This window comes from Myotis myotis, unplaced genomic scaffold (genome assembly GCF_014108235.1).
Source record: "Myotis myotis isolate mMyoMyo1 unplaced genomic scaffold, mMyoMyo1.p scaffold_m19_p_6, whole genome shotgun sequence".
Classification (NCBI taxonomy): domain Eukaryota; kingdom Metazoa; phylum Chordata; class Mammalia; order Chiroptera; family Vespertilionidae; genus Myotis; species Myotis myotis.
In genome coordinates, this window is record NW_023416368.1 from 64,654,731 (window position 1) to 64,798,909 (window position 144,179).

General features: G+C 38.5%; 4 protein-coding genes and 1 non-coding gene across 5 annotated transcripts; 2 read left to right on the forward strand and 3 right to left on the reverse strand.

Moving 5' to 3' along the window:
* Window positions 1-3,166: 3,166 nt before the first annotated feature.
* Window positions 3,167-16,304, forward strand: PPID (peptidylprolyl isomerase D). Its single transcript, XM_036312449.1, has 10 exons — window positions 3,167-3,354; window positions 4,625-4,765; window positions 7,139-7,245; window positions 8,983-9,171; window positions 10,001-10,123; window positions 10,283-10,389; window positions 12,045-12,186; window positions 14,959-15,045; window positions 15,142-15,184; window positions 15,926-16,304. The coding sequence occupies exons 1-10, from the start codon at window positions 3,270-3,272 to the stop codon at window positions 16,012-16,014; spliced, it is 1,113 nt and encodes a 370-aa protein (XP_036168342.1). The 5' UTR covers window positions 3,167-3,269; the 3' UTR covers window positions 16,015-16,304.
* Window positions 15,255-52,929, reverse strand: ETFDH (electron transfer flavoprotein dehydrogenase). The gene is made up of 13 exons (XM_036312448.1): window positions 52,712-52,929; window positions 42,663-42,803; window positions 41,817-42,046; window positions 40,123-40,204; window positions 39,581-39,699; window positions 36,819-36,896; window positions 28,316-28,462; window positions 26,821-26,961; window positions 25,266-25,409; window positions 22,282-22,450; window positions 18,379-18,561; window positions 17,900-18,121; window positions 15,255-16,997 (listed from the first exon to the last, which is right to left on the reverse strand). The coding sequence occupies exons 1-13, from the start codon at window positions 52,755-52,757 to the stop codon at window positions 16,834-16,836; spliced, it is 1,866 nt and encodes a 621-aa protein (XP_036168341.1). The 5' UTR covers window positions 52,758-52,929; the 3' UTR covers window positions 15,255-16,833.
* Window positions 52,930-53,148: 219 nt separating this feature from the next.
* On the forward strand, window positions 53,149-56,857 carry CUNH4orf46 (chromosome unknown C4orf46 homolog). Its single transcript, XM_036312451.1, has 2 exons — window positions 53,149-53,544; window positions 55,217-56,857. The coding sequence occupies exons 1-2, from the start codon at window positions 53,365-53,367 to the stop codon at window positions 55,370-55,372; spliced, it is 336 nt and encodes a 111-aa protein (XP_036168344.1). The 5' UTR covers window positions 53,149-53,364; the 3' UTR covers window positions 55,373-56,857.
* Window positions 56,858-60,092: 3,235 nt separating this feature from the next.
* RXFP1 (relaxin family peptide receptor 1) lies at window positions 60,093-118,189 on the reverse strand. The gene is made up of 18 exons (XM_036314017.1): window positions 118,129-118,189; window positions 117,871-118,008; window positions 103,173-103,271; window positions 98,487-98,592; window positions 93,934-94,005; window positions 91,055-91,126; window positions 84,499-84,570; window positions 84,334-84,405; window positions 82,916-82,990; window positions 76,943-77,014; window positions 74,764-74,835; window positions 73,989-74,060; window positions 69,301-69,372; window positions 68,370-68,441; window positions 66,368-66,597; window positions 63,414-63,824; window positions 62,495-62,713; window positions 60,093-60,529 (listed from the first exon to the last, which is right to left on the reverse strand). The coding sequence occupies exons 1-18, from the start codon at window positions 118,187-118,189 to the stop codon at window positions 60,231-60,233; spliced, it is 2,286 nt and encodes a 761-aa protein (XP_036169910.1). The 3' UTR covers window positions 60,093-60,230.
* Window positions 118,190-122,601: 4,412 nt separating this feature from the next.
* Window positions 122,602-122,728, reverse strand: LOC118659515. Its single transcript, XR_004968618.1, has one exon. It is a non-coding gene; the product is annotated as a U6atac minor spliceosomal RNA (small nuclear RNA).
* Between the last annotated feature and the right edge of the window lie 21,451 nt (window positions 122,729-144,179).

Consider the following 144,179-nt stretch of genomic DNA (forward strand, 5'->3'; position numbering starts at 1 on the left):
ATTATCACTTTATTATATTTGAGTATTTTAGTAAACATAAAGGTAAATTTGTCTGGGTCCTAGTGAGGACCTCAATGATCTACAACCTATGCCCATATAAAGATGTAAACGCAGATGTGTATAAAACACAAGTTTATTTTCCCATAACTCACCTTTAAGTTCAGTTTTGAATTGCCTATTTCAAAGGGTTGGTGATATCATAGTCTTTGCCAATTTCTACTATCCCACCTTTTCCTCCTGGGGTTGAATCTAGGTTTGAGAATATCTAGTACCCTGGCAAGTTTTTAGGTTGGGAATCTCTGGTTCTTAATGTCATCTATCTACATAGGCATCCAATGAAAACCCAACATTCTAACTTCAGTCATTAATTCTCTCAGGTCTCTCCTGAGGTCAGAGTTCCCTACTGCAAGCTCCCTTTCAGGGCGGAGGCTGTCTTTCCTCTTCCAGGGCACACTTGGGGATATTGTTTTGCTCCCATTCCAAGTTAGGGCATGGGAAATCTTTGGGAGTCTGTGTAGTTCCCAGCTACCTACTCATCACGAATCCATAACCTGTCTCTGAGGCCTGCTGCCTTCCTGGACTTTTGCATTCAGAAATTCCGGCACACCTCCCTTCTGCCCTCAGATCTCAGAAACCCATCTATGTAGGTTTACTGGCTTCTCAGGAATGTAACCAGGGAACATGGTTCAGACTCCTTATCTCTGGGACAGTGGACATCTGCCCCACCATTGCTTCCCCTCCTACTATCTACAACCCCCGATTCTCCAGCATAGGAGATGGGTTTGTTTTAGTATTTTCTGCCATTAGAAAGCTATGTTCTTACAAAAAATGTTTTGTCCTAATCTCTGGCTATGCTGGGAGGCTTTTTTGTTCCTGTAAAACCAAGCCTTTTGTAACACCAAAGCCAGGAAGAGATTCCACCCCCACCCCCCCACCCACCTTTTTTTTTTTTTTTTTTTTTTGCTGTCACATTTTTTTTTCTTAAAGCAATAAACACAGAATGCCTAGCTGCTTGTTGGGGTAGAACGATGGGCAAAGAGACTGAGAGAATACTGGGTTGGGGAGGAAATCTGTTAATATTATCCCACCACACTTATGAAGAACAGACAGACTTAATAACAATAGGGCTCTTAGAGCAAATATTCTTCTTTCTACCCAGATGAAATTGTGTCCTTAGCCCTAATAAATAGTGCATGGCCTTGGTTTGGTTTTGTTTCTTGCTACACATGGGCAAGCAGACTTCAGAAGTCAGAAGACTTATTGTAAGTAAGCAGACTGACAAGGGGGAAAACTGTCTGCCAGGAGGGTTTATCTTTTCACTAGAGGGCAGTTCTGAAGTGGTTTTGAAAGGTATGATTCTGTTATTCAAGTTGATTCTAGGAATATGACAGTTTATGCAAAGCTGTTACTTCACTGAAAAATCTAGACACAGTGAGAGTAACATTTTGTCTTTTACACCCAGAAACTTGTATAACAGGAAGAATCACATTATATATTCTGAGAATGCAGAGGCATTTTCAAAGCACCTTTCCAGTTTTTATTTTCATTTTAAAGTATGTTAATATTAGTAATTACTATAGTAAAGTATTAGGTATTTGCAATTAATTATTGCTGACATGTCACATATGAAAATATCTAAGTAATTCATTTAATCCTTATAAAAACCTTAAGATACAAATAATGTCATAATTTAGATACAGAAACTGAGGCACAGAGACTAAATCCAAAGTCACAAGTTAGTATCTATGAGACTGAGTTAGAAACCCAGAAGTCTGATGGTGGAGTAGAAATGTGTATGCTATCTAGTTGATCATAATGATATTCATCATGATAATGGTTAGGAGATTATTCTTTGAATAATCTAAAGGCTGATTTTAAGCTAGTAAATTAAAATAAAAATTTTAATGTGAACTTACCATTTGGTATTTGTGAGACAAAGTGTAAGTTACCAGTCTGCAGCCTGGAAATGAGACTGGGTTAGAGAACAATTGATTTTGACTCTTATTTATCCAGAAACAGAGGTTCTGTGCTCAGCTGTCCTTGATCTTCAGGGAACCACAAGGTAAAAACACCATGGAATTGAAGGTCATCAACTCATAAGAGATTAACATTTTATATTAATTTTAATGTGCTGGACTTTGAAAGGATCAGCATGAAGAGCTGATAATCCTCTCAAATGATACATAAAAGGCACAAGGAAATAAAAATTTAAAAAAATCCCCACCCGAAGATATGTTGTTTTTTTGTTTTTGTTTTTGTTTTGGAGAGAGGCAGAGAGACAGAAACACTGATGTGAGAGGGAAGAAACATCCATGGGTTGCCTCCGGCACCCACCCTGACTGGGCACCAGCCCAAACCTTAGGTATGTGCCTTGCGGGGGTATAGAACCTGCAACCTTCTTGGTGTACAGGGGAGGGCGCTCCAACCAACTGAGCAACCCGGCCAGGGCAGAAATGAAATGTTACCTCTCTTATAAACACTCTCCAGGCCACCGGCATTGTGTAACTCATCCACTCATTCAAAAATATTGACTGAGCACATGGTATGTGCCAGACACTGTTAGAAGTGCTGGGGATAGAGCAATGAAAAAATAACGAATTTTTTGTCCTCGTGGAGTTTACTGGGAGGAGGAAGGTGAAATAGTAAATGAACGAACAGTTAGAACATTACAAAGTGCTGCGGATCATACTACCGCTCTCTTCCGTACTCCCAGCTTCAGCCGCCTGGAGCCTTTAGCCTAACCTCTGTCAGTTATACTATTAATGTGCAGGTCAAATTATAAAAATAATGCGCAACTGACGGGTTAGCTACCAGCAGGCTGTGTCCAGGAAGTGATTTACTCCTTTCATCCTTAGGACGACCCTCCGCGGTCAGCACTTCCATTCCCATGTTCCAGACAAGCAAACTGCGTTTCAGAGGGGCACTCGCCAACTTGTGGCAGACCGAGGTTCCTCTACACCATGATGGTAGCACAGGCGATGAAACACGAGCGAAAAGGATAAAAAGACTGAAGCTGCAACCGCACTGAGTAAGAAACAAGGGAGAACCAGAAGGCACAGTACACAGGACCAGACGTGCGCCGGCCCAGCGCGTGGGAGCGCGGAGGGGAGGCGGCGCCGGAAGTCGAGCTGCCCCTTCCGGACCTGACGCCGGAAGTGGCTCGTCGGCGCCGCCTTCAGGTCGCCGTTGACACAGCCGCTTTTGGGTTTCGGTGACTCCGCAGCCACGAGGTGCCCGGATTCCGCTTCCAAACGCATCTGCAAGTCAAAATGTCGCACCCGTCCCCCCAAACGAAGCCCTCCAACCCAAGTAACCCCCGAGTCTTCTTTGACGTGGACGTCGGAGGCGAGCGAGGTGAGCGGAGTCTGAGATGCGTAGACTGGCCCCGAGGGGGCTGGGCTTCCCGGGATTCAGGGGTCGCCGCGGGTCGGGTGCGCTTCGGGCCGGGGGCTTCTCCGTAGGGCAGCGGGAATGGCCACGCTGACTGACCCGCCTGAATAAATTAGCCTTGAATTTGGGCTTGGGTCGAGCCAGCACCCTTGTAGAAGGCCACCGATCGTGCGGAAGTTTCTGGAAATTTCTGGTTCGGGGATCGTAGCCATTAGGTTTGTCTCTCCTATTTGCACCTCCCGCCACCTTGCAGCATTATGTTGGCATAAAATAAGATGGTTTTATGTTTGCAATGAGACATCCAGGAAACCCATGGGTGTGCGTCAGTGGGGCTCCCGTCCCGCCGTGCGTTTGGCGACGCGAGCTTGATCAGCAACTGTCATGTGGTTTACAAATTAAAGTGACCTTTGCGTGTGCCTTCTTCTGTATGACTGATTCTTAACTCCGCGGTCCAGTCAGATTGGGGACCATTGTCTCTGTTTTGGCCTTGGGGGAAATAAGTTCCTTGTAGGGACGTGGTTGCCTAGGCTACGCTAGCAGCCCAGACGCTCCCTAAACTCTGGATTCGCCTATTGCTTGGTAACCGAATGGCGCTGGTTCTGGAACACGTTAGAATTGCTGACCAGGCAGGGTGCTTGAATGTTGTACAAACGTACATAACAGGATCCAGGGGTCCCCGTGGATCATATGGATACACACACACGCACACACACACACACACTTATATGTACATTCAGTTGGGTTTGAAACTAGTGCCAGGTTTATTTTCACCTGGCTCAGGCGTTAGCTGGAATGGCAACTTTTCCAGCTTTTGCTTCAGAAGCTGTAGCAGGCAGGTTCCACAAAGCACAAAGGCTTCAGCCATGCTCAAAACTCAGCCAATCTGACGACACAAAGAATTTTTAATTTTTTTTTTTTCCTGTAGTTAGTTGGTGATTGAAAATGCAGAGTACATGTTGAAGAAATTACTCAGAACGTAAAACATTTGTTCTTCATGGTGTCTTTTATATGGTGCTGATCTTCTGGCTGTTGTATTTATGAACCATTGTAAGGTGCAGAAAAATAATTGTTTCAAATTTGTACGCTTAAGTTGACTTAATTTGAATACTAGAAAAATAAAAAAAAAAGAGAACTTGAAATCTTAGTCATCATAATTTTACTAACTGACCTTTTATCATTTGCTTATTTGGTTGGTTGTTTTGCTTACTGACACCGTTTCTTATTTTTTTTTCAGTTGGCCGAATTGTCTTAGAATTGTTTGCAGATATTGTACCCAAAACTGCAGAAAATTTTCGTGCACTGTGTACAGGAGAAAAAGGCATTGGACTCACCACCGGGAAACCTCTCCATTTCAAAGGTTGCCCTTTCCATCGAAGTATGTAAATTTTCTGAAACTGATTCTTACACATAATCAAATCCTGTCCTATAGGAGTTGGGGAACACACTGTGGGGCAAAGTTTAAAAATTACGATTAGTTTCCAAGAGGATGCTCTGACACCTGAGGTAATAGCTCAATTTCATAAAGGTTGGGCTGTAGAAGGTAGAATTAATTATAGGAGTGTACTAAGGTTTATTTCTAGAGAAATGAAATACACTAGTTTCACCAGTCCTCTAACTTCAATGTGATTAGATTGAGAAAAAAGAGAGTGGCCATGATAAGTAGGTAGACCTTGGATAGCTTGACTACCAGGTGATAAAAAAGTTAAATCTTCTTGGACAGGACTGCTTGGGAAGGCTGCCGCCGATTTAAAACTTTAGTGTCTTGGGCACATGGTGTGATGTGATGAAAAGATGACATTTCACACAGCTTATCACACTTTCTAATTATACTTTTGTTTAGTGATTATTTGGTGGTTCCCCCAATAGACTGAAGGTTCTAAAGAGTTAACATAGCAGGCCCTGGGACTGCTGTCCTTAGAAAGGTCTGCTTGCAAGGTTGGCCATTGTGTAGAATTGTGTAGAGTCTGGGAACTTGGAACTTGAACCATTCCCAAAATCATCAAGGTGGATTACTAAGCCTAGACTCTTTATACAACTAATTCAATTTCCTTTTGGGATTCTGGAATTTTGGTTCATACTAGGCAGAGAATACCTATATGATCATCCTCAATGAAAACCTAGGGTGCTGAGTCTCTACTGGGCTTTCCTGGGCTGGAACAAATCATACACGTTATTGCACTTTCTTTGCTGGGGGAAGAAAATGCTCTGTGACCAGCTTGTGGGAGGGTGAGAGCACAAAGAAGCACATGGATTCCTCTAGACCAGCCGTGGGCCAACTACGGCCCGCGGGCCGGATCCTGCCCATTTGAAATGAATAAAACTATTGAAAAAAAAGACCGTACCCTTTTATGTAATGATGTTTACTTTGAATTTATATTAGTTCACACAAACACTCCATCCATGCTTTTGTTCCGGCCCTCCGGTCCAGTTTAAGAACCCATTGTGGCCCTCGAGTCAAAAAGTTTGCCCACCCCTGGTCTAGACTCTGCCTGTATCTTTTCCCTTTATTATCTAGTTGTGTTTCCTTACTGTGTTGCTGTAATACAACCAAATGCGGAATCCCATGAATCTTAGGGAATTTCTGAACATTGGGGTAGTCTTGGGAATCCTTGACACCAAGAGATGATTTTTGCTGAAGTATTTCTACCACAGTATAACAAATCTTAGAATAATTGGCCTTTATTCAGGAGACATTATTGGGTGACTAATATGTGCCCAGCCATACACATAGTAACAAGGATGAAAGACAGAGTAGCTCCCCTGGCTGGTGTGGCTCAGTTGGAGTGTTGTCCTGTATACCAAAAGGTTGCGGGTCCGATCTCTAGTTGGGGCCTATATGGAAGGCAACTGATCAGTGTTTCTCTCACATGGATGTTAATCTATCTATCTCTACCTCTCCTCCCCTCTCTCCCTCTCCCTCTTTCTAAAAAAATCAATAAACATATCCTTGGGTGAGGATTAAAAAACACAGAGTTGCTGTACTTAAGGAGTTAATTATTTGCCAGAAAAGACAGATAATTTTGATATACTAGAGGGGGGAGAGGGTCCCCTCAGCCCGGCCTGCAACCTCTCGTAGTCCGGGAGCCCTCTGGAGATATCTGACTTAGACCTGATTTGCATATTAGCCTTTTATTATATAGGACTAGAGGCCCGTTGCACAAAGAGATTCATGCAATGGGCCTTCCCTTCCCCTGGCTGCTGGCACCGGTTTTCCTTGGGCACCCGGGACCCAGGCCTTCGCTCCGGCTGGAGCCTTCAGTCTTCACTCTGCCGCTTTGCCCCTATGTATGCAAATTGACCACCATCTTTGTTGGGTTAATTTGCATACTCTCCTGATTGGCTGGTGAGCATAGCCGAGGGATGGTTAATTTACATGTTTGTCTATTATTAGGTGTTATACAATGGAGGTAAAGTCTACTAGGATAGAAAAATTAGGAGATCCAACTTCTGGATGCCAGTGACAGTTTTATTGCAGAGGTGCCATCTGAACTAATTTTCTTAGTGTTCGTGGGGGATCAGGCAGTAAAAGTACTTTGGACTCAAATTGTGAAAAGTCTTTTAAGAGTAAAATGGTGGAGAAAGACAGGAGAGTGACATGACTAGAGTCATTTTAGGAAGTTGTCTTTTTTATATATTCATTAGTTAACATTGCTGAAGTCATAGCTTTGTTTCTTTGTTTTTAAATTTTTTGGGTGATGGTTAACATGAACATGGCTTTGTTTCTAATAGCTATTTTCCTTTTTTGTAGTTATTAAGAAATTTATGATTCAGGGTGGAGACTTCTCAAATCAGAATGGGACAGGTGGAGAAAGTATTTATGGTGAAAAGTTTGAAGATGAAAATTTCCATTATAAGGTAAAGTAGACAAAATGCATGTTATGATAATAAAGGGTACTATGCATGGGCACTTGTTGGTTTAAGACACCGATAAATGTCTCAAGTGTGTTTAGATTCTCCTCTCTTTTTAAAAGGTGTCATATTTGGCAATATGCGCCTTTGATATGGAATATTTTCATCCAGTAATGATTTGGCAAAAATACTATAGTTGTTTCAGTGTGATCCAGGTTTACATACTTCAGTAAAGCTAATGAGATTTAAAGTGTCGCCACCATATGGCAAAATTGTTTCCAGGAAAATGTTCTCATTATCAGAAGGATGGTAACTTGTGCATCTTTATGCTTGAATTTGAAGAGCAACAAAACCATCGCTAATATCCAGGATATCAGGGGATTTGCAAACTAGAGGATATGGTTAATGTCCGCTCCTAAAGGACATTAGTGGTGCCTGTGCCTTCTTATCTTCATTGTCCCAAGATGTAATCGGGTTATATTGCATCATTCAAGTTATAAGAATGGACATGTAAGTACAAAAGTAAAGTGATCTTTTTGGAAATGAGGAAAATGAACAAGGTAATGAGTATAACTTGAAAAGAAAATCTCATCCATCTTTTAAGCAGTATTCATTGACTGCAGCTGTTTGAATTTAATACTGTCACTGGCACCAAAGGGTTTATAAAAATGAAAGGCCTTGATGACAAGGAGTTTATAATCTTAATGGGAAGACAAGATTAAAACACATGGGACAACTGGAGAATAACAATATGCCCGCCATATCATTTGGTCTGGCCCTGCCAAGGCATTAGGGGTGAGTTAATTAAATGTTTGACCAAAGAACAGGCTAATTTTTTAGTTGATAATTTTGTATGGTCCTCGAATAGTGTTATAAATATCCAAATGGTCTTTGGCAGAAAAAAAGTTCCCCACCCCCAATCTAAAGAAAGGAGGCCTATTGAAAGGACACAGTTCTTGCCTTCTACAAACTTGGTAACCTTGAAGGCTGAATTAGATTTAGATTGGAGGGTTAAAAGGCATTTTAGGTGGGAAGACTAACATTAGATTTATAATACTTGGCCCAACAAGAAATAAATTTAGAAAACCTGAGGAAAAAGTGCAAAGATGAAAACTGGGTTTCACAGAACCTTTGAACAGGTTGGTGCCAAGCAAAAAATTTGACTTCAATATATATGGATGCAGTAGTTTCTTTTGGGCATTCCCTTAAGAAGTGATTCACCTCAGATGAAAGCCGTAAGTTTTGGATTCTTCTGAGATTTGAAAGTACCTAATTGAATAGCCTGCCTAAATTGAATAATCTATCATGGTTCCCTGTTTATTGATGTGTAAAGGAAGAATCATAATGTAGGCCCATAAAAGTCAGAAGACTGTTTAGTGTTTCTCAGAAAAAAAGACCATCCATCATAAAAAAAGACAGTATAATTATTAGATTTCCTTAATGTAGCATTTTCATCTTAAAGATGAAATATAAGCATTTTCTTAATATGGCCAATTTAGAAATACACCCCCCACTGTTGTTTGTCACTTTATTTGATTTCATCAGCATTTGTTAAAGTTTAAAAAGTGATTAAGTAACCCTACATTTTGTGAATTAAAGGTTGCTATTAAAATAAAGTACTATTATATTTTTTGATCTAAATGATATTACAGTCTACCATAGTTTTGTGTATGGTCAGTAAAAGAACAATTCAGACTAGTACCTCTAACCTTGGTTTTCATTAAATTAATTTTGCTTCTACAGCATGACCAGGAGGGTTTATTGAGCATGGCAAACGCAGGCTGCAATACAAATGGTTCTCAGTTCTTCATCACAACAGTTCCAACTCCTCATTTGGATGGGAAACATGTGGTATTTGGCCAAGTAATTAAAGGAATGGGTGTGGCAAGAATCCTGGAAAATGTAGAAGTGGAAGGTGAAAAACCTGCCAAAGTAAGTAAAAAGTTTACCCTAGCTGCTATCTTAAAGAAATGTAAGTAAAAGAATCTGAGGATTATTAGCTGGAAAAAGTTAGGATGACTTTTGGTATAGAAGCCTGAATCTGCCACTTAAACTCAAGAAAAAGATTAGTGCAGCTTAAAAAGATTTTTATTATTTCAATTTCAATCTTGGTGATTTAAGTCTTCCTATACTTGCAAAACTTTGAGTCAGCCTGTATACGAGTTCATCACTGGAAAGAGGACAGGAAATGAAGAATCCTATTCAGACTCTGCCATTTAATTGGTGGTTTGGCCTTAATCTTACTCAATTTCTCTTAGTCTGATTCCTCATTCTACATAAATTACTTAAGGGTTTAGAATAGATTATATAACTCTAAAGATCCTTGTGTTCTAAGTCTATGGATCAACGGCCATACTACTACCCAACCCAATTGGTAGGGTTGTAAGAACTGGGAACTCTGATACCTGTAGGAGGTAGGCTGTCACTCAGCAGTAGTAAATTGAAAGCTGTGCCCCAGCTAAAGAAAATTATATAGAGAATGATAAAGTTTTCAGTTCATTTTGTGTACACTGAGATGCTGAATAGTAATAAAAGACTTTTGTAAAATAGTGACATTGTTCTATTACTTGGAATGTTTTTAAAGGGCATTTTATAATTAGAGCAGATAGGTGAGCCTCCTAAAGTCAGTCTGTCATTTTAGAAGTGACTTGGACCATGTTGCATATAACTTGAAGCTATATAGCTTTTAAACCCAGACTTTTTTTTTTTATATAATATCAATATGTTAGTGCCCTTCTATAATTTAGGATTATTTTTACAGTTGTGCGTTATTGCAGAATGTGGAGAATTGAAGGAAGGGGATGACTGGGGAATATGCCCAAAAGATGGTTCTGGTGACAGTCATCCAGATTTCCCCGAGGATGCAGATATAGATTTAAAAGACGTGAGTACTTTCAATTAGTCAAGCTTTAATTACTTCAATTACTAAAACTATTTAGTACTAAAATTTTGAGATATTTGTGTCAATCTGTCTTAGTGATAGAACCCAGCATTAAACCACATTACTTACTAAAATCCAAAATATTTGTATTCTTTTATACAGGTAGATAAAATATTATTAATAACAGAAGACTTAAAAAACATTGGAAATACTTTTTTCAAATCCCAGAACTGGGAGATGGCCATTAAAAAATATACAAAGGTTTTAAGGTAATAAAATATTTTTAATAAATTGCTTTTAAGAACTTGTAAATTGAATTGTAAACTGAAATTCAAGAGTTTATTGTATTTTTGGCAGATTAGCTGCATTTTTTTGTTGCCCCCAACTTCTTAATTTTGAAAAATTTCCAAATACAGAAAAGTTGGAATAGTACATGAATGAATGCCCATATATCTTAACCTACAATTCACTAGTTAATTTTTACTGTTTGTTTTTGAAGAATCATTTTTGAGAGGAAGTTGCTGATACCATGATACTTCACCCCTGAATATCTATTATTAAATCCTAAGAAACAAAGACATTCTTCTACATAACCTTACTATACCATTAAAACACCCCAAAATAGCATTCATACAATATTACCTAATATGTAATCCACATTCAAATTTCCCAATTTTTTTTTTTTTTTTTTACTCCAGAGTCAATTGTATCATTTGGTTTTATGTCTCTAGTTTATTCATCTTTAATAGTCCCTATTCTACAAGTTTTTTGTCACTTATACTTTGTGGAGTCTTAAATAGGCTGTCTTCTATAATACCATCTGTTTGATTGTTTCCTCAAGGTTAGGTTGAGGATATTTTGGCAAGAGGACTTAAGTAGGTGATGTATATTTTCTATGACATCACACATATTGAAGGCACATGTCAGTTTTGAGTTTTGGCACTTGATTAAAGTGATGTCAGCCAGATGTCTTATAAAAATGCCTTTTCCCCTTTGTAAATAGTAAGTACTCTGAGGTGATACTGTGAGATTGTGTGCATATTCAGTTTCTAACATTTTATCCAGTGGTTTTACATCATTGAAGACCCTTGCCTAATCAGTTATTGCCTTGATGATTGCAGAACTGTGATTTTTCTAATTTTATCACTCATTCTACAGTTATTGTAAGCTAGCATTCTTCTGTTTCAAAGAACCTTTCCTCTCCCCACTTTCAAGTATCACTATAGACTGTGGGTTTTTTTCAGGTCTTATACTATTACTATAATTTTTTTTGAAGCCCAAAGGGTTCCAGATTTTTCTAGTGGAAGCCCCCTTTTCTACATCCCTTTGACATATTCCTCTTAGTCTGTGATCACTTGGCTTACTTTCCGACACAAGATGTTCCAGGCTCCTTTTTATACTTAACCCATTTCCTGATTGGGTATCAGCAATTTCTCCAAGGAGTGCTGATTCTTTTCACTCGGGTATAAACTTTAGAGAACAAATTATGGGAACCAGGTATGCTTATTGTTTCTGAGTCCTTGTCAGTAGACAGAGCTAGGAACTGTATTCAATGACGATTCAAAACCAACACTACAGAGTTCTTCACCTTTCCCATTCCATTCCCTGTCACACAATGAGAACCTTGCTTCTCAAAGTACGTAATTGAGACCTGGTTTTTAAAAATAAAAAGTGTTAATAGTGCACAATTATCTTTAGATGTGGGGATTATTCTTAAATTGGCCTGTTTGAACAATTTGGGAAAAAGTTGTAACAAATAATAAGTTATCTGAAGAAGAAAAGATAATGAATATTAAGAATATTAATATTAGTGTTTAATAAACTTTTTATATCAGAAATGACCTAACATTTTTTGGCATAGTTGAAGAAGCAGAATATGTCTTACGCTAGTTTTATATTTTACTTTTATTAATGTGTTCTCCAGATATGTGGAAGGTTCAAAAGCTGTTATTGAGAAAGCAGATAGAGTGAAGCTGCAACCTGTAGCTTTAAGTTGCATGCTGAATATTGGTGCTTGTAAACTAAAGATGTCAAATTGGCAGGGAGCAGTTGACAGTTGTTTGGAGGTAAGTCTGTTTGCTGTTGAACTTTTTGACAGTGTTGAATTATGATTTATGAACTTGAACAAAACAATTTTATATACATTATATCATTGCATAGGACCTAATGAGACTTGATAACAACATGTCATTTCATCTCTAAATATTTTGGAAATCAGTTTTCCTCTCAATCCATTTACTGAGCTTATTGTATTACTCAATATCTATTAAGATACTTTTCCTTTTTTCCTCAAAGCACATCTATCAGCTCACTTATTCATTTAACATATTGAACACCTGTTATGTGCTAGGCATTTGAAGACAAAGCCAGGAATGACTAAGAATATGGGTTTTGGAGTCAGTCATAGTTTTTTTATTAGACTTCTAACTTTGTGATCTTGGGTAAGTTCCTAATTTAAAAGTCTTTATATGTAAAGTGGAAATAATATCTGCCTCATGGGTTTATTATAAGGATTATATACCACTAGGGTCCCTAGGCCTAGCCAGCAATTAGGGCTGATTGGGGCCTTCCAGCTGCCAGCCGGGGCCTTCCTTTGTTCCATGCTGCCCCTTGGTGGTCAGTGCACATCATAGCGATCGATTGAACTCCTGGTTGAACTCCCAAGGGGACAGTTTGTATATTAGGTTTTTATATATAGACTAGTCGCCCGGTGCAAAAAATTCGTGCACTTGGGAGCAGGGGTAGGGGTAGGATCTCCAACCTGGCCTGTGCCCTGTCACAGTGCGGGAGCCCCGCTATACATCGCCCACCTGGGGCTCCGCGATGGATTGCCCCAAAGAGGTAGGCCTGTGGACCTCCGCGTGTGCACCTCAGGAGCCTTGGTGCTCGTGTGTGGAGGCCCCCGACATGGCCCCACCCCTGTCCCTGATGCTGCAAGTTCCTGTCCACCCACATCTGCTACGCGTGCAGCCTGATGATCCGTAGTTACTGTGATGGCGTCCCAACAAATTTGTATATTACCCTACTATTAAAGAGACTAGAGGCCTGTTGCACAAAGAGAATCGTGCAATAGGCCTTCCTTTCCTTGGCTGCCAGCACTGGTTTTCCTCTGGCACCCGGGACCCAGGCCTTCGCTCCGGCCGCAGCGGAGAGGCGAAACCTCTTCAGCCTTCAGTCTTTGCTGCTCCGGCCAGAGCCTTCAGTTTTCACTTTGTGCCTGAGTATGCATATTAACCGCCATCTTTGTTGGGTTAATTTGCATACTCTGATTGGCTGGTGAGAGTAGTGGAGGGACGGTCAATTTACATGTTTTCTATTATTAGGTAAGATAGATATGTAAAGCATTTACCAGTGCTGGGCTCATGTTAAGCACCTTTATGGAGACATCCAGGAATACTAACAGCAACAGCTAGAAAGGTAAAAGCATACCTTACTTAAAATACACAATTATGACTTTCTCCCTATTGTAGAGCTGAAAAATTTTCCATACTAAACCATGTATTTTAGAAAGACCACCTCCAATAATTTTAATGTATATTGCACATTCTGTACATAGATCAGTAACATCCACAGCAAGGAGAAATGAGATCCTAATTTCGTAGGGTAGGTGGAATAGGGATAAGAACATACTTAGAATGGAGTACAACAGAGGAAAAACATTATCAGAGGAAAAGATTAGTCTTCACCAATCTTCTGGATCTCTTTTTGACCTTTGTGAGTCAGATAATGTACCCTTTTCAGTAAATCTAAGTACTGACCTTTAAAAGATGTTAAGTAAAAAAATATTTTTAAAACATTTATTTCAGAGTAGAGACCTATTAAAAGTTATTCATCCTCCTAAAAAATTACATGCAAACAGACTTTTATTCAAAACTAAAGGCCCAGTGCATGAAAATTTGTGCACTGGATGGAGGGGGCAGAGGGTGGTGGGGGCGGGAGGTTTCCCAAAGCCCGGCCTGCCCCCTCTCACAGTCCAGGAACCCTCAGGGATGTCCTACTGATGGCTTAGGCCCACTCTGCATGGAAAGTGGGCCTAAGCCACAGTCTGGCCTCCCTCTGAGGGAGGTGACTGGGCCAATCAGGGAAGGTGCCACCCCCATCATCCTACTGCTGCTGCCACTGCCAGCTGCCGTGGCTGCTGGCCCTCAGCCCTCACTTCTTAGTGCTGGCCTGCCCCCCAGCCCTCGGCCCTTGCAGCCACAGCGGCTTTGTCTGGAAGATGTCCAATCTATCCGGTCTAACTAGCATATTACCCTTTTATTAGGATAGATGGCTTTCTTTGATCAGTTAGGGCCAAATCAGGAAATAGAAACCATACAGAACTTTAACAGAAAATATAAGAGGGGACTGGAATAATAAGGGATTGGCTAGTAAAGAGATTCTAAAGTGATGGGACCAGCGGATCTGTTTCCCCTAGGTGGGTATGGAGCCCTTCGGAAGAGGCACCTCTCTAGACCTCTGGCTGAGATCCAGACCTTTTTGGAGAGGGGATGGCCATGGCTTTTGTGTGGCAGAGGCAGTCATTGAGCACCACACTTGTGCGACTCACTGGAGTGCCTGGGGAGTTTGTCTGTGGAGAGTTGCTACTGACAAACTGCAGGAACCTAATAAGAGGAGCACACTGGAACCTGGAAGAGAAATTGGCTTTCTCTTCCATGTCCATGTAGAGCCCTCTACTGGCAAAACTTAACATTGTGCCACCTAGCAGAGGAGAGATTTATAGGGTTCATCTTCACAGAGCAGTGAAGGGTTGATTTGGAACTGACAGGAAATAAATTTAAATCTAGTACATACATTTAATACTTAATATAAAGTATTAATTTGATTCTTTTTTCTAGGCTCTTGAAATAGATCCATCAAATACCAAAGCACTGTACCGTAGAGCCCAAGGATGGCAAGGATTGAAAGAATACGACCAAGCATTGGTAAAATTTTGTCCTAAATTTCAGTTTTTAAAAATAGACAACCACCTTTGTAAGTCATATACCTAATATTTCCTAAAAACTTTTTTCCAATTGAAGGCTGATCTTAAGAAAGCTCAGGAAATAGCACCAGAAGATAAAGGTAAGTTGGCAGTTTTTGTAGTGAAAGTTCACTTTGTCCTTTAAGAATTTCTCTTAATGAAACACTGTACCCTTTGCCACTTAGATATTTATTCCACAGATATTACAGAATGCCTGTCATTGGGCCAGGCACTGATCATACTTCATTGAGCAAGTTAGGGTCCCTGCTCTCAGAGAGCTTACATTCTAGACCCTCTCCAGAATACTGTCTTCACATATCTGAATACTATTTGTTCTACTGTATCATTTGAGATCTAGTTCCTATTCGTTTAATTCTAGTCAAAAGTACCAAATGACTATTATGGTGAATTTAATGTTTATGACCATTCCTTAAACTGAATGTGGCCATAACCCAAATATTCTAGCCAATAGACTAATAGAAAAGCTTTGTGATACCATGACAAAAATAAGGTTGTCTTTCAACTACACCAACTACTAATAGTGATACTACATCTAGATATTAAAATATACCTTTGGCTTCTTTAATACTAAAGTAAAACAGGAGGCACTTCTCTAATGGAGAAGGCAAATCTGTATAATTCAATTGAATTCTCTCAATAGACAGTTTTCTAAAATTATGCTTAGTGATTATGTATTGCTTTCTCAGTATACATTATTCTGTTAATAGGGCAAGAAGAATTTATCAAGGGGAAGTTAACTATCATACTAAAACATCTGTTTATTGTTCAACCTAATTTTTGGATGTTTGAAAACTCACTCCTATTACATATTTATTTTGCAGCTATCCAGGCAGAATTGCTGAAAGTCAAACAAAAGATAAAGGCACAGAAAGATAAAGAGAAGGCAGCGTATGCAAAAATGTTTGCTTAATAAGGAATTCAGTTATCCTTAAATATTACACATTGATGTATAAAGGCAATAAGAAAATTTAAGGGATTTTTGTCTATTAAATATTATCCCTAATGTGTTTCCTTTGATACTTCAGTTCCCCATTGTTTACAGTTTAGAAATACTTATACTGGTTCACTCTTAATAAAAGTGTTACAAAGTACAGTGAAGTTGACCCCACCCCTCCGGCTATCTGTATTACAAAGAATAATGGTGTTCAACCTATTTTTAAACTAAAGATACATCTTGTTGAATAAACAGATGAAAGCTTACGTTTGTGTTAGTTCCCTCAATTCTTTGATACAGCTTTCTGTAAACTGGTTGGTTTGTGCTGGTGACTCTAAGGGCCAGATAGTAAATTTTTAGGACCACTGTATTCTGTCACAACTACTCATTTCTGCAAAAGGGATGGCATGGCTGTGTTCCAAGAAAACTGTAAGAAAAGTGGTGGGCTGGATGCCAACCTCAGGTCTAAACTATACATTTATTTTCATACTTGAAGTCTTGAATTTGGCAAGTCAAATGTACATGAAAGGCCAATAGTTTATTCTGCTCTTAGTAATGAATCTTTGAAGAATTGAAGAGATAAGTAAATGCTACATCACTAATAAAGTTTTATTTAAGATAAATATTGATAGTTTTTTATGGGACAAATTTAGGTATAGTATAAAATTATTTCCCTGATATTTTATGAACATTCTGATCAGTAATATGCTATAAGATATGTTGATACTTGCTAATTTCTCAACATTATAAAGAAAGTGTTTATAAGACTTGCCTGCAAATGAAATTAGTTATAGTTTACATTCCATTGTAAGCAGGTCCTCCACCACCTTCGGGTACCACCCAGTTAATATTCTGACTTGGATCTTTAATATCACATGTTTTACAATGCACACAGTTCTGAGCATTTATCTGTAACCGAAATCCATCACCTTGTTCCAAAGGTACAAATTCATAAACTCCTGTAAAGAGAAATAATATTGTTAAGTACCTAATTTTTTCAACTTTCAAAATTCAAAAATAGAAATTGAAGTCCTGGAAATAGTAGCTACAGAAACCTTGAAAGTTTTATTTTTCAGAATGTTTACCCATAGAGCATATTACAAAGATCTTGGCTGATTTTGAGTTACAATTCTGTATATATAATGTGCTATATGGTACTATAGCTGAAAAAAAAAACAGAGCCAGTCTTAACCCTGTTTATAACCTGGTATTATGACCGAAGTGATTAAAATAAAGTCAAATACAGTCAAAGTCCCTGCCCTCAGACATTCTAGTCCCTCTCCACAGTGTACTAATTTTTACACAGCTGAACACTATTTTAGTGTATCATTTGAGACTCAGTTACCATTTTGTAATTGTAGTTAAAAACTCAGCACTAAAAGATACAGTATTCATGATGAATTTCAAATTTGGGACCATTTTCTTGAGTTGAATGTGGCTATAGCTCGGTATTTTAGCATCTCTCTCTCTCTCTCTCTCTCTCTCTCTCTCTCTCTCTCTCTCTTTCTCTCATATATATATATATATATATATATATATATATATATATACCGTGTATGTGTATGCACGCAACCATAACATTTTTTTTAAAGTTGTGTGAATGTGGAAAGAGGTATTCTTTGGTGTTCTGTGGGCCTTATCCTGGTCCGAGGGTAGACACAGAAAGACCTCTTGAGAAATGTCCTCTGAATTAGGCTTCAAAAAGAAATCCTATTATTTTAACATTGCTAGAGTAAGAACCATAAAATAATGTTTTCTTTAAAAAGCTGGATATAGGAGTCATTTATAATTTCCAAGCAATGGAGACATATTTCGTACATGTTTAAAGCAAATAGGAATGAATGGAAATCATAGTACTGACCTGCAGGGCAGAAGCGCTGCTCGGGCCCATCATATATTGACAGATTTCTATTTACAGGTATACTGTCATCCTTTAAGGTTAAATGTGCTGGCTGGTCATGTTCATGATTAGTACCACTCAGAGCCACAGATGACAAAAGGTCAAAACTAATCTGTCCATCAGGTTTCGGATACTCAATAGGTGTGCAATCCTTGGCTGGCTTGAGCCGATCAGAGTCAGAACCTTCAAAAGTTTTGAGGAAGATTTTAAATAAATATACAACACTAATTTTGAAGTACTTAAAAAAAAAACTTTTATAAAACTTGAAAATATACCAAAGAAATAAGACTTTACTCTCATAAAAATGATACTCTGTTCACTTAAAGAGACTGAAGCAAATTTAAAACAAAGTAATAAAAAAGATAACTTTCTCAGCTACTTAATGGATTCCATTCATGAGTTTTTAATGATTATAACACATTCAAATATGTTGTTATTACCTTTATGTTTTAGAGTCCATGGTTCCATTCCTCTAAGTATCCAGTAAAAGATTCCAGTGTAAATCATCCCTCCATATAAACCCAGGAATCCATGGCAGGAGGGTCTTATATTTCTAACAGAATATAGCTCTTTCCACACCCATGATTTCTTCAAATTGTCCTCATACTCAGTTACATGGAGTCCTTTTATTAAAAATACGAAATGTTAAGTGTGAAACTGCCTCAAGGAGTATAAAATACTTGATCAAGGTATTTTGTTTCTGAAATATTTGATGAATGGATCTTAAATTTAAAAAACAGGTGGTCACAAGAACACACAATGTTTCATTTATAAATGTTGGCAGCATCTAAATTTGATTTCTTATATTGGTAGCATGGAAAGTTAAGTTTTAAAATTAGGGAACCTGAAAAGGAAGCTTGAGTTTATGCTTCCTATAAAAGTAAAAAAAAAATTATCATTGATCAATGAAACACTTCTGTTATGGGTTGAATTTTGACCCCCCCCCCCCCCCCCACAACCCACCCCCGACGAGACATTTTAAAGTCTAAACCTCCCAGTATTTAAGAATGGATCAGAATGGGGTTGTTGCAAATGTAATAGTGAAGATGAGGTCATACTGGAGTAAAGGGAGCCCTTAATCCAGACTGGGGTCCTTATGGGGCACAGACAAGCAGAAGATAGGTAAAGATGGAGGCAGAGATTGGAGTTAATTCTATCACAAACCAAGAGAATGCCTGAGGCTTTCAGAAGCTTGGGAGGCAAGAAAGGATTCACCCAGAGACTACACAAAGAGTATGGTCCTGTCAACACCTTAATTTCAAACTGCTAGCCTGTAAAACTCAAATGTTGTTTTAAGCCACCCAGTTGGTGGTAGTTGTGGAAGCCCTAGGAAATTATAACAATACCTAAAACTTGGTGCATGCATTTAATACTTAATGGGACAAAGTGGTTCTTATAAACGTTTGTGAATTACATAATGACTGTTCTTTTTTAAATGTTTTTATTGATTTCAGAGAGAAGGAAGGAGAGATAGAAAGTTCAATGATGAGAATCATTGATCAACTGCCTCCTGCAAGCCCTCTACTGGGGATCTAGCCCATGACCTGGCATGTGCCTGACCCAGAATCAAACTGTGATCTGGTTCACATCAGCCGGGCAGTGACTGTGTTCCTTCCAGTCATTATTTCCTGTTCTGGCTCCACTTCTCTCCTTCGGGCTTTAATCCCTAACTTAGTTTTCGGTGATGTACTTGCTCCAGTACTTTCTATGTGCGGTATTATGTTTACATGACAAGTTGGTCCAAAAAGGAAAGACACTTGGCAAGAAAATCAGAAAAATGTTCCACTACTCAACCATCACACTCCACCTTGCTGTTTCTGTTCTACTTTATCTCCTCCTTCTCCCCCACCCTAGGCTTCCCTTCTTACAAAGATCCGAAGGCATAATCAGATTTTCCTTCCAAGAGGCAGGAGACAAAGACTAAGTTGATAAATTATATAGTGTATGAAAGATGGGAAAAAATTATAGAAAAAAACCTCGTGTGGATTGGGGCGTGTTGAGAGTGCTGTGTGTTGCAAATCAATTGGATTCACTATGAGAGGTATTTGACAAAGGGGAAGGAAGGAGAGAGTTGGCCATGAGCAAGGACAAGAGAAGGAAGCATGCTTGACACGTTCCTGTCAGTGAGGAAGCCCTGTGACTGGAACGAGAGTAAACAGGTGAAGTCAGAGAGGTGAGGGAACTTTGGCTTTTACTCTGAGAAAAGTGGAGAGTCATTAGGTTTTTTTAGACTAAGGGTTTACTGAGGCCTCAGTGCTAGCTGTTCCTCTCCACTACAGTAGGAGTGTCATAAATGCTGGTGCTTGCCAACCCTGCCAAGGATGGTGCTGGATTCTGTAGTTTGCACAGCTCTTCTGTTTTCAGACAAGACACTTTGGTATTTGCGAGATATCTTACTGTGTATATTATACTAGAGGCCCGGTGCACAAAAATTTGTGCACTCGGGGGGGGGGGGGGTCCCTCAGCCCGGCCTGTGCCCTCTCGCAGTCTGGGACCCCTCGGGAGATAACGACCTGCTGGCTTAGGCCTGCTCCCGGGTGGCAGAGGGCAGGCCCAATCCCTAGGTGCAGCCCCTGGTCGGGCTCAGAGCAGGGCCGATTGGGGAGTTGGGGTGCCGCCCCCTGTCATGCACAGAGCAGGGCGGATCTGGAGGTTGTGATGCCACCCCTAGTCACACTCAGGGTAGGGCCGATTAGGGGGTTGGGGCACTGCCCCGTCACACTCAAGGCAGGGTAGATAGGGAAGTTGCGGCGCCACCCCGTCACGCACAGAGCAGGGTGGATCAGGGGGTTGGGGCTCCGTACCCTGTCACACACAGAGCAGGGTTGATCAGGGGGTTGGGGAACTCCCCCGTCATGCACAGAACAGGGCCCATCGGGGGGGTTGGGGCACCGCCCCTCGTCACACACAGAGCAGGGTTGATCAGGGGGTTGGGGAACTCCCCCGTCATGCACAGAACAGGGCCCATCGGGGGGGTTAGGGCACCGCCCCTCGTCACACACAGAGCAGGGCAGATCAGGGGGTTGGGGTGCTGCCCCCTGTCATGCACAGAGCAGGGCCCATCAGGGGGGTTGGGGCTCCGTACCCTGTCACACATAGGGCTGGGCCAATCAGGGGGTTGAGGAGCTCCCCACTGTCACTCACAGAGCAGGGCCCATCAGGGGGATTGGGGCACCGCCCCTCATCACACACAGAGCAGGGCGGATCAGGGGGTTGGGGCGCTGCCCTCTATCACCCACAGAGCAGGGCCAATCAGGGGGTTGGGGCGCCGCCACTGTCACACTCAGGGCAGGGCCGATGGGGAGGTTATGGCTCTACCTCATCACACACAGAGCAGGTCCCGTGGGGGGGGGGGGGTGTTTGGGCGCCGCCCTCTATCACCCACAGAGCAGGGCCAATCAGGGGGTTGGGGCGCTGCACCCTGTCACACACAGAGCAGGGCCGATCAAGGGGTTAGGGTGCTGCACCCTGTCACACACAGAGCCACAGGGCGATCAGGGGGTTTGGGCGCTGCCCCCTGTCACGCTGATCCCAGTGCCGGGAGGCCTCGCTGATCCCGGTGCCAGTGCCGGTGCCGGGAGGCATATTACCCTTTTACTATATAGAATAGAGGCCTGGTGCACAGGTGGGGGCTGGCTGGTTTGCCCTGAAGGGTGTCCTGGATCAGGGTGGGGGTCCCGCTTGGGTGCCTGGCCAGCCTGGGTGAGGGGATGATGGCTGTTTGCATCTGGTCACACACCCTTTAGGGTGGGAGTCCCCACTGGGGTGCCTGGCCAGTCTGGCTGAGGGGCTGAGGGCCGTTTTCAGGCTGACAGGTGACTGAAGCTCCCAACCGCTCCTTTTTTTCTTTTTTTCTTTTTTATTCTGGGCCAGCTTTAGCTCTGAGGCCTTGGCTGCTGAAAACAGGTTTCTGGCCTTTGTTTACCGTCTGTATTTGATACAATGTTGTGGTCCGGCTGGCTGAAGCCTGGCTGAGTAAAGCAGGTTTCTGGGGTTTTGTTTATCTTCTATATTTGCAACATAGTTGCTTAGAGTTGCAGCTGAGAGGCCAGCAAGTCAGGCGGGGAACGTTGAAGTCCTCCGTCACTGAAGCAAGCAAGCCTCTCTGTTCGCATCAGCTGCCTGGCTGCCGGCCACCATCTTGGCTGGCAGTTAATTTGCATATCACCCTGATTAGCCAATGGGAAGGGTAGCAGTCGTACGCCAATTACCATGTTTCTCTTTTATTAGTGTAGATTAGTGTAGATGTGTGTAATGTAATGCAGTACTCACCAACTTGAAATCAATGTTTCAGTGAAAAACCTGACAAATTTCTATACTTTAAATAAATAGGAAGTTCTTACCTATCGTCTTTGATTGGAGATTTTCATTAGTTAGTTGATTAAAAATAGATTCTGCTGCCAAAACTCCACTTTTCATTGCTGTGTGAGTACCTTTGATCTTGGGAACATTCATGAAACCAGGACTACAACCAATTAGTAAACCACCAGGAAAGGTGAGTTTTGGTATAGACTGAGGAAAGAAACATTTAAAGTATATTGTTAGCTCAAATTTAACATGGAAAATTGACCACTCCACATTATAGCCTCTTAAATAAGATTAAAGATGTAGAGAAACATTTCTTTTAAAAAAAGAAAAGAAAATGAATATACTGAAGGAAAAAAAAACAGAGCAAGGGCAGTTTTTTCCCCTTCCCAATGAAGGAGGATTAGAATTATTACTATTTTTCTATTACAAATTTTTCCTTCTCCCTCCCCATGACTAACCTATATGAAGCAGATTTAAGAACAGAGGGTTAACATTTAAATAAAATGTTTTCATGTACACTTGCGTCATAGTGAAAAATATTCCCTAAACCGGAATGACTATTATCTAAATTGTGATCTGCTTTTACATCATGGTAACATGATATACAAAGGATGGTACCTTACCTCTGTATACACTTTTTATTTTACTTTGATATCTAGGGATGGAAACGTAGGTTCTAATCATGGCACCACAATTAGCTATTACCTTAAATAACATTTTAATTAACTTGAGAATAACTTAAATCCCCCCGCCCCAAAGATAGTTGTTTGGGCCTCAATATACATTATTGATAAAGAATAATGTAATAAAGGCTGGTGATATTTTTGGGTTAGCCAATAAAAGCCTATATATACCCCATAATGTGGCACCTAAATTACAGGTTGTTTGCATGGGAAAATGTACTATAATCTATAGTTTGAAAAGGAAAGGAGAGAGGAAAGGCAGAGTTGTTCATTCCTCCTGCATTTTTTCTTCTCTATGGGTTTCCTGAAGGAAGCCATGGTCTTTGTTGAGAAAGTGGTGGGTGGTAAAGTTTGGCTGATGGTGCTGAAAGTGACTCAGAGGACAGGTGATTAACGGGAAACAACTGCCATCAGCTGCAGGAAGACATGATGACCAATCTGTGGCCACACAGGTCCCTTCAATTAGAGAATTCTAATTTTAAGGCAGCGGTTCTCAATCTGTGGGTCGCGACCCCTTTGGCTGTCGGACCCTTTCACAGGAGTCGCCTAAGACCATCCTGCATATCAGATATTTACATTATGATTCATAACAGTAGCAACATTACAGTTATGAAGTAGCAACGAAAATAATTTTATGGCTGGGTCACAACATGAGGAACTGTATTTAAAGGGCCAGAAGGTTGAGAACCACTGCTGTAAGGGCAAGGTGGTGAGAAGCAAAATGCGGTAGAAGAATGCTGGTAAAAAGGAGATCAAGGTTCCCATCCTTTTACAGTACATGTGGGAATGAATTTATGACTGTAGTTCTCTTGGACCAAATGCAAGAGCATCACATCAGGATCACAGAGCAGACAGTATGGGTAAAGGACTTTCCGGAATGCCATTAGCTGAAACCAGATAATGGCTAAAAACTTGGATAATGACAGCACTTCTCAAGGCTGTGATCTTGTTAACACTAAATTTGATTCAAGAACTAGAAGACAGGATGTGGATTGTTAGTGCAAGTTCTTCCAAATTGGTGCTTAAATCCTAAAAAAAAAAATCGTATGGCACAATGAAAATGTGTGTTTTTAAGTTCTGGAAGGATCCCCTGTGTGGACAGTGTTACAGCACTGAGCATTTTGTTAAGGAACTGGGTTGAGCAGTGGTAGAGCCTGGTCAGGGCACATGCCCAGGTTGCACTGTGAGCTCCATCCCCAGTAGGGGGCGTGCTGGAACAAGGAGAAGTTCACTCAGAAATGCTGTATTCTGGAACATTCATTAAACTAGGACTACAAATAATTAGAAACCTATCAGAAAAAGGTGAGTTCTGGGTATAGACTGAAGGACAATGAAAATAGTCATGTAATATTTGTTAGATCAATAAAAATAAAACAATGTTCCAAATTACTGCTTTTATGGTCTTTAAAACTAACTGAAAATAAGTTTCTCAATCTTTGACTATTTAAATCGGAAAATTTAAGTAAAAAGTTTAGGTTTTTTTCCTAAAAACCATCTGAGATGTTGACGCATACAAGGCAGATGTTTTAAAATGAGAATGTGTATGTGCTATTGAATATAACAAAACCTAGTATTTGCCTTGGAATTTCCTGGCAGCTAAAGAATAAAAGGCCCAACAAGTATGGCTCAGTGGTTGAACCCAGGGCACATGCCCAGGTTCCTTTGTGAGCTCCATACACAGTGGGGGGCATGTGGGAGGCAGCCAATCAATGATTCTCATTATTGATGTTTCTATCTCTCCCTCTCCTTTCCTTTCTGAAGGAAAAAAAAAAAAAATATATATATATATATATATATATATATATTAAAAAACAATACTATAAAAAAGGATAAAGAAAAATATCTTGGGTCACATAGTTTTACCTTTCTGGTTAAAAAACAACAACAAAAAAAGCCAGTGAAGTCAATATATTCTTTTTTTTCTTTAAATATATTTTATTGATTTTTTACAGAGAGGAAAGGAGAGGGATAGAGAGTTAGAAACATCGATGAGAGAGAAACATCCATCAGCTGCCTCCTGTACACCTCCTACTGGGGATGTGCCCGCAACCAAGGTACATGCCCTTGACCGGAATCGAACCCGGGACCTTTTGGTCCGCAGGCCGACGCTCTATCCATTGAGCCAAACCAGTTAGGGCAAGTCAATATATTCTTTAAATTCACGGTGTAATTTATTTAACTACAGTGTGACACAGTCTTATAAATACTAGGTGACTTGCTGAATTACCTAAATTTTTTCCTATGAAGTGATTTTCTATTCTTTAAATTTATAACATTATATTTCAATGTTGGATTTATAATACACAAATAAAGAATAAAAAAGTTGGGAAACTTACCTGAAAGCCACCTTCATTGAGAGCTCTGGCTCCATATGCAATCCTTTTTCCACCTTCCAATGTTGGCTGAATGCTAGGATGGTGTTTCCACCTCTGGAACTCTCTAAATGGACTCAGGTATGGATTTTGATAGTCCAGACCAACCTTAAAATTTTTATAATTAAATTTGATATATTTATGCAATTAGACATTTTTATTTCAAATTATGTTAAGCTAAAATGTGAGTAATTTTTATCAGAAAACATGTACATTAAATTTCTTATACTCAAAGTACTTAAGAGAATTATATACTGTAACCTAAATTTAAATAAATAACTAAATAAAATGTTTGGAAAAGAAAGGGTAAACAAAGAATACCTTGTGTTTATAATCAGAAAAACTTTAAATATTTGGAACATATTAATATCTCACTGTGCTCTATATATCAAAGTCCATATTAGAAAAATATTTGTAGGTAAGTGTCCTTCACATTGTGTTTCTATAAAAGAACTGTAATAATTATTCAGTTACCAATACCAACTCTACAAATACATAAGCTATATACAGTACTACTGAGGCAAAAATGAACAGGATGTAATCACACTTAGAAAAAAGAGGAAAGAAATATTAAAGGTTACATTTTAAAGGCATTACTGTAGTGCTGAAATTAATAACCAAGGCTTTTATGCTTTGAAAAGATTGTCACTAGAATAACTACACAAAGATGGTGCTGCTGCAACTTGTCTGGATTTCAAAAAGCACATAAGTTTAAAAATGGTTCATATGCAGGTTTAATCATGACATTACACAATAAACTGCTACCAATTCCAAGGTGCAGAAATTCGCAATTTTTCTGTTCCTTGTGATGTTCAAGATGTAATTTACTAAAGGTAGAAAAGGCCAAAAATGAGAAAATGCTCATGTTTTAAAAAAGTTTTAAGTTCAAACCCAGTGCTGACTAAATTTTCAGGGGCAGCATGTCATAATGGGCTTTGAGGTGTGTAACTGCCTCTATCATTTAATAGGCCTATTTGGGAAAGTAGTTTAACTTGTTTGGACTTCCCATCAGTAAAAAAGGCTATACCTACTTCAAAGGATTTATGAAACTTAAGAATTCTCAGTGAAATATCTAGCAGTGCCTGACACATAGTAGCTACTATTAATAAAGCTAGGTGTGTTAAGTAGACTAATGTCTCTAATAACCATAAGCACTTTACATGCTGATTACATTAGAACAGTGGTTCTCAACCTTCCTGATGCCGTGACCCTTTAATACAGTTCCTCATGTTGTGGTGACGCCCAATTTCATTGTTATAAATTGAACATAATTAAAGCATAGTGATTAATCACAAAAAACAATATGTAATTATATATGTGTTTTCCAATGGTCTTAGGCAACCCCTGTGAAAGGGTCGTTCGACCCTCAAAGGAATCGCGACCCACAGGTTGAGAACTGCTGCATTAGAACATAAGCTTTAAGTAAAGCATTTTACATTCTTCAGATTCAATACCCTTCTTTTATAACCTTGATGATCCAGTGACTAACAGAACTCTCCATAACGGGCATATAACTTACCACAAAACCAAGAGCCACCAGGGGTTCCCCTTCATTTAAATGGTAGAGGAAAGAGCCTCCATAAGTGTGTCTGTCCAAGGGCCAGCCAACAGTGTGATCTACTCTCCCAGGTTTCCACTTCTTTTCATCAATAAGCCATAGCTTAAAAAAAAAAGTCCTAGAGTATTATTTAAATTTTTATGTCACTACAATGTATAAAACTTGCCAAGTTTGTCTTATTTATGAAAATTACAAGTAAAAAACTGTAACAAGAGAAACATAAAAAAAGTACTTCAAATGTCAAAGAAAATGATACCAAACTGCAGCATGATGAATCAGAGTAAAGAGAAAGGTCAGAAATGTTATGAACACTTTTAGACATTAAGATGTTCAAATCAATAAGACTTTCATATGATTCTAGGAAACACCCCAGAAGAGATGAGGGAAACTTTTGGGGTTTTTGTAATATTCTCTGTCTTAATCTGGGTGGTGATAATATGGGTGTGTTAACCTTATAAAAATTAACTGAACTGTACACCTAAGATCTGTTACTGTAGACTCTGTTACTCTTCAAAAAAGTATTTTACTCTTTCTTGCACAGCCCCCTTCTCAAATTAAGCAAATGATTCTCATCCTACTTTTAGAATGGTAAGTTTAAATTTTAAACAATTTCCATCTAAGATATCGTCTAAAAAGCAGGTTAATATGTACAATCTACCAAAACAATTAAACCCTTATTCACAACATAATGAATCTAAACCTTTCTGAGCTTTACCCTAAAAATAAATTTAAACAAAAGGATATAATGAAACTTTTAGATTCTAACTAGAGGCCCGATGCACAAAATTCATGCAAGAGTAGGTCTTCTTTCCTCCGGCTGCTGACACCAGCTTCCCTCTGGCACCTGGGACCCGGGCTTCCCTCGCAGCCCAGGCTTCATCTGGAAGGACGTCCAGAAGAAAGTCTGGTCTCATTAGCATATTATGCTTTTATTATTATAGATACACTTAAAGTGAAAAAATAGTCTAGTGATTGGATAAATTGAGAAAATACACAACACTTAACCTAACTAAATTTTAGGTTTCATGTCAATATACCAGGACTGAATGTAAGTTTCATAAATGAAGTTATCTTCACATTACAGTTTTGAATGAAAAATTCTTGTAGGATGTAGTCATCCTAAAACTAGCATATGACTAGCAGGTCCAACACTATTATGGGTGATGGCATTACAATTAAAAAAATCAATGTTACAAATATTTTCAAGTTCAAGACTTCTTTCAGCAATATTTGATAAAACAATTACAACATATATATGCAATTTAGATGACAATGAATTTTGATTGTAATATTTTCTAGCCCTTTGAAAAATATCCCAAATATTTTCAGTCATAACCTTTCAAGTCAATGAAAAATATAACTGTAAAATTAAATCAACATTATAATTACATTATAATACAATGAATTTAAAGTTCCATATTTCAACATAAAAAATTACAAAGACAAGCCAGGATACCTCCTTCAGTCCAATTCCATAGGTTTGGGGTTCACAATTGGCCCTCAAATCAAACTTCTTATACAGTTGTTTGGCTAGATGTCCATGGCAACCCTCTGCAAAAATTGTAACTTTGGCATGTAGTTCTAGTCCTCTCTCAAATGTTGTCTAAAAAATAAAAATGTTAAATTGCAACATTTGATAACTTTAAAAATATTCGTATCCTGGTCAATTTTGAATTGAATTATGATTCAGGTATAGTAGAGACAATGCATATATGTTTGAAGTAAAATTTAGTACTGTTAGAAGTAGAATCTAATTTAAGTTTAATATTATATTTTGTGTCTTTGTGATACTTTTCTATTTTACTTCAAAAGTACTTGATTGAACAGTTAAGTTTGTAAGAATTAAGACAGCAAATAAAGCACTTTTGCCCCCCCCCCCCAAATTATCTAAAAATATAAAGCAAAAAGTGAAAGGCCATTTCCCCACTATTCCTGACTTCCCAATCCCATCATTTGAAGCAAAAAATAATAGTTTACTTGTGAAATTTTCATGGCAGAAAATTTCCATGAATAAAAAACAGAGCCTATTTATATCCTTCTAATAGAATCACACTAAATAGAATCACACTAAATATATCCGTCAGCTAGTTGCCTTTTTCACTTTAATTTTACTTATTCTGTATTGCTGAATGTATATTGAAAACAAATGTGTTTTTTTTCCAAAGGGGAAAAAGCAATGATTAAAATCTTATCTCTCTTGCTCTCTTATATTTTTTCTTTTTCTTTTTTATTAAATCTTTATTGTTCAGATTATTACAGTTGTTCCTCTTTTTTCCCCCTCATAGCTCCCCTCCACCCGGTTCCCACCCCACCCTCTGCCCTTACCCGCCCTCCCCACACTGTCCTCATCCATAGGTGTACGATTTTTGTCCAGTCTCTTCCCGCATCCCCCACACCACTCCCCCCCCCCCAAGAATAGTCACTCCACTCCCTTTCTATGCCCCGATTCTATTATAATAACCAGTTTATTCTGTTCATCAGATTATTTATTCACTTGATTTTTAGATTTGCTTGTTGATAGATGTGTATTTGTTGTTCATAATTTGTATCTTTACCTTTTTCTTCTTCTTCCTCTTCTTAAAGGATACCTTTCAGCATTTCATATAATCCTGGTTTGGTGGTGATGAACTCCTTTAGCTTTTCCTTATCTGTGAAGCTCTTTATCTGACCTTCAATTCTGAATGATAGCTTTGCTGGATAAAGTAATCTTGGTTGTAGGTTCTTGTGATTCATCACTTTGAATATTTCTTGCCTCTCCCTTCTGGCCTGCAGAGTTTCTGTTGAGAAATCAGCTGACAGTCATATGGGTACTCCCTTGTAGGTAACTGACTTTTTTTCTCTTGCTGCTTTTAAGATTCTCTCTTTGTCTTTTGCTCTTGGCATTTTAATTATGATGTGTCTTGGTGTGGTCCTCTTTGGATTCCTTTTGTTTGGGGTTCTCTGTGCTTCCTGGACCTGTAAGTCTATTTCTTTCACCAGGTAGGGGAAGTTTTCTGTCATTATTTCTTCAAATAGGTTTTCAGTATCGTGCTCTCTCTCTTCTTCTGGCACCCCCATAATTTGGATGTTGGTACGCTTGAAGTTGTCCCAGAGGCTCCTTACACTATCTTCATATTTTTGGATTCTTTTTTCTTTTTGTTTTTCTGGTTGGGTGTTTTTTCCTTCTTCATATTTCAAATCTTTGACTTGATTCTTGCGATCCTCTAGTCTGCTGTTGGAACTCTGTAAAATATTCTTTATTTCAGTTGGTGTATGCTTAATTTCTCGTTGGTCCTTTTTCATAACCTTGAGGGTCTCACTCAATTTATTGGCGGTTTCTAGAAAATTCTTGTAAAACCTCATAAGTGTGGTTTTGAACTCTATATCCAGTAGTTTTCTTTCCTCCATTTCTATCATTTGTGACCTGTTTCTTTGTCTCCTCATTTTTATGCTTCCCTGTGTTGATGAGTGGCTTTCTGTGCTAGGTGCCCTATAGGGCCCAGTGACTCAGCCTCCCCAATTACCTTTTTGGGCTGTGTGCACAGTCTTGTTGTAGTTAAGTCTTGATTGTTGTAGGTATCACTGGGAGGAATTGACCTCCAGGCCAATTGGCTGTGAGAATCAGCTGTGTCTGCAGTGGGAGAACTTCTGTGCTGGGATACCCTTCTGGGGCAAGACTTGCTTCAGTGGGGCTTTGGTGCTCACTGAGTCTGCCCCCTAAGTGTGTCCCTTATGGATCTGAAGTGTTGTAATCTGGATAGTCCCACTCTGACCACTGGGTACACTGGCTCTTGGGTCTCTAAGGAGGTGCTAATTTAGCCTCTGCCTGAGGTTACCCAGCAGGAGCTATGGAGAGATCTGCAGATTCCTCTTCTTTGTTTGCGGTTTGGAGATGCCCAGATGAGGCCCAGCTGTGAAGCAATGAAAGCTGCTGTGGGACCTTGGGCCTTCTTTTGGAAGTTCTGGGTCTCTCTGACCCAGCTACAGTTTGTTAGGTAATTTTCAGATTGCAAAGGGCCAGGCCTTTCATATGCAAAAGCCTCTGGGCACAGCTTGGGTGGGGCAGGGTCTCAGGGGATCAACAGGGCAGAGCAAACAGCTATGGCTACTCCTCAGTCTTACGCTAAGAGGCTCCAAGTCTCAGTGTCCCGGTAATCGCTGCAAGCACCTCTGAGAGAAAGCCGCCCTCAAGTTCCAACTGATGCCAGACAGTCCAGTTTCTCCCCGTATTAGTCTGGGTCCCCAGAGACTCACCCAGAAATGGAGTTCAGAGCAGTCGGGAGCTTGAGACTCCCCCCTGATTGAAAAAGACAACCGTGTCCTCAGTTGCCAGCCCTTTCCACGTGCGCCTCTGTACCTCTGCACTTCACTTCCTCACCTCCTCTGGGTCTCAGTGTGCTTTTCACTTTCCTTCTAGTTGTAGAATTTCCGCTCAGCCAGCCTTCCTGTGGTTCTGGATGATGTCCTTTTTGTCTTTTAGTTGTATTTTTGAAGTGGTTGTGCGAGGCAGCAATTTCTGGTGTTTACCTATGCTGCCATCTTGGTTTCTTCTAAATTTTATTTTTTAACTAGTTATATTCAACATTTTTTTGTATTAGAGGTAAGTGTATAGAATAGTTGTTAGACAATCATATACTTTACAAAGTGATCCCCAGATATTTCAAGTACCCACTTGTACCATACATAGTTATAATACTAGAGGCCTGGTGGATGAATTTGTGCACAGGTGGGGTCTGGCCAGCCTGTCCCAATGGGGGCTGATCAGGGCAGGATTGGCAGGGCGGGGGAAGGGGCCGTAGGCGGTTGGCCACATAGTGTGTGTCATAGTGACAGGTCGTTCTGGTCACTTGGCGCATATATATATATATATATATATATATAGACTAGAGGCTCGGTGCACAAAACCATGCCCCAGTGGGGTCCCTGGGCCTGGCCTGTGGGATCTGGCAGAAACCGGCTTTCCGACATCCCCCAAGGGATCCTGGATTGCAAGAGAACGCAGGATTGCGAGAGAACGCAGGCCAGGCCAAGAGATCTCACCAATGCATGATTGGGGCTGGGGAGGGATGTGGGAGGTTGGCAAGCAGGGAAGGGATTGCGGGAGGGCTCCAGGGCGTGTTCAGCCCATCTCGCTCAGTCCTGATCAGCTGGACCCCAGCAGCAAGCTAACCTGCTGGTTGGAGTGTCTGCCCCTGGTGGTCAGTGCATGTCATAGCAAGCAGTTGAGCAGCCTTAGTATATCATTAGCATATTACACTTTGATTGGTTGAACAGTTAACCAGACACTTAGCATATTAACCTTTTATTATATAGGATTATTTACTATATCCCCTATGCTGTACTTTACATCCCTGTGACTATTTTTTTTTAATTAAAATTCTTTATTATTGAAAGTATTACATATGTCTCCTTTTCCCCTCATTGACCTCTCCCCAGCTGCCCCCACCCCCAAGCACATGCTCTCACCTGCTTACTGTCTGTGTCCATTGGTTATGCTTATCTGCATGCATACAAGTCCTTTGGTGGATCACTTACCCCCCTTCTCACACCCTCCCCTGCCTTTCCTCTGAGGTTTGATGGTCTGTTTGATGCTTCTATATCTCTGGACCTACTTTTGTTCATCAGTTTATGTTGTTTATTATATTCCACAAATGAGTGAGATCACGTAATATTTATCTTTCTCTGACTGGCTTATTTCGCTTAGCATAATGCTCTCCATGTCCATCCATGCTGCTGCGAATGGTAAGAGTTCTTTCATTTTTATAGCAGCATAGTAATCCATTATGTATATGTACCACAGTTTTTTAATCCACTCATCTGCTGATGGGCACTTAGGCTGTTTCCAAATCTTAGCTACTGTAAAATGTGTTGTCTTTTTTCTTGTCAATATATATAAGTGCTCTTTGCTATTCCTCCCCCCAATTTACTGTTTATCCACAGACTTCACAGTATCTTTTGATATACATAAGTGTTTACATTTTATATAGTTCAAAAAGGTTTGTCTCTTGTAAGTTTTTAATTTTTTGTCACTATCAGGGGTGGGGAACGTCTGGCCCACAGGCCGTAAAATGCTGGGAAATCTTTTGGTCTGGCCTTGCCAAGACATTAGGGATGATTTAATTAAATGTTTGACCAAATATAGCAGGCATTTTAAAATTGATAATTTTGTATGGCCCACGAATGATGTTATAAATATCCAAATGGCCCTTGGCAGAAAAAGGTACCCCAACCCTGTGCTATAGCATGGTTTATCCTACCCCTAGGTTGTAATGATAATCTAGGGTTCTTTCTCATTTTTTTCACTGTTTTTTTAAATTTATTATTTATTTTTTAAAATATATTTTTTATTGATTTCAGAGAGGAAGAGAGAGGGAAAGATAGAAACATCAATGATGACAGAAAATCATTGATTGGCTGCCTCCTGCATGCCTCACACTGGGGGAATCGAGCCCACAACCCACGCATGTGCCCTGACTGGGAATGGAACCTTGACCTCTTGGTTCAAAGATCGACACTCAACCACTGAGCCACACTATCCGGGCTTTTTCACTGTTTTAAGAAATCATTAGAATTTTTAAAAAATGAAGGTCCAATTCTACTTGCTTCCAGATGGACATACAGTTTCCCAGTAGGTACCAATTATAAAACAATTTGATTTTAATAAACTAAAATATTACTTAGTATGTTTCTGCTTCGTCTTAGAGAAAATGTGTCCCTTAGTGTTGGAGCCACAGTGCCTATAAGCAAACCTCAGCCTGACTACTTAATAGCTGTCTGACATTGGGTAAACTACTTAACCTCTGAAACTTAAAAATGTCCAAGTTAGAATTCTTATAATAAGATGCCTACTAGACTTTGGAGAAGTACTGAATAAGCAGGTGAACATATGATTCTGGGAGTCAGAAAAGGTAGTTAAAACCATGTGACTGGATACAGTCACCATGGAGAAAATGTAGAAAGAGGACCCAACACTGAGCCCCAGAGCCTCCAAATTTAGAGAACAGGAAGAAGATAAGCAAGGCGACAGGAGGAGAGGCCAGTGAAACAAGGAAAGCCAAGAGAAGGTGATGTTAAAAGCCAAGTCAAGAAAGTGTTTCAACAAGGAAGAAGTTATTTGTATCAGTGCTGCCTAGTAAGGAGGTCAAGTAAGAGAAAACAGAAATGGTGGGGAAGGGAGCCTAACTATAGTGGGTTAAACAGAGAATGGAACAGCAGAGTAAACAGAATTCTTGGTCTTCTTGCTCCAAACTTGTGGTATTAAAAGATCTATTTTAAAAACTGAGATTTTGGAGTTCAAATGGTTAAGATTCCACTGTAGTTGTCTATATGAATACAATATCTAAAATATAAATATTTTACAAATACAGAGCACAGAACACAAAAATATATATCAGAATATGAGAACACACAAAAAATGAAATATCAGATGACAGAATTTGTTGTAATATTAAATATAAACATTTCTAAAAAATAAAATATAGCCCCGCTGGCATGGCTCAGTAATTGAGCTTCGACCTATGAACCAGGAAGTCATGATTCGATTCCTGGTCAGGGCTCATGTCTAAGTTGTGGGCTTGATCCCCAGTGTGGGGTGTACAGGAGGCAGCCAATCAAAGATTTTCTCTCAGCATTGATGTTTCTATCTCTCTCTCTCTCACTTCCTTCCTCTCCGAAACCAATAAAAATATATTTAAAAATGTCCTATACAATAAAATCCTAATATGCAAATCAACTGAATGGCAGAACGATGGGCGGAACGACCAGTCGCTATGATGCGCACTGACCATCAGGGGGCAGATGCTCAATGCAGGAGCTGCCCCTGACCAGGAGGTGAAGGGTGTATGCCCCCGAGAGGAAGGCGACTGGCGGCAGTGATCAAGAGCAGGGCCAGCCGGCTAGTGGGCAGCGCTAGGCCACTAGCCAAGGCAGGTGCCAGTAGGGGCCCCCTGATTACCCTACCCACTGGACACCCCACAGAGGGCAGGGCTGGTGAGCTGCCTGCACCAGGCTGCCAGCCAAGGTGGGTGTGAGCAGGAGCCCCTGAACGCCCTGCCTGCTGGTTGCCCGATAGATGGCCCTGATTGCTGGCCAGGCCTAGGGACCCTACCCTATATATTGGAAACAGTCTCTTAGATTTAAAAATTAAAACCGGGCAAGGCTATTCTAACACTGAAAAAACAGGATGATGCAGCGATGACATACATGGACTCTGGCTTCCACATTTTGTGGTCAGCCCTGATTCTGACACTTATAACTTTGTGACAAAGACAATTACTTAACTTCTCTCCGCTTCAGTTTTTCCACCCATAAGATGGGGAAAATGGTACTACTGCCTCAGAAGGATCATGTTATGTACTACTTTCTATAATCAGGGCAAAAAAATATACATACAACAGCAAGATGCCTTTCATTGGTACATGCAGCACCCCAGATTGCGAGAAAGGTGTCCAACTGCTGGTTTAGGCCTGACATCTCCCGAAGGATCCCAGAGAGGACACAGGCTGGGCTGAGGGACCCCCACCTCCCACGCACGAATTTCGTGCACTAGGCCTCTAGTGTGTGTGTGTGTGTGTGTGTGTGTGTGTGTGTATAATTTATAATTAATTTATTATGATCACAGTATAGAAAAAAATAACTATAACAACAACAACAAAAAATAGCCCAGGCCAGGTGGCTCAGTTGGTTGGAGCGTTGTCTGTATACCAAAAAGGTTGCAAGTTTGATCTCCACTTGCGGTGCATACAGGAGGCAACCGATCAGTATTTCTCACATTAATGTTTCTTTCTCTTTCTCTCGTCCTAAAATCAATAAACATATCCTGGGGTAAGGATTAAAAGAAAGGATAAATATAAAAAAACCAATATTCTTTTATCATTATGAGAAGCAGTATGAGATAATAGTTCGTTTGCAAACTTAGCTATATACCAGAATCCTTGGGGACTTGTTAAAAAAACAGCTTTTCACCCTAGCTGGTTTGGCTCAGTGGATAGAACGTCAGCCTGCAGACCGAAGGGTCCTGGGTTTGATTCTGGCCAAGGGCATGTACCTCAGTTGCAGGCTCCTCCCTCACCCAGGCCATGGTCTCGGCTTGTGCAGGAGGCAACCACTCGATGTGTTTCTCTCACATCAATATTTCTGTCTGTCTTTCCATCTCTCTTCCACTCCCTCTAAAAATCAATGGAAAAATAACCTTGGGTGAGGAAAAAAACAAACCAACAAACAAAAACAGCTTTTGAGCCATAACTATGAGACATAGCAAGTCTCAAGACCTCATCTGATACTGATTTAGCCAAACTACTAGAAGAAGCAATGTAATAGCTAAAGCTCAAGAGCTTTAGTATTAGACAGCAATGCAAATGATTCTTGTCTATAGAAATAAAAATTGTTCAGGTGGCAATGCAGTTGATTGATAACCTACATATGTGTATGTTTTTTGAATGCTCTTTGACTTGGTTGTAATATCTTACTGATTCCCTCATTATTGATTGAGTGAAATGAAATCTTCGACACATTTGTTTTATATCTTAAATATGTTTTTATTGATTTTTTAAAAATTATCTTTTTCATAGGTTTTCTTCTTGATTTTTAGAAAGAGGGAAGGAGAGAGAGAAATATCTATCAGCTGCCTCCTGCAAGCTCCCCACTGGGGATTGAGCCTGCAACCCGGGCATGTGCCCTGACCGGGAAACATACCAATGACCTCTTGGTGCAGGGATAATATCCAACCAACTGAGCCACACCAGCGAGAGCATGTTTTGATCTTTTAAAAAATTCTTAAACATGTTTTATCTATTTATTAAAAGATGTTTAATTCAAAGACGCCTTTATATATTTTGAATGTGAGAAAAATTCCAAATTAATAATTCTATTCTAACATACACTTAACATGCAGTTTGTAACAAGACTAAATTATTAAGTTTAAATTGACTCTTTGTTTTAATTTGTCAATTTGTTAAGCACATAATTATTAAAACATTTACCTTTGGTGCACCATCCTTTTGTATGCCTACATCATTAGTGGCAATTCCTTTTATACTACCATCTTCATGAAAAAGAACCTAAAATGAAAACATATTTCATTATCACCTTAGGATTCAAAATGACCTAGAAAAGAAACAATAAACAGCCTTAGATTTTTTTAGAAAGTGAATATGTTCTCTAGATTATAGAAATACAGGCTTTAAAACATCCAGGCAAAAGGAAAAACATGTTCTTAAAATACTGTCTTTTAGAGTATGAAAGAACACAGCTCAAACAGCTGGAAATGAAAGAAATGCCACCACCTTGATCAGGAAGAAAATGGGGAAGCTACCAGAGAGCTCACTAAAACATCAGTAAGATGAAACCAAAAGCTGTTTGAAGAGTTCCGATATCAAAAACATGTACAGAGCCAGAAACCAAGGCCTGTAACAAATGAAGACCATCAGCATGGATGGAAAGCGAAGTATCAGGAAAGCTTCTGTCCCAAGTGAGTGAAGACTCCCTCCCCCTCCACCCCTGCAAAAAAACCCTAAACGAACACATAACAACAAAACAAAACAGGTAGACAACAGCCCAAAGCTGATTAAAGTTTATTTCTGGAGCAAGAAGAAAGGGGAAAAACTGGTCAAAAGTATACTTCTGAGGATGAGAAATAGGTTATTCTGCTTCTGTTTCCTCTCTGGAGGAAAATGCTCTTTGGATAGGAAAGTACAAAATGTACATTAGAAGCACATAACAAAAAGCACAGGAGTGGAAAGGTAAAATAAGGATTTGCAGCAATGGAAATTAAAAGAAAGAAAAAAACATTTTACTTGATACCTTGAAAATGAATTAACAGTAGAATATAGCTATGAACTAGAACTGAAGGCTGGCTCAGAGTCCCAAAAAACTGATATCCTATTGATAACTAGAGGCCCAGTGCATGACATTTGTGCATTCGGGGGCAGGGTGTCCCTCAGCCCAGCTTGTGCCCTCTCAGTCTGGGGACCCTGCGATGGATCACTCCAAAGAGGTAGGCCCTGCCAACCCACCACAGAGCCACCATGGGGTAGCCTGGGCCTCCCTCTGCGGGGTGATCATGGGGTGATGGCAGGGCCCCCCCGACCAATCGCATAGCACCCGCCTTGGCTGGCCTGGTGCCAGTGGGTGTCATAGCGTGGTCATCTGGACGGTCATTCTGCTGTTTGGCCGTTCGGTCGATTTGCATATTATGCTTTTATTATTATAGATCAGCAGTTCTCAACCTGTGGGTCACGACCCCTTTGGCGGTCAAATGACCCTTTCACAGGGGTCGCCTAAGACCATCCTGCATATCAGATATTTATATTACGATTCCTAACAGTAGCAACATTACAGTTATGAAGTAGCAACGAAAATAATTTTATGGCTGGGTCACAACATGAGGAACTGTATTTAAAGGGCCAGAAGGTTGAGAACCACTGTTATAGATGATCTTTAAGGAAGTAAGAAAAAGAGGAGGTACTAGAGACTTGAGTGTGTATGTACTCTAAATGTAAAAATAATGGATTCTACACACCACCTATTTGTGATTTTGACATGAATCTCAAGAACATTTTAACCAGGAGAAATGTAAAGTTCCAACCTTGGGCCCAAAATACAAAATGCATATGTATGGGCTGGAAAAACAAATTAGTAACAGCAAGTATAATACAGGGACCTAAGAGTTTTTCTTTGACTTACACACTGTAAAGGTAAAAATACGAAATTATTTTGAATTTTCCCTGGCTCAAAAATAAGAGATTCTTTCAGCAAATCTGTTAGAAAACTTAACTGTAAACTCATTCTCTGAGATATATGTGAATCATTTTATTTTATTTATTTTTTAAAAATATATTTTTATTAATTTCAGAGAGAAAAGGAGAGGAGAGAGAAAGATAGATAGAAACATCAACAATGAAAGAGAATCACTGATTGACTGCCTCTTACACGTCCCTTCTAGGGATCAAGCCCGCAACCCAGGCATGTGTCCTTGACCAGAATCGAACCCAGACCTTTCAGTCAGCAGGCTGATACTCTATCCACTGAGCCAAACCAGCTAGGGTGAAGATTTTGTTTTTAATAATTTCCCCAATAGTACTTAGTGAATATCAACAGTATGATATGGTTGCCAAAAGAGTTATTTTGAGAGAATTAACAGAATAACATTTTCTAGAATGAAGAAGGTAATGGCCCTACTCCACACTAGGCTTGAAGTAGTGTATGCATTCTGGGTACCACCTTATAAGAAAATAAAAGGGAAATGTATTCAGAGGAGGGCAATGAGAATACTGAAGGAACTCAAATTATTAACACAACTGAAAGAACTGAGAATGTTTAAGCTGGGAAAGAAAAACCACAAGAGTAAAGTTAAGGAAGAAGAAAGAGCAGGGCATAATTATAAATGAAAGGTTTCTTTCCAATTGGAAGAGGGCATAGATTTGTTCTATATAATATAAAATATAAATTTCTATTCAATATGAGAAAGAGTGCATTACCAACAATCCATGACCAAATGAAAATTTAGAGGTCTTTTCATCCCTGATGGGATTCAATCATAAGTTGGACCATCATTTGATGTGGGTATAATATAAGGAATTCAAGTACTCTTTGGATTAGATCTTTTTAAGATTCCTTCTAATTTTGCAATTCTAAAATCATATGGCTTTTCCTTTTATTTCTTTATCTCTGTACCTTTCTTTGTTTATTCTAAAGAAAACATCACTTCCTATAAACATTAAACACAAAACAAAACTATACAAACCTCAGCAGCAGCATAACCAGGGTATACTTCAACACCAAGGGCTTCTGCTTGTTCGCCCATCCAGCTTACTAAATGTCCCAAGCGCACAATGTAATTGCCATGATTATTCATTGGAAGACCTACAAATAAATGCTTACTTTATAAATCTGACTTTCTATTGATAAAACTAAAAAACATAAATACTTAATTTAAAAATTCAAATCAATGTATAATTTCTGCATAAACATACAGTCTTTTATGGTCACAATTTTGATTTCTATAATTTTGATCTAGAACTCTATTAAATTAAAAACAATATTACAGCATTCAATTAAAAATTCCTGGTTGCCTTTCAAGACTAACTCAATTCTTCTAGACTGGAAGACAAAATAACTGGGTTCCAATCCTGCTTCCCCATAAGCTAGCTGTATAACTCTGGGTAAAGCCTACAAATCTCGGGCCTCAGCTTTCTTATCTGTAAAAGGACGGAACTTCACCAGATGAAATGTAGTTCCTTCCCATTGTGTAATTCTATAATTCTGTGATTATTTATCATACCTTACCTGGAAGAATTGGCACAGGAATTCTATATTTCTGTGTTAAAATTGCAAACCTGTCTTCTGTTACAGGAGTGTTAAGGGGAGCCTAGAAATAAAATGTTAAGAAAGGAAAGTTTTAGTTCATATCTGTAAGGGTAAATACAGATAAAAAACAAAAAGTAAGGAGACAGCATGGATGGACCTTGAGAATATTATGCTAAGTGAAATAAGCCAGTCAGAGGAAAGACAAATACCACATGATCTCAATTATATGTAGAATCTAATGAACATAATAAACTAATGAACAAAATAGGTCCAGAGGCATGAATGCATGGAACAGACTGACAGATCTTAGAGGGGAGGTGGCTCGGGAGATGCAAATAACCAAAGAACTTATATACATATATGCAGAGCACATGGACACAGATAATAGTGTGGTGAAGGCATGGGGTGAAGCAGGGGCTGGGTGGGAGGCGTTCAACTGTCAACAATAAAATATATATAAATAAAAATTTAAAAAGGGAACTACCCTCCTCAATTTTCTTTCATCATTTTCTTTAGAAAATTTGGACTGTCTTTGTCTCTTTGAGATGTATGGGGATCTTTTTAAAACTTAAATAAGCCAGTTTTGCATCCCAGGAATGTCTTTCTTGGGGGCCTTGGAGACATCTGTGAAATGTGAACATCAAGGAGGATGGCTTCCTGTCTCCCTGTCTGTGGGAGTTTAGCCTAGGAGCTTGCTCCAAGTTGTAATTTCCTGCTTGATGAAAACATAAGACAAATTTTATTTTTCCTTTGGAAAAAGATAATTAACATGTATACAATAGATTGTTTCTGCCTAGATATATAGGGCTTTGATGTGAAAAACTTTTTCTATTAGAATTGATATTCGTCAATAATCATTCATTGATATCTACATCTGATATAATATTGAAAAGAGAAAGTTAATTAGGCATAATTAAAGTATTTCTACTTTAAAGGAGCTTGATATTTTAGAAAGAACAGCAGAAGTTAAATTTTGGGAATTTAGCTTACTCCACATGGAAAAAAATACAGAAATATTTATACAATGTTTTACCTTTACAAAGCATATTCACAGATACTAAATATTCTAACCTTAAAGGTAGGATATATATAATATAACCCATCTCACATAAGAAAAAACTGAAATATATAGAGTATAAAATTTTAACCAAGTCATACAATTATAAGAGCAGTAAAACCAACACTTGGTTCTCTGCATATCATACCAGTGCCTTTTCGGGTTAGATGTGGGTGACCATGATTCATTGCTTTAGAAAATTAGATCAGATTATCCTCCTTGGCTTTAGCTATTGCAATGTCCAGGAAATGTAGGTAACACTTTATTAAGAACAATGATATAAACACTTATGGAGAAAGTTAGGAAATGCCCTCAAAATCAAAATGCTGTATTTTTTTTTTCAGTACAAATATTAAAAGATTTCAAGATAATGCCTTCTCATAAACCCAGTACAAAAATACAACATGTAAAAGGCATTATACAAAAGTAAGTTAATATCTTAAAATTATAACTATATATGACATAATTTTATCTATTTTTGCTCCTTTTAAATAAAAAAATCAGTAGTTATCCTTTACAAGACAGAATTACATAAAAAGGGTTTCCATTATGCCAGTAATTTGGAAATAAAGATTCAATAAAGATTAGACTTTTCATTAAAACCAATTTTTCATACTCCCTTCTCCTTCCAGTCTGGGAACAGTTCTTCGAAAGCACGTGGATCAAGGCAAGCCCCTGAGAGAGTATGAGCTCCTATTTGAGCAGCTTTTTCCACTAGACACACACGGATGTCCTTTTCTTGCTGAGCAGCCAACTGCTTTAGCCGAACAGCAGCAGACAGCCCTGCAGGGCCCGCACCAACTATTACTACATCTGCTTCTTCTGCAAACCTCTCCATGCTCACTCCTGTGAGGAAAAAAGTTTAAGAAGTACATAAAAAGTCTGGGATGAATATAACCTGCCAAAATCACATAGTGGCTTATAAATACCCACTATGTTCTAGAACAGTGGTTCTCAACCTTCTGGCCCTTTAAATACAGTTTCTCGTATTGTGACCCAACCATAAAATTATTTTCGTTGCTACTTCATAACTGTAATGTTGCTACTGTTATGAATCGTAATGTAAATATCTGATATGCAGGATGGTTTTAGGCGACCCCTGTGAAAGGGTCGTTGGACCGCCAAAGGTTGAGAACTGCTGCTCTAAAACATTATTATTTTCAAAAATTGCCCCTCTCCTTTGCATGAGAAGTGTACTAAAGATCTTACTGTATTAATTGTGTGTTCTCTTACTTCTGGTTCCAGTGCATGTTTTATTTTTGCTTCCATAAATGAACTTTTGGCTTTGAGAATTATTATTATAAATTTAGCAAATATTTGTTTTTCTAAATAATATGTAATTGATTTTATAAATTTCATGTATTATTAGATATTTTTACAGTGCCATGAAAAATATTTCCCTCTACAAAATGATACAAAGTATCTAAAAAGTCTCAACAATTTTACACAAATTATTACCTACCTTCCCATCGTTTGTCCTTATCCCGGGGATAAATAGTATAGTGGGTAGTAATTCGAGGTACAACGGAACTTGAAGCCCATCTTGTAGCACACAGAGGTAGATAATTTTTCTTAATTTTTAAGGCATTAAAGCACTGATATGCTGCACAAAAATTATAAACATTATTATTTTTTCAATTAGCTTTTCTCAGTAGACTGAAAAAAATATATATATATATATTTTTAATTAAATCTTTATTGTTCAGATTATTACATTTGTTCCTCTTTTTCCCCCCCATAACTCCACTCCTCCCAGTTCCCGCCCCACCCTCCGCCCTCACTCCCCACCCACTGTCCTCTTCCATAGGTGCACGATTTTTGTCCAGTCTCTTCCCGCATCTCCCACACCCCTTTTCCCCCCAGGAATAGTCAGTCCATTCCCTTTCTATGCCCCTGATTCTATTATAATCAACAGTTCATTCTGTTCATCAGATTATTTATTCACTTGATTCTTAGATTCACTTGTTGATAGATGTGTATTTGTTGTTCATAATTTGTATCTTTACCTTTTTCTTCTTCTTCCTCTTCTTAAAGGATACCTTTCAGCATTTCATATAATCCTGGTTTGGTGGTGATGAACTCCTTTAGCTTTTCCTTATCTGTGAAGCTCTTTATCTGACCTTCAATTCTGAATGGTAGCTTTGCTGGATAAAGTAATCTTGGTTGTAGGTTCTTGGTATTCATCACTTTGAATATTTCTTGCCTCTCCCTTCTGGCCTGCAGAGTTTCTGTTGAGAAATCAGCTGACAGTCGTATGGGTACTCCCTTGTAGGTAACTGACTGTCTTTCTCTTGCTGCTTTTAAGATTCTCTCTTTGTCTTTTGCTCTTGGCATTTTAATTATGATGTGTCTTGGTGTGGTCCTCTTTGGATTCCTTTTGTTTGGGGTTCTCTGCGCTTCCTGGACCTGTAAGTCTATTTCTTTCACCAGGTGGGGGAAGTTTTCTGTCATTATTTCTTCAAATAGGTTTTCAATATCTTGCTCTCTCTCATCTTCTGGCACCCCTATAATTCTGATGTTGGTACGCTTGAAGCTGTCCCAGAGGCTCCTTACACTATCTTCGTATTTTCGGATTCTTTTTTCATTTTGCTTTTCCGGTTGGGTGTTTTTTGCTTCTTCGCATTTCAAATCTTTGACTTGATTCTTGCGTTCCTCTGGTCTGCTGTTGGGAGTCTGTATAGTATTCTTTATTTCAGTTGGTGTATGCTTAATTTCTAGTTGGTTCTTTATCACAACATCGAGGGTCTCATTAGATTTCTCGAGGATCTCATTAAGTTTATCGGCGGCTTCTAGACAGTTCTTGAGAGACCTTAAAAGTGTAGTTCTGAACTCTATATCTTCCATTGACAATTTTGTCCTGTTTCTTTGTCTCCGCATTTTGTTATGCTTTCTTGGTGCACCTCCTAGTGGTCTTTGTGCGCAGTCTTGTAGTTAAGCCTTGATTGTTGTAGCTAATACTAGGGGGGATTTGACCTCCAGGCCAAGTGGCTGTCGAAAAAATATATTTAAAAAATCTAGGATTGAGGATCAGAGCTGGTTTCTGGTTAATTTTCTATTAATCAGCCCTAACACTTTAAACAAATTACTTGATTTGTTTCCTCATCCAAAAAAGTAAAGGGTCACAGGTCTAAGGTACCTTCATGACCTAAAACTGCAAGATTACACATAATGCCTTATATTTGGAGACTTGTTTATATTCTGACCCTATAAAAACTGCAGACATTCAGTGAATAGTTTGATCTGTGCTATAGAGCTATTAGTTGTGACATAAACTAAAATAGACTGTACCCTTTCATAGATGAACAATTCAGTTAGCTTTTTTTCTCATAAAGCAATGTTTTCAAATTATAATATTTAAAGTAGCTAATAAACCAATTTATTCAATCTAGCTCATGTCAAGTTTAACCTATAAATAGGATGACCATATAATTTATAATCCAAACTAGCTACTTTTGAGAGTAATAAAGGCTAGTATTAATAATTATGTTGGAACAATATTGGCAAAAATGGGTTTTATAATCAGCCTCTTTTTAAATTAGATTGGCTCTCATATATGGCAATATTTTCGGAGCTTAAAAATGTATACATAATCTGAGTTAGCAAATAGAATTTAATGGAAATAAACAGAAGTATGAAAACATTTATCTGCAAGAAAGTTATTAAGCCTCTGTTGTCCTTAAACCTTCAACTCCATCTCCTTCTTCCCTTACCTGGAGCAGATAATCTAGCATATCAAACCTCATAGGAAGAGAGAAGCAATTAGGTGGGAACTTTCTCAATTCCTGGGCAACAACCTCTAATGTAATCTGTATTTGTGGTACACTTCCACCAAATCTATAACCTCAGTCTAGTCATGAGAAATCACCAGACAAACTTAGATTGAAGGACATTCCACAAAATGCCAGGCCAGTCTATTCCGAAAGTGTCAAGGTCATGAAAGACTAGAAAAGGCAGAGAAACTGTCACACTAAAGTAGACTGAGGAACTAGACAACTAAGAGCATCTGGTAACCTGGATTGGATCCTATAACAAAAAACGAAAGCTGAATAAAGTATGTAGTTTAACAGTATTGTATCAATGTTAATTTCTTAGTTTTGATAATTATATTATAGTCATGTAAGAAGTTAATCTAGGCAAAGGTTTTATGGGAACTCTGTGCTATCTTTTCAACTCTTCTGTAAATCTAAAATTTTTTTTTTAATTTAAAAATAAAGATTATGATGATACAAAGTAACTAGGAAAAGATCAAAGACCTAAATATAAGAACTAAAACTATAAATTTAAAAAAAATACCCCCACACCTAGGTGTATATTTTTGTCACCTTGGAACAGTGGTTACTTAGCAATGACAAAAGCAACAAAAGAAAAAATAGATAAGCTGTACTTCATCAAAATGAAAACCTTTTGTGTTTCAAAGGATATTATCAAGAAAGTAAAAAAATAACCCATGAAATGGGAGAAAATACTATTTGCAAATTATATTTCTGATAAGGGACTTGTATCTAGCATATATAAAGAATTAATTTCTAATATTAACAAAACAACAACAACAATTAAAACCAGACAAAGAATCTAATTAGATATTTCTCCAAAGGAGATATACAATGGCTGTTAATTACATGAAAAGATGCTCAACATCACTAACCATCCTGGAAATACAAATATCTACACTAATAAAAGAGAAAAATGGTAATTGGCGTACGGCGCTACCCTTTTCATTGGCTAATCAGGGCTATATGCAAATTAACTGCCAACTAAGATGGCAGTTAACTGCCAACAAAGATGGCAGCTAATTTGCATATGTAGGCACAATGCAGGGAGGCGAAAGGGAAAGCAGGAAGAAGCCCCCTGCCACTGACAGTGATCGGAAACCCAGGGGGGGAGCTAAGAGCCTTTGCCCTGCCCCCCAGCCATGATCGGAGAATCAGGCGCCTTTTCTGCCCTGGCCAATGATAGCAGGAAGTAGGGGTGGAGCCAGCGATGGGAGCTGGGCACAGTCAAAGCTGGCAGTCCCGGGAGCTAGGGGTCCCTTGCCTGGGCCTAAAGCGGAGCCCGCGATCGCGGTGCCCCCCGCTGCCGCTGTGGGTCCCTGCTGCCCGGGCCGGACGCCTAGGCCAGAGGCGTTAGGCCTGGGCAGGGCGGAGCCTGCAACCGCGGGGAGCTGGGGGTCCCTTGCCCAGGCCTAATGCTTCGGCCAGAGGCGTTAGGCCTGGGCAGGGGCAGAGCGGGAGATCGCGGGGAGCTGGGGGTCCCCTGCCCAGGCCTAATGCCTCGGCCAGAGGCGTTAGGCCTGGGCAGGGGCGGAGCCTGCAACCGCGGGGAGCTGGGGGTCCCCTGCCCAGGCCTGACACCTCTGCCGGAGGCCTCAGGCCTGGTCAAGGGGCCGATCCGGTGATTGGTGATCGGAGGGTGATGAGGGTCAACTCCTCTGGCTGAGGCATCAGGCCTGGGTGGGGGGCAGAGCCGGGGATTGGGGGGATATGATGGTCCCCTTGCCCAGGCCTGAAGCCTGGGTCAGAGGCGTCAGGCTTGGGCGGGGGGTGGAGCAAGCGATCAGAGGGAGATGGGGGTCCCCTGCCCAGGCATGATTCCTGGGCCAGAGGCCTCAGGCCTTGGCGGGGGTCAGAGCCAGTGATCGGGGGGAGATGGGGATCCCCTGTCCAAGCCTGACACCTCTGTCAGAGGCGTCAGGCCTGGGCAAGGGGCCGATCCTGCGATTGGAGGGTGATGGGGGTCAACGCCTGAGGGCTCCCAGTATGTAAGAGGGGGCAGGCTGGGCTGAGGGACACTCCCCCCCCCCACCCAGTGCACGAATTTCGTGCACCGGGTCCCTAGTAAACTATAACAAGTTACCACTTTATCTAAGGCAAATAATAAAAAAAGTGATAATGAGCATGTGGAGAAATTGGAAGCTTCATATACTGTTACGGGAATGTTAAATGGTACAGCCACTTAGGAAAAAAGTCTGACTGTCTCTCAAAATGTTAAACATAGAGTTTCCATATGACTCACTCCTAAGTATATACTTAAGATAAAAACATAGGTCTACACAAAAAACTTGTACACAGATGTTCATAGGTGCATTATTCATAACAGCCAAAAAGTGAAAATAACTCAAATGTTCATTAGTGAATTGAGAAATAAAAATATATCCATAAATGGAATATCATTCAGCAATGAAAAGAAATTAAGTAGTGATATGTGTTACAACATGGATGAACCTTGAAAACATTATGCTAAATGAAAGTCAGCCACAAAAAACCCACATGTATTATGAATATTCCATGTATATGAAATATTCAGAATAGACCAATTTATAGAGATAGAAAGTAGATTAGTGGTCTGGCGCTGGAGGGGTTGGGGAGTGACTGTTAATGGGTATGGTGTTTCTATTTGGGGTGATGAAAATGTTCTAATACACGGTGGTATGGCACAACTTGGTGAATATACTAAAAACTTTAGATCAGCGGTTCTCAACCTGTGGGTTGCGACCCCTTTGGGGGTCAAATGGCCCTTTCACAGGGGTCGCCTAAGACCATCGGAAAACACATATATAATTACATATTGTTTTTGTGATTAATCACTGTGCTTTAATTATGTTCAATTTGTAACAATGAAAATACATCCTGCATATCAGATATTTACATTACGATTCATAACAGTAGCAAAATTACAGTTATGAAGTAGCAACGAAAATAATTTTATGGTTGGGGGTCACCACAACATGAGCAACTGTATTAAAGGGTCGCGGCATTAGGAAGGTTGAGAACCACTGCTTTAGATAGTGTGAACTGTGTGGTATGTAACATATCTCAATAACACTGTAATTAAAAAAAGAACATTTACAGTCACATACAAAAGATTATGGGGAAAACACTGTTTTGTTTTGTTTTTTAGAATCTTGGATTTAGGAAGGTTTTTCTAGGTATGTATAAATCTCAAAAATCATTATGTCATTTGACTAAAAATTTAAAAAAAATTTTTTGACAAAAAAAGATATAAACATAATGTCTTGCTTAATTGTCTGAATGCTACCAGTAGACAGCATAGTCCTTAAGTATTTGTCTTTTCCTTGTTGTATGCTAAACCCCAGTCTTACCCTAATTTACAGGTATAATATTTTACACTCTCCTTCATTATAGTACTCATTTACAATTCAGCCATGGTTTTATAAAACAGGTTAGTGCTTTTTTTAGTGTCATTCTCTGTGTAAAGGCAAATTAGAGTTATAAATCAGAAGCATTAAAAAAACCAACATGAGGGAATGAAAAGATAATTCATAGAGTGAAAGAAAATATCTGCAAAACATGTAGCTGATAAAGAGCTGGTATCCAAAATATAAAAGAATTCATAAAAAACCAAACACCGCAATTAAAAAATGGACCAAAGATCTGATCTGACAATCCACCAAAGAAATACAGATGTACAGATGGAAAATAGGCATATGAAAAGATACTGAACAGCCCTGACTGATGTGGCTCAGTAGGTTGGATGTTCTTCCGTGAACCAGAAGGTTGCTGATTTGATTCCTGAGTCAGGGCCAAAGCCTGGGTTGGGGGCTGATCCCCGGTAAGGGGCGTGCAAGGAGGCAGCTGATCTGATGTTATTCTCACATTGATGTTTCTCTCTCTCTCTCTCTCTCTCTCTAAAAATCAATTAAAAATCTTTTAAAAAAGATATGAACATCTTATATGATAGGGAGCTACCAACAATAATATATTACACATTTAAAATATTTTCAAGAGGTTACATCTCATGTTAAGTGTTCATATCATAATAAAAGATAGAAAATATCCATGACTTAAAAGAAAACCTCACATGAATTTTTACAGCAGCTTTATTCATAATTGTCAAAACTTGGAAGATATCCTTTAATGGGTGAACAGATAAACAGAATGATGTGCATCCGTACAATTAAATATTATTTATCACTAAAATGCAATAAGCTATTAGCCATGAAAAGATGTGGATGAAACAAATGCATATTGAAAGAAACCAACATGACATTCTGGAAAAGACAAAACTATAGATATATTAAAAAGATCAGTGGTTGCCAGGGTTCAGAAAGATAGAGGAAGAGATGAATAAGTCAAACTCAGGGAATTTGGGGGGAAGGCAGTGAAACTATTCTGTATGATAATGTCATTAACGGCAGATACATGACATACACATATCAAAACCCATAGAGTATACAACACAAAGAGTGAACACTAATGTAAACTATTATTAATAATATATCAATATTCGTTCACCACTTGTAACAAATGTACCACACCAATGCCAAGATAGTGAAGGAGTTATAGCAATGAAATTTTCAGCAAGTTACTTTACTCTTCCCTACCACATAAGCTCTAAAGTTTATGATCAATCTTTGACTTGGAAATACTATGGTATAAGATCTAGTATATGTCTCATACAAGCAAGTAGCTAATATATTTGTTAGCTGGACAGGAAACTTCCTAGTTAAAATTTCAACTCCCACCCAGGAATGCGCAAATCTCTGGTTTAATTTCCTAACACTAATTCCTGAGTTATAGAGCAATAATAATAATGAGGACTTTTCTAATTTTTAACTTGTCTCTTATAAATGAAACATCTATCTGCAACTGAACAATTTCCTAAGTATGGACTATAACAAACAAAGAGTAAAGATCAACCAAGACTTTTGCATGGATTTGGAATACAAGGTTGGACAAAAGTAGGCTTACAGTTGTTCGTATGGAAAATAATAATAATAAAAGAAAAAACTGTGTTTTACATACTCATAATTGTAAACCTACCTTTGTCCCACCCTGTATATAATAAAATTTACATTTTCATGGACTGTTTCATACTAAACAGTTGAGAATTTTCCATTTTAATACCACATCTCATCCTTCATGACCTTATGAGATATTTGGGACAGCTACAATCCACATTTACATTAGATAAAAAGAAATTAAGATGATCCCAGCCAAGCTGAGTCTCAATCCTTCCATCATCTGTCTAGTTCTGAGACTCCAGTGGGTTTGGAATGATATCTGAAGTGAGAGAACCTGAGCTGTGTGAAACAAGTTGTTTTATTTATTTTTCTAATTAAGGGAGAGATGACAACCTGGCATAGGATAATTATTTCTAGTCTTTAAATCCAATTGCAGAATTCATACATTTTATGTTTTACTCCTTGCAATAAAATGATTTTTTAAAATCCTCACCTGAGGCTATGTTTATTGATTTGAGAGAAAGAGAGAGAGAGAGAGAGAGAGAAAGAGAGATCAATTGGTTGACTCACTTACTTGCCCCAAAGGGGTGATTGAACCTGCAACTTTTTGGTGCACTGGACAACACTCCAACTAACTTAGCCACCCAGACAGGGCTCTCCAATAAAATGATTTTTTTGACAGAAGTAAAAACCTGGCATCAGACAATAATTAAAGATTATGATTAATCTTAATCATAATACTACCTTGTTTATTCCAACTAAATTAGGTAGTAGGGCAGATGAATGCAGAAGGAAAAGAGATTTGGAGTGACACTTCTAAAGTCTTTTAAACACTAAAAGTCTCACCAAGCCAGTGTGGCCCAGTGGTTGAGCACTGACCTATGAACCAAGAGGTTACTGGGTTGGATTCCTGGTCAGGGCAGTGCAGTTAGGTGAGTGCAGAAGGCAACCAATCAATGATTCTCTCTCATCATTGATGTTTCTATCTGTCTTGCCCTCTCCCTTCCTCTCTGAAATCAATAAAAATATATTAAAAAAAACTCCACTAAATGTCTGTTTTTGATAATCACTCTTAAGTTGGTAAGTAAACTAAATTTCTCTATTGCAAATGCATACTAAAAATGTTTTATTGGGAATAATTTTTTAAACCTTAAATAATCCTTCACATATCCTAAATCTAAAAAAGTACTTAAGACAAATAAAGATACTATAGAACTCAGTCCCAGAGTTCAAATATAGTAATAGCATCATTCAAAAGAGCATTTAAGAATCTTTATTATTTACATTTTTATTAAAAGACATAGCAATATTTTAAGTTTTAGTTTAGTGTCGCATTACCGTAGCTTAAAGTTGAAAAGTTTTCATCTGCTCCTGAAAACTGATGATTTGGTATTAGACAAAACTGTAATTCTGTTGCTCATACAGCTAGTGATTTTCTTGAGAATATTTGGAACTGGGGAGTCTGATATCCTCTGGAGGGTTAAAAAAAATCATGACCTTTACTCCTTTTCTGAAAACAAATCTGATATTTCACTTTAAAGTGTACACTTAGGCACCTTGGCTTAATTTTGGTGGAGAAGTGAGCTCAAAAGTCCATTGAACTCATAACATCACCCTATCAAAGTCACACTGACAGTGCATTTGTGCTTGTCTCTAAATGTGCTTGTCTCTAAAACATTTAAATGTTAGCCCAGTAGTACTAACACTAGGCTGTGGAAATGGCAATGACTTAAGCATCCAAGGAAAATGGAAATGGTAAATTTGGTGGAATTATGTTAGCACTTGGCCCAAGAATGACTTCTAACTTCAACTAAATTAGGCAGTAGGGCAGATAGCAGCATCTGACTACTTTGATATTAAAAACAAGAACAAAAAACCCCACAACATATCTACACATTAAGTGTAGTAATACCTGCATGCGTAAAATGAACTTGAAACAAAATTTTACTTATTTAATATATAATGGCCAACTTTGACAGAATCCCACGTTAATGAAATTTACATAATAAGAACATCCTTGAAGTTGCAATAGGTATACTTGTTTATTCCACATCCGAAAATTAACTTAAATCAGATTAGAAAAATATTAAGCCAGATGTGAGAGAATTCAAGATCCTGTAAGTGAACTTTTTTTTGGAATTTTTTGTTTTGTTAAGTAAAACAAAACAAAACACCATCGCAGTGCATCATTCTACCTTTTTTTTTTTTTTTTAAGTGACAGGAGAGGCAATGTGGTATTTTCACGAGTCATCGTGGGGGTGCTAGGGACGCCCACAACACGATGAGCCCCTCGAGTTAATTTTACATAATGCAGAAAAACTCCTGGCGCTCGAAATAATTTGGTGACTTAGGCGGCACATATGAATGTTAACCATCACGATTAACATTCATATGTGAGGTTGGCGGCAAAGACGCAACTCAGGTCGAGACCCAGGAGAAAACCTGTGCAAATATTCTTCTACCCATTTCCAGTGGTGCCACAGATAACACCTGAGCCTCGGGGTAAGGGTCCGAGCCAGAATCCGGGACGATTCGGTCCGGGCGTCCACCGGGGGCCCGTGTGCAGACGTTTCCCCGACCCACGACCTTTCCCCTAGTTGTCCCTTCTCCGGCTGCGGACGGCCAAGCACGGAGGATCCCGGGGTCCACCGCCAGGTGCAGGCGGCGTGACCTTTGTCGTAGGTTGGCTTCAGAAAGCGACCGGAGGAGAAGCGGGAGGAGACAGGTGTCGACAGCCCCCACCTGTGACCCTTTCTCCCTAAACTACTCGACCTTTCCCCGCTAATTCCCCTCCCGAAATGCCCTCTCACCCGGGCAGGACAGCTTGGCTAGTGGCACCAACATGTTCACTGTCATCGGGACTCTTCGTCGGACACCAGCGGAAGGACTGCCAGTGGCTCGCCGCGGGCGCTGGACCTCTAGGCCTCGGGGGGCGCCATTACCTGCCGGGAGGCACCAACCGCTCGGCTGAAACCTGCCTCTCTGCTCAGCCCACCTCTCAGGCTTCACGGCGTTCCCGCCCCTTTCTCTTTCTGCGCCGGCGCCACGCGTGACGCAATGGCCAGCCGAGGCTTCCGGGTCGTGTCCCGCGGCCTCTGGTGGTGGATTGAGTCTGTCCCCGACCATCTCCGAAGCCCCATGGTGCACCGCGCACGCAGCCAAAGGCAGTGAGAGGCGAAGCAACGCGCACGGCATCCTGGGAGTTGTAGTCTTCTGCTGAAGAGCCTGGTAAGCCTGTAAGGAGCTTTGCGCCGGAGCAGCGAGCTGCCCACGGTGAATCCACTGATATCTGATAGGCTGTCCTGAAAAAATGCCGTTTTCGGTATTGGGCGGACGCCCACAGGAGACGGGGCGGGATTTCGGGGGAGAGGAGGCGGGGCCTCTGGCCTTAGGGCGCGAGCAGTTGAAAGACGGTTGGTGTCGGTTCCGATAAGTTTCGATTCGGCCGTCCCAGCACTTCTCCATGGCAGACCCCGAGGAGGCGCGGGTTTCTTCGCAGCCCCCGCCACCTTCCTTCTCTCCCTCGTCTTCTGATTCCTCTTCCACATCTTCCCCCGGAATCCCAGTGAGTTTGGACTGGCCAGTTCCGAGCAGGAGCCCAACGGTGGACCGGCTGGAGGAAGTGGAGCTGCAGATCGGAGACGTGAGTGGCGGGGACAGGTGCCCCGACCGCGTCCCCAGCCCGCGCCTGTTGGCACACAGATCGCAGCGGGGTCCGGGAGCGAGGGGCTGGGAGTCCTAACGTGCAGAAGGACGGAATCCGCCTTCAGATTTAGCGTGGGGGAATTAGGGCGATGCCCCCCCCCCCCGCCCCCCCATCCCCATCCCTCCGTCTTTCTGCCTCGCTTCTGGTTCCCATCATCCCTGAAACCCGAAACCACGCGCTCCGCTGCCAGGACTGTGCTGGCTCCGTCTGCCCCGCCCCCCTCCTTTCCCATCCCCCCTCCTTTTCCATTACCCCCCCGCCCCCAACCCTACTCATCCTCCCCCCGTGCTGTGTGTGGGTCAGGCTGTGACTTCTCGCTCCGCGGGACCTGAGAGCCCGCTGTTCTGGTTGGCCACCTGCCCAGAGCCAGCTGACAAGGCTGTTGTCTTTCTCAGGCTGGCTTTGCGCTGGACCCAGTTTGGAGGGGTTAGTCCCCGCCCCGTAGCCCAGATTGTTTCATTTAACGGCTCTGGGAATCACAGGGAGGGATCTTTGGTTGGTTTCTGTTGAATCTCGAATTTCCAGAAACTAATGCCCCTGTGCGAGCGAGCGAGCACACACACACCCACACACACACACCCCCCCACACACCCCTGAACCCCCCCACACACACCCCTGACATCCCCCCCACACACACCCCTGACATCCCCCCACACACACCCCTGACATCCCCCCACACACACCCCTGACATCCCCCCACACACACCCCTGACATCCCCCCACACACCCCTGACATCCCCCACACACACCCCTGACATGCCCCCCACAAACACACACACACCCGACATCCCCACCCCCCACCCCCACACACACACCTGAAACCGTAACACATAAGACATCATCGGAGGGGGGCACCGTTTCCGTATTTAAGGACTCCTGTGTGAGTCAGGTAGAATGAAGTATTTAGTGAATGAGGTGTAGTCTTCCTGGGAGAAGTTTGTGGAATAGACCCGCCTGTGCACATTGGAAACTGGGGAATGAACTGGATTATATCATGGCTCAAGTATTTGTGTGTGTGTGTGTGTGTTTAATATATTTTATTGATTTTTTACAGAGAGGAAGGGAGAGGGATAGAGAGTTAGAAACATCGATGAGAGAAAAACATGGATCAGCTGCCTCCTGCACACTCCCCACTGGGTATGTGCCCGCAACCAAGGTACATGCCCTTGACCGGAATCGAACCCGGGACCCTTGAGTCCGCAGGCTGATGCTCTATCCACTGGGCCAAACCGGTTAGGGCTGTGTTGTTGTTTTTTAACAAAATGCTGACACAGGTTCTGTTTTTGCTGAGCAAGACTGGTTTCAAGTGAATATGTACAAAGGAGTGCAGATGTGTTATCTAGGAACAGTGTTATTTTATGTCTGTGTTGTTTATATGAAGAAAATATTTAAGAAGTGAGTTTTCCACCAAGAGTTGGATATTTTCTGCATGTATTTTGATTGTGTTGATTTTGTTAGCTCAGAGTGTCTGCTTTTAGTTTGCAGATTTTTTACTTTTAAAGGAAATAATTTAGGCATTGGTTTTAAGCTATTTTTAGACTATAAGATGAAATGAAAATTTAAAGAATAAATTTCTATTATTTGACGTTTTTAAAAAATATAATTTCAGGCAGCATTTTCATTGACCAAACTGCTTGAAGCCACATCTGCAGTATCAGCTCAAGTGGAAGAGCTTGCCTTGAAATGTACAGAAAATGCACGTTTCCTGAAAACATGGCGGGACCTCTTGAAGGAAGGCTACAATTCTCTGAAGCCTGACAACTGATTTAGCTGTGGAATAACTCATACGTCCTCATTTATGATATTTTCACATGTATCATATGTTTAGGAGAATCCCCAGTAGTTCTGTACCCTAAAAATGGAATTTTTCTTGGTTCTCTTCACTTTTCTGAAAGCAGAATACTGATGTTATTTTTTTAAAATATATTTTATTGACATTTTTACATAGAGGAAGAAAGAGGGATAGAGAGTTAGAAACATCGATGAGAGAGAAACATCCATCAGCTGCCTCCTGCACACCCCCTACTGGGGATGTGCCTGCAACCAAGGTACATGCCCTTGACCGGAATCGAACCTGGGACCCTTCAGTCCTCAGGCCCACGCTCTATCCACTGAGCCAAACCGCTTAGGGCCTGATGTTATTTTTGATGCCGGCTAGTATTTGCTTAATCTTCTGACTAAACTTTCATAGAACCTTCTATGAAAGTTAATTTCATCAGTAGACAAAAATACCACAGTGTTACTAGGAGCAAACGAGGTAGAACATTATTTTATTTGATTTGCAAGAAGATGGCAAGAATGGCAGAGTTTAAAGTTACCAAAGAAGGTAACTTTGGTTAGTAATGTTAGATCCAGCTCCATTAGGCTAACTTCTCTAGACCAATCCCCAGCACCTAGGACAGTGTCACATAAAAGAGTCAACCTCATTGACTTGAAGGAAAACTTTTTTTTTTTAATGGAGATTTGAACTTCTACTGATGACAGCTTTTTAAAATATATGCTAAATATTTTTTGCCCTCTAGGATGCTTTTTAAAACAGCTTTTACTTCAGAAAATGAAAGCATGTATAGAAAGAATGCATATTTTCCCCCATATTTATTTCTAAGATTAACTGCTTCCACAGATAATATTTCTTGCATTCCATGTTGTTAGGTCTTTGATTGTTCTCTTTAAAGTGCCTTATCACAATTATGGCTCTGTACTAACTATTACTTTTGGAGCTTTGTAAGTAATAATTCTTAATTCTAAATGTAATTTTAAAGAAGTTATTGTTTTTAATGCATCAAATTTAAATGATGTGATTATTTTCATATTATTTGACTTTATTGACAATGTTTTATTTTACTTGTCCTATAGCTTATGTTGCTTTCCTTTCTCTCTCTCTCTCTCTCTCTCTCTCTCTCTCTCTCTGGTGGTTTGTGTCATATGTTAATGATTAAGCCCACTAATTCTGTACTATGTAATTCTGGACATCTTTGATATAGCATTTTATTCTTTGTAGTTATGGAGATGTGTATAAAACTGTATTCTAAAACTCCACAATGGGGCTATGAAAGGGGACAAATGGATGGGCAAATAGTTTTGTTTAGCATATTAAGTCATAGTACTTGATTAATTTTTTTAAAGTTAAAGATAACACATGATATATACCTGTACCATAGAGATGCTTATTTTGATATTAGAAAATATTTTTTAAATATCATGAAAATTGAAATTAAAATGTACAAAAATAAATTTGTTAAAATTTTCATTTCCTTGGGTTCATTACTCTAAAATTTTTTATTGAAATATTTTCAAACATAACAGGAAAGGTGAATGATCTAATGGACACCAATGCATTTCCACCATACAGATTTAATAAATGGTAACATTTGGCTGTATTTTCTTCAGATCTGTGTATGTATAGAAGTTTCTCTATTTGGAGAGGTGGAAGGATGGAAGAGTGAGTGAATTAAACAGACAGGAAACCAAATGGCTTCCAGAAAAACATTTGAGATGTTAACAGGTAGTTTCAGATGTATATTTTTATAACTCACAGCAATTCAAAGATGCTTAATACTAACAGAATTTCTAAGACTCACAATCATAATTTTCATAGGAATACATTTTATCTATTATGTCTTCATGATTACTGCTTTTTCTTTTCTAGATACTCTTTTTAAGAAAAATAATTTTCCATTCCATTATTCAATAATAGTAATAATACTTTAGTCCTGGCCAAATAGCTCAGTTGGTTAGACCGTCCTTCTGATATGTCAAGGTTACAGGTTTGATCCCAGTCAGGGTACATACAAGCATAAACCAATGAATGCATAAGTAAGTGGAACAACAAATCAATAAAAATTAAAGAAATTATCAAGAGGTGTTTAAAAAAGTAAAATTTAATAAATAATCCGAACAAATAATTTAAATGTATTTGTGCTTTTGTAAGCTTTTTAAAAAATTACAATCTAAGTAGTTAATTTAATATTATAAGCAGAATTATAGCTTCCTATTTGATTTTTATTGAAAGTATACCACATTCTTCATGCAGAAATACTGGAACCATTTTAAGTGAGAACAGAAAGGACTCAAAGCAATCCATATTTTTAATAGAATTAATTTTCAGGTAATTTATTTTCAAAATAAACCTATACAATTATATACTCAACAAATATGTTTTTGAGTCCAGTATTTTCATGTTTCAAACACTTTTGTTGTAGTTAAAATTACTTGAAAACATTTTATTCCTTTTTAAAGGTTTTAAATTCTGAAAGCATAAGATTCCTATAGCTCAGAGACCAGAAGAATTAACTAGCAAAAAAGTAGTATCTTAAGATCTGGTTGGCCGTGCAAACAAAAGGTGAATCCATCTCTTGATGACAACTATTTTGTCTTTAGAGCAAAACAAGTACTTAGATTTTTCCTTCCTGAAGTTAAGTTCCTGAATGTACATTCTAGCTCTTCTTTCTTTTCCTTTTAACTGCTTTATTGAGATATAATTCATGTCTCCATAAAATTCACCAATCTAAAGTATATAATTCAGTGGCTTTTAGTATAATCGCAGTTATTTATCCATTACCATAATCAATTTTAGAACTTTTTCCTTTGCCCCAAAAAGATATTCTCCACTTCTTAAGCATCACCCTCCCAACCCTCCCACCCCCAGTAAACTCTCATCTTTGTCTCTATGACTGCTTATTCAAATATTTCATGCAAGTGGAATCAAACAGTATTTGTCCGTATTGGCTGGCTTATTTCACATTCATCATGTAGCATGTGTCAGAACTTAATTCCTTTTTATGGCTGAATAATATTCCATCACATGTATAAACTACATTTTGTTTATCTGTTCATCAGTTGATAGGCACTTGGGTTGCTTCCATATATTGACTACTGTTTGTAATGCTGCAAAGAGCACTTGCATGCAAGTATCTGAGTCCTGATTTCAACTCTTTGGTTCATACTTAGGACAAATTGCTGGAGCATATGGTAATTGTATGATAAGCTTTTGAGGAACCACTGACCTGTTTTCTATGGCAGCTGCACCATTTTACATTCCAACCAGCAATGTGGAAGGAGTTTCAATCTTCATATCCTTGCCAATATGTTATTTTTTAAAATTATAGCCCTGGTAGTAGGTGTGATGTGTTAGCTTATTGTGGTTTTGATTTGCATTTTCCTAATGTTAGTGATGCTGAGCATCTTTTCATGTGCTTATTGGCCATGAGTATACCTTCTTTGGAGAAATGTCTGTTCAGATCCTTGGCCCATTTTTTGATTGAGCTGCTGACTTTTTTGTTTAGTGTAGGAGTTCTTTATTTTGTATGTTAACCACCCCCTCTCAGATATATGATTTCTAAGTATTTTCTTTCATTGCATAGGTTGTCTTCACTTTTTTAAGAATGTCCTTTGATATACAAAAGTTTTAAATTTACATGAAATCCAATTTATTTTTTCCTTTTGTTGCTATGCTTTTATTGTCATCTGAGAATCAGTTACCAAGTCAAAGGTCTTGAAGATTTACCCAAATGTTTTCTCCTATAAGAGTTTTATGTCTTACATTTTGATTTTTGATTCATGTTGAGTTAATTTTTGTATATGGTGTAAGGAAGGGGTCCAACTTCATTCTTTTGCCGTGAATTGTCTCTGCATCATGTGTTGAAAGGACTTTTTTTTCTTTATTTGATTATTTTGGCATTTTTGTTGAAAATCAATTGTAAATGTGAGGGTTTTATTTTTGGACACTCAAATTCTATTTCACTGATCTATATGTCTAGCCTCATCCTAGTTTTTCTGATTCATTCCTTAGCAATACTTTTACTCTCCTTTTCCAATCACATGATGATTCTCAAAGCAAAAAGACATTTGGGCAGAGAAGTGCTGTTTTGAGTTAATATCAGAACATTTTTTCCCCATAGTAATAAATACATCATATTGGCTCTAAAGTGTATGAAGACTTGAAGAGAGTTAAGATGAATTCTTAAAACAGAGTATTTTGCAAACAATCAGACATTTTCTCTGATGCTATTATACTGAGTATTAAACCCTTATTTGAAAGTGTCCATGATATGCATGACAGATAAAGCTCTACCTTAACATAGGAGCTGCAGATGAACTATGTATATTTGGTTGTAAACAAAATTTAACATTGAACATTGAGAAGGTTCTATACTGTCTACTTCCAAGAATTTACTGCAGTGCCATGCATATAGTGGGTACTCAAGAAATGCAAAAAGAATGAATGGCCTGACTGGTGTGGTTCAGTGGTTGAGCGTCAACCCATCAGTTCGATTCCAAGTCAGGGCACATGCCCGGATTGTGGGTTTGATCCCCAGTGGGGCTGTACAAGAAGCAGCCAATTGATTATGTTCCTCTCTAATTGATGTTTCTATCTCTCTATCCCTCTTTCTACCTCTCTCTCTCAAAAAAAAAGTCAATAAAGACATTTTTAAAAAAGAATGAATCTTTCTGAAGTAGATTTTTCTTAAATTTCCTATGCAAAATATGTTAATATATACATATTATCAAAATAATTTATTTCCCTAATTTATCTTAGCCACTCATGTAAATTATTAATTTTGTGGCATTCATTCTATACTAATAAATCCATTTTGAAGCATCCCAATGGGGGTCAGAGTCAGTTATGAATAGGAATTGAGTCTAGTTGATTTAGAAATTAGTGACAATTCGTAGGAGTCTGTGAGAAGAGCTGGCTTCATTAATCTAGGTGGCATCTCCTGCAGCGGCCACATTTCTGTCCACATGAGTGATGGAGTACATCTTTTCCGGCTTCTTTTGCTGCCAGTAGATCTTTGTCTGTAGTTATTCCAATACTGATGGATCGTTTCTTTGAATGGTCTTGTAGTCAGAGTATAGAGAATTGGGTTCAAAGCACTGTTGATAGGCAGAATAAAAATCACTACCCAAGAGGTTATGGTGCCTGGAAGAGAAAAATGACATAGTTTAGTATTTATGGATGTTTGCAAGTTATAGAAACCCCTTTCCCTTCTTTGTACCTCGGCCTCTTTCAAGTGTTTATTTTTCCATTAGGATGTCATATAATTAAATACCAAGTCTATATGTGTTTCCAGGGTATCTTTCCAGGGTGCCAGTGTTTGAGGGGAGTGTTTGTGCTACAAAAAACCAGGGTTCATTGCTAAATAGCTTTTCTTGAATACATCAAAAACTATTCTATAAGGTAGAAATATTTCCCATCAAATGACTATATATTATTAAAATATGATTCCATTTAATATTCTGATTCAGGCTTTTTAGCACTACTCACATAAAGATTATTTTAAATTCTTTTTTTTAAAATAATATTTTTCCATTGATTTTTTAGAGAGAGTGGAAGAGAGAGGGAAAGTCAGAGAGAGACAAAAAACTATTGTTTAGTATTAAATCAGACCTTTTGAAATATTTTAATTATTATTAGATATAATATTGCTCAGAACACATACTTATATTTAATAAATTTCATTTCAACTATTTGGTTCTTAAAGATAGGTATGCATTTTTAGACTTTTCACTAGCCATTTCAGTAAAAACATCTTTGACTAACCTTATCTTAGAAAATCACTATATTATGTATGCGTCTACCAAATGCTCAAATTTTTATTAGAATTTAATTAGTGCTGTCTTTCTTCTTTGTTGCTTATAAAATGTCAGATACTATTACCACAAACCATGGGATAAAACAAAATTAAAAATGTATGTTTATAAATTTTTAACAATGTGAATACATACTGCACTATGCATACAGTTAACAGGATTTTGCACATTTCTAAAATTGTAAAATACACATAACATAAAATTTACAATTTTAATCCTTTTTAAGTGTATAAGTACATTTCACATTATTGTGCACCATAACCACCATGCATCTCCAAAATGCCTTTATCTTGCCAAGATGAAACTTCGTACCAATTAATAACTCCACATCCCCTTCTCCTCCCAAACCTTAACAGTACCATTTACAACCTTTCTGTCTCTATGAATTTGACTACTCTAGTTACCTCCTAGATGTGGAATCATATATTTGTCCTTTTGTGATTGGCTTACTTCACTTAGCATGGTGTTTTCAAGGTCCATCCATGTTGTAGCATGTATCATAATTTCCTTCTTTTTTAATCTGAATAACATTGCATTTTCTGTATGTAACACATCTTGTTCATCCATTTATTCATTGATGGACCCTGGTGATTGTGAATGCTGTTGCTATGAACATGGGTGTATGAATGTCTGAGTCACTGCTTTCAACTCTTTTGGGTATATACCCATTAGTGGAATTGCTGGGAAATATGGTAATTGTATGCTTAATTTCTTGAGAAACCATCACCCTGGTTTCTATAGCAGTGGTGCCATTTTACATTCCTATCAGCAAAGAATAAGAGTGCAACTTTCTCCACATCCTTACCAATACTTGTTTTTTTTAAATGATAGCCATCGTAATGAGTATGATACACATTATTTTTAAATATCAAGAGTGTTTTCTTCTGTCACCTCTCATACTCTGGGGTAACATTCTTTGAATTGCTATGTACTCAGGGAAGAAAAATATCTTACCTTCTGAAATAAATAATTCTTTGATCATTGTTTTCATCTATATTCCCTTCTGGTCATCTTAAGCATGGGATTACCAAAATTTCACTACATTGAGTATAATTTATTTGAGTCATTGTTCCTTTGTCCCAATAGTAATTGTGGTTTTAGGTATTTATGGAAATAACTGAACGGCTTCCTCCCAGTGAACATTTTATTTGTGAAGAGAACCTGAAGTTCATGTAACTGACTTATATTTCTTGAAATGAGTTAGTGTTAAGGATCTTAATTTTCTTTCCTAGAAGTACATTGCAGAAACAGATACATTATTTTTGTTTTTACATAAAGAAGAAAAAAGTAGTACCTGGTATTTCTACTTGAAGCAGTGAAAGAAATTTCAGTACAAAAATGGGTATCCAGCACAATGCATCAGTAAATACAATAAAGAAAAACCGTTTGGCAAGGGTCATCTCTTTTTTAACTTGATTCCGTATTTCAGTTGCTGTTATGGCACTTTGATGAACTCTGTAAAACATGCTTCCGTAGGAAAAAACTACGATGATAAATGCCACCAAGTTAATACCTATTTAGAACACGAAGGTTATTGTTAATGTATATAAATACTCTTTCAAAACAAAAGAAACAAACAAAACCTACTCTTAGCTATTATTAAGAAACAAGGACCAATACTTTTTTTTTTTGTTCTTCATAATTGCTAGGGTATATAGAAATCATGAATTTTTAAGACCTTGAAGTATTTTTGAAGTAATGAGGAATGATAAAATGTTTAATTTTGAAATGGCATATTAAAATGAGATGATAGTGATTCAATGAATATATTGGGCCTATTAAACTAATCTTTCTAGTATTATTTTTATAATAATTCAATTATATTATTATATTTTGAAAAAAATTACCAGAGAAAACACTTGTATGTGTACTCAAGCCAAAAACTTGTCTGGCTACTTTGAATTTGTTTATAGTATAAAGGCAAAGAGTTAAAATATATTTTGCTTAGTATTATTAGGGTGAATGCATAACATATAAGTGTTTAGTGTCTTGTCTTTTATTAAGGTGCATCATGATGGAATTTATATGATTAAAGGAAATTTTTAAAAATCCCTTTAGGGTATTCTGATAGAATTCACCCCCAATGTCAATGAGAAAAACTGGTTAGAAGATCTCATATAAAAATTTTGTAAACATTAGAAGGTATAACGAGGTTCATGTTGTGATTTATTGTAACATTTGTATGAAAAGGCTCATAATATAGATTTTCTTACCAAGAAAAATTGTCACGGAATAAATACGGGCTCCAATACTTTCGGTGTCTTCTGAATGAAGAGGGAAACATACTCCATTGTTGCCATAGTAATTTTTGAAAAATTCCTTATTGCTCAATGGAACGAAAGCCACTATAACCCCAATAATCCAAATGAGAATCAACATTGTAATTGTTCTGCATTTTCTAGGCCTTAAAAATTGAAAGGGATACACAATACAGATGTATTTTTCCACTGTCAGAAATGTTAAAAGTAATACTGATACTTCCGTAGAGAGAATGGCCAAAGATCCCACAAGCTGACAATGAAAACTCTCTATCCACAGCTGTGCATGCTTATTGTATTCCCCACGAAACTTTAGGTCGAAGGCTCCAATCACAAATAAGTATATTCCCATTAGGCAGTCAGCACCTATAGGGATCAGTAAATGTCACAAATTTAGAGAAATAAATAGATATAAAAGACTTATCAATAAGTATTAATATTTGAGTATATGTAATAATATATATACATAATATATCTAATATTTTAGCAAAAAAACCCACAAAAACAAACTAGCCAAGTTTCTTCCATCTTGGGGCAGCTAATTTCTATTCTAACAATTCATTTATGGGTAAGAACCTCTTCAACTCTCTTGATAACCATGTTTATAACATCCTTTACAACTAAAATGTAATCATTTCTTTGTTCTTCTTGAACATTAAATCTGTGAGAGCAGTGATCTTGTCTGTTATGTTTTTCATTCTAGCTCCATCACCCAAAAGTGTTGAATAAATGAATAAAATGCAATTATATTGAGCATTGGATTAGGGACCAAGATGGGGATGTTATTACTTGGTTCACCTCTTCCACTGAAATTCTCCCAGTTTAACAAGCTAAAGACATCATCCAAAATCTCAGAGAGAATAATCCAGAAGTTGCTGAGATGGAGGAGTGACTCTGAATTTTGAAGCCCATAATTTAGAATACGAATAATTCTGACGTGCTTTGCAGTCAGTATAATTTCAGGGGACTTACATTATTTACTCAGAGCTGGCCTAAGCAGGCCTGTTCTCTCTGATTCTCAGTTCCTTTTTTTTTTTTTTTACATTTCTCTGTCTCATTTTATGTCCTCCCATTCCCTAAATTAGCTGTCAATGTAATGCCCTACTTAGTGTATTTGCTTTTTAAGCAAACATTACATATCTGAAAGTAGATAAGGTTTTTTTCTGACTGCACAAGCAGTCTACCCAAAGTTCCTAAAATCACATCCGTGTATAAATCATAAGGCTGACCCTAGTCCTTAAATACTGAAATTATATTCTGGCCTTCACCAAGGAAATTGAGAGTCCTCAAAATTTTGTAACTAACAATACTAACAATACAAAGTAGTAAATAATTTCTTAGGTAGCTTGCAATGAAAATCACCCTCACACAATTGGACATTAGACTTTGAATGAGGATAGGATTAAGACATGGGACAGCATACAGTATGTAGATTGATGGTTGCTTGAGAGAATATAGGTAAATTATAGACCACTTTACTTACACTATGAACATCCTGATGGCTAGTTTCATGCTTATTTTTCTTTGTAGTCCTCATTTAACATATTAGCTTGTGATCACATTTCAAAAACTTTAAAATATTTCATATGAACTAAAAACATTTTCTGTAGATATTTCAAATTATGACTGCAAAAGGTTCTGGGATCTCAGAGTCCAGAAAAACAACTAAGTCAATATTTATGAATTGGACATTCAAACAAAAAAGTAAATATAGCTCTAGATATAAAATATGACCATGAAAGTTTTTATCCATAGTAAAAGATTTACAAGCTTTAATAATATATTATGCCGCCAGAGAAGAAAACTAAAACTAATAAATAAGAGCTTGTTTATGTGGAGAGTAATAAATGAGAACTTCATTAATCTGTGTAAAGTGATTGAGTTTTCTTTTTTTAAAACTCATTTTCATACTCACCAATGATACATCAAATAAGGGGTTAATTTCCAAAATATGTAAAGAACTTATACACAACTCAATACCAGGAAGACAAACAATCCAATTAAAAAATTAAGGTCATGAATAGAAACTTGTCCAAAGACAGCATACAGATGGCCAATAGACATATGAAAAAATGCTCAAGGTCACTAATTATAAGAGAGATATAAATTAAAACCATAATGAAATGTCACCTCACACCTGTTAGAATGGCTACCATCAATAAATCAACAAATGACAAGTGCTGGCGAGGATGTGGAGAAAAGGGAACCCTAGTACACTGCTGGTGGAAATGCAGACTGGTGCAGCCACTGTGGAAACAGTATGGAGTTTCCTCAAAAAATTAAAAATGGAAACGCCTTTTGACCCAATGATCCCACTTCTGGGAATATATCCCAAGAATCCCCAAACACCAATTTGAAAGAATATATGAACCTCTAAGTTCATAGCAGCTAATTTACAATAGCTAAGATCTGGAAACAGCCCAAGTGCCCATCAGAAGATGAGGGGATAAAAAAGCAGTGGTACATCCACACAATGGAATACTACACAGCTGTTAGAAAGAAGGAAATCTCTCCTTTTGCAACAACATGGATGGACCTGGAGATTATTACCCTAAGTGAAATAAGCCTGTCAGAGAAAGACAAATACCATATGATCTCACTCACATGTGGAATCTAATGAACAAAATAAACTGATGAACAAAATAGAACCAGAGGCATGAATGCATGGAACAGACTGACAGCTGTCAGAGGGGAGGGGGATAGGGGGACTGGAAAAATAAAACTTATTTTCTTTCTCACCACTAAAGAAATTTTATTTTCATTGTAGTGAATGTGAAAACAATATATAAGCGAAAAGGAGAAAAATTTAAAATCTCATAATTATGTCTGTCCCTGTTTACTAATTTTTGAATAGCAATGCTTTTCTATATTTTGAAACTAGAATTCCTCTTCAGTCAGGAAATACTCACAGCAGAGAGATACGATGGACATGGCATGCGGCTTGTTCTCAGACCTGATATAAGGTCGCATACAAATGACAAAGATGTTTCCCAAGAATGTAACTATAGACACAACCCAGACGAACACTCTCTGAATGATGCTTGCCAAGAGATTCTCTAGAGATGAGATTCCATCAGTGTTTGGTTTACAGCTGCGAACATGTGGTGCATATCCACAGTACTGGAATTTCTTAAAATAGCTGGTATGCAAAGAGGAGGTAAAATAAGATTTTAAATTTAATCTGGCCTCACTATCCATAAATATGTATTTTCTACATTTTCTCAGTAGAAAGAAAATGCAATGTCTTACTAATGAGACTCGGGGATGTAAAACATTAGGAATACTGCAGCTTTAAACCTAAGTTTAATTTTCATTAACTTGATTGTTATTGTAAAAGAACATGTGGGTGAGAGCAGCAAGTAGGCGTAATGAATATTCAAATGCTAGCCATGTCTTAGAATATAAATAACTGTTAACATATGATAGAGAGAACCCATCAATGAAAATATTCTGGGTATTTAGTGTTTAGTATATGTAAACGCACTGTTACATGGTTCCTATTGTTGCTGCCACTGATCTTGCTTTTGAACCCTCTGGGGAAGGGAGAGTTAAGTGCTCTCTTCTCTGTGCTTCCATGGCTTTTTTGTTACAGAAGTTGTGTGTCCTATAACCACTTGCTAGTATGCCTATCTCTTACACTGGATTTTGGAACATATCTGTGGAGGGAATTCTTTTATCAATAGAGAGACCTCCTTTGCTGGATAAAGACATTACCTGGATAATAAAAAATTATTATTGTGTTACCACCAACACCAACACTATTTATTGAGCATCTGCTAGGTTTCAGGAACAAATTCTCAAATTAACGCCATGAGATAGGTATTAGTATCAGCAGGAGGAGATGAATCGTCCATAGAAGCACATTATTTGCTAGGATATTTTCTGATAAATGCAGAAATTGGGATAAAATGAGATCTTTTTGCCTCTAAAGTTATGTACTCTGGCCAAAAATATAAATGATCTTTACAGTATAAAGAGTTAGTAGGGATACAAGATAAAAGCTTGACAATTACAATAAATTGTCTTGTTTAACTCTTGCTGCCTGCATACCTAGATCTGCCATGGTGTCTTTTCAATTCAAGTTTGTTTCTTGAGTTGTTTGTTGGGTTTTGGGAGCTAAATCATTTTCTTCCAATAAATTATAATTTGCTTAATTTAATCAAAGTATTTTATGTTGTGTGGAACCAAGAAAACTTTTACAAGTCTTATTTCTGAGGAATAATGGAAAACAAAAACAGACAGTCTTATGTTAGATTTAAAATGTAAAGCAAGATTATAGAGTGGTGGTGACTGACATGACACTTTCTAAGTTATTGAGAATTAATTATTCTGACAAGGAGATCATTCTAATTCCTGTTAGAAGACTGCATTCAATTAAAGAAAATGTTTCTAAAGCATCTAATCAATGGCACAATCAGACACACTGTTTGAATAAAATATTTTTCGTTTACCGTGGTATCTATACACACTTGCTTCAGTTATATCCCGACATTGAGGGCATTTTTAGCTTCCTCCATTTATAGCAATTATTTGTTTATAATTATCTTATGTTGCTTATAATTCCTACTTTATTTGGTAGCACTTATACTATGTGTACAAATTACCAGATCATTGGGCAAACATCAATATTTATGAGTGGTATAAGAGTGAGGAGAACTTACAAAGCTGAGTGGGTTCCCTCCATACTCATGTTCTCTGGCATTCAAAAATCTTTGATTCTACCAAACCATGGAAACTAAATGTCACCCCATTCAATATTAACACTTAAGAGTTAATTATTGTTTAGGCAACTTAGTCACTAGAAAATGTTAACAGATTGGATGGATTGGGGGTATGGATGTATTAGCACAATACATGAGGAAACATAAAATATTAAAATCAAGGTGAAGAACAAGAAAAACATTTGCTTACATGTGAGAGAGATTCATAAGTGGTCTGAACATCCTTTGTTGGATATTTGAAATTTCAATTCCTTCTAGACTGCTAAAAATATCAAATTCATAATCAAAATAACATGTTATACAGGGTAAAATAAAATGAGGTTTTGTGAAGGACAATTTAATAAAATGCTGTTAGTTAACATATACTCTAAACTAAACATTCATACTCAGCGTGCCCTAGGCACTTCCCCAACCCCTTTTTGATTCTGTTATTCACATATACCCATATACATCTCCCTTATTTGATTTTTTTTTTGTATGCTCAAAGATGGCACAATGCTTTGTGATAGTAACCACTCAATAAATGTTTGCAGAATAAACAAGCACTATCTTTTAGACAATATTAAAATGGCAGAGGAGTTTTATATTTTTGAAAAATTCCTAATAATTAAAAAATTTTTTTTTTCTAATAAAATGTCATTTTGCTAAGGGAACACTTAAATGAACTGAAGCTTATCTTTTAAGGCAATTCTTAGATCTTATCAGAATATGTTTTTATGGTACAAGGGATGATTTATGTAATCTAGAATATTCTCTCTTGGAATAAAGGTGGGCATATAAATCTTAGAAATCCAGTGCAAATGAAGGAATGAATATGCATAGGTGCCTTCAGAGGATTGAAACAATCAATTCAATATAAGCTCCTGGTGATTATAGAAAAATTTGAAATGATTCATCATTATCTAATTTTTAGTTTACAAATATATAAGATAAAACCAATAGTTATCTGTTTATAGTCCAGTATGCACTCATTATATATGTTTTTATAGAGCTTAACTAATATCCTGGGAATAAATCTTCTGATTTGAAAGATTCTATAAATCTTATTTCATAGAATTTATTAGCTATCAGTATACAAATAACAATTTTATCATAAAACATCCCCATAAGCACATACTTACAGAGACTTGAGTTTGACAAGAGAATCAAATTGATTTGCATGAATTTTCTTGATTGGGTTATAGGAAAGACTCCTGTGTTTTTAAAAAAAGGCAGCAATAAGTTATTTCTGGAAACTGCTTGAGGATAGATAAAGTATATCTGCTATCTTTGGGTTACTTTTAAACATCAACAAAAAAAAGTACAGTAATAGCACATGCTTCATAGCGTACATTAGCATTTAAATGAATTAATGTAGATAAAACAGTTCCTGGCTCTTCGGAAGTACTCTATAATTGTGTAAGTTATCTATCTATCTATCTATCTATCTATCTATCTATCTATCTATCTATCTATCTATCTATCTATCTATCATCTATCTATCATCTATCTATCATCATCTATCTATCTATCTATCTATCTATCTATCTATCTATCTATCTATCTATCATCTATCATCTATCTATCATCTATCTATCTATCTATCTATCTATCTATCTATCTATCTATCTATCTATCTATCATCTATCTATCTACAGATAGAGAACTAGAGAGAGAGAGAGAGAGAGAGAGAGAACTAACACATGAGCATGGAGGTGGAGTTGTCAAGAAATAGCTCCTACCAGAAACATGGTAGGGTACCCAGAGAGGAGCCACACCTACTTCACATTTGCCTAGAATCAGGTATGGTTTAAATAATAGAAAAACCTAGACATAGAAGCATGGCACAGACTGAGGAATTTCAGAGAGAAGGTGGGGGTGGGGTGGGTGGGTGGGGAGAGATTAACCTGGGGAATTTATATGCATATGTGCATAGCCCTTGGACACAGACAATAGAGTGATGAAGGCCTGGGTTGGGTGGGTGTGGGGTAGAGGGGGGTCAATGGGAAAACAAACAAACAAAGGGGACATCTGGAATACTTTTAATAATAAAGGTAAATTTCAAAAAATTTGAATTCATAGAACCACATTGAGAATTTTTTACATAAATTATATGTCAAAGAGTGGTATGTTGTAGCAATTTGTGAGGCATAATTAAAAGTAAAAGGCTCTAGCTAGGAACAAAGAGGTAAATCAGATAGTACAGCAGAATTTGAATGTAGAAAACTTCCAAGTCTTTGTAAAACAACACCTTGAAACAAGAATCATTGATTAAAGACGTTTCTCAGGGCAAGTTCTCTTTTTAAGACATTTACTCTAGATTAGACCATTAGTTAGGTGGGGGAGAGGAATAGGGGTGTCCCTGGGGGGTGGTGATTACAGAAAGAAGAAAAGAGAGGAAGAATTACATTGAAAAATGAAATGTATAAAAAAAACAAACAAAAGTGGACTCAACAGTTTATGAATTGAAACAAACTATCTTAACATAATGAAGGCCATATATGAAAGTCCACAGCCAATATCATAGTCAGTGGTGAAAGGCTGGAAGTTTTTTCTCTAAAACCAGTAGTAATAAGACAAGGATGTTCATGTGCATTACTTCTTTTCAACATTGTTCTGGAAGTCCTAGCCAGAGCAACTAGGCAATAAAAAGAAATAAAAAGCACCCAAATTAGAAAGGAAGAAGTAAAATGACCTCTGTTCACAGATGACATGATCTTATATGTAGAAAGCCCTAAAGATTTCAAACACACACACAAAACACCTGTTATAACTAATAAACACATTCAGCAAAGTTCCCAAGTACAAAACCAAATGTATTTATATACACTGACAATGAAAAATCCAAAATAAAATAGAAAAACAATTCCACTTATAATAGTATCAAAAGGATAAAATACTTAGGAGAAAATTCAAAATATAGGTGAAAGAATTATATTTTGAAAACAAAATGTTGCTGAAAGAAAATAAAGAGGACATCAATAAATTCTGTGCTTATGAATTGGAAGGCTTACACTGTTAAGATGTTACCCAAAGTAATCTACAGATTTAGTGCAATTTCTATCAAAATCCCAATATAGATTACAGAAATAAAAAAAAAAATTATCCTAAAGTTCATGTGGAATCTCAAGGGAGCCTGAATAGCCAAAATAATCTTGAAAAAGAAGGACAAAGTTGGAGGTCTCACACTTCCTGATTTCAAAATGTACTACAAAAATACAGTAATCAAACCATGTGGTACTGGCATAAAGACAGATATACAAAACTGTATGTTTACAGTTGTAATACGAATAGATAATACAATAATTTATAATAATAAAAGTGAAATATGCTAATTAACCAGACAGCCTAACGCCCTTCCAAATGTCCTTCTGGACGACCTTCCGGATCAAGCCGGGACTGCAAGGGCCAAGGCAAGCCGCCGAGGCTGTGAGAGCCGAGCCCCTTGCACGAATTTCATTCATCAGGCCTCTAGTTAATAAATAATAATATAGGAATAAACTATGTTTCATGTACTCACAGTCATAAACCTACTTTTGCCCACCCCTGTGTAGACCAATGGAATAGAGAGTCCAGAAATAAACTTTTATGTATATGGTCAAATGGTTTTCAATAAGGGTGCCAAACTGTTCATGGAGAAAGGGTAGTCTTTTCAACAAATGGTGCTGGAAAAACTAGATAGATATCCACATACCAAAAAAAAGACCAAAAAAAAAAAAAAAAAAGACTATAGACCCATAGGTTACACCAGCAATTTTCAACCTGTGCGCCACAAGAATTTTTAAAACATGCAATACCTGACTATTTAGTGAGGGACACTGACCTCTTTTCCCTTAGCTTGTCAAATAAAAAAATGACAACAGCCAACCTAACAATAGCTGTCTGGTGTGAATGAATCAATAGTACATCTATTTTTTTTTTCATATTGGCCAAAAATATATTTTGTGTGTGCCACAGAATTTTAGTAATTAGTTTATGTGTGCCACGAGATGAATAAGGTTGAAAATTGCTGGCTTACACCATTTACAAAATTAACTCAAAGTAGATCAAAGATTTAAATATAAAAGCTAAAACTATTAACTATTGGAAGAAAATCTAGGGGAAAAGGTTCATGACATTGGATTAGGCAAAGATTTCTCGCATATGACACCAAAAGCATAGGCAACAAATGAAAAGATAGAAAAATTGGACTACATCTAAATTAAAAACTTTTGTGCATCAAAGATACTATCAACAGAGTGAAAAAGCAACCTACAGAATGAGAGAGTGTATTTTCAAATTATATCTGAAAAGATTTAATATATAAAATATATAAAGAACTTCTATAATTCAAGAACAACAATAACAAAACACAATTTAAAATGGGTGAAATACTTTAATATTATAAGTTGTCCAAAAAATATACAAATGCATGAGCAAATTAAAAGATATTCAACATCATTAATCATTAGGGAAATGCAAGTCAAAAACACGAGATGCCATTTCATATCCATTAGGATAGCTATTATTAACAAAATAGGAAATAAAAAGTGTTGTTGAAGTTGTGGATAAACTGGAACTATTGTACACTACCAGTGAGAAAGGAAAATGGTGTAGCCACTATGAAAAAAACAGTACGATATTTCCTTGAAAATAAAGAATATAATTTTCCTTGAAAAATTAAGAATATGTGACCTCAGAGTTGATCCAACAACTCTGAGGCTACATATAAAAAGAACTGAAAGCAAGGTTGTTGTTTTTTTTAAAAAAAATTATATATATATATATATATATATATATATATATATATATATATATGTTTTTCTTGATTTTAGAGGGAGGAAGGGAGAGAGATAGAGAGATAGAAACATCCATTGGTGTCTCCTGCACACTGAGCCTGCAATCTGGACATGTGTCCTGACCTGGAATTGAACCAGTGACCTCCTAGTTCATGGGTCAGTGCTCGACCACTGAACCACACAGGCTGGGTGAAAACAAGGGTTTTTTAAAAAATATATATATATTTTATTGACTTTTTACAGAGAGGAAGGGAGAGGGATAGAGAGTTAGAAACATCGATGAGAGAGAAACATTGATCAGCTGCCTCCTGTACATCCCCGACTGGGGATGTGCCCGCAACCAAGGTACATGCCCTTGACCGGAATCGAACCTGGGACCCTTGAGTCCACAGGCTGACGCTCTATCCACTGAGCCAAATTGGTCAGGGTGAAAACAAGGTCTTGAACTGATATTTGTACACCCATGTTCATAGCAGCATTACTCACAATAGCTAAAAGGTGGAAACAACCCAAGTGTCCATCCATGGATGAATGGATAAACATATTATGGTATATACATACAGTGGATTGTTATTGTGAACAATTATATTAATTCATTAATTATCAAATTAAATAAATACAATTATAGAATTAATATTATTATTTAGAAAAATAATACTCAAAAATTCTGACACATGCTACAAAATGGATGGATCTGAAGACATTATGCTATGTGAAATAAGCAAGTCACAAAAGGACAAATATTGTATGATTCCACCTATATGAGATACCCGAGGGAGTCAAATTTATAGACAGAACACAGAGTGGTGGGTGTTGGTGTGTGTGGGGATAATGGGAAATTATTGTTAAACAGGTATAGAGTTTCAGTTTGGGAAGATAAAAAAGTCCTAGAGATAGATGGTGGTGATGTTTTTACAATAAAGTAAATGTAGTTAATGCCACTGAACTGTACACCTAAAAATAGTTAAAATGGTAATTTTATGTGTACATATTTGATCACAGTTTAAAACATAAAAAATTAAAGAAATGAAGTGACAAAATATCAGTCTTACAATTTTGAGAGCTCCTTTAGATCCTTAAATACATGCGGTGAAAGATGTTCAATCTTATTATTTCTTAAGTCCCTAGGGAAATAATTGAAAAAGTCCTATTATTTTCTTAAGATTTTATTTATTGTTCTACACTTGATTCACAGCACTTTTAACAATGCTATTGATGAGTAATATTAATTACTAGAAGTCTAAAAGTTTTTAAAAAAGGGAGTGACAATCTGTTCCATGCCTTCATGCTTTGGGTCTTATTTTGGAATTGTTAGTGATTTTAAAAAAGGGACATATAAATAGCTGATTTAATTGATCTCTCTCTTCTGTTATTATAGGTTGGGATGTTACCCATGGCAGTGTTTAATTTCTTTATGAATCAGAGATTACCCTTTGGTTTCAGAAATAGCAAAGTGAAGTCCCTTTATCTTAATGGTCTCTGAATCCTAACTCTTTAGGAAACTTCAAGACAAATTTGCTGTCCCTCTAGCAGTGGAACAGAGTGGTGTCAGATGTATTTTATTTATTAAATTTACCCTAAATTTATTCTTTTCTCTGCATCTATGTTTCCTTTACTTCATTTTCCTCAAATATCTATTTTATATTTTTCATTAACACACATTTTTATATGCTCTCAGAATTCCTTTGTGGCCCAAGGTGTATATAAATTATGCTAGGAAAAGAGATAATAAAGATTTCTTAATGTATAAAAGCATATATACATAGCAAATATGAACTACAACAGTAGAAAGAAAATTTTTATCATTATGTGTTTAATCAAACTTACAATTCATCTAATTGCTGGAGAGGTGCAAAAGCATTTTCTTTTAGGTCATTAATTTTGTTTTCCCCCATTATCCTGAAAGTGAAAAAACAACACACACATTATAGCTTCTTGACAAATGAGTTATTAGAGGAGATGAACAGCCTGCAAAAACAAAGGTAATTATATATAGTGCACTTTTCACATCAAGATCATCTGAAGGAGTATGATGTTACTCAACCTAATTTTAATCTCAAATTTCCAAATCTTTTAATAATGACAAAAATAAAACATTACAATTTTAAAGTGAAATGGGGAAGAGCTTTGCAAGGGAAATAGTGAAAATCTCAACTCTTGAGAACAGTCTGAATATCAGACCATGAGAGCATTAGGGAGCTGTTTTAGAGTCACTTCTTCAGCCCACGTAGCATGTCTGTCTAACAAAATATCCCCTAAACAATTATCATTCATATATATTTGGAAGTTGATGTAACTTAGGGTGGAGTTGCTGAAGGAAGTCTAGCCTAAGCTGGACCAAGTTAGAGCTCTAGTTTGGGATGCTGAATGATGACTGTAGCTCTGGACAATTCACTTCTGCAGGATCTCATGTGGACGAGCTGGCATAAAGGACTAACTCATAGAAAAGTCAAAGGATTCCCAATTCTTTAAACGTTGTGTGACATGCTTGGATATTGGCCTTGTCTCATCCTTAAGTATTTATTTCCTCCAACTACTCCAAAGCAGTACCACCTCCTCCTAATATCTCTGGACCAAGAGGAAACATAATTAACATCATGCACAGGTTTAAAAAGCAAACACAAGTAGAACAAAAAAGAAGTTCTAAGTTTTTTGGATATATATTTGATACATATTCTTTAGGTGCAGTTTGGTTTCTTTTAAAAAACATATTTTTACTGATTTCAGAGAGGAAGAGAGAGGAAGAGAGAGATAGAAACATCAATGATGAGAGAGAATCATTGACTGGCTGCCTCCTGTACACCCCACACTGGGGATCAAGCTCACAACCTGGGCATCTACCCTGAGTAAGAATCGAACCAGTGACCTCTTGGTTCCTGGGTCGTTGCTCAACTGCTAGCCACACCTGGCTGGGTGCAATTTGGTTTCTTTTGGCCAATTAATGTGAACATCCATATGAACTATTTTGCATGATTAATATAGAGCATCCTGCATCTGAGGACTGCTGAACTCACTGCAGAAGAGTTCAAATATTTCAGTGGCCTGAATCCATTACAATGGGAGGCATAATTGGAGAAAAGTTATTGTTGTTTTAGTGGTAGCTATTGCATTGCCAATACACAGGAGCCCTGCATATTCTAACATGATGGTTTTCAAAATTTTCTATGGTAACCTACAGTAAAAGAAATGCACTTTAATTTGGGACATAAAATACAACCACACAATCCAAGATGCTTGAAACAATACATTTAATTATGGAAATTACTCTCATATTTTTATTCAATTCAATTCAATTTTTTTTAATTATGGTCAGGACATACTACATTACTTTCACCACTCACTTGTGAGTTGCAACTCACAGTTTGAAAAACATTCTCCTGGAAAAATCAACTGTGAATTAGGCCGCTGTATTTTTATATTAAAGGAAGCCCCAGAATCCTTCACTTTCATGGAAGAGGCAGTGTGAATTTAAAATAGGCCAGAGAGGCATAAGGGTAAGTGATACTCAGGAACATTCTAAGCTTTATCCCGGTGTCCACAATTATATACTTAGGGCGTGAACATTCTGCAGTATTTCTAAAACATTTTTGATTATAATTAATCCCCCCTCACTATTTTTGCAGTAATAATTTATAAAGAGCAAATATTCTTATAGAGTAAGACTTTTGCTTATAGTGTTTCTCATACTGAGGCCCAGGGACAGATTCTATGTGGTCTCTAAGAATTTCTTTCCACTAAAATGGGTTTTATTTCAGATTGGGAAAAACAGACCTCAGATAATACAGTGACATAGTGATGATTTATGTCTATTGATACTCTGTGGTTACCCTTAATTTGAACTTCAGCAATTTTGCCAATGTGCTTCAGTTTCAAAAAACTTCAAGCTGATAGTGAATATTAGCCTTAAATTACTATGCATGTTTATGCTAGCTACTGTTCACATAAATGATTCATTTTCTTTGTAAAGAGATATAACATTGTTTGAAAAGGATAAAACATTACTTACAAAGCAGTTAAACTACTGCAGGAGGTAAAAGTCATATTTTTTAAATTATGGATATGGTTGCCTTCAACATCCCTGAAACATAAAAGATGATAAAGCTAAATTTTAATCATAGACAGAAATAAATTGGTTGAGAATTATTTGCTTTCTAATAAAATCATTTCACATGCTGTTTATTTTATATAGATTCTTACAGGTAGCCACTTACATAATAGCTGAAATAATATTTACATATATTTAATGTTTCTTTTTTCGCAGTTAATTGTAAAAATTGTTTGAATCACCATATCTATATCACGTGTTCATATGGGCACATATGTTATTCTGAGAAATGTGAAAAGAATGAGAAGTCAAATTGAAAATCTTTGTTATGGTAGACACTCACTATAAACAGAGATTTCATAGTGGACTGTATTAAGCATCTGTCTAGAGTTACCAATGGCATTGCTCTAAGTGGTGTGACCCTATTTTGCTGCAGCCTGCAGAAGCCGCAACGGCCAAAACAATACTTAGCTTCTACCTCCCTTGCCTAAATACTCCTCAGAAAAAATTTTTCACTAGCCTTTCCCACTATAAATAACCTCATTGCTTTATTATATTGCCACACAGGTTTTTACAGAGGAATCCCCACAGGCTATTCTTGGCTGTCCACTCCCAGTTTAGGGATTACATATAGAGGGTGTCCCAAAGAAACGCATTCACACTTTAACAGCTGATAATTCAATACTGAAGATGAAATGCATTTTAATAAACACTGCCTTTATAATTATTCAAAGTATGTGTATATATTTTCTTGCGACACCCTATTGACCCTACTTGAACTCTCCTGCTACATGACTTAGTCACTGTCAGGAGCCTGGTCTAAGCAGCTGAATTTGTCAGACTGTTTATGCTTTATTATTCTCTTGTAGTTATCATGAAAGTATTCTTTTATTGTTTGGTTTACGGTGAATGTTTGCAGACCCTCAGAATTAGCTGAGGGTAGGGATATGCTTTCAAAAGTAAATGCTGATTCTTAAATCTCCTCAGTACCAACACTGAGTTTACTGGTCACCCTATAACATAGACCTATAGGGATAATCATGACTCAAATATGTGAGCTAAAGTGTGACACAGCTACTAAAATCTGTAAGGGAAACATGAGTAGCAGTAATAGAAGTGCGATATTCTGCTGGCTAGGCTACATCTGGGAGAGTTAGTTTTATTTTGGGCACTGCAATAAAAAATAGATATTGACAAATCAAAGTATATCTGGCAGATCTGGATGTAAGGGATCTAGAAATCAAGTCATTTGGAAAAAAGGGCTTATTTATTTATTTATTATTATTTTTTAAAGTATATTTTTTTGTTTATTTCAGAGAGGATTGGAGAGGGAGAGATAGAAACATCAATGATGAGAGAGAATCATTGATCAGCTGCCTCCTGCACGCCCCCTACTGGGGATAGAGCCTGCAACCCAGGCATGTACTCTTGACCAGAATCGAACCCAGGACTCTTCAGCCGACGCTCTATCCACTGAGCCAAACCAGCTAGGGTGAAAAGGGTGTGTTTATAATAGAGAAGAGTAAAACAAGAGATATATTTGAAGTGAGGCTGTAGAAGATATAGGGTTTTCTTATGTTGTATCAGGTTGCAAAATTAGATTTACTGGTTGAAAGACACAAAACATTTTAAGTTTAAGCTCGCCATCTATGGTGTTCAGAGAAGCAGCTTGTCTCACTATAGATATTTTACAGAGGTAGTACCATAACTCAAGAATTTTGTAGAAGGGATTTTTGTACTACATGGAATACAATACTCTAGAACAGCGGTTCTCAACCTGTGGGTCGCGACCCCTTTGGCGGTTGAACGACCCTTTCCCAGGGGTCGCCTAAGACCATCCTGCGTATCAGATATTTACATTATGATTCATAACAGTAGCAACATTATAGTTATGAAGTAGCAACGAAAATAATTTTATGGTTGGGTCACAACATGAGGGACTGTATTGAAAGGGCCAGAAGGTTGAGAACCACTGCTCTAGAACATTCTTTTAAAGAAAAATTCCTATTATGTTCTTAAATTGGAAACTAAGCACTTATGGTCATTAGGTTTGGCCAAAGCTTTGGCCTTTCGTAATATTCATTGCTGTTCCATGAATCTACCACTAGGTGGTGATGCTCTCTTAAGCCTCAGAAAATAGCCTTAGGAGATATTAGCTACTTATGAAACTTCAAATTAGGGACTTTTGATTACATTGTTAGTTTTATTTAATTTTAAATTTGTTTTAACCTTGAGTTGTAAGTTGGCTTTGGCTTTCTTTCTACAATTAGAGGTTTTGGTCCTTGATATGCAGGGATCTGGTTTGCAGCATACATCTTAGCTGAAGCATCCAAACCTGCTTCTTGTTGTCCAGCTCCTAGCTTTTAGGGAGTTGAAAAGGGTGTGTTTTTGTTGTTGTTGTTGTTGGTTTGTTTGTTTAGACCACTTTTCCAACTTGATGAGCCTCTGAATCTAATCATTTTATTTTTCTCTTTATACAAGGCAGAACTTGTCAAAAATAAAAATTTGGTTCTTTAATCTGTAGAACAACAATAACAAAACAAAAACACCAACAATCTTGGCTATTCCTTCTCAACTTTCTCTCTTATCCCCTAGTGCAGTGGTCGGCAAACTGCGGCTCATGAGCCACATGCGGCTCTTTGGCCCCTTGAGTGTGGCCACGAAGTTTCAATCGCATTGTATGTGCGTGCCCGCACGTGGTATTTTGTGGAAGAGCCACACTCAAGGGGCCGCAGTTTGTCGACCACTGCCCTAGTGGCATTCTAATCATGCAAACCTCCTTGTCCTCTACTTCCTCTCAATCTTTTAAACATTTCTGGCTCCTATTTCACAGAAAATATTGAGGTGATCCAGGAGGGAAAAGCCTTTGACTTTCTGCCCAATATCTATAGACTTACCTGTAAGTGCACCTGGTCTCTTTCTAGTCTCAGAGGAAGAGATAGCCCTTCTCCTGCTTTAGGCCAATCCCTCCATATCTTTTCTCGAGTTTGGTTTGTGTATGTCCTAAAATATATGGTCAATTTCGGTGAATGCTCTTCGGGCATTCTTTGTTTGCAGTTTTATATCTATTAGGATTAGGTGCAGATACATATAACAGAGACCCAACTATAACAGCATAAATACATAATGAATTCTTTTTAAGAAAAAAATAATCTAGAATTAGGCAGTCCAGAGCTAGTATGGCAGTTTTACAAAGTTGTTAAAAACCCAGATCTTTCACATTCACCATTCACATGTCCTAGTCTTCATGGTCCAAGATAATGCTTGGCCATAATGTCCATTTGTTCTAGATAAGGAAGGAAAAGAAAGGTCTGCCTTTTTCTCTTCAAGGAGATTTCCCAGAAGTGCCACACTATGCTTCTTCAGCCTCATTAGTTAGAGGTTAGTCATGTGAATAGCTCTAGATGTAGGGAAGTTTTGGAAGGTGGTGTTTTAGCTGGGTACATTGCTGTCCCAAATAAACCAGTTCTGTTATTGAGAAGGGACACTGCAGTTTGATATACATCAGTTAGAGTTAACTTATTAAGTATGTTAATAGTTCTCCATATCCTTGTATGCCCAACCTGTATAGTTTATTTGTAATTCATATTATGTTCTTGAAATTGAGCCATGTTGATTGTAGTAAGGTTAGTTCCTTCATTTCATTGCTCTATGCGTATCACATTTCCATCCTTTTCCATGTCTTCCACTACCTTGCTCCGTAATATAGCCTCCCTGTTGTCTATATATCCAAATTATATATATTTGCTCCTTTAACCCATATATAATCTTGCTCAGTCTTATCTCAAATTAAAAGTTTACTTCACTCTCTTGATCTTTAGTTCACCTTCCTTCAGCTATTGCCCATCTGTCCATATGCTTATTTATTACCTATGTTGCTTCCTTTTAAAATTTCCCTACCTTTACTATAGAGTTTACAGTTTTAAAAATTGCTTTGAAAGAGCCATATTAAAAGTTTTAATCTGTCGTCTGTCATATATTTTGCAAGCATATTATCCTGGGCTATCATGTGTCTTTTTATTTTATGTGTATTTTTTCACTAAATCAGAGTTAAACTTATTTATTTATTTATTTATTTATTTTGGCCAACACATCAAACAGATTTTCTAGTTTATATTTGCTAAATAAAAGTTCATGGGCAAGGTAAATATATTACAATTATTTTAAAAGACATAAATACTTATAAAGTAAAAATTATTACTAGCATTAAAATAGGCGTAACAGTCACTATCAGGAATGTACATGGAATGAGTTGTTTGGATAGCTAAAACTTAACAATTTTAAAAGTCCACTTTTTAGTAATAAATCTTAATAATTTTTATTTTTATCTGAAGTGATATATAGCTATCTTTTTTAAAGCAAAGGGAAAGCTTAGTATCTCCCATATTTGCTTCTGGTCTCAATGCATGATTCCTTCATTGCTAATTTACTTATGACTAAGTTTGGATTACTGAGCATGGTTAACTATTAATGTATTGATCTGAACCAAAATTTAATTACAACACAGGATATTAAACTTAATTTGCCCTTTCCATAATGACTACACCAAGATGCCCTCTGGACCAAGTCATGATTTCTGAGATATTTGCCTTCCCCTAAATAGTTCCAAACTATAGTATGTTTTGAATTACTATGTCTGCTTTTTATAGTACCTCTCCCTCCTGCTTTATTATCAGGTTGATAGTTGTCACTTCTTACAAAAATAGTTTCTTACTCTAACTTTCCCCTTACTTTTCTTTTTTTAAATCCTCAACCATGGATCTCTTTTTCCATTTATCTTTAGAGAGAGTGTGGAAGAGAAGCAGGGGGAGGAGAGAGAGAGAAACACTGATGTGAGAGAGATACTTTGACTGGTTGCCTCCTGAGAGTCCCTACTGGGCCCTGGAATCAAATCTGCAACCCATGTACATGCCCTTGACTCAAACCTCTGACCTTTTGGTCTGTAGGTCGACACTCTAGCAACTGAGCAAAACCAGCCAGGGCTTCTTCCCCCTTATATTTTTTTTTTAAAAAAAGATATATTTTTTATTGATTTCAGAGAGGAAGGGGAGAGAGAGAGAGAGAGAGAGAGAGAGAGAGAGAGAGAGAGAGAGAGATCAATGATGAGAGAGAATCATTGATCCGTTGCTTCCTGCATGCCCCCTACTGAGGATCGAGCCCACAACCCAGGGGTGCCCTTGACTGGAATCAAACCCAGGACCCTTAATCTGAAGGCTGACACGCTACCATTGAGCAAAACCAGCCAGGGCTTCCCCCTTACTTTTAATTTGGCATTTTAAATCTACTTTGGGCTTAGAATTAAATAAAAAATTTGAGAATTTCCTACATAATAAGAAACAGAGGGAGTTTTCATATGGTACTGTATTTGACATTTATTGATCAAATATTTCAATCGTTATTTTGGTTATTTATTTCTTCATTTTACTGTATTTTAATAGGAAAATTTACAGGGTAATTGAGTTCTGAATAGTGGAGTGATACTTATTACAACAAGCAAAGCTATTCGGTAACACATTTCATGGAACGTATTCTATTGTGATTAGACTTCAAAATTAAATTCTAAGTATCACATTTTCACTATGCAGAATTTAGAAAATTTAGTCTTTTTGTACATATTAATAGGTGGATAGGTCAACAGGGAAAAGGGGGAGATGTTATATAGATGCTATGCCATTCCTTCTGTCTTCTTTCTGCCTCCAAGTGTTGTTCATTGTTTGCTTGTTGTTGTTGTTTTTGAGATGTTTTATTTTGGGGAGAGTTTAGAGGAGTTAGTTTGATGATGGGGATGTTTAATAACAAAATCATGTTAAAGTCATTTGAGGAAATGTGATATGACATTAACAATTTACCATTTTACAAAACCTAATACCCAAACGAACGAGGCAAAACTAGAAAAGTTAGTTGACTTCTTTAAGAAAAGACAGAGCAACTTACAGCCAAGTCAGTCTTGGCATGTGCTGACAAAGAGGTCTGTCAGGCAAATGGGTGAGGACATTATTCATCAGGTCTCTGAAAAAGAAAAGAAATTTTAAAAAATCACATTTTTTTCTAGTTATTTTATTTAACTTAAGCCAAACATGGTATTATCATTATTCTTATGAAACCATGGGAATCTATTAATTTAGTTGTTTTCTTTATTTTTGTCCTGTGTTTTATATTTCATTGCTTGTTAGTGGTAAAATTAGATAAATAATATCTGTCATATGGAGGAAGCAGTAATGTTAGTAACTAAAAAAAAAGCCAGCGCCTTTCAACAGTGGGCAATAAAAAGGAGGTGATATTATTTTTAATTAAAATATTTTTATTGACTTCAGAGAGTAAGGGAGAGGGAGAGATAGAAACATTAATGATGAGAGAAAATTATTGTTCAGCTGCCTCCTGCACGCCCCCTACTAGGGGTTGAACCTGCAACCCAGCATGTACCCTGACTGGGAATTGAATTGTGACCTCCTGGTTCATAGGTCAACGCTCAACATAGGTCTGAGCCACGCTGGCCAGAAAGGAGGTGATTTTTAAATGAATGTTATTTTTATTTAGCAAGATTAACATTAGGTAGTAATGGTATGCTTAAGAATATTTCAATAAAATACCACTGTGAGGATGTATTCAGTTTTGATGGGCTCAAATTGTAGAAGACAGAAAATCTTAAAAACTGTTAAAACTACAAAATAGCCTTATAAACTATAATTAAGTAATGGTTTTTAGTTGTAAATCCTTTTTTAGGGTTTTACAATTCCAAACTTAATGCTGTTAAACTTAAAGCAGTAATTTTTTTAAAAAAATGATGTAGATTTATCGTTTACATGGAACAAACTCACTGAAAAATATAAAATCATTTTTATATTTTGTTGTGCATTTGGAAAGTTAGTACCATTAAAGTAAATACTTTTCCATAAACTTTCAACCTATTATTCAAATAAGATATAAAATGAGAAAAAATGCCACAGTTGATAATATGGAAAATTATAAAAATAAAAAGAAATAAATCAAAATATTTAACATTTAAGCATACCCCCCCCCCAAAAAAAACATACCAAAACACTAATAACAAAAAAACAAAACAAAAACAGAATAGGAACTATAGGAAGATTACTTTTACCCCCAAATATTTTTGTTTCTCATTCTTTAAAAAAAAATCTTTATTGTTGAAAGTATTACATATGTCCACCTTTTTTCCCCATTGACCCCCTCCACTCTGCATGGCCTCCCAGACTTTTACCACCCATGTCTGTGTCCATGGGTTATGCATATATGCATAATCTCTCCCCACTCCACCTTCCTTCCCAGAAGCAGTAATCTTCATACATGTATTTTCTTTTAATTAAAACATTTGCTTTAATTTTAGTACTTACAAGAGTATAAGAGAATTTAGTCCATAAAATGTTAGTGGGGAAATTTGACTGAGGTGATTATCATCAATTATCCTGCCAGCCAGAAGGAAAATAAAATCAATTCACTTAACACAGTTTTAGAACATAAAAACCAATACCATAAAATGCCACATAAATTAAACGTACAGCCATTCTAATTTGTGGAGATCTTCAAAAACACCAGGCTTCAAGAAGGTTATTCTGTTGTTACTAAGATGCCTGAAAAAGAAGAAATGACCACAGTATAATTGGTATTCCTGATATTTTATAATAAGAAAATGAAAAACAATAATCATACATCTTAAGTTTTTTTATATACTCTTCTCATCAAGCCATTTCCCTGGCTTTGGATCTAAAAGTTCTTTATCATTTATGTTTTTATGTCTAGTTTTTAATTCTCTCACAATCAATCAATAAACCAATCAGCCATGTCTTCATTCATCTATTCATTTATTCATCAAATTGTTTTGAGCACCTACTCTATGGCTTTATGATAAGCATACCATTTATTTCTTTGAAGGGCCTTGAGTCTCAAGGGAAAGCAGCATGTGAATAGGTTATTACAGCAACGTAGGGGAGAGGAGAGAAGTGCACCATGCATGTTACTCTGACAATGCAGAGGAGAAGGCACCTGGATTTGCTGGGGTTGGGGCTGCAGAGCATGAAAGAGTGAGGAAGCAGGAAGGCTTTACAAAAGGAGGCCCGATCGAGAGGAATCTTGGACCGAGACATGTCATTCACAAAGCAAAGAATGAGTAGAAGTTATTCTAGTTAGAAGAGATTACTTATGCAAAGGCAAGAAGAGAGTGACTAGTGAAGGGATCGCCAGATAATTCAGTGTGGTCTCACCATGGAGCTGTGAAGACAGTTAAGAGATGCACCTGGGAGGCAGATAGGGGCCTCTGTTCTGGTTAAAAGGACATGGCATGTCTTGCTAAAGAGTTTGACCCCACCATACCTACCCAACCTCTCACACTTTTACAGAGTAAATCCCCTCTCTTCTATATTGACTTCCTCTTGCCATGTTATTTCTAGCTCAATTGCTTTAGTGCATCAATACCCTGCTCTAAGTCTGCTGCAGTTTGATTCCTAGCGTTATTTATAGTGTGAACTTAAGCAAGCAATTAACTTCTGAGAGCCACTACTTCTTCAACTCTGAAATGGAGATAATATTAGTGCCTGCTCCTAAGGGTTGTTGTAACATTTGAGGCAATGCATGGCATCAGCACTGGCAAGTCACAGTACTCAGTAGATATTATCCTGTATAATAAAAGGGTGATATGCAAATTGACCCTAACAGCAGAACGACTGGGAATGACTGGTCACTATGACACACACTGACCATCAGGGGGCAGACGCTCAATGCAGGAGCTGCCCCCTGGTGGTCAGTGCACTCCTACAGGGGGAACTCTGCTCAGCCACAAGCCAGGCACAGCAGTGGTGGTGGGAGCCTCTCCCGCCTCCTCAGCAACGCTAAGGATGTCCGACTGCAGCTTAGGCCTGCTCCCCACTGGCAAGTGGACATCCCCCGAGGGCCCCCGGGCTGCTAGAGGGATGTCTGACTGCCAGCTTAGGCCCAATCCCCCAGGGAGCGGGCCTAAGCCAGCAGGTGGACATCCCCCGAGGGGTCCCAGACTGCAAGAGGGCACAGGCTGGGCTGAGGAATCCCCTCAAACCCAAGTGCACAAATTTTTGTGCACCGGGCCTCTAGTTTATTATAACAGTGTTTCCGTCCATGCCTCCCACTTCAATGTCTTTCCTCTTCTTTTTCCTCTCTGCCTATGCTTCATATACAAGTATTGGTTCAAGTTTCATTTCCACTGATAACAAGGACCACACTGATTTCTCCCTTTTCCCCACTCTGGCAGATCTTAAGTCGACATCCTGTAAAATTTCTCCTGACAGGAACTCCCTCTTCCCCCACCAAGTTTGACTTTTGCTTAGGGGCAGTAAGGGATGATGCCCCATATTAGAACCACTTCCTTCCCTCCCTTTCAAACCTGGAGCCTCAGGTGGGCACAAGAAGAGGTGAAGAATAGCTTCTACAATTCCCTGAATACCTCGGGGGGCTCCCTTGAAAGCCAGTGGGAATCCACCAGGTACAGACATTTGATCCACCCATGCAGTCTGTATTCATCTGTTGAGCCCAGTCCCTCTTCACTGCTCTGGACACAGAGTGGTCCATCCTTTCACTGAATCATCATACACAGCAGTTTTGGTTTGAATGATACAAGTTTAGGAGTTAATTAAGTAACCTCTTTTATCATTCTCTCTTGTTGGCTGCATGCTGTGATTGTTTCTCCACCTAAGACTAAACTTCTGGAGAATGAGAGGCCCACCTCTCCCCAGCAGTAGCACAAGGCTGTACTGGAAACACTGATGTGCAGGCTGCTAGAAGAAAGATGGTCTGACTTATCTTTCTTGGCTCCCCATAAAGTCTAGCTGAGGAACTTGCACATTATAAGGGCTGGTGAATATTAATGGATGAATGAAGAGCAGATAAGTGAGGATTATCTACGAAAAACTAAATGTCTGTGACATCTTTAGTAGCTGAACAATATTCCAGTTTTATGAAAAACAAACAAACAAACAACAAACACCCATCACAACAGCAACCATGGAAAGAGATGGAGGACACTTTTAAATTTACTCTCCGGGTCTGTACCACCTTCCACATCCATGCAACATTAAACCAAGAAGATGTGGTTGAGTACGTTTTGAACAGTCATAGGGGGTTTGGAGAGAAAGATAGTGAGGAGGCTGCTGAGCATGAGTCGAATATTGACTATGGCTAATTTGCTAAGACACGAAAGAGCAGGGTTGGGATAGGAGAGAAGAGAACATGGCGAACATGATTACTGAGAAGGCTTTGAGTCTCCAGTGGCTTCTTTCATTTTGCTTGTAAAATGATTAGGTGGCCTTCAACCCCAAACTCTGATACCATAAGCTAGGAATCTGCTGGAGTCTCTTGGGTTAGAATAGAAAGCAAGGGGGCAGAAAGGAAAATAGAGGGAGTTGTTTATTCATGTGACTTTTTGTTGTTGTTATGTTTCCATTTAATAACTACAAATGGAATTTTGAGAAAGCCTATTTTAAAAAGCTTTACTCTTAACCATGACATACTAGTTCACACCCATTAGGATAATGGTTATAAAAACAACAACCCAAACACCAACAAAAATCCAAAAAATAACTAGTTGGTGAAGATTTGGAGGAATTGAAACCCTTGTGCTTTTCTGGTGAAAATGTCAAACTATGAAGATGCTGTGGAAAACAGTATGGATGTTCTTAAAAAAAAAAAATCAAACATAGAAATTACCTTATGACCAAGCAAAGCCACTTCTGGGTATATATCTGAAATAACTGAAAGCAAAGACTCAAATATTTGTGCACCCATGTTCACAGCAGCATCATTCACAATAGACAAAAGGTGGAAGCAGCCCAAATGTCTATTGATGGAAGAAGGGATAAACAAAATGTGGTATATACATACAATGAAATACTCCTTAGCCTTAAAAAGGGAAGGAAATTCTGACACATGTTGCAATCTGAATGAACCTTGAAGACACTGTGCTATGTGAAATAAGCTTGACACAAAAGGACAAATAAGATATGATTCCACCTATTTGAGGTACCTAGGGTAGTCAAATTCATAGAGACAGAAAGTAGAATGGTGGTTGTGAGAGTTCAGGGGTGGGGGAGTGGTGAGTTATTATTTAATGGGTACAGAGTTTTAGTTGAAGAAGATAGAAAAGTTCTAGAGATGGATTGTGGTGATGGCTACAAGCAAGGTGGATGTACTTATTGCCATGGAACTGTACACTTAAAATGGTCAAAATGGTCAATTTTATGTGAGCATATTTACCACAATTAAAAAATGTTTTACTCTTTCAACCTTTATACTAGGTGTACCGGTTAATAATAATGGATTTTGTAATCAAAGAAAACACAATTTCAAGAGAAACATCAAAAGTGCTCTATTCAAAGTAATGTCCATCGCTAGCTACACATTTCCCCATCTTTCAGGTAATTTGTGGATACCGTCCCAATACAACTTTTCTTGTTTTGAGGCAAACCATTCAGAGACCCAATTTTCCACTTCATCATATGTTTTGAAGTGCGGCTCAGAAAGTGCGTGTGCCATCGATCAGAACAAGTGGGAATCTGAAGGAGCAAGGTCTGGTGAATACAGCGGGTGGGTTAATACTTCCCAGGCAAGATCTTTTAACATGTCTTTAACTGCTTTTGAAGTGTGTGATGTTACATCATTATGAAGCAAAATTACTTTGCCATGTCTTCTTGAATATTCTGGTCATTTCAAAATCAAAGCGTGGTTCAAACTGATTATTTGTTGTCGGTAGCAATCAGTATTAACGGTTTCACCTGGTTTTAGAAGCTCATAATATACCACTCCTTCCTGATCCCACCAAATGCAGAGCATTGTCTTCTTTTTGAAGCGATTTGGCCTTGCAGTCGACATTGATGGTTGACCTGGATCAACCCATGATTTTGTGCATTTGGGATTCTCAAAATAAATCCACTTTTCATCGCCAGTCACAGTTCGATGCAAAAAAGACTTTCTTTTGTGCTGTTGAAGCAATATTTTACTGATGACTTCTTTGGTTTTCCATTTGTCTTTTGTTCAGTTGATGTGGCACCCATTTTCTTTCCTTTAAAATCTTTCCCATTGCTTGTAAATGATCGAAATTGTTTGCTGAGCAACATTTAATCTTTCTGTAAGTTGTTTTTGAGTTTGACACCCATCTTCATCCAATAATGTGTGTAATTGTTGGTTTTCAAACTTTTTCGGTTGACCTGGATGTTCTTTGTCTTTCACATCGAAATCATCACTTTTAAAGCGTTTAAACCAGCATTTACAAGTACCTTGAGATGGAGCATGTTCACCATAAGTGTCCCGAAGTATTCAGCAGCACTTTTCTTCAAAATAATGAATTAAAACTTCCCACAAATGCTCTTTTTTTTGGCACAAAATTCAACATTTTTTAAGTGTAAAAATATCTATGATGTTAACATCTTCAGAAAATTTGACATATGAAGTATTGAAGCTTATTGTCAATACAACAAAATAGCATACATATCAAATTGCATGTATATTAACATATGTGTAACTCCATCTATTGAAAAAAATTCTCATTAACTGGTGCCAGGGTCCAACCCCAGCAGGTCCAGGGGTCCCCAAAGGTGTAGACGGAGTCGGCGAAGAAGGAAAGACACAGAGACAGTGTTCAGTTGATCAGCAGCCTAGCCAGGATCTCCAGCCAGGATCTCCAGCCAAGTTCTGGTCTGGATCTCCAGAGAGGTTCTGCTGTTTATTGTTTTGTTACATCCGTATTTATACCAGTTGATTTTAATCCTGTCAATTTCTATTACAAAGGTTAGGGCGTTTCTTATCTCCATTCCAGGGAGTAAAGATTATGTAGCTTAAGCATGATTGTTTGTAGTGATTAACTACCCGCCTGGCACTTAGTTAAGGAGTTTCATCCCCTCCCTGACTTCAGGGAAAAATTCCTACCTGGGGAAACAACCTTTCTAGGAGAGGCATCCCCTCCCTGACTTCAGGGAAAAATTCCTACCTGGGGAAACAACCTTTCTAGGAGAGGCATCCCCTCCCTGACTTCAGGGAAAAATTCCTACCTGGGGAAACAACCTTTCTCAGAGAGGTGACCTTGGTTAAAACACACAGCGCTAAGGGGAGCAAACATATTAAGAACAGTATGCTATATACACCAGGTCCCTTGAAACATATGCTGTGCAGATGTTTCTATCCTGCAGCGACTGTGTCAAGCAGCAAGGATGGACCGGCTTCCGGCAAACTGGCACACCTAGTATGTTCATAAAAGCAGGATTAATAGAAAAAGAATAACTGGGGAAGTCTTTGGGTTTTTTCCTTCATGAATTTTAATAATCATCAGACTTTCTTATTTTGATTAAATTCATTCAATCATTATTCCTGTCATCATGACTAATGCATTATATAATAACTAGAGGCCCAGTGCATGACATTTGTGCACTTGGTGGGTGGGGTCCCTCAGCCCAGCCTGTGTCCTCTCACAGTCTGGGACCCCTCGGGGGATGTCCGCCTGCCGGCTTAGGCCTGGGGAGTCCTTAGTGCTGCCTTGGAGGCAGGAGAGGCTCCCACCACCACTGCTGTGCTTGCTCACCAGCAATGCACCCAGCTTCTGGCTGAGTGGTGCTCCCCCTGTGGGAGTGCACTGAACACCAGAGGGCAGTCCTGCTTTGAGTGTCTGCCCCTGGTGGTCAGTGTGGGTCATAGCGACCAGTCGTTCTGCTGTTTGGTAGATTTGCATATTAGGGTTTTATTATATAGGATAGATCTTGTTATATGCCTGGCACAGTGTGCCTAATTCTTTCTATAAATTTTCTCATTTGTTCCTCACAACAACCTTAAGGTAGGTACTGTTATAATTTATATTTATAGGAGAGGCAACTGATTCTTAGAAAGGAAAAAAAATTGCTAAACTTCACACACTTAAGTGAGTGATGAAGTCAGGACTTGAAAGCCTGTATGGCTCAGAATCCCATGCACTTAGCTGCAATGCTATGTGCCCCTTCAGCTCTTTGCACATCTCCTTGGCATTGTTGTGGGCAGGAGGGCTGGTATGGACTGGGATGGGACAGGCTGACAAACCACTGTGGAACAGGCAAATTAATCGGTACTTACAGTTTAATGAGATTGTACAGTCCTCTGAAAGAATGCTTGGATATGGATCTAATCTTATTGTCTTGCAGGAACCTGTGAAAATGATTATTAAAAGGAAAACATAATGATAATGTATCTATAGTCATTCATTAATTGTAACAAGTATGCTATAATAATAGAAGATGATAATAATTGGGGAAACTGGGTGAGGGGTATGTGGGTACCCTCTGTATTATCTTCATGGTTTTTCTGTAAACCTAAAACTGTTCTAAGATTAAAAATAAATAAATGGAAAACAATGAAACTGACTTTCAGTTTTGCAAGATGAAAAGAATTCTGTGGCTAGATGGTGGTGATGGTAACACAATGAATTGATGTACTTATGCCTCTAAAACTACACTTAAAAATGGTTAAGAGGGTACATTTATGTCATATGTATTTTATCACAATTAAATTTTTTTTAATTATAAAAGGCATATATAATGAAATAATTTAGTGAAGGTGGACATAATGTAACTTTGTTTTGCTATTTTAAATTCATGCATGATTAGGCTAGTTTTTAATTTAGAAATACTAGTTGTAAAGGTAAAAAAGGTAATAGCTAAAATTTAATATTTGAATTTTCTAGGAATGAAATTTTAATACACGGTAAGGCACTTATTAATAAACAGGCTCAGAAGTCAGACTTTTTAGCATTTCCTGCTATAATTTTTCAAACTTGTTGGTGTTTGACATAGTGCTGGCAAACATACAAGTATGTGACATCTTTAAGGCCCCCCAGAAATACTCCATGTTAATCACAAATCTGCTAAGCAAGTTGACTTTAATCTTATTAATTTGACACCCAAAGTCTTGCCCCCACACACACAAAAAAATGTTTGAAGAAACTTATGAGGAATATACATGACAAAGAGAAAAATGAAAATGAAAAGAATCAGGACTAGAAGAATATAAATTAGATAGGAATATCAGGATAAGAAGGCAGGCTTACATAGTTAATAACTAAAATCACACTGATAGTTTGACCCTGAGGCAGCTGGAGGTCAAATAGGTCCCAGAGCACAAGCAATTGCATCATATTCACCAGGGAAGCTTTGTGCTTCTATGGCCAAGGTGGTGGGGATGACCAAGGAAGGCCTCCAAGCCTGAGTTCTTGCTCTGAGAGCTGTCCTTTAGGGTAGTCTGAGTATATGTATAAATTTTATAAATTTTAGGAATGATAAATGAGAAACCAATATGAACAGTTAAATAGAAATTTTGACTAAAAGAGATCCCTTATTTCTGCAACGTGTAAGAAATCCTAACTTTGATTATAAAATGTTATTATTAAATTTATTATGCATAGCAATTCACAGATCATGTGGCCCAATCACACAGTAGGTAATGCATCTTTCTCACTAATACAAAGACTTTAACATTTACTAGTATTTATTTCTCATTATTGTAATGGGCAAGCAATGTATATTTTCTGGAGGCTGAGCCAAGCTATACATCTGATAACCAATTAGAAATTTTTTAAATTAGGCTATTTTGATTTTTTATTATTTGGAACAAATTGGCTGTTCACGAATTAATTTAATGTTCATTGTTTAAAAATCCGAAACTACTGTGTTATATAAACCTGAATTTTGCTATTTAAATTTGAAGTCCTAACTTCTTTTAAACATGTGGACATAAGGTGGTGCTACAGATCAGAAAAACTCTTCATATTACAGAAATCAGAATATAGCATAAAGAAATATCATCTTGAAATTTTTGTATCAGGCGTAATTTTGACAAGTTCTTTTTTTGTTGATTGATAAATGTCCCAGAATAAAATTCTAAAAAGTAATTTTTATTGGAATTTCTATTTTCAAATATGAAATATACTTTTTTTGCAGATTATCTGGGTTTTAAGAACATTTCATTGAAAAGGGTTAATTTTGCTTCTTCTGATTCTGCTTTATTTCTGTCTGCTATTTTAAAGAAAAATGCACACATATACAGTATATATATATATGTGTGTGTGTGTGTGTGTATACACACACATATATATAATTGATTTCAGAGAGGAAGAGAGAGGGAGAGAAAGATAGAAACATCAATGATAAAAGAGAATCATTGACCCAGCCTATGTAGCTCAGTGGTTGAGTTGATCTATGAATCTGGAGGTCACTGTTCGATTCCCTATCAGGGCACATGCCCAGGTTTTGGGCTCCATCCCCAGGTTTGGGGCTTCATCCCTAATGTGGGGCATGCAGAAGGTAGCTGATCAATGATTCTCTTTCATCATTGATGTTTCTATCTCTCTCTCCCTCTCCCTTCTTCTCTGAAATCAATAAATATATAAAAGTATATATTTTTAAAAAGAGAATCATTGATCAGCTGCCTCCTGCACGCTCCCACTGGTGATGGAGCATCCAACCCCGGGCATGTGCTCTGATTGGGAACTGAACCGTGACCTCCTGGAGCAAACCACAGAGGCTCAACCACTGAGCTAAGTCAGCTGGGCTAAGGGGGAAAACTCCTCACTATCTAATCTTGGCTGTAGATGTAGTACAAGTTCTTCACATCTTTCTCTAAGGTGTGTGTTGCGGTGATCCATTGTTAAATAGTGCAGAGAATGAAACCTCTTGATGGCCCTCATTGTGGCAGAGTAGGGCAGGAAGATTTACAACACACATTCTCTAGTTTCCTTGGGGATAGGTATATAAGATTTTTCTAGAATGGCTTCTAGAACTACTGAAAAAAAATTATCTGGTAGTCTCCAACTAATAGCTAAATAAGTCCCCAAAGAGGGATTAAGTTTATGCAGTAGCAGTGTTGGTGTTACAGATATGGGAAGAAACAGATATGCCAAAAAAATTGATTAATTTTAATACCAATAATTAAATTTTAAAAAATTAAATTTTTTTTCTTACAATGACCGAAGATCATGGTACTTCTTGAAGGCATCAGGAGGAAGTTTTCTTATTAAGTTCTTCTGAAGTGACCTGAAATAAAGGTAATTTGGATCCTTACTTGAAGTTTGCTTTTCTTTATTTTTAAGCCACAACAATATGGATAATTATAAACTTTATTTACTTTAGCAGCAGCTTTCAGGAAATACTTTGTTTCATGATGCTATGCTCATATTCATAGTATCATTTAAACATGGTCTAATGGTTGATTTTGTATTAATTAAATATATTCTCTTTTCTTAAATTAGATTACAACACTATAAATTTGACATACAAATTAAAGATAATAAAACTGAGAAAACAATTTTTAGTTATGTTCTCCTTTTCTACTTTTATTTAACAAACATTATAAAACATCTCAGTTTTTGCATGATAATAAAAATAGTGTTTCTTTTTAAAACACATTCAAGGACTTAAATAACTTTATATTCTGCAGTATTTCATTGCTCAAATTCCACTACCTTTACTTTCTTTTAAAATTAGTTGTGAAGAAAACTGACAGTTGGTACATACAATCAAACCATCTTTATTTAATAAGTGGTGCATTTCAATGTCTAATAAATCATATGGAAAGCTTTTGCCTTGCATCACAATTTGAAAAGCAGCTTGACACAGACCAGATCAGCTTTAATTGTGGTTATGTTGAGAAGGACCTAAACCTTTCATTTCTTTCTTTTTTTTTTTTTTTTAAAGAAAAGCAATGTAAGGTAGTAGTAACAAAATAAAACAAGCAAAAAACAAACAAAACAAAAAACCCCACAAAAAACAAAAACAAAAAACTCCAAAACAATTGCAGCTGGGATCCCTTACATGAATCATACATAATCTTTCCATGCCAGTCTTTTTCTTTAATTGTGAAAAATGGATTACCTCTCATAATATGATGCTATTATTATTATTACTAGCACTGGAGGCCCGGTGCACAATATACTTAAAAGAGACACAAGTGAGGTCCCCTGAGAGAACCCAAGAGGAAGAGGTTAATTGCATTTTGTTTGGCCCTGCCAAGGCATTAGCGGTGAGTTAATTAAATGTTTGACCAAATATAGCAGGCTAAATTTTTATTTATTTATTTATTTTATTTTTATTTTTTTAAATATATTTTATTGATTTTCCACAGAGAGGAAGGGAGAGAGACAGAGAGTTAGAAACATCGATGAGAGAGAAACATCGATCAGCTGCCTCCTGCACATCTCCCACTGGGGATGTGCCCGCAACCCAGGCACATGCCCTTGACCGGAATCGAACCTGGGACCTTTCAGTCCGCAGGCCGACGCTTGTGTGGCCTGCAAATGATGCTACAAATATCCAAATGACCCTTGGCAGAAAAAAGGTTCCCTTCGAGGGAGGGAGGATCATTTACCTAGTAAGATCTCTTAAATAATGTTTCTTATAACATTTGAGTTTTTATTAATGGTGCCTAGAATTTATAGGCTGTTTTTTTCTAAATGATGTCAAATATTTTCACAAATAGCATTCTCTATATTTTCACAGGGCCCCATTGAAATGCAAAGAGGTAGGTGTTATTATTCACACCTAGTAGAACAAACCCAAATACTTTTAATGTAATAGATTTTTGTATTTTAAAATTAAAATTCCAAGATTGACTCTTCACAAAGTGAAGTATGTGAATGAAAGAGAGCAACTGCTGGCTTTATTATTATTGTTAGAGCTACCTCTAGTTTTTATAAAGGAAGTTCTTATTGGATGATATCATTTTAATGATTAAATTCCAGGACCTTAATGTCAACTTTCATAGAGTTAATATTTAGCAAGTTAGAACAATGCAGAAATAAACATCCTATATAGTAAAAGGCTAATATGCAAATTGACTGAACGGCAGAACAACCAGTCTCTATGACGCACACTGACCACCAGAGGGCAGACACTTAATGCAGGAGTTGCCCCCTGGTGGTCAGTGCGCTCCCACAGGGGGAGCGCTGCTCATCCAGAGCTGGGCTCATGGCTGGCGAGCACAGTGGTGGTGGTGGGAGCCTCTCCCGCCTCTGTAGCAGCACTAAGGATGTCCGACTGCTGGCTTAGGCCTGCTCCGGTGGGAGGGTGGGCAGGTGGGGAGTGGGCCTAAGCCATCAGTCAGACATCCCCCAAGGGCTCCTGGACTGTGAGAGGGTGCAGGCCGGGCTGAGGGAACCTGAACTCCCCCTCCCCCCACCCCTGAGTGCACGAATGTTGTGCACCGGGCCTCTAGTATTTATATATTTGTCTCTTTTGTTCATTAGCATTCATGTGAAATATCTTTTAAAATCCCAACTTCAATAAGTATTACTTGGGTTATTGGTTTCTTTACTACTTTACTTATATATGATTTAGTCCATTTCTGACATTTCTCTATGATAGTTCCAACTCAAAATATGGACTGAGCTCAGTAATAAACTTTGATATTTACTCTCCTAATGTATTTGCTCTAAAGCCTTTTCTCTGTGGAATGGAACAAATACTGGGACGAGATGTGGTGCTAAGTCAGTGTTCTGCAGAGAAAAATAGAAATGGACACCCTCAATCAAGCTGCTCAACCCAAAGTGCACGGAAATGCTATTTTTAAAAAACACAAGATAAAATAAAGGGGTACAGGCATAAACTTCTGTGCTTCGTTCTCACATCTCCAAATTCCTGTTGGAAATTTCCACTGCATGACCTGTTAACCTCAAATTGAAAGACACATCTAAAACTGGAGTCCTCCCCTACTTATTGTTACCAGTCTCCCCATCCTTGGATCACTCTTTACTCAGAATAGAAACCTTGCAGTCAGTCATCTTGGGGTCTTCCTTCATCCTCATCTTTCTGTAGCCAATCATTTATGATCCCTGTTTTTTCCTTATACCAAGGGTTGACAACTGGTGGCTCATATGTCTGCACACATCTCTACGTATATATGTATGTCTGTACATATGTATGTGTGATGTATGCATGTGAGAGGGTGCAGGCTGGGCTGAGGGAACCCGAACTCCCCCTCCCCCCACCCCTGAGTGCACGAATGTTGTGCACCGGGCCTCTAGTATTTATATATTTGTATTGAGTCAGAAGAGCTTTTTTTTTTTTTTTTTTTTTTTTTTTTTTTTTAAATTAAATCAGTATACCTTTAGGTGGGACATGTACTTTCTAGTTAGTCATTGCCTTATCCTCCTCTATTTCTCCAGTGCCCTTCTTCTGTTTCTCGTTTACAAAGATTAGCTGAAGTGCTTAAGAATAAAATGAAATTTTATTTGTGGAAAAATAAGATTGGTAGCATCAAGGTATCCTTTGGTTTGCATTTTCTAGTAATTTGATATAAGCATTGGGGTGATACTTTTTTCTTTGAATATAGAATGAAATCATCATACATTATAAAAATGCAGCAGTTCCAGTCAAAATTTAAATCATGGAAACTCTCCATAGGATCTCAGATTTTGGGGGAAGAGATTATTATTATTTTTCTAGTAAGACTAATTACTATAAAAAAGAGCATTGGTGAATTGGGGATAGGAAAGAATGCTTTCCTTAGTTTAGGTGGGACTGTTGCCTCCTTTGGGAGAGTCTCTGGAGCTTACCCTGCTGGATGCTCTCAGCTTATTGTCAGTTTGGGTGAAGTCCCCAGATGACATCACTTGCGTAAACTCCGAGATTCTATTAATTTGACGGTACCACTATCCTCATAGCTATTCCCCACCTCTTATAGATACCAAGCATATGATTTGCTGGGTTATGTGGTTTGGCTTAAAACAAGGCAGACCTTGCCAACATTTATAAATTTAAGAATAACTTCTATTTTGCCCTCGTATACACAGAGCCATAAGTCACTAAAACATCTGGATGAAAACAAAAAAACCTCAGCAAAAATATTGGACTAAAATATCTATTTTTTACTGATTTCTTTTGAAAGTCTCAGACAAATGTGTGTATTTGTGGCGCTGAAGTTTGCTGAATTCAAATTTGTACCGGATCAACAAACCACTTATTATCAAGATTTCTGTTTTACATATATAAGTTTGAGCTACTTTAGAAACAAACTGAATATCAACATCTCCAAATCAAATGTGATTCAGAAGAGTTCAATTTTAAATGTGAAGCTTTGGGAATATTTAATCCCATTTATTTAACTTTTAAAAATTTATATATCAGAGTGTATTAAAATTTATGTTCAATAAACTTTAAAAGAGCTCTTTCAATATGTGTCAAGTAAACACTTGATAAAATAAGAAAGCTCTATAGAAGAGTTTAATTGGCAGCTTTTTTTCTTTAGCAGCACATGCAATTGATGGCATCCTTTGTTTAGATGAAATATGGTGACACTATATTGTTATGAGGGACTAACTAGGTTAATACATGGAATAATTTACAATGAGGGTAGCATCTAATAAATGCAAAATAAATATCAGCAACCAGAATTGAGCATGGAGCAAAGACATGGTCTTTGAGTAAAAATGCACTATATCAAGAATGACAAGGCCTTAATTATGACACAGTATTCCAAGGGCTATACTCCGGCTCAGGGAAAGCCATTCTTTTCTACTTACATGGAGGTCACATTTGAAGAAACTGATGGAACAGCTCGTAATTTGGACTCATTACAGTCAAGCTGTAAATCTCGGCAAAGACATTTCACGGGCACAGAACCGACTGCTGAATAAAGAGGAGGAAGTAAGACATGAGGACAGTGAGGGACCAGGAACAGGAGGGTAATGGAAAGTAAGAAAAAGCTATGAAAATTATTGAGTACAAAGTCTATCATGTCTTACCTAAGCAATTTGATCAGTGCTTTAAATTAAGGTTCCAAAGTTTGCTTTTAACTTGACATTACATGGTGCTAGAACATTAAGATATAAAAATATACAGATTTAAATAGCAGACTGCAATTCTCCTTTATTTTTTTTTTTTAAATTTTGCAAATGAACAAAATCATCTGCTCTTAGTTAGCTCAGGAGAAAAGCTAGTCTGAGGGTGTTATGATAGTATGCGATGGCCTTTAATGTCCACATTAAAGCTGCTACTTAAGAATAAAGTGTTTACTGACAATATAACCAAATCTTTAATGGAGGACTAAATCATTTTTAACTATCATGCAGGCGGAGAACTAAATGCTGAGATATAGCGTTGGTAGATTTTTTTTTTCCTGAAAAATTCAGGAGTTTTTCAAAGGATTTTAAAGTGATCTTTTGGCTTTTTTAGGGATGTAAGAATGTCTAAAATGTCATTTATGGGATTGAATATATTTTTATACAAAGCTATTCTAGTCTTACTAATGGTGTTGGAAAGAGGGAGAATGGGATATATGCCTTTGGTTATCATGTGGGGCTAGAGTGATAGTCTTAAAGATGTGACCCAATATTTCTAAAGTCTACATGAGACTTGCCGTAATGCGCTTATATAGCTAAAGAGTAAAATGGGATTATTACTAGGTATAATAAATACAGTCTGATCCCTGCCTCTATGACAGTGATGGCGAACCTTTTGAGCTTGACATTTTGAAAAACCCTAACTTAACTCTGGTGCTGTGGCACATATAGAAATTTTTTGATATTTGCAACCATAGTAAAACAAAGATTTATACTTTTGATATTTATTTTATATATTTAAATGCCATTTAACAAAGAAAAATCAACCAAAAAAATGAGTTCGTGTGTCACCTCTGACACACGTGTCATAGGTTCGCCATCACTGCTCTATGAGGAGTAGATGATTACTGAGAGCAATGAGGAATGCTCCCCTTCTACATTTACTTTGAAACCCTGAACTGCATAGCAGAGGTTAAGGTTACAGGCTTCAATGTCGACAGAGAACAGGCAGAGTAGAACAGACTGTGTCCAGATGTCCTAGTGGATCAGCGTCTCCTAACTGTTGCCATATTAAGAGAGGAACATGTGTAGCTAAGTCAACCAGCTTCCTCCAAGATTCAGAAGTACAGTGTTTTCTATACAATTGCCTATTTTAAAAATGATCACAGCGAACAACATTTTAAAAGATCAGGACAAACAAACTTTCTATGAGAATTTCCTGCTTGCAGGCTTCAGTTGTGACTTTCACAGTAGAGCTTTCAGAGACTAGAACTGTGTCTTCATGGCAGAGCAGAGATTCCCGTGACAAAGCGGGTGGGTGACTGCTCACCAGCACAATTAGCTGCAGCCTTGGAAATAGGAAGGGTTCTCCTTTGCTCAGATACTGGCTGGTGACAGCTGTACTTCCTCTCTTCCCAGATAACTCTGCAGACACCTTTACAAGATCACGAGAGATCAAGATCATAGCTTAGGATTTGTGTTTTTTGTAAACAGAGACTCTGCCAAGAACTTTTAAACAGCTTTATAGTGGTAAGTGACCGCTTTGGTTATGAGTCTCCGAAAACTGATTCTGCCTCTTCACGTAAAAGCCCTTCCAGCATGAGCGTGTTTATGTTGTGGGGAAGGAATGGTGAGGGTTTGGCAGGAAGATGAGGGTCCTGGGAGTGAGAGTAAGAAGGGCAGTGAGATTAGCTTAACTCCAGTGGTTATCAAATGGTTATGCTTTTAGATTATGCTAAAATGCTAATTGAAAATATGATAAAAATGGTTTGAACATGAAATTTCCACTATGTTAAAATAGAAAAGGATGAACAATGTACCAGCTAGTTAGAGAAATTATGGCTGAGTAAAGAATTCTTCCCAAATCTCTGTACTTTCTAAATCCCTCAAATGTAAGCTTTATTAATACGTTAGTTAACAGTAGACATATGCTTTTTGTGACACTCTTCTTGAGAGGTACACTTTATAAATGTGAGCTCCTCACACTCTGTCATTCAGCCAAAAATGATTATAAGCCCTCCTCAGTTTAATTTCCAATAAATCCTTATAACAATCTCATTCAGATAAAGTGGCACAATAGGAACCTTAATTCAAGTATCACGCCCAAATTTTACACTACACTTCTTTCCATCCCATTTTACATTGCTTGCTTTTAAGTTTCAAAAGATATTTAATTATTACCACCTCTCCTTGAATTGTCTTTAAAAATAATGAAAAACATATATTTGTTCTTTTAAGTACTGATAAAAAAATCACCTCTGTATTTTTGATACATCACTTATTGTATAGCTCCATTTCTGTTGTGTAATATACTTGTGACAATTTCTCTCAGAGTTCAGGTTCAGGCAAAAATTAATTTCTCTTGCTCACTTGATCGGTTTTCCTCCCATTTGTTTGTTTTTACTTTAGAAACCAGACTATGAAAGCCATGTAGCCTATTTTCCCCCTCTTTGACCTAATGACTGCAAAATTCAGAACTAAGCTTTGGATGCAGCTACTGAACTTTTCTCAGCGAAGATTTCCTTATTTTCCTTTTCCATTCCTTTTCCTATTCACCTTTGAACTTTTGTCTTTTACGTTATGTTAATGGTTTAAGTCTGTTAGTAGCCATAGTTTTATTGTGAACTGCCTAAAGCCTTTTGGGAATAGGTGAGATACAAAAAGATTTAATTAAACATTTTTTTATTTATTCAATTTCTTTATTGATTAAGGTATTACATATGTGTCCTTATCCCCCTACTGCCCCCCCTACCCCCACACTCATGCCCTCACCCCCGTGTTGTCTGTGTCCATTGGTTAGGCTTATATGCATGCATACAAGTCCTTTGGTTGATCTCTCCCCCTTACCCCCACCCTCCCCTACCTTCCCTCTGAGGTTTGATGGTCTGATTGATGCTTCTCTGTCTCTGTATCTTATGAAAAGTATACATAAAACAAAAATAAAAGAAAAACTATGTTTTGAGAAATGTGGCTTAATTCATTGTTATTTTTTCATTATATTAGCAGTTAAATTATACCTGTTAACTTTTTTCTTTCCCCAAAGCTTTTAGCTTTCCTTTCTTTCTTTTTTTTTTTTAAACTTGAGTTTTTTTTTAAAATATATTTTATTGATTTTTTACAGAGAGGAAGGGAGAGAGATAGAGAGTTAGAAACATTGATGAGAGAGAAACATCGATCAGCTGCCTCCTGCACATCCCCCACTGGAGAAGTGCCCGCAACCCAGATACATGCCCTTGACCGGAATCGAACCCGGGACCCTTCAGTCCGCAGGCCGACGCTCTATCCACTAAGCCAAACCGGTTTCGGCAGCTTTTAGCTTTTCAATGATCTAGTAATTTGGTCTTCATATTCTGGGAAACAACGTGAGGCCGAGACAGATTGCTGAGTAGCCTGTGAGACTTGCGGGAAGAATCCTTAAATGGGATTGCTAGTAGTTTTTATTAATCTCATTTGAGTAGTAAAGACAGAAATGTTAAAAATTAAGACAAAAGCTATAATTTACAATTTGTGGTAGAACATAAAGGAAACAAAAATAGTAAAGTACCCCTCCCCACAACCCCTGCTTTTTAATTGAGGTTTTTTGCTTTGTTTTGTTTGTTTGTTTAAATGTTTTTATTGATTTCAGAGAGGAAGGGAGAGGGAGAGAGAAATAGAAACATCAATGATGTGAGAGAATCGGCTGCTTCCTGCACACCCTTTACTGGGGATTGAGCCCACAACCTGGGCATATGCCCTTAACTGGAATTGAACCTGGGGCCCTTCAGTCCACAGGCTTAGGCTCTATCCATTGAGCCAAACCAGCTAGGGCTCAACTGAGGTTTTGAAAAGCTAGAATGAAAATTATAATTCCAAGGTGCAAATTTACATTGGCACAATTTATTAGAATAGACTAAATTTATTTAAAAGAATTTATTTATATAGATCTTCCTGATCTAAAATATTAAAGGCTTAATCCTCAAGGTTATACCTTCCTATACCCCCTCTAGTGTTTTTGTAAGTTTTTGATATATCATTAAACATGGGAGGTTATAATTAATAAGGCCTTTTTCTGTAGCCCTAAAGCATAGTTTAGACCTCAGAAGATTTTTCACTTACAAGATTTAAAATCCAAATAGCTTTATGCTCTTCTATTTTCAGTTTCCTTTATATCAGAGTTTATAGTGACTGTAAAAAGGGGACATAAAATGGCAACCTTGACTGACAGTCATTTTATTTACAACATACCTAGTATGATTTATTACTTTTACAGTTAAGATCCCTGAGTCATTTTTATATAAACTTTTCAAATTAAGACTGCATTTCTAATAGAGTTTGCAATAGGAAAACTATAATTAGCCTTTTTTTTTTTTAAATGTTGGATCCAACTTTGAAAGACATGGTGTCTCATGAACTCATGGAAAAGGAGACTCAACTCCTCTGGTTACTTACAACATTTCGGTGTTTCTGACTCAAAGAGATATGGGAAGGCCGTTCTGCTATAATTGATAAAATTTTTCTCCATTTGCAAGAACCATCCATTGTTGTCCCCTAAAATAAAAATCAGAGAGCAGAAAAGTTCAAGAACACAGAAATATTCTGGTGTGTTGGGGGAAATAGGTTCTCACTTTAAAATTAATGAGTGATTCTCAAACTGAGTGAGATAAACATTTTCTGGGAACTTGTTCCAAATGTGAATTTCTGGGCCCCACTTCTATAGATCCTGACGTTATATGTCAGAGATGGGTCTCCTAGTCTCCATATTTAATAGATACTGGAGGTGATTCTTTGGACCATACTTTAAGATACAGTACTTTAGATGTACTGAAACATGACACACTGTTCTTGGCATGTTAATTATGATTCCCTCTATCTTCTTCGATATGAAAACTGATGTTGGAGATGTTTTAACATGGATAGATGGTCATGATAGTTGAAAAAGGAAGGAAACAACAGGAGTTATTGAGAGGCAAATGCATATGGATGGTGAGTCACCAAAGGGATAGATTATGAGAGATGTGGCCATTGTATCAGCTGCAATAGTGGATAGTATAGATGAACTCACTCAACCTCCATTCAACATCCCCTTGCCTGGCATGTTGCTGTAGAGCAGAGGCTGAAAAGCTTACAGCATTTCACAGCTCCTTTATAGCCAGGGTTTGGGGTGCACTCACTCATATTTTGGTTGGTAGAAGACACTTGGGGAGCTCAAGTGGAATCTTATGAATGAGAACAAAGTAGTGCATTTTATTCTGAACTCATGGGTCTCAGTGTAGGTTAGTTTTGTGGTCTCATTGTAGGAATGTTGGTGATACTTTTCAGCATTTTTCTGCTACTCCCTATGGGTTCTGGGGATAGATGCAAGAGCCTTCTGAAGCGTTCTGCTCCACTGGGATCCAGAACCATCTATTTGTGTCACTGGCTGTCAGGTTTTGAAATTTATGGCATGAAAATGTGTCTTTTTCCTGATTTGGCTGAGTTTGTTGAGTTTTGGCAAGTTTTTACTTTTACAAACTTGGTTCATATCTTTAGATATAAAAGAGAAGAAATTCTGCCCTAGCGGATAGAGCGTCGGCCTGCGGACCAAAGGGTCCCAGGTTTGACTCCAGTCAAGGGCATGTACCTTGGTTGCGGGCACATCCCCAGTGGGGGGCGTGCAAGAGGCAGCTGAATCGATGTTTCTCTCTTATCGATGTTTCTAACTCTCTATCCCTCTCCCTCTCCCTTCATCTCTGTAAAAAAATCAATAAAAAAATATTTTTTAAAAAAGAGAAAAAAATTCTGTGAGAGATTTTAATTCTCTCATTTTAACAGAGAAATTGAATATTAGCACTTAACATTGAGAGAAATAATATTTAGCAAGTGCCTACTACACTGTACTGGGAACTTTATTTTATCTTCATAATTACTATATTTGGTCATTGTTGTCATCACCATTTACAGATAAAAAACTGATTTTGAGAAGTTTAAGGGATTCACTAAGAAACATAATTATTTAAAATAAAGAATTAAAACAGTTATTTTATTTTATTTTCTAGGCCAAATAAATTATTTTAACAGAAGTCCAACTTTTGTGTGACATCAGGTTTATTGATTTTAGAGAGAGAGGAAAGGGGGGGGAGGGGAGAGAGAGAGATGCTTTTCAATGTATTCATTGGTTGATTCTTATATGTGCCCTGTCTGGGGATTGAACCTGCAAACTTTGGTGTATATGGATCACACTCTAACCAACCAAGTTCCACGTTCAGGGCTAAATATTTGATTGTTACTATTTGTTTTCAGTTATCTATTTCATTTCCATTATTGAGGCTCCTACATCAAAATTATGTGAATTACACAAAAATTCATTTATATAACAAACACGTCATTATTAACTGGAATTTAAACTCATCATTATCATTATTGATGGAATGGGTGAAAATGTTGCAAATCACTGAGGTACTACGAAAAAATCAACTTAAAAATAAATTAATTTTCATAGTAGTGTTATAAACTTTTATACGTGGACAAATCAGAAATAAAATATGTGAGTGAGGTAAATTGCTTGGCTCTTGCTACGTTGAGGCATTGATTATTTTTATAAATAATTTTGTGTGTGTCTACAGAGTAAGGGTGAAAAGTGGGCTTGTGGGTTTCTGAAGGCCTTGACCCTGCAGGCCGCCAGTGCTGTGGCGCTTTGGAGGAGGAGGAGGTGCACATACATGTTCATGTTCATGTTCATGTTCATGTTCATGTTCATGTTCATGTTCATGTTCATGTTCATGTTCACGTTCCTGACCTCAGAAGACAGCAATGGAAAGTAGGTGAGGCGATGGCACTCCAGAACACAGGGCTATTTCTGTGGGTGGTGCTTGACTGCTGCTATGAAATTCATGAGATGAGGAGGTTGGCTGACTGCCAGAACATGTTGATATTTCTGTGTGTGTTTTTTGTTTTTTAGTTTTTTAAAGCAGGCCCTATATTTAAATGAACTATTTCAAATTTGCTGCATTTTTACCATTCACAGTGTGCAGTGATTAAAATCATGGGCTTCATGCTCTCTCCTAATCCTTTGCCTCCACCATCAACTCTCTTGCCCTTCTTCTATTTTAAGGGATTCACTCTAAGTGGCCTTAGTTGAAACATTTCAGTCCAACAAATCCAAATGATGTAGTTATTATGCTGCTTTTCTTCTCTGTCTCTGTCTCTTTCTTAATCCTCTTCCGTCCTTCTCCTTTTGTACCCTATTTTACCTTTACACCTCTCCCCGCCCCCCACTCCCCAACACAGTTAAAAAAAAAAGGAAAGGAGAACATAAGTGATGTCAGAAAGGAAGCGGGGGATTTAGAATGCAGAAGGAGACAGGACAAACCTGCTTATATTTCCCTAAGTCACAGTATTATGTGTGGAGATCTCTTTTTAAATAACAACATCTTCAAACAAACAAGCTTTTTAGTAATTCTTTTTTGGCTTCCTCTCTGCCTTCCCGAAGCATTTTCTTCCTCCCACAAGAAGGCAGGTCTATAGAACTTAGGGAATGTAGCCAAAACCGCAAAGTTGGAAAGTTCACATTTTTAAGAAAACAGTTTTTGGCATATGTGTTTCTATATTTTAAATCCTGTATCTTTATATTTTAAGAATGTATGGGGCAATGAACTGAATGGCTTTTCACACTTTAGCAAAAATCCCACTGAAATTTGATCCTTTGATTTTTTTTTTTTTTTTTTTTTTTTTTTTTTTAGACATTGTGGGTTAATATAAAGAGCACTGTACTAAGAGAATATTGCTAGGGGCTTTGCTTTCCAGTACGTATTGGTAGTACTATATTAATAGCATTGTTAAACATATATACATTGACTAAGAAATATATTTTTTAGCTAAAAATGAATTTAATATTGCTGGGAATAAAAATTAATGGCATAGATGAATAAAAATCTGGTCTTAATAGATATTTGCTAATTGAATGAATGGGTAAATGAATGGAAGGATGGACGATGCAGCTCTGTCCTCACAGATACTTAGAGAAAATCCAGTTTCTCTTTTTTTTTTTTTAAATATATTTTTTATTGATTAAGATATTACATATGTGTCCTTGTCCCCACGTTACCCTCTACCCCCCACCCCCCGCTCATGCCCTCACCCCCCCGTTGTCCGTGTCCATTGGTTAGGCCTATATGCTTGCATATAAGTCCTTTGATTGATCTTTCCCCCTTACCCCTACCCTCCCCTACCTTCCCTCCAAGGCCCGACAGTCCAATCAATGCCTCTCCGTCTCTGGATCAGTCCTTGTTCATCAGTTTATGTTGTTCATTATATTCCACAAATGAGTGAGATCCTGTGGTATTTATCCGCTCTCCAGTTCCATCCATGCTGTGGCAAATGGTAAGAGTTCCTTTTTCTTCTTCCTCTTCTTAAAGAATACCTTTCAGCATTTCATATAATGCTGGTTTGGTGGTGATGAACTCCTTTAGCTTTTTCTTATCCATGAAGCTCTTTATCTGACCTTCTATTCTGAATGATAGCTTTGCTGGGTAAAGTAATCTTGGTTGTAGGTTCTTGCTATTCATCACTTTGAATATTTCTTGCCAGTCTCTTCTGGCCTGCATGGTTTCTGTTGAGAAATCAGCTGACAGTCGTATGGGTATGCCCTTGTAGGTAACTGACTGTCTTTCTCTTGCTGCTTTTAAGATTCTCTCTTTATCTTTTGCTCTTGGCATTTTAATTATGATGTGTCTTGGTGTGGTCCTCTTTGGATTCCTTTTGTTTGGGGTTCTCTGCGCTTCCTGGACTTGTAAGTCCATTTCTTTCACCAGGTAGGGGAAGTTTTCTGTCATTATTTCTTCAAAAAGGTTTTCAATATCTTGCCCTCTCTCTCCTTCTGGTACCCCTACAATTCTGATGTTGGTACGCTTGAAGTTGTCCCAGAGGTTCCTTACACTATCTTCATATTTTTGGAATCTCTTTTCTTTTTTCTTTTTCGGTTGGGTATTTTTTGTTTCTTTGTATTTCAAATCTTTGACTTGATTCTTGGGATCCTCTTGTCTGCTGTTGGATCTCTGTAAATTATTCTTTATTTCAGTCAGTGAATGCTTAATTTCTAGTTGGTCCTTTTTCATGTCCTCCATGGTCTCACTATACTTATTGAGGGATTCATTAAATTTATCTGCGGTTTCCATAAAATTCTTGAAAAACCTTATAAATGTGGCCTTGAACTCTATATCCAGTCATTTGCTTTCCTCCATTTCTGCCATTTGTGACCTGTTTCTTTGCCTCCGCATTTTGGCTGCTTCCCTGTGTTGATAGAGTGACCCTGCGCTCCAGGTGTCCTGTAGGGCCCAGTGGCTCAGCCTCCCCAGTTACCTGAGGTGGACACTCTTGGTGCACTCTTGGTGCCTTGGTTGTTGTAGGATCACTGGGAGGAATTGACCTCCAGGCCAACTGGCTGTGAGAATCAGCTGTGTCTGAAGTGGGAGAACTTCTGTGCTGAAGACACCCTTCTTGGGCAAGACTTGCTTCATTGGGGCTTTGGTGCTCACTGAGTCTGCTCCCTGAGTGTGTCCCTTATGGATCTGAGGAGTTGCAGTCTGGATGGTCCCCCTCTGACCACTGGGTACAGTGGCTCCTGGATCTAAGGAGGTGCTAATTCAGCCTCTGCCTGAGGCCACACAGCAGGAGCCACGAAGAGGCTCAGCTGTGAAGCAATGCAAGCCGCTGCGGGGCCTTGGGCCTTCTCTTGGAAGTTCCGGGTCTGCCTGGCTCGGCTGCAGTTAGGTACATTCACATGCAAAAGCCTCTGCCGCAGCCTGGGTGGGGCGGGGTCTCAGGGAGTCAAAGGGCGAAGAAAGCAGCTATGGCTGATTCTCCTAAGGAGTCGCGCGTCTCAGTGACCCGATAATTGCTGCAAGCACCTCTGAGGGAAAGCTGCACTCAAGTTCGCCCGCTGCCTGACAGTCCAGCTTCTCCCCGTATGAGTCCTGGGTCCCCAGAGACTTCCCGGAACCGGAGTTCAGAGCAGTCGGGAGCTTGTGATTCAACAAAAACAGCCGCGTCCTCAGGTGCCACCCCCTTTCCGCACGCGCGCCAGCCGCCGTACCTCTGCACTTCACCTCCGCAGCTCCTCTGGCTCTCAGTGTGCTTTTCTTTCCTTCTAGTTGTAGAATTTACACTCAGCCAGGCTTCCTGTTGTTCTGGATGATGTCTGCTCTGTCCTTTGCGGTATTTTTCAATTGTTGTGGGAGGCGGCAATTTCCCGGTGTTTATCTATGCCGCCATCTTAGTTTCTCCAAATCCAGTTTCTCTTATGCTACAATAAAATTCTGGAATCTGGGGTACTTACTAAAAACACAGGTTTTCAGGCTCCTCTACCGTGGATTCTGATTTATTTGGTAAGCAGGGGGGCCTAGACTTCTATTTTCCATAAGTACCTTAGGTGAGTCTTAGGACAAGTTTTGGGAGAACTACGTTATGAGATTCACCTCAGTCAGTCATCTCACGCTGCAGTGGGGGACAGCTAGCTTTGGCAATGGAAAGCCATCAACCAGAAGCAGCATATTTCTTTTCCTAGCAGACTTGCTGATTGTTAACAATCAGGTGGTCCAAACCCAAATAAGATTAATGCAAGTGACCTCTAATTTAAGGGCAATTAGCTTATGGCTCTTTTGTTACACTTACTGTAATTGTTTCACACTATGCTTATTTATATAGAGTGTCCCCCCCAAAATGTATATACACACTTTGAATAATTATAAAGGCAGTATTTTCTAAAATACATTACATTTTCAAAATCGAGCTGATGGCTGTTACAGTGTGTATACATTTTTTGGGGGGATGGAAATGGGACAGTCCAGCATCTTCTCTCTCTCTTTTCCAGAGTATGCCTGCACCTCTCCTCCCTCTTTTGTCCCTCAAAGTGATACCGTTATACTTAACCTAGTTATTAATAACAGGAAAGGAGCAAAGGGAAGGCCACATATCGTAGGCGAGTCATGTGGGCAGCTTCACCAGGAAGCGAAAGCTTTACACTCCCCAAGCAGCCACCAGTCTATTCCCTGCAGATCTCTGGGGAAAGGGACTGGACTGCCCGGTAAAGCTGGGGTGGTGTCAGGAAGGTACTTGTCTGTCAGTCACACCTGGGAACAGGTCATTGGCCAGAAGAGGTGTGGCCACTGCAAGGGCTTGAAATTTGAGATATTTAATCCCCTGAAAAGAGGTTTGATCTCGGGCTCTTGTGCTCTTGGTGTGTTGTGCTCTCTTGCGTTGGTCCACATGGCCCCCCACACAGGGGACTCATGGACTGTAACTCACCTAATGCCAAACTGGACCCGGCTGCAACATGGAACAGAAACTCTGGTCACTGGCTTTGCTTTTAGCTGTCCTATATCCCCAGCTACACTTCTTCCAGGACTGGGTTAAGGGACAGGGGACTTTGGAAACCCAGGGATGTAATTCCACGCAAATAAAATCACTCATCCTCTTGTGATTTTTATCAGGGGAGTCTCAGAAAATTCTTTTTCTTGAGATATCGTAAGGATCCCCACCCCCCCAGCACTCAGTGGGGAAAGGGATACCTCAACTTCCCTGTTAACAAAAACACATATATCTCTCCCTCTTTTTCCTAAGCTCCAAGGGCCCTTCTACTACTTCTTTAACTTTCTAAATAAACGTTCCCTTATTTTTTTTTTTAAAAAAGGGGGAAAGTCCAAGTTTCCTGCATGCACTAATTTGTCACGGTGCTATATTAGGCTTTTTCAAGTAGTTTCCCAGGATTCTCCTTGACAAGAGAGTTCTGTGGTAACGTATGTGTGAGAAATACTGCATTTTCTCTCCCCACATGGAATTAATAATACATGCCAGTATGATGAAAGGCAGCAAAGAAATATCTTTAATTTTGTTTAACCCTTTTAATAAGATACCAAACAGTTTTGAAAGTGTTTGCTTTCGCGTTTGCACAGGAGAGAGTAAGTCTAGCTCAGTAATTCTCAAAGTGTAGACCCAGGACCAGCAGTTTCACCATTTCTTTTGAACTTCAATGCAAAGCAAACCCTTGAGCCCCACTCTAGAGGCATCGAATCAGAAACTCTGTAAACGAGGCTCAGCAACCTGCATTTTAACAAGCCCTGCGGCTGATCAATGCCCGCTAAAGTTTTCAAACCACTGGCCGAGGCTAATGAAGCAACTGTCCAGGTGTCCTGAATTGGTGATAAAATTGTTTGCATTGGGAAGTGAATCATTCCATAACGTTAACAGGTGTGGTATTCACCTGTGGTGTTTGCTAAAATGCAGATTTACGGGGCTCAGGGCTCCACACCTTTCACCAGCCCCCAGGGGACTCTTCTGCAGCTTGTCCTCAGTTAGCTTCCCAAATGCTCCCACAGATGTGCAGAGGCCACTCCCCGGTTCCCTGGATGTTTGGATTTTGAAAAATCAAAAGGTGAGGGACTTGTGCCTCTGTCAGTGAGGAGGCCAGAACAAAGGAGGGTGGGATGATACTGTGCTACAATGGTCTCTTTTATTTAAATGAAGGCATAAACCCTATTTGTTACAAAGTGTACACATGCTTTATGGATGAATGAATAAATAGGTGGTTAATATACAAAGTTCAGATTTATGCCAAGCCAAGCATTCCTGATTCTAAGACATTTACTCAATTCTCAGCACCCATTCTTGGGATGCAGTGGAGTATCTTTTTCTCAGAAAGTGTCCTGGGCCATTAGAATAAACCTCTGAATGTTGCCTGACCAGGCAGAGCAATTCAACAAACTAGTTGTATGGAATGTCCCTAGACTGGAATTACAACAGCAATTTGCTGGGCAGAATGGCTTTACCTCTTCTGGGGATCTTAGTGATACCATTGTAATTAACTAGTTATTAATAGCAAGAAGGAGCAAAGGGAAGGCCCAATATGATAGGTATGTCATTTGGGCAGCTTCATAATGGACTAATGAACTGCTATTAGCCTGATGCTGAACTGGATCCGGATCCAACATGGAAAGAAAACTCTGGACACTAGCTCTGCTTCTAGCTCTACTGAAACCACAATGACACTTATATAAATGAACTAAGGGAAATGGGACTTTGGAAACCCAGGGAAGTAATTCCACGGAAATAAAAATCACTCATCCTCCCATGTGAGTCTCAGAAAATTCTTTCTCTCGAGGTATTATAAGGATCCCACCCCCAGCACCCAGTGGGGGAGCAGACACCTCAATTTCTCCAATAACACTAGTACCTTTGGAAACAACCCTTTGAAGAAATTAAGGGGTGTGACATTATCCTGAGCCTATTTTAAAGAAAATTGAGGCCATTTATGCAACTGAATTTTGTGTCCTATCTAGTGGAAAGTGTCCTGAGATGAAAAATCCTTGTGGAGTTAACCCAAATATCATTTGAGCATTGTTGGATAAACAGATAAATAAATCTGAGGTCAAAACATATTTATAGAAAAGTCAAGGGTTCAGCTACTTAAGTATTTCCAATGCTATCTTGAGAATGATAAATAGAAAAGCAATCATTTTTGCACACACTATGCATGGTTGTATATTAACACACATAGTTAATGATCCATGCCACTTTCCTCCTGTATTTTAACCTTAAAAAAGATAAGCCAGCAACTTTAATGCAATATTCTAAAGCAGGGGTCCTCAAACTTTTTAAACAGGGGGCCAGTTCACTGTCCCTCAGACCATTGGAGGGCCATACTATAGTTTAAAAAAAACTATGAACAAATTCCTTTGCACACTGCACATATCTTATTTTGAAGTAAAAAAACAAAACGGGAACAAATACAATATTTGTATTTGCATGTGGCCCGCGGGCCGTAATTTGAGGACCCCTGTTCTAAAATGAGAACAGCTAAGTTCTACATCAAACTGCCATCATTCTGATAGCAGTATAAAAAGCTGTACTTAGGAACTAAAGGAATATTTAGTGTTTCAGAATTTTAAATGCAGTCCCAATTAACAATGAAAAGAATAACTGAATATACTTGAAACATTCTTATAATTCCATATATATATATATATATATATATATATATATATATACACACACACTAATAAAAGAGAAACATGCAAATTGACCGTCCCTCTGCTATGCCCAGCAGCCAATCAGAGCAAGTATGCAAATTAACCCAACAAAAAATGGCAGTTAATTTGCATACAGAGGCACAGAGTGAAGACTGAAGACAGCGTAGAAGGAAGCCAAGCACTGCAGAAGGGAGCGAAGTGGCGGAGAAGGGAGGGAGCTGAGACAGCGGACATGGGAGTGGAGCCAAGGCAGCAGACACGGGAGCCGAGGCAGCGGAGATGGGAGGGAGTGAGGCAGCTTCTTGTTTTGCTCCGGCCGCAAGAAGCCCTATTCTTGCAGGAATAGGCCTGAGGAAGCCCCATTCTTGCAGGAATCTTCCTGTAACGGGCCTTTAGTATATATATAATCACTATTGAACTGATCAATAAATGCTGCGTATCTAATTCTCATAGCTTAGTAAGTGCCAAGCCAGGGACAGGAACATATTTTGGGGCATTAACAAAGTTTTTCTCCCCTTGAATTCCTTGCACTCTCTGCCCTTTTTCCTGTAAGTGGAAAGCTAAAGTTTTCCACTTTCGTTGCCTTGGGAAATGGATGATGCAGAAGCTTGCAGATAAGAAAGGAGTCAAATTCTTCATATGTGCTTTTCAAAGGCCTAGGTTTGGGCATTGCTAATAGATTTGGAAAAAAGAAAAAAGAAAAGTGGGCTTTGCTATTTCTAGGCTAGACAAGAAGTGAGGGAGAGTGGAAGGGTCTTCTTTTCCTTTCTTCTCCCTAGGCTGAATCTGGGGGAAATCAGAAACTCTAACCTCATTACATCTGCAAGACTCTATTTCCAAATACAGTCACATTCTAAGGGTCTGGGGAGACATGAATATTTAGCAGATACTAATCGACTACACCCAAAATGTATTAGAAGAGGTTTCCACTTCCCCTATGGATTACAGACATACTAACATGGAAACAGAGTGACTTTGCCACTTCTATTCCAGTCAAGGGCACATGCCTGGGTTGCAAGCTTAATTCCCAGTATGGGGTGTGCAGGAGGCAACCCATCAATGATTCTCTCATCATTGATGTTTCTATCTTTCACTCTCTCTTCCTCTCTGAAATCAATAAAAATATCCTAATATATAAAATCCCAGGGTTCGTAATGTCCAAAACGACCAAAAGGCTCGACTAACCGGAAGTCAGTCCTGCTGTCAGTGCTGGGTTGCTGTCGCACTGCGGGCGTGGCAACCCAGCACTGACTGCTGATGGGGCTGCAGATCAGGTGTGGAGAGAAGTCTGGAGAGAGAAGCAGGGTCTAATCCATAGCCTCCGTGGCAGCTGTTGATCAGCCCTTGCCTCTTCCTTTCTCTCTGGGCCTGGCCAGCAGCTGCACCTCTCGTTTTCTCCGGGCCTCTGTGGGGACTGCTGATCAGCCCCAACTCTCTGATCTGGCCCAGAGATAGGCCCAGAGATGCTGACTGGCATAGAAACCAACCAATTAGAACCTAATCTGGGTGAAGTGTGAAGGCAGAACCTAAGGTGGGGGCTGAAGAGGGGTTTTAAGGGCAATAGCTATTTGGTGTAAGGTGTAAGAAAGCGGTTCAATTTTTTAATGACTGGTTTGGCAGTATAGTGCATATGGCTAGCTATCAATCCAGATATAGGGATTATGTATTTTTGTCTGCCAAGAGCATCTCCTCTTGCTGAAAAAGGCTTTTCCCCCCATTTAAGCAATCCTATCCTATATAATCTATCTATACTAATAAAAGAATAATATGCTAATTAGACTGGGTTGACTGGCCATTTTCCGGATGTCCAATTCCTTCTGGACAAAGCCATGGTGGTGGGGACAGAGGCAGTTAGGGGAGATCGGGCTGGCAGGGGAGGGCCACTGGGGGCAAGATCAGACAGGCGGGGGGGGGGGTAGTTGGGGGGAGATCAGGTCACCAGGGGAGGGCAATTGGGGGGAAAGATCAGGTCGGCAGGGGAGGGCAGTTGGGGGTGAGATCAGGCCAGCAGGGGAGGGCAGTTGGGGGTGAGATCAGGCCAACAGGGGAGGGCAGATGGGGGCAATCAGGCAGGCAGAGGCAGTTGGGGGCAAGATCAGACTGGCAGGGGAGGGCAGTTAGGGGCGATCAGGCAGGCAGGCAGGTGAGCAGTTAGGAGCCAGTGGTTCCAGATTGCGAGAGGGATGTCTGACTGCCTGAGGGATCGGGCCTAAACCGGCAGTTGGACATCTGCCAAGGAGTCCCCGATTGGAGAGGGTGCAGGCTGGGCTGATGGAAACCACCCCCTCCATGCACAAATTTTGTGCATCAGGCCACTAGTTTAACTATAAAATCAAGAGTGTAGAAAACTCATTCCTTCAGATAGTAGCTACTGTTTCAATAAGATAGTAAATACACAAACCATGGTTATTCCTAGAAGTACTTAACTTGTTTAACAGACAGGAAAAAAGTCCTGCAGCTGGAGACTCTGAGTCACCAAGAGTCAACATTAAAGTTTGTGGGAAACGCAATGAGAACAGCAACTGTGGTAGAATTTGCAAACGTGGCTTCAAATGTTGCCCTCCCTCAACCCAAGCCCCTTGCAGTGTGACTTTGCAGCTTCTCTCAGCGGGAAGAAGGATCCCTCTCACTTCCTGAAAGGAGTCTGGCCTGCAGACTTGCCTCAGTAAGGATTGTGGTGGAAATGCCATGCGACATTTCTGAGCGGAGGTTTCAGGAGGCCTTGCAGACGTTCACTTCACTCCTGGGTGTCATGTGTCTACCCTGAGAACAAGCCCTCTTAACCTGCGGGCGGATCAGAGCTGAGTCACCGGCTGTCTCAGCCAAGGTCCCAGGCATGACGACAAAGCTGATGTGCAGGAAACTGCATGGCTGCTCTCAGACAAACCCAGCTGAGTGCTGACCCACACAATCGCTAGCTAAATAAATGGTTACTGCTTAGGACACTAAGTTTGTAATCGAGTTATAGCTGACTCACACACCAGCTAACATTTAGTGAGCGCTAATTATATGCTAGATACCCTGCTAAACATCTTTAGACATATTATCTTACTGAATCCTCTTAACATCCCCTGGATACAAATACTCTTATTATTCCTACTTTGCATAAAGAAAACAGTCATTTTTACCCTCCTTATAGGCAGGATTCATGCCCAGGCCTCCCAAGCCTGATCTCTACACTCCAATGCTTCCATCAGAATGTGCTGGTTGGTGAATCTTGAGAAACTTGCATAACTTTAAGGACTGTTACTTTTGTTATTTGGTCTCTCACTAAGGCAGGAGTTCCCACTCCTTTCTCACGGAGAAATTACTTTTGGAGGCGAATTGGCTGCTCCTACCAGGTTCCCTTCCCTGCTTCCTGCTGCCATTTCTATTGGCTGGGAGCTTGCAGTCACTCTCCCCATCTGAACTGCAAGCAGGAGGAAGGGGACGTTGGCAGGGAGCAGACATTTTTATCTTAGTTTTAAAAAATTTTGTGTAGCATTCAGTTATTTTAACAAGATGATCTATCTATCTATCTATCTATCTATCCATCCATCCATCTACCTACCTACCTACCTACCTACCTATCCATCTATCTATAGAAAAGAACACATATATAGGCATTTAAATCAAAGGTTACTATAGCTTAAGCTCAGCAGTGTAGTTGCTTACTCTTGAGTTACTGCCACCATCTAGAGACAGCATTCCAAGAAGTTTAATTTCTTCAAGGGGGCACATTAAAAAGTCTACGATACTAGAGGGACTGATAACAGCAAGGCCTCTTCAGTGTAACAGTTCGTTATGCAGCACTTAACAATTGTTGTGCGATGTCTTTGTCTTCCCCAAATAGTACCTTATTTTCCCATGAGTGAGAAATCGCATTATTTTACATTATTAACCAAAGCTCATTTTCTCACTGTCAGATCTAGCCAATTCAAGTTCTTTTACACATTTGTGTTTTGAAGCTTCAGACATTTGAAGAAAGTCCTGACAGCCTTGTTTGCCCAGGTATACTAATTGGCCAGAAGCTTTATAGCAGCGGTTCTCAACCTGTGGGTCGCAACCCCTTTGGCGGTCGAACGACCCTTTCACAGGGGTCGCCTAAGACCATCCTGCATATCAGATATTTACATTACGATTCATAACAGTAGCAACATTACAGTTATGAAGTAGCAATGAAAATATTTTTATGGTTGGGTCACAACATGAGGAACTGTATTTAAAGGGCCAGAAGGTTGAGAACCACTGCTTTATAGGGTCATAAATATGGTTGTTAAATAGTAGGTAAGCTGGACTTAGTGTGTTTTTTTCTTTCTTAGGAGGTCTCATTTTTCCTTCATAACTGCAGTAAGCAAAAGATAAGAGCAGAAACACTATACGAGTGCCTGCTATATGCCTGTACACTTACAATCTTTTACATTTAATCTTCTCAAATTCTTTCAGTTTAGATACAATTTTTGAACCCTTTTATCACATGAGGAAACTGAGGCTAAGAGAGGGTAAGAAACATTCTCAAGTATGCATATTGGTTATTGTATTCAGGTTCAAACTAGGCAGTCTGGCTCCCGTGCTCATATTCTCAATCTCTATTCCATTCCACCTCCAAAAGAGTAACCAGGCAGGTTCTCGCATTAAAAAATTTACTATGTGCACAAACACCACTTTCCTGAAATATGGGCTGTGATACTAATATATAGAAAATAATGGATTATTTTTAAAGTGAGGGTTGAGTGGCGCCAACCACTTTATTTTTTTAAATATATTTGTATTGACTTTAGAGAGGGAGAGAGAGAGAGAGAGAGAGAGAGAGAGAGAGAGAGAGAGAGAGAGAGAGAGAAACATCAATGATGAGAGAGAATCATTGATCGGCTGCCTCCTGCACACCCCACACTGGGGATTGAGCCTGCAACCCAGGCATGTGCCCTTGACCGGAATCGAATCTGCAGACTGATGCTCTATCCACTGAGCCAAACTAACGAGGGTAAGAATGGATATTTTAAGCTAATGAAATAAGTGTAAGATTTTCTTAAGTGACATATATTTTGCATTTCTCTGTAGTTTTCTCTCTTCCTATTTCTATTTTTGTTACAAGAGGTCTCAGGACTTCATGGTCAGTCAGTCCTTTGGCCTCAGATTCTTGCAGTGACTACAGGCGGTTCACTCACCACAGTTTTCTTCATCAGCCTGGTTCCCACAGTCATCCACGCTGTTACAATGAAGATACTGAGGCAGGCACTTGGTGATGTTCCCACAGGAGAAATAGCCGAGGGAGCACTTGACCGCTTGTCCACCCCCATGAGAAACTGTGATGAAGAAAGTGGAGACAAGGTTAGTGTGAAGGCACTGCAAAAAAGTGGTCCCCCAATAGTTTATAACCATTTGGTCTTCTCCCCCTGGTGTTTCCCTCCATGTGGCATCCTCACCTTGCTTCCTAGCATCTATTTCCCAAGAACCTCCACTCCAATAGAATGATCTTTCCCACATCCTCCAAAGGTGCCAGGAGTCTCCTCTCTTTGCATGCTCCTTCCCACCTGGAATGCCCTTGCCAGCCCTCTTTTTTTTTTTTCTCTCTCTCTATGAAATGCCTGCCAATCTTTTATAGTTTAGTTCAATGCTCCTCTTTCAAAATTGTTTTAGCCAGTCATTTGAACAAATCAGGAATTTATTGCATTCTTACTATCAGCTCAGAATCAAGGCTGGTCTGGGACTAGATGCAGTGGTTCACAAACTTCTGGCCCTTTAAATACAGTTCCTCATGTTGTGACCCAATCATAACTGTAATGTTGCTACTGTTATGAATCATAATGTAAATATCTGATTTGCAGGATGGTCTTAGGCGACCCCTGTGAAAGGGTCGTTCAACCACCAAAGTGGTCGTGACCCACAGGTTGAGAACCGCTGGACTAGAGGGAGGAAGAGATAGAGGAGATAGGAATGCATATGCCCTGTGCTCTGCCATATACTCTCCTAAGTGTGAGGCCCTGTGCCTATAGCGCTGAATGAAATAGAGTTCCTGCTCTTTCCAGATTGGCTTCTTTTCCACCTAGCAACATGCATTTAAGGTTCTACATTTCTTTCATGGCTTAGTACCTCCTTTGTATTTAGTGCTGAATAATATTCCATTATCTGTACCATAGTTTATTTATCCATTTACCTACTGAAGAACATCTTGGTTGTGCCCAAGTTTTGGTAATTATTACTTTTCATTAATCCTCACCCGAGGATATTTTTCCCATTACTTTTTAGAGAGAGTGGAAGGTAGGGGGCAGGGATGAAAGAGAGAAAGTGAGGCACATTGATGTCAGAGACACATTGCCTCATTGCCAGGGATCAAACCTGCAACCTAGGTACGTGCTCTTGATTGGGAATGGAACCCTTGACCTTTCGGTGTGCAGGCAGATGCTCTAACCACTTAGTAACATGGGCCAGGGCCAAGTTTTGGTGATTATGAATAAAACTGCTGTAAATATCCCTGTGCAGGTCTTTGTGAGGGCATAAGTTAACTATGCCATTTTAAAAGATTTATATAATTTCAAAGGTTATTGTAGACTCCAGTATAATTCTGTTGCTTATTATCCTTACCAAGTTTGTAAATCTTTGTCATATTCTAGAATAATTGTCAATCATAAAGAAATAAAAGCAGAATAGTTTGAACAGTCAATAAAGCTTATTATGTAAAAATCTATTTGTGGTCTATCATTAACTCATGAGAAGAATAAAAGTGACTATTTCCTTGATAAGGTACAGTGGGACATTTTAATAAAAGCAAATAACATTCTTATTGAAAAGCAATTTATGTCATGTTAGAGCACATAATTTGATAAAGGAAATAGAGAAATCTGTATAATAGTGAGCTGTGTTGTGAACAGTTTTCTCACATGTGAAATTATTTTAAAATTATTTATCAATATTTTTTCATCAAATTGACCAAAGCAAAGTCAAAACAAAGGATTTTTAAAAATATATTTTATTGATTTTTTACAGAGAGGAAGGGAGAGGGATAGAGAGTTAGAAACATTGATGAGAGAGAAACATCGATCAGCTGCCCCCAGCACACCTGCTACGGGGGATGTGCCTGCAACCAAGGTACATGCCCTTGATCGGAATTGACCCTGGGACTGTTCAGTCTGCAGGCTGACGCTCTATCCACTGAGCCAAACTGGTCAGGGCAAAACAAAGGATTTTTATATCACAGGACATCACTGGTAGAACATCATACACTTCAGAAACCTCAATGTATATACATGTAAATAAATTGACCTGCATTGGGACTGGATTTTTATATATTTATTAAGATATAAAGATATAAATTATCAGAAAAATTCTTTGATGAATTGTCATCCTTCAGTCACATTTATTGTTTGAAGAGGTTTTAACTAGACATCTAGGTATATTCATTGATATGGGGGTATCCCTGCTACCAGGCCATCTCAGTGGACAGAATAGAAATACATGCATAGTAATTCATACATACAAACATTTACTTCTGTTTTTCTCTCTCTATAGACCTCTAGATAAAAAACTATGATTTCAAATACAACTCCTAGCCAACACTATAAAGTTCAGTCTAGTTTTCTCTCTTTGCAATATTGGTAACTCCCTTCTCTAACAATGAGAAACCAGCTTTCTAAAATTCTTATAGTTATTACCTTGACAAATCCACTTCTGCATAGATGCCTCCTCAACTCCATTCAGCTCTGACTCCCTACACTGGGCATCTTTCCGATGTGAGCACTCTCCTTGCCCTGTTTGGGATCTGATACACTGTGCCAGGTTCTCTCTGTGGACACCCTCTTCACCTCAGTGGGGCTCCAAAATTCCTCATCCCAGCACAGATGAATACCTTTAAATAAATATCTATATCTATATCTAATCTATATCTAATCTATATCTAATCTATATCTATATCTAATCTATATCTATATCTATATCGATATCAATCTCGATATAGATAGATATAGATTAGATATAGATATAGATATAGATATAGATATAGATTATAGATATATATACAGATTTCAGAGAGAGAGAGGGAGAGAGAGAGATGGAAACATCAATGATGAGAATCATTGATCCTCTGCCTTCTACACGCCTCCTACTGAGGATCAAGCCTGCAACCTCGGCACATGCCCTTGACTGGAATCAAACCTGGGACCCTTCAGTCCACAGGCTGATGCTCTATCCACTGAGCCAAACCAGCTAGGGCTGAATGCCTTTTTCTTATTTACCAAATGGCTTTAAGACTCAACTATTCAGTAAGAGAGGTGGTGGAGTAAGGGGCTAGTAAGTGATGTTAATAGGAACATTTTGGAGAAGTTGAAGGGAAGGAGAATATGCCACCCTAAAATATGCCACTGTGGCATAAAGATTATTTTGAACTGAAAGCAATTGAGAAAAGGCAGACATTGGGAGAGCTCTCTACCTTCCCTCATCTACCTAAGAGTAGAGCATACATTCCCTTTGTGGAGGTGTTTCCCTCTTCTCTCCCATACCAGGAGAGCAACCCTTATCACTGGGGATGGAAAGCTGACGTTGGGATGCATCCGAACAAACCAACTTTACTTAAATAACATTTAAAAATATTTTTATTGATTTCAGTGAGGAAGGGAGAGTGAGAGAGAGATGGAAACCTCAATGATAAGAGGAAACCACTGATTGGCTGCCTCTGGCACACCCACACTTAGGATCGAGCCCAAAACCGGGCCTATGCCCTGACCTGGAATCGAATCTTGACCTCTTAGTTCATAGGTCAACATTCAACCATTGAGCCATGCCAGCCAGGCCTTAAATAACATTTTTATTCCATTGGTTTCCTATATGTTTACCTTCTCGCAAGAAGCCCAAATCTCTCTTTCCTTTGTCTAGTCACTTCACAACTTGTTACCCTTTGCTAAAATGTTAATAAGCCTAACTGCCTCTTTTGAGTTCTCATTTCTTTTCTGAGGAATCTCTGTCTTTGTGACATTTTAAATATTCATATCAATAAAATTTATAAACTTTCCACCTGTTAATTTGTCTTTGTTAGTTCAGTTTGTGAGCCTTAGTTACAGAATATAAGGGCATAGAGGAACATTTTTCTTCCCTCTTCCCTTACAGATTCAAAATCTAAAGAAGTGGAAAAACGTTTTTTCTCTCTACACGATGATTTGTCATGAAATGTCATTAAGAAAAATTATTAGCCATATTATTACAGCACTAATAAGTAGAAAAAATGATATTGAGCAACTCTGGCAAAGTTGCCCCCAGAGTTACATAAGAAATAGTTCATAGTGCAGCAAGTAAACATGCTGTAGGCATGTAGCCAGCTAACCACTGCCCGGACGCTGTTTTTGTCTTGCGCTAACCTACATATTTCAGTGGTTGACAATTTTAAATGGGAGAGAGAGAAAAGAGAGTTTACATTTCAAGGCAGATTATCTTTACTAGACTGACACTTACAAAATCTCTGTGGCTTGCGTGCTAATGGGAATTCATCTTTTTCTACCTCCCAGTAGCTTCCAGACTCCCTGGCTGCAGCCTTGTCTGGGCCTGGATTTCCAGAAACCTCTATAGTTCTTAGATCTTTCTCATGCAGACCTTTAGCCCTCTTCCAACATATTAGGATAGCCACACCTCAGGGCCCATAACTGCTTTACAAGGCATCAGAAATTATAAAGAACAACTAAAACTTTCCCCAATAAGTTTATCCAAAGGATCACAATGTGTGGCACCATTAGGATATGGGATGGAATACAAAAATATATTGTAATTGAAATTAATTTTTATTGTGGCAAAATGTAAATAACAAAATTTTAACACATCGTGAGTGCATACTTTAATGGCATTAAGTATATTCACATTGTTGTGCAACCATCACTACTGTCCGTTTACAGAACTTTTCCATCATCCTAAATTAAAAAAGAAAATAGCTAGATGCCACGAAATTTGTGGCAATGCCTTAACCATATACGTGTTGTGTAAGCCTGAGGGACTCTTCCATCCTTGCCAAAGGGAGTGCTAAGCTTCTCCCCTTTCATACACTAGAAAAACATCTTGGATGACATAATCCGTTGGATGCAAAGCTGCCATAGTTACTATTTCACTTTAAAAGATGTATTCATACATTAAATAAATAGGAGAATAGCTGTTTCATATGACTACCTTACTGAGCAAATTATATTTTATTGAGTCTTTACAGTTCTTCCACTTTATATAAAACTAGAGGCCCGATGCACGAATTCGTTCAAGAGTAGACCTTCCTCCCCCTGGCTGCCGCCACCATCTTCTCTCTGGCACCCGGGACCTGGACTTCTCTTGCAGCCCTGGCTTTGTCCAGAAGGTCATCTGGAAGGACGTCTGGTCTAATTAGCATATTAAGCTTTTATTATTATAGATATGTTTTATTGTGGTAAGAACACTTCACATGAGATATATCCTCTTAACAAATTTTCAAGTGTACAATACAGTATTGTTATCTACAGGCACAATGTTGCACAGCAGATCTCTATAACTTATTCATCTTGCATAACTGAAATTATTTACCTGTTGATTAGCAACCTCTCATTTCCCCCAGCTCCCAGCCCCTGGAACCCAATATTCTACTCTCTGCTTTCATGAATTTGACTGTTTTAAATAACTCCTATAAGTAGAATCATGAAGTATTGTCCTTCTGTAATTAGCTTATTTCATTTAGCATAATGTCCTCAAGGCTCATCCATGTTCTCATATAAGGCAGAATTTCTTTTGCAAAAGGGTATTGGTATTTGAATATGAGGGATCACTGTTTGCATTAGATAGGATCCTTTAAGTGTGGTTGGTATGCCAACTTTTGAATAGTTTTGTATTTGAATTGTCATACATCTGGGCCTATAAAGGCTGCAAGTTGGATACTCCAATAACAAAATTGGTAAGAACAGACCTAGACTTATTCAGAGCATTGAACCTCAATAATTTAGTAAATATATTTGATAACTAAGGTTGAAACAGAGTGTGTAGTGCTGAGAACATGTGTCATTGTTTACTGACCAGCCAGTACGTAATGCTTAACAACCCTTGGAAGAGCCCTATGTTCTCATGCAAAATTCTACATATGTATGGGAGTTGATTTGTTATATAACCAAGAGTCACGAGGTGAAAGAGGAAGAAGCTAAGCCCATGAGGTTTCTGTGTTGTTCTTTGCATGTGTTCTTATATGTCTCCAGTGTTGTGAGTGCAGATAGAGTCAGAGAAAAGATAGGAGATACTCAAACTCCATTGCAATATGTATTATGATTGTGGCCCTGTCAGGTGGAAGGAATAAGAAAAGAATGAGAATTCAATGTGACAGTGAAGAGACTAATGAAGGAAGTTGGCCACAACTTTATTTGGTCACAGAACTCTGCCTAGTCAAATTAGGACATAAAATAAAAAAGTTATAAATAAAAGGCAAAGATATGACAGAAAAAATTATGAAAGACACTGCAATGGGCAAAAAAGATAAGGTTCCTTGGGCCAGGTTATCTCCACCTTATATTGTCTTTGAGCTATTTTACAACTCTAGTTTGCAGACTTTTTATAGTTCTGATGAACGGAGTGGATCCAGAGACATTGAAGAACAGAGTGAGGAAACTTGGAGGGAAGGCGGGGGGGGGGGGGGGGTGGGGGGGGTGGGAAGTAATCAACCAAGAAACTTGTATGCATATATGCATGGCCCATGGCTACAGACAGTGGGGCAGTGAGGGCCTGGGGTGGGGGGTTTGGGCGTGGGCTGGAGGGGGTCAATGGGGGGCATATGTAATATTTTCAACAATAAAGAATTATTTTAAAAATTTATAGTAATGCAAATGACTCTTGTCCATAGTAATATAGATTGTGTGGGACAAAAACAGATTGTGAGATACACTGATTATACATTTTTGCATGTATTCAGCAAATTTACTTCAGTATTCTTACTTATATATACATATATAGGAATGCTGAAGTAAATTATATATATGTTTTTAATTCTTTGAATCGATTGTAACATCTTATTGGTTTCCTCATTAGCAAATAAGTTAAATAAAGTCTTTGAGACATTTTAATTTTATATTTGTATGAAAGTCATAATTTTATCCCCTCCTCCTACTGTTCCTCCTCCTACTCCTTCTACTTTTTTAAAAAAAATTTCATTTAATAGGTGTGGGAACCCATTGAGAACCCCAGAGTTGGTATGAAGGTTATTTTAAGCTGAAGACATTTGAGAATCAATAGATGCAGAAAGAAGCCTCCTGGGATCTTCCCTTATCTGACTAAAAGAAGAAACTTCTTGGAAATGAGGCTGTCAAAAACCCCCTTTTCAGGAAGAATCTATTCTCAGGAAAGAGACCAAGAATAAACCTAACCTTAGTGTCATGGCCGAGAGGAAGAGGGAAAGACTACTTGCTTCTGCATACAGAAACATTATCACAAACTTTCTTAGCTCACCTTTGCTTTCCTAAAAACCTATTTGTCTTAAAGAAGTTTACTTGTTTTTCCCTAGAAGCCTTTGCTTCCCATTTCCTTTTCCTTAAGTCAGGGACATAAACCTCTAAGTTTAACCAGAGTAAGCCAGCTTCTTTGATTAGCTCCTGTTGGGATACATACAAATCAACTTCTTCTCTTGTCATTCTGCCCTCTGTCACTTTAAGTCACAGGCCCCAGGTACTGAACCTAAAAGGGCAGAGGGAAAAGTTTTTCTTCCCCTACACAGGTCTAACTTGAACATAGGAGATGACTTCATTTGAATAACATTTTGCTTACTATTAAATTAATTTAGTCCTAAAGTTGATAGCAAGCTCTTATTACATAAGGAGTGAATAGATGAGATAGAAAAGTTTAAGAAAATGGGATTTAGTGCAAATATTGCTAGGTTACTTCACAGGGAAAATATGTACCTTAGAAGTAGAGGTATTTCTAATTACATTTTTGAAGGCTTTCTAGCCACAATAAATCAAATATTTTATATATCTGAATATATTTTTGCATTGGGAATTAAAAAGACACTGAGATCAGAAAATTAATCATTTCAACAAACAATCCAATAAAAAAATGGGCAGAGCTAACATATACTATGGACTTTGGGTGATTTTGATGCGTCAATACTAGTGCTTCAATTGTAACAAATGTACCACATTAATGCAAGATATTAATAAGCAGGGGGAACCTTAGGGGAGAATGGAGAAATGGGTGTATATAAGAACTCTTTGTACTTAATGTTCATTTTTTCTATAAATCTAAAACTGCTCTGAAAAAAGAAAAGGACAGAAGGTCTGAATAGACACTTCTCTAAAAAGGACACACAGATGACCAAAAAATGCTCAATGTCACTAATCATCAGGAAAATGCAAATTAGAACCACAATGAGATATCACCTCACAACTGTCAGAATGGCTATCATCAATAAATAAACTACAAATTATTGGTGTAGAGGTGGAGCAAAGGGAATCCTCATGCACTGTGGTGGGAAAGCAGATTGGTGCAGTCACTATGGGAAGCAGTATAGAGTGACCTCAAAAAATTAAAAATGGAACTGCCTTATGACCCAGTGATTCCATTTCTGAGCATTTATTTGAAGAAACCCCAAAGTCTAATTCAAAAGAATATATGCACCCCTATGTTCATTACAACATTACTTATAATAGCTAAGATATTATCAACCCAAGTACCAATCAACACTAGAGGCGTGGGATAAAAAACTGTGGTACTTATGTACAATCGAAATTACTTGGCCATAAAAACTATGAAATCTTACCATATGCAACAGCATGGATGAACCTAGAAGATATTATGCTAAGTCAGTTGAGAAAGACAAATAACATATTATTTCACTTATATGTGGAATTTAAAGAATAGAATAAATGAACAAACAAAATTAAAACAGACTAATGGATACAGAGAACAGACTGATGGTTGCCAGAGGAGAGGGGATTGGAGGGGGCTGGGTGAAAAAAGGTAAAGGGATTAAGAAGTAAAAAATGGTAGTTACAAAATAGTCATGGCCATGAAAAGTACAGTAGAGAAAATATAGTCAATAGCATTGTCATAACTATGCACAGTGCCAGGTGGATAGTGAAAATACTGGGGGCGGGGCATTTTGTAAAGTATATGATTGTCTAACCACTATATTATACACATAAGACAAATACAAAACTATATTGAATATAGACTGTAATTGAAAAAATCTAAAAAGATAATTTCAACTAAGACTTGGTAGCAAAATAGATTCAGAACTGAATTAAAACAGCAGAGTTTCAGTGATGCAGCAGACAGTTCATGATGGTGACAACATGACATGGGTGAGGTATTTGGCCCAGTTAGCTTGGTATACATTAATATTTAATGTTGATGTAAATACATCTTTCTTTCAGTGGTACTTGAAATTAAGTTTTTGTGATTACAATTTTTAAATTGAATATTCTCATCTCATACAAACATCACTCATAATTTAAGAAATCAATTAATTTTTTTAAAAAGAGTCCTAATGGAAAAAATCACTCCAATGCATAAAAACGCAAATAACTATTACAGTCATATTTGATGCAACTTGGGGGAAAATGCTTAATAATTTAATAGCAGCAGCAGAAACATTTTTGATGAAGCACTTGCATCTCTTCCTTCTGAAAATCCTTTGTGATTAAGTGGACAGGAAAAAAAAGAGGAATAGTCACGTATGCAGATTGCCAAATGAGACATAAGTATTGAGTGAATATCAGTGACTTTTTTCTGCCAGAGGATGAATTATTGTTATTCTCCTATGACTAAAAAATGTGTATATGCTTTGTATGCATTTCAGGGGATCTGTGTGAACTGCAGTACACAGAGAAGGAAAAATGGTCTAGACTTTGTGCAGCTATTGTAGCTTTCTATTTGACTGAATGGAGTACCAATGTAATTCAGGGTCAAAGCCAGAGAGCAAGTACAGTGGAGTATTTTATAATGTGGTTTTGAGGAAATTGCACCAGTTCCCATCTTGTAAGATGATTATGCTGTGGCTGGCTATCATTTTTGGGTGAGACATGACTTGACCTGGCAGAAAAAAGTCACTGATATTCACTCAATACTTATGTCTCACTTGGCAATCTGCATACGTGACTATTCCTCTTTTTTTCCTGTCCACTTAATCACAAAGGATTTTCAGAAGGAAGAGATGCAAGTGCTTCATCAAAAATGTTTCTGCTGCTGCTATTAAATTATTAAGCATTTTTCCCCAAGTTGCATCAAATATGACTGCAATAGTTACTTGCGTTTTTATGCATTGGAGTGATTTTTTCCATTAGGACTCTTTTTAAAAAAATTAATTGATTTCTTAAATTATGTTCAAATCTTGAATCCTTCTCTGAGAAATAAAATCTAAAGGGTTTCAATAAACATTTCTTAGAAGCTAGGCCCCTAGTGACTTATCATTAATGAAATAAAACTTAGCTTTTATTGCTGACAGATCTTGACAGAAGTGCACAAGAACTTACAATTGTGTCTGGGAAACTCCTGGAAAAACCCACTCAGTGGAACGATAAACCTTATTTTGTAACATTAACTGTTAAAATGGAAAATTTCAACACGATGGCTCTGAAATCACTGCAGTCACTGCTCACTTCAATTTAAAATAAAGGAGGTGAGTACATTTAATTAAAATGTTTGTAGGGTTTCTGTACAGCTATGATTTGGGTAAGCACGAAGATAAGTGTTTCATTGGATTCCATCACTTACTTACAGCATTTTTACAATCTATGGAAAATATGTAATATTCCTATTTTCTTAGATAATTACTCACATGATCAAAAGCATAGAGGCAATTTGCTAAAATACCTTGTTAGGAAGAAATAAAACCAACCAAATAGAAAAACAAAACCGACACAAAGACAAACTTCCCCTACATTAATCATTTACTTTTAGAGATAATTTCTATCTTAAGTGATGACTATTTCAGCTATCTGAAACCAAAACAAATAAAAATATCAGTTGTAATAGAGGAGTGTTAAATTATATGGTGTAATTACTGAACTATATGTTTACATATATAGTTCAACAATTTGAAGAGAGGTAGATATACATCTAGTGACATAAAATATTCAAGGCATATCATTAAATAGAGAAAGCATGTTTTTTTGAAAAAATATATTTTATTGCTTTTTTTTTTTACAGAGGGGAAGGGAGAGGGATAGAGAGTTAGAAACATCGATGAGAGAGAAGCATCGATCAGCTGCCTCCCGCACACCCCCTAATGGGGATGTGCCTGCAACCAAGGTATATGCCCTTGACCAGAATCGAACCTGGGACCCTTCAGTCTCCAGGCCTATGCTCTATCCAGTGAGCCAAACCAGCTAGGGCAAGAAAGCATGTTAAAAACAGTCTATACAGGTTGATCTTATTTATATAAAATAAAGGAGTATATATAATACTTGTGTTTATAAAGTTCTGATATATTAACAAGAAACTGTTAACAGTGGTCATCTTTGGGAAATGGAATCAATACTGTCAAGAGAAAGGAGAAATACTACTCAATAGTTTATATCCTTAGGGAAATTTGGCCCTTTTTTAAAAAAAGTGAGTATATCTTTAACAATAAAAACATAATCTGAAGCTATTTACAGATACTTCAAATGTTTGAAAATTTGATTTCTTAGTTATAGATAAAAAAACAAACAAACTGATTTGTAATATTGGTTACTTTTCTTTAGACCAGTGATTCTCAACCTTGGCTGCACATTAGAATCATCTGGGAATCTTTTTAAAATCCTGATTTCTGGGCCTCATCCTCCGGAAATTCTGTTTCTTTATTACTAATGTTGTGGCCCCACCCCATAACAAAGAAACAGAATTTCCAGAGGATGAGGCCCAGAAATCAGGATTTTAAAAGGATTCCCAGGTGATTCTAATGTGCAGCCAAGGTTGAGAACCACTGCTTTAGACCTTTTGAAACAAGGTAGGACAAGGCCAGTGGCTTTCAAGCAATGATGATTTTGCATCCCAGGGGGCATTTGGCAAAGTCTAGAGACATTTTTTATCTCCACAACTTTGGGGATGCTATTAGCATCTAATAGGCAGAGTCCAGGGATGCTGCTAACCATCCAGCAATGCACAATCCTCAAACCAAAGATTTATCCTAAAATGTGAAGAGTGCCTGGGCTGAGAAACCCAGGACTGAGGCGTTGGTGAAGAATCGAAGGGAAAGCTTTCCCTGCTGGCAGACTTGTGGAACAGGCAATGAATTACTTCAGCAGCTGTTTCCTTGTATTGGCGATTTTCTAATAGATTTTACCAGAGGGACCAGTGCAGCTGTTGTGTCTCTTGAAAGGTTGTGGCTGTTGTTGTTTTTGACAAGTCACTTGGGAAAGAAGTTCCTGTTTGTTATGTCCACTAATGCCAGGGATGATATTTGTGTTATTTATAAGGAACAATTTCTTAACGAGGATTATTAAACAATGGGTTGCTCAGACAATTTATGGAGGTTTCAAAAAAAAAATGGATAGATCATTTAAGAATATTTTGTCAAAAGTAAAGGAATCAGACAGAATATTTTCAGTATGCCTGAACTAGTTCACTGAATCTGTGAATAATATCGGCAGATGTTTAAAAGGAGCTATCATTTAAAGAAACACTTTAGACTTTAAATTGGAGTGCTTTTTTTTAAATTTTAGAGGATGTTTATTAAACCTGAGGACAGTGACATAAGAAAGGTCTGGGAAATGAGCCTAGGGCCTTGGTCGGCAAACTGCGGCTCGTGAGCCACATGCGGCTCTTTGGCCCCTTGAGTGTGGCTCTTCCTAAGCCTTTGGAGTACCTTAATTAAGTTAATAACAATGTACCTACCTATATAGTTTAAGTTTAAAATATCTGGCTCTCAAAAGAAATTTTAATCGTTGTACTGTTGGTATTTGGCTCTATTGACTAATGAGTTTGCCAACCACTGGCCTAGGGGGTTAGCTCAGGATAAACTGCCACTGCCCACTGCTGCCCTGGTTGCAAGTCTCGTGGGGTCCCTTGGAGTTTAGGAGATGCACGCCTGTAGGGAAAGAAAGGGGAGAAGGGAGGGGGAAAAGCATGGGGGTATTCCTGGGAGGGAGAGCACGAGCTGGGTTAGGTTTGAGATGTGTGTACTTGGTATACATAAAAATCCTTGGAAAAATTCAGTCATCCATACCTCAGTAAAACTGAAAAAAGAGCATAAAAAATTCAATTGTCCTGACCAAATCCAGACACTTATATCTCTTCATAATATTGCCTCAGTCTAGTTTTTCATTTTCAACCTTCTATTATGTTTTTTCTCATAACCTATATTATTGGCTCTTGGTAAATGAGATACTTTGTGTAACCAGAATCCAGTCTGACTTAAGGCCTCACACAGAACTGACCCAGGGACAGACTGTTTGCCGCCCCCTGCAACCTCCCTGCCCCCCTCCCTCCATGGTCTGCGCACATTGCTGCCTCCTACCAACAAAATGGCAGCGGGGTAGACAGTGTGGCTTTCTTATTTATCTGCCAACGTCCTATGCTTTTCTCAGGATATCACCGCCTCCTGAAAGCCTCTATTTCCTCCACAGGCTGAAATATATGCCTCTTTTCTGTTTTCTCAGCATCCTGTGCTGATCTCATTCTTTCAGCCCCTTGTTGCATTGTATTATATATAACTCTGTCCACATACGTCTCATTAGTCAGCTTTCTGAGGACAGAGACCATGCCACAAATCATGGTTGTGTTGCTTGTGCTTAGCATGGGAGTTTAGAATAGCAACAAATATTTAGGAATAATGAATGGCAAGTAAAGCTATGTGCTGAATTGAAAAGAAATGGACTGATTTTTTATTAGTGCTATCCACTCATTGTTACCAGCTTAATGTCCATGCCGTATTCCACTCATATTCTCACTATATAATTAGCCTAGGTCACAGTGGTCGGCAAACTCATTAGTCAACAGAGCCAAATATCAACAGTACGATGATTAAAATTTCTTTTGAGAGCCAAATTTTTTAAACTTAAACTGTATAGGTAGGTACATTGTTATTAACTTAATTAGGGTACTCCTGAGGCTTAGGAAGAGCCACACTCAAGGGGCCAAAGAGCCGCATGTGGCTCAAGAGCTGCAGTTTGCCGACCACAGGCTTAGGAGAACATAAAGACATGCTTGTTACAATTACTTCCCGTGGAAATCAAGCCCCCCCCCCCAAAAAAAAACCAACTAGAAAAACTAGGCAGAATATGTTATAATTTTAGTAAGCTCATATCTTTCCATCCAATTTGATCTGACTTTAAAAAAAAAAATCTTGGCTCACTTAGGGGCATCTGTTAAATTAGCAGGATAACATAAGAAGATAATGACTGAAGTTTATTTTCCCATAAATTTTTTTGTTGCCAAGATTTTTCACTCATGTATTCAGTGATAGTTATTGCTTCATAGGGAGGGCAACTATAGCTGAGAACCAAGAAATATATTACTGCTTGAATTAATTTATAAACTTTTAGCTGAAAAATATTAAATGCCCAGATTTCCATGGCAATAATGAGGCTTTTTGGGAGATAATGTTTCTTTTTTTTAAGCTCAGAACTATTGATTTGTCTGGAGTACTTAGAGGATGGATTTATACATAAATCACAGAGTGAGAAGAATGTGTGCATGATGGTTACTTTTCTGTGTTAACTTGAGTAGGCTATAGTACCATCTAGGTGTGACTGTGAAGGCATCTTATAAATGTTGTTAGCACCTACAATCAGTTCACTTTAAGTAAAGGAGACCACTGTCACCTGGCCGGGTGGCTCATTTGGTTGGAGCATCATCCTAAGCACCAAAAGGTTGCAGGTTCAATTCCTGGTCAGGGCGCATACCTAGGTTATAGGTTTGATCCCCAGTAGGGCCTGTATGGGAGGCAACTGATTGATGTTTCTCTCTCACATCAATGTTTTTCTCTCTCCCTTCCTTGCTCTTTAAAAATCAATAAACATTAACAACAATAAAAGGAGATTACCCTCAATAACGTGGGAGGGCTTCATCCAATCAAGAGCAACTGAGGTTTCCCTGAGGAAGAAAAAGTTCTACTTGTGGACCACAGTGTCCACTCCTTCCCAAGAGCGTCTAGCCTTATGAATTGCTCACTTGCCCAGCCACACCTCACAATCAAGTAAGCCAATTCTTTCAAATAAATCACTCTCTATATCAGCGGTTCTCAACCTGTGGGTCGCAACCCCTTTGGCGGTCGAACAACCCTTTCACAGGGGTCGCCTAAGACCATCCTGCATATCAGATATTTACATTATGATTCATAACAGTAGCAACATTACAGTTATGAAGTAGCAACGAAAATAATTCTATGGTTGGGTCACAACATGAGGAACTGTATTTAAAGGGCCAGAAGGTTGAGTACCACTGCTCTATATCTATCTATCTATCTATCTATCTATCTATCTATCTATCTATCTACCGGCATATAAAAATACATGTAAACATATACATAAATAATATAAAAGCCACCTCTTATATGTGTGTGCATATGTATGTATGTGCATATATATAGTAATCCTATCTAATAATAGAGAAACATGGTAATTAACCATAACTTCACTACCCTTTCCATTGGCTAATCAGTGAGATATGCAAATTAACTGCCAGCCAAGATGGTGGTTAATTTGCATATATTTGCTGGGAGCATAGCAAGCCAGGCGGGGAAATCAAGCTGGGTGGCAGAGGTGGGAGCAAAACAACCCGGCCGGGCAGCTGAGGGAGGCGGGAACAAACAAGCCGGACATCCCCCGAGGGGTCCCAGACTGCGAGAGGGCACAGGCCGGCCTGAGGGACCCCCCACCACTCCCCGAGTGCACAAATTGTTGTGCACCGAGCCTCTAGTTTATTTCATATGTATATTTCTGGTTCTTATTCTCTCATAGAATCTTGACTGATTCAGCACATAAGGGAGTTTTTGTGCCCCTCCTCCCAAAGAGGTAAGAATCCCTCAGCAGGCAGGAGGAAATGGATTAGAGGGAAACTCCATTCCCCTGAGCTGAGACCAAACAGATAATCTGGAGGGAGGATGAAAAAGTAGTAGGAAACTATGCCCTGGATGACGAAAAAGGGATCACAAATCTCAATTGGACCTTCGTCACCCCCAACACATGGTATAGCCACAGCAGAACATAAAAGGAGATGTGGAGAAGATTGAAGGTGCCCTTTTACTATTTTATGAAACCCTGGACTGGAATGAAAGAATGCCCAGAGATTTACCAGGCTCCCGGGCGGGGACAGAGTAGCTCAGAATGAGTTAGCCGACCAGGAGAGGTCTCCTGAGTGGGAGGAGGAAGATGCTGACTGACCTCCAGGATGCAGGCAGCTGGAGAGTGGGGAGCATCAGATATGACAGGGACAGAGGACCAGGAACCAAGGGTGAGTGGTGTGGTTTCCTGTGTGAATGACCCAGCAATGAACACACAGGACCAAAAGCAGACGCCTCTCCCACCAAAGTCCAGATGACACAAAAAGCTCCCCAACTTAGAGCGCTCTTGGAGAGGAGACCTAGAAGGTAGAGGGCCCTGAATTGGCAAAATATTAACCCAAAACATATTGAAGAAGAAAAAGTAGGAAGAACCCAGAACTGACTGGGTTACCTGGAAGTAGATTAAGTTTTCTGCTATATGAACATTCGAGTTTAATTACACAGAAATAAAAGTTCCATGATTTGGGCCCTAAATTCCCAAAAGGAGCTGTCCTATTTCTAAATTGTTTATTTTTCAACATGAATGGTGGTAGTCACATTTAAAAAGTGGCACATTCTATTGTGGGTGCATATGCTTAAAATCAAGCATTGTGGAGCTCCTGATGTATTTTAAAAGTTTTGTGTTTTTTTTTTTTTACTGACAGATCGTTGAGATGAATTTACCCTTATTCACGCAAAGGCTACTAAGCTGCTACCATGCAAATCCTTTGGAGGAAGGTAACTAACACTTTAAGCAAAGAGTGCAGGATTAGCTCACCCAGCATCGCTGGTGAACAGCTTCTTGGTTTATTCTACATGCTCAGTGATGGCCTATGTCTGAGTGGCATTTGGTAAATCTTCATTGAATGAATAAGTAGACCTCTACACAGAGTCTCTGAGGTTCATGAATCTGGCTTCTTTTGATTGGCAGCATTTAAACTTGCCCCTTTTAGATTTACTTTTGTGGCAAAGCCACAGCCTCAGTTACATCTAACTCTGTTTCTCCTCGACCTGCACTTGTGTGGCTACCCTTGGCAGGACAAAAGCACATGATCCACTTCAAATTCAGAGCCCAAACTGAAGGGAATAACTACTGACTAGTAGTTATTCTACTGACCAGCAGTTATTCCCTCTTCCATTGTTCCCTCTTCCCTATATTCTCTCAGTCTCCTAGATGATTATTTTAGTCCTTCTCTCCTCAAACCTCCAGTACCTCTTCTCCCATATTCATAGCTCAGTGATAAGCTCAAGGCCACCAGAGCCTCACAAATCCTCCACTGCGTCTCCCACAGACCACCCTCCTGTGCTCTGCCTCCTCACCCTTGTTATGAAAGAGTTATCTTTGCTGCCATCTAAAGTCAGTCCTTCAACTGAGCTCCCAGGTTCCATCCCCTGTCTCTACTCAGAACACATTCCAATGATTCTCCTTTTTCTCTCAGCAGCCTGAAAACATGCTGTTATGTCTCCCCTCTTCAAAACAAGACAAAAGAAAAAAACTCCATAATTTCTTACACCAGTTACATCCCCATTTCTCATCTCTCCTTTTTAGCAAAACTTGTCAGAAGCTTCCATACTGGTGTCTCTGATTCAGTTTTTGCGTTCAGCTTTACTTCTAAAGTTTTGGAAATGTATTGAATACAATATCAACATTCCCTTGTGAATGTGGGTTATCACGCTGATGCCTTTAGGGCCTTTGAGGAGACACATGTCCTATAAATTTGATCTCAGACTCCTGTGCTTTCAGAGTTCTGTCAACTTTTTATAGTTTTTCTTCACAATTCTTCACTGACTGTCACTTCAACTATCATAAATTTGTCTGCCTCTGTGGTCTGAAGACTCTAATGACCATTTCTAATTTATTACTTGAATCTGCTGTAGCTCAAAATGCAGATACTCAGACTGATAGATGTAAAGCAGGGGTGGGAACTCTGGGCCGCAGGTCATGTTAAGGCCTGCGAAATCAATTGGCCTAGCTCTGCCAAAGCTTAGGAGTTAATTAAATGTTTGACCAAAGATAGCAGGCTAATTTTTAAGTTGATAATTTTGTATGGCCCGTGAATGATGTTATAAATATCCAAATGGCCCTTGGAGGAAAAAGGTTCCCCACCTCTGGTGTAAACCTAAAGGGCCCTCAATGCCGATTAAATAAGCTATTCATGGGGCTTGAACATTTTTTTCTTACTTTTGAAAAAGTGTCTGGACTTTCAAGAATCCAAGTTTTGAGGTTCTAGGATAAGTAATATTCAGTTGGGTGAGATGTTATAAATATCGCTTAGGTCTCCGGATTCTGCCATAATAAGCATTTAGTAAGCGTTTATTTAATAAGAGCACATATTTCCTAACACATGGAGTAGCTGCAATTTCTGAATTTTCTATTTATACATTCTAGCACTTATCTCAGACTATGACAAAATTCTTTTCTTGACTTTCCAACCATCACATTTTATCCCTGCTGAGTGCTGTGACAGCAGTCAGTTTTATTGATTACGCTAGTAGTGCAGCCAAGAAATAAAGATCCCAAATCAAGGGCAGTTGTATATCTTTTTAATAGCTCTTCCATCCAGAGTCTCATTTCCATTCCTACTGTCTGTGATTCCAATCTGTATTATCTCACGTCTGGGTAATAAATTTTTAATGGCTTCCGTTTGATTATACTTTAGACTTATAGTCCAAGTGTCCCCAACTGGCCACAAACCTACCTTTTTAAACCTAAGAGGACATTACATTAACCTTTCGCTTCCATTAGTTTTCTTTACCTTTCAGCTTTTTGATGTTTACTATATTTTAAGCAAAAGGCTAGACACTTTACATGCCTTATTTTATTTCCTCTTCTTAATTCCATTAAATAATTATTAATATTATCATGATTTTACAGATAGAAGGTAAGGCATAGAAAAGTAACTTGTGTGGGGAACACAGAACTAGAACGCGGCAGAACTGAGATTCAGACACAGGTCTGATTTCAGAACCTGTGTTCTTAACCGCTGTGCGTCTACCAGTACTCCCATATTGACCTGTTCATGAGTTCCTGAAAAATCATTCATACTTTTGCTTTCTTTTTTATGGTTTATGATAGTTTCCCTGCATATCTTCTTTTTCACTTAAGTCTTCCCCTTCATCATCAAGCTCAATTATACCTTTGAACTCACTTCCTCTTCTGTTCTGGGTTGTCTGTCCTTTTGAAATCACTGAGTGCAAGGATAAGATGCTGTTTCATCAGGGCATGTTATGTGTGTGTTGCCCTGAGTGTTCCACGTTATTTCCCCACAAGGTCAAAGACAAACATGATGCATTTAAATAGACATTTTTCTATTGCTTCTTGACAGATGTATTGGAGATGGCAGCCTTATAAATCCAGACTCATGGTTCATATGGAGCAATGATTTCCAAAGAAGACAAAGATTTATTACCTTAGCTTTTCCTTCCTTCATATTTAGGAAGTAAATTTAAAAAATTAGAAAGGAGAAGATCTCGTTATTTTTCCTCTTTAGAGAAGTTTCCAGAAATAAACAACTGAATAGATGAGGCCTCTATTTTAGTAACTGTAAGGGGGCTTAGAGAATGTAATTCTTCATATATACAGGCTAAAGTATTTAGGACTGAAGGGTCATACTGTTTGCAACTTACTCTTAAGTCATTCAAAAAGAAAAAAAATATATACGTATGTATGTATGCATGTGGTGAGAGATAGAAAGCAAATGTGGGAAAATGTTAACACAGGGTGACTCCTGGTGAAAGGTATATGGGTGTTCGATGTACTACTTTTGTAATATTTTCGTGGTTTTAAATTTTTTCAAAGTAATTTTTTAAAACTTGGTAAATATTTTAATATTTTAAACTTATAGTTGAAACAGTTTGTAAAGTTTCTAGGTCTTAAAATTGTTATTATTTGAAAAATATTTAACTTTCCTTTTGCCTGGCATTTGACATATACCCATGCAATATTTTGAGTAAATATAAAATAACCTGGACACCATATATGTGTGTGTGTGTGTGTGTGTGTGTGTGTGTGTGTGCGCTTTAAGCTTTCTGAGGATTATGGTGTAAGATACAAAGAATTTTAATTGCAGGAATATTATTTATAAGATATGTAATTCCATATCATCTGTGTGTTTCTGACTTGGAGTCTCTGATTTTTTCTACCCCATTTAAAAAACATATTTTTATTGATTTCAGAGAGGAAGGGAGAGAGAGAGAGAGAAACATCAATGATGAGAGAGAATCATTGATCGTTTGCCTCCCACACACCCTACACCAAGGTTCCAGCCCGCAATCCAGTCATACTCCCTGAATGGGAATTGAACCATGAACTCCTGGTTCATAGGCCGACGCTCAACCACTGAGCCATGCCAGCAGGGCATTCTAGTGGTTCATTTTTACCACAAAGAAAAAGCTTTTTGTCTTTCCTTTAACTGCCTAAAAGGATTGAGACAGGGGCTTGCACCAGGAAGAGAGTTATTATCAGAGATAACTTTTTATATCAGAAAGACTTACCTGCATGACAGGGTAAACATCTGTTTAACAAACATTTGCTCTTCTCATCTACCCGCGAATTGTCTCCCTCCCTTTGAAACTCCAGCCCCCTGTGTACCTCCTCTTAGCTCAGGATGGTCTATACGCCTCAATTACCTGATGGCTCGGGTGGGAGGTGAGGGGTGTGCGTCATGCCTTTGGGGATCCTGTACATATGAGATTTGTTTTTTTCCTGTTAATCTGTCCCATGCCAATGTAATTATTAGGCCAGTAAAAGAACCTAGAAGGGAAGACAGGAAAACTTTTCTGCCCTTATAGTTTCATGCTTTTATGATACATCCACATATGCCTTCTTCTTGGTTATTCCTTATTTATCCTCCCACCACTAAAGCTGGACGTTAGACTGTACTTCATTGCTCCGGGAAGGTAGAGCATAAAAGAACCTTTCTAGAATAGTAAAATTCTTGCCTGAGTTCGATAGCTTAAACATAATGGCTTTCAATGGCAAAAACAAGTGCTTGAGCCCAGCTGGCATGGCACAGTGGTTGAGTGTCGACTCATGAACCATGATGTTGTGGTTTGACTCCCAGTCAGGGCACATGTCCTGGTTGCGGGCTTGATCCCCAGTGTGGGGTATGAAGGAGACAGCTGATCAATGATTCTCTCTCATCATTGATGTTTCTGTCTCTCTCCCTCTCCTTTCCTCTCTGAAATCAATAAAAATATATTACAACAAACAAACAAACAGAAAACAGGGGCTTCAGAGAGAATATTTTTTAAATTTATTTTTTGAATTCTACTATCTTGGTTTTAAATATCAACACCAAATACTAAAGGACACAGAGCACCGAGTCTTTCTACCACCTATTGAGAAGCTTAAGGGGGTGATACCCTGAAAGCAGTTTTCCTGAACTTGCTGAGAGCTAAATATGAGAAGGAACCATTGTGTCCCTTTGGAACCTAAAACCCACAGGGGAAGGAGGAGGTGAAAATCACCAAGGAAGTTTGGGGGATTGGCCAAGTAGAGGTGATTCTTACCTCAAATCCTAATATGCAGCCCAAGGAAAGGGCGAGTCTAGCAGAAGTCATATGCCCTGTTTGGCGAGAGGGGGGTGGGTAGCTGTGGTGGAAGGGTATGCTAGAAAGAGGGTCTGAGTCAGCCCCAAATCTGTCTTCACTCCCAAGGGATGAGGAAAGACATGGGAGGGTTTTCTATGCTTCCCCGAGAAGGTGGCTCTGAGCAGTCAACATGAAACGGTGTTGTGTGGATGAGAAGCATCTGGATTATCTATCTGGCCCTGGTAGCTGGAGAATATGAAAGTGTTTGAAGCTTTGGTAGGTGCTGAGCCAACACCTGGCCGAATGAGTGAAATCTCACAGAATTACATGTTCATCTCCCTAAATGCCCTCCACTCTGATAGTCCAGAAGCTGCCCCTGAACCTAGATTCTATTGGAAAGGAGAGGAAAGGGTGAAGTAAGTAAGAATTCTTAAATGATTTAAGTTGCATTATTAAAAAAAGTGTCTGATTTTTAAACCAAGCAAATTAAACATATCATTTTATGTAGAAGTCATGAGCTCCGAGTTAAGTCATAGAAACATAAAATTTCATTTCTGCACATCTGAAATTTGTTTCCTAAAAATATGAATTTTTTTTTTTACCATGTATTGTATCTGGCTTTGACTTTCTTAATATCAATGATGGGGCAGAACTATTAAAGTGTGTGTGCGTGTGTGTGTGTGTGTGTGTGTGTGTGTGTAAGAGTTTATAACATTTCCCTCCACTCTCAAATTTCATGACAGAAAATGCTGGCATTGCCTTTTTAACTTTCTCCTCTGAAATCCTTCCAGACTCAGTGCTTTCTGAGGAAAAAAAAAGACAAAAACTGAGAGATGAATGCTCCTGACAAAATCAGTCAGAATAGAAAACAAACCTTGTGCCCAAGAAGACTGTGGGGCAAGGGGCGTGTGGGGTCGGAAGTGCATCAGGAGCGAGGACTGAGTGATGGGGAAACGAGAGGCAATACCGCGTCCACACAGCCTTGGATCAAAGAGAGAAGAGTCTCAAAGGCTCCTGGGGATGGGAGAAGGACTGAGAAGAGGATAGGATGTGGAACTTCAATAAGGCTTGTGTGGATCATTTATAATGGATTATTCTTTAAATCTTTTCAGGGGCACAGGTAAAGGTGAATCCTCTTGTTCTAGATGCGTTTCTTTAAATGCAAACCCATTCTGGGCCTGGACTGCATATGACGGCTTTCTAAGGGTTTCACTGAGGTCATCAACCAGAGCACACAGACGCCTTTGCCTGTTTCTTGCCCTTCCTCTATATTTCAGGCTGCTGCTGATCTCACCGAATTTTTCTTTTATCTCTGAAGGCTTGCTCTCTGTCTTCAGACACTATTTTTTTTTTTTTAATATATTTTATTGATTTTTCACAGAGAGGAAGGGAGAGAGATAGAGAGTTAGAAACATCGATGAGAGAGAAACATCGATCAGCTGCCTCCCGCACATCTCCCACTGGGGATGTGCCCGCAACCCAGGTACATGCCCTTGACCGGAATCGAACCTGGGACCCTTCAGTCCGCAGGCCGACGCTCTATCCACTGAGCCAAACCGGTTTTGGCTTCAGACACTATTTTTATCCAACACTATTTAGCACCATTCTTTCTTTGATTTCTCCACAACACACTGCCTTGTTAAGTTCCATTCTTCTTAAGCACTGCCACATTCGTTCTTCTTCCTTCACTGATCTGTTTAGGCATTCATTGTAACTGTACCATAGGCAGAATGTTGAGGAGATATAATAACGATAAAATGTTTGGCTTTGAATTATCTGTTCACATTTTATTCTATTTTTTTGTGTGTGTGTTAATCCTCACACAAGTCTATTTTTTCCATTGATTTTTAGAGAGAGTGGAAGGGAGGAAGGGGAGGGGGCAGAGTGCAGAACACATCAATTGGTTGCCTCCTGCATGTGCCCCGACAAGGCTGGGGCTAGAAACTGCAACCCAGGTACATGCCCTTGATGGGGAATGGAACACGAGACTCTTTGGTGCGTGGGCCAATGCTCTAACCACTTAGCATACTGGCCAGGGTTCTCTTTACATTTTAATTTAATAAATTATAGCCAGTGTCTATTCATATCTATCCACCTTAGATTGTGAACACTTAGAGGGAAGGGAATAAATCTTTTTAATTTTTTGTGTGCAGCCCCTCCTAAGGTAATGACTATAATGAATGATGAAAATAATATTGAGCCTGCTATATATACTTGCTTAGAAACTTTGAAAAAAGATGCCTAAGACTCAGTAGCAGTACAAAAAGATTAGTATAGATTTTTTTGGCATTAAAATGGATTTGATAGACAAATGATTTGCCACATTATTTCAGGTCAACACTGGGGATAAATGCTCAGCTGCCGAGAAAAGTTATCGAATTTTAACAAACAAACATAATCCTTCTTTCCAGGGAGCGTAAATCCCGCTGTCAGCTAAAAGATCAGGGTAAGGACTGCAATCAGAAGAGCAGAAATAAAAAGCTAAATTTAACTTAGCCAAACCAGCCACCTCTCTTGATCTTAACACAAAGAGGGAGGTTAAATGGAGGTTAAGAGAGCCTAACAGAAAGTTTGATTGATGACGTCTTATTGTCTAAGTTTGAAATGTGTGAGAAAGTAGAAACATTTATAAATCATGAAGCAGTTTTGCAGTTTCCAACAAACCAGATCCAATTAGGAAAGTGAAAATGGTACATCTTCTGGACTATTGAAAATGAGTCAAACATTTCTAACCGGCTCTGGGAAAACCCTATTAAAATATCAAAAGGCTGGGATGAGCCAAGGAATATGAGAGAGGAAGATGAAAAGCAAGATAAGAATCAGAGGTTTTGTGAGTGAACAGAATGACAGCCTGAAGAGTGTTCTATTTCAGAACCCAGTGTCTGATGTATCTGGGAACTTAATCCATTTTGTCATTAATTTATTCTTGCCCCTGGATAAGAGCTTTCAAGAAAACTTTATGGGACAGCTAATCTGATTTCTCTCAGTGGATCCAGGCACATACATTTATATATTTTCTTAAAAATTTATTGATTCATGCCCTGGCTGGTGTGGCTCAATTGGCTGGAGCGTCATCCCTTACACCAAAAGGGTAGGTTTGATTCTTGGTCAGGACATATAGCCAGGTTGTGGGGTTCACTCCCCAGTCAGGCATGTGTGAAAGGCAACTAATCTATGTTTCTCTCTCACATCTCTCTCTTCCTTCCTCTCTCTAAAATCAGTATTTTTTTAATTAAAAAATTCATGTTTATTTGCATGTCTTAACTTATAACGTTTTTTTAAAAATATGTTTTGGTGTGTTTTTTAGAGAGAGAAAGGGAAGGAGGGAGAGATAGAAACATTGATGAGAGAGAAACATCAACAATGAGCCTGCAACCAGGGCATGTGCCCTGAGATGAAATCGAACCCGTGACCTCTTGGTGCAGGGGTTGATGCTCAACCACTGAGCCACACAGGCCAGGCTTAACCTATAACATTTCTATTTCAAGTCTGTAAAGAAATATTTATCGTTTAAATGGCCACAAAAATGTGCAGATTCCTAGTTTCCTTACCCTGTGAGATGTTGGAACCATCTTACTCATTACTGCAAAAACTAGCCCATGGATCCTGGTACCCACACAGTAGGTGTGTACGTGCAATCTGCATGTAGTATGTTAAACAGCTAACTAGCCTCTATGAAAGTTCTAATTCATGAGGAGGGAATATTAGGGAAAAGAGGTGGGTAGAAATAAGAATTCTGGTTGCAAGTTTTGGGACCAGGAGAGGAGAGTTTCTCTTTGTGTGTATTTTGTCAGGACATGTGGTGAGACTGAGGAATAGAGAGAATGGTTAAGATAAAAAAAAAGGGGGAGAGAAGAAAAACCAAGATGGCAGCATAGGTTAACGCCGGAGATCGCTGCCTCAAACAACCACTTCAGAGATATAACTAAAGGACAGAACGGACATCACCCAGAACCACGGGAAGGCTGGCTGAGTGGAAATTCTACAACTAGGAGGAAAGAGAATATCATACCCAGACTCAGAGGAGGCACAGTGCTGAAGTGAAATACTCAGGTGCGGAGTGTGCCCGCGGTGCGGGCTGGCGGCGGAGGGCGCGGTTGTTGTTTTCAATCGGGAGGGAGTCGCAGACTCTGAGCTCCAGATCCGGGCGAGTCTCTGGGGACCGAGACTCAAACAGGAGAAACGGGACTGTCTGGCTTCGGTCGGAACTCGAAGGCAGCTTTCTCTCTGAGGGTTGCAGCCATTGCTGGGGCTCTGAGAGGCAGAGCCCCTGGGGAAGGAACTGAGAGTCGCCATAACTGCTTGTTCCGCCCGCCCTGTAGATCCCCGGGGACCCGCCCCGCCCAAGCCCTGCACAGAACCATTTGCCGGATAGCCTCAGGCAAACGCTAGATTAGCACCGCCCTAGAGATCCAGCACAGAAGCCCTCCCACTACAGACACAGCAGACTCTCATAGCCAGTTAGCCTGGAGGTCAAATCACCCCGGTATTGCCGACATCAATCAAGGCTTAAAGGCAACAAGACTGCGGACAAAGACCACTAGGGGGTGCACCAAGAAAGCATAAAAAATGCAGAGACAAAGAAACAGGACAAAACTGTCAATGGAGGATATTGAGTTCAGAACCACACTTTTAAGGTCTCTTAAGAACTGTCTAGAAGCTGCCGATAAACTTAGTAAGGCCCTCGAAAAGACTGGTGAGACCGCCGATAAATGCAGTGAGATCCTCAAGAAATCTAATGAGACCCTCGATGTTGTGATAAAGAACCAACTAGAAATTAAGCATACACTG

Coding starts and splice junctions, on each gene's coding strand:
- PPID (XM_036312449.1), top strand. CDS start 3,270: ATGTCGCACCCGTCCCCCCAAACGAAGCCCTCCAACCCAAGTAACCCC. Junction 3,355..4,624: donor GGACGTCGGAGGCGAGCGAG/GTGAGCGGAGTC, acceptor TTTTTTTTTCAG/TTGGCCGAATTGTCTTAGAA. Junction 15,185..15,925: donor AATAGCACCAGAAGATAAAG/GTAAGTTGGCAG, acceptor TTTATTTTGCAG/CTATCCAGGCAGAATTGCTG.
- ETFDH (XM_036312448.1), bottom strand. CDS start 52,757: ATGACAGTGAACATGTTGGTGCCACTAGCCAAGCTGTCCTGCCCGG. Junction 42,804..52,711: donor AGCCAAGCTGTCCTGCCCGG/GTGAGAGGGCAT, acceptor ATTTTTGTGCAG/CATATCAGTGCTTTAATGCC. Junction 39,700..40,122: donor TCCTGTGCCAATTCTTCCAG/GTAAGGTATGAT, acceptor ATTTATTTGTAG/GTCTTCCAATGAATAATCAT.
- CUNH4orf46 (XM_036312451.1), top strand. CDS start 53,365: ATGGCAGACCCCGAGGAGGCGCGGGTTTCTTCGCAGCCCCCGCCACCT. Junction 53,545..55,216: donor TGGAGCTGCAGATCGGAGAC/GTGAGTGGCGGG, acceptor ATATAATTTCAG/GCAGCATTTTCATTGACCAA.
- RXFP1 (XM_036314017.1), bottom strand. CDS start 118,189: ATGTGGGAAAGATCATTCTATTGGAGTGGAGGTTCTTGGGAAATAGAT. Junction 77,015..82,915: donor ATGCCAAGACTGACTTGGCT/GTAAGTTGCTCT, acceptor TTTATGTTTCAG/GGATGTTGAAGGCAACCATA. Junction 68,442..69,300: donor CTTGTCAAACTCAAGTCTCT/GTAAGTATGTGC, acceptor TGATATTTTTAG/CAGTCTAGAAGGAATTGAAA.